This window comes from Pristiophorus japonicus, chromosome 7, assembly GCF_044704955.1.
Source record: "Pristiophorus japonicus isolate sPriJap1 chromosome 7, sPriJap1.hap1, whole genome shotgun sequence".
Lineage (NCBI taxonomy): Eukaryota > Metazoa > Chordata > Chondrichthyes > Pristiophoridae > Pristiophorus > Pristiophorus japonicus.
In genome coordinates this window covers 13,087,308-13,191,296 of record NC_091983.1, presented here as the reverse complement: position 1 = coordinate 13,191,296, position 103,989 = coordinate 13,087,308, and the positions used below count along the sequence as shown (strand labels likewise).

General features: G+C 46.3%; 1 protein-coding gene across 2 annotated transcripts; it reads left to right on the top strand.

Annotated features, from left to right (window-relative positions):
- The first annotated feature begins 4,650 nt into the window (after positions 1–4,650).
- On the top strand, positions 4,651–88,503 carry LOC139266737 (E3 ubiquitin-protein ligase TRIM9). 2 transcript variants are annotated; one of them, XM_070884327.1, is made up of 10 exons: positions 4,651–5,599; positions 39,204–39,299; positions 40,618–40,740; positions 42,236–42,346; positions 45,481–45,634; positions 49,221–49,366; positions 54,349–54,487; positions 60,406–60,709; positions 62,412–62,574; positions 87,533–88,503. In XM_070884327.1, the coding sequence occupies exons 1-10, from the start codon at positions 4,754–4,756 to the stop codon at positions 87,623–87,625; spliced, it is 2,175 nt and encodes a 724-aa protein (XP_070740428.1). In that variant the 5' UTR covers positions 4,651–4,753; the 3' UTR covers positions 87,626–88,503. The 2 variants fall into 2 exon arrangements, with proteins under 2 accessions (XP_070740428.1, XP_070740427.1); XM_070884326.1 differs by having other exon boundaries at positions 49,209–49,366.
- The last annotated feature ends 15,486 nt before the right edge of the window (positions 88,504–103,989 follow it).

Below are 103,989 nucleotides of genomic sequence, written 5' to 3'. Positions count from 1 at the left end.
GCCAGTGCAGCCTTCGGCCGCCTGAGGAAAAGAGTGTTCGAAGACCAGGCCCTCAAATCTATCACCAAGCTCATGGTCTACAGGGTTGTAGTAATACCCGCCCTCCTGTATGGCTCAGAGACATGGACCATGCACAGTAGACACCTCAAGTCGCTGCAGAAATACCACCAACGATGTCTCCGCAAGATCCTACAAATCTCCTGGGAGGACAGACGCACCAACATGAGTGTCCTCGACCAGGCCAACATCCCCAGCATTGAAGCACTGACCACACTCGATCAGCTCCGCTGGGCGGGCCACACTGTCTGCATGCCAGACACGAGACTCCCAAAGCAAACGCTCTACTTGGAACTCCTTCACGGCAAATGAGCCAAAGGTGGGCAGCAGAAATGTTACAAGGGCACCCTCAAAGCCTCCCTGATAAAGTGCAACATCCCCACTGACACCTGGGTCCCTGGCTAAAGACCGCCCTAAATGGAGGAAGTGCATCCGGGAGGGCGCTGAGCACCTCGAGTCTCATCGGCGAGAGCATGCAGAAATCAAGAACAGGCAGCGGAAAGAGCATGCGGCAAATCTGTCCCACCCTCCCTTACCCTCAGTGACTATCTGTCCCATCTGTGACATGGACCGTGTCTCTCGTATTGGACTGTTCAGCCACCTAAGGATTCATTTTAAGAGTGGAAGCAAGTCTTCCTCGATTCCGAGGGACTGCCTATGAGGATGGTGATGATGATGATGATGATGATTTTGCGGTGAATGTCTCATCTCTTGCCTCCCTATCGTGGATACAATGGGCCGAAATGGCCTCCTTCCGTGCTGTAAATTTCTATGTTTCTATGTTTTCCACTATCTACAAGGCACAAGTCATGAGAGTGATGGAATACTCTCCGCTTGCCTGGATGAGTGCAGATTCAACAACACGCAAGAAGCACGATACCATCCAGGACAAAGCAGCCTGCTTGATTGGCACCCCATCCACCACCTTAAACATTCGCCCCCTCCACCAATGGCGCACTGTCTACAAGATGCACTGCAGCAACTCGCCAAGGCTTCTTCAGAAGCACCTCCCAAACCCTTCATCTCTACCACCTAGAAGGACAAGGGCCACAGGCGCATAGGAACACAATCACCTGTAAGTTTCCCTCCAAGTCACACACCATCCTGATTTGGAAGTATATTGCCGTTCCTTCATTGTCACTGAGTCAAAATCCTGGAACTGCCTACATAACAGTACTGTGGGAGCACCTTCACCACAAGGACTGCAGTGGTTTCATAAGGTAGCTCACCACAACCTTCTCAAGGGCAATTAAGGATGGGCAATAAATGCTGGCTTTATCAACGATGCCCACATCCCATGAACGAATATTTAAAAAAGATCCATTAGCACCACCAGGATGTGTGAATGTCCTCGGAAGCACTCCAATCGCAGTATATCATTTTTTTGGTGGCTTTGCATGAAACCAGGCATGCCAGGATGATCAACAGTCAGTGTATCCTGAATGCCCAGATTTATCAAGCTTACCCCTACCATAACTGCAGACTCTTGAACACCTTCCTGGCAATGAAATGAGAAATTGTCTTTGCACAGTCTGTGCATGACTCAAATTGGATTCGGTTATTAGGAAGTTATGCGCAGAGCTGTGTCATCTCCTGTGACAATATCTGCATCCACTGTGCAGCATAGGGATGACTCATGCAGTGACAGTAATAGTTAGCAGTGGCTTGAAACTTGGCTTGAAACTAGTGAAGACAAATGTAGGTCCCTTGCAGTCAGAATCAGGTGAATTTATAATGGGGAACAAAGGAATGGCAGACAAATTGAACAAATACTTCGGTTCTGGCTTCACTAAGGAAGACACAAATAACCTTCCGGAAATACTAGGGGACCGAGGGTCTAGCGAGAAAGAGGAACTGAAGGAAATCTTTATTAGTCAGGAAATTGTGTTCGGGAAATTGATGGGATTGAAGGCCGATAAATCCCCAAGGCCTGATAGTCTGCATCCCAGAGTACTTAAGGAAGCGGCCCTAGAAATAGTGGATGCATTGGTGGTCATTTTCCAACATTCTATAGACTCTGGAACAGTTCCTATGGATTGGAGGGTAGCTAATGTAACCCCACTTTTTAAAAAAGGAGAGTGAAAACAGGGAATTATAGACTGGTTAGCCTGACATCGGTAGTGGGGAAAATGTTGGAATCAATTATTAAAGATGTAATAGCAGCGCATTTGGAAAGCAGTGACAGGATCGGTCCAAGTCAGCATGGATTTATAAAAGGGAAATCATGCTTGACAAATCTTCTAGAATTTTTTGAGGATGTAACTAGCAGAGTGGACAAGGGAGAACCAGTGGATGTGGTGTATTTGGACTTTCAAAAGGCTTTTGACAAGGTTCCACACAAGAGATTAGCGTGCAAATTTAAATCACATGGTATTTGGGGTAATGTATTGACGTGGATAGAGAACTGGTTGGCAGACAGGAAGCTAAGAGTAGGAATAAACGTGTCCTTTTCAGAATGGCAGGTAGTGACTAGTGGAGTACCGCAAGGTTCAGTGCTGGGACACGAGCTATTGACAATATACATTAATGATCTAGTCGAAGGAATTGAATGTAATATCTCCAAGTTTGCAGATGACACCAAGCTGGGTGGCAGTGTGAGCTGTGAGGAGGATGCTAAGAGGCTGCAGGGTGACTTGGACAAGTTAGGTGAGTGGGCAAATACATGGCAGATGCAGTATAATGTGAATAAATGTGAGGTTATCCACTTTGGTGGCAAAAACAGGAAGGCAGAATATTGTCTGAATGGTGACAGATTAGGAAAAGGGGAGGTGCAACGAGACCTGGCTGTCATGGCACATCAGTCATTGAAAGTTGGCATGCAGGTACAGCAGGCGGTGAAGAAGGCAAATGGCATGTTGGCCTTCACAGCGAGAGGATGAGAGTATATGGGCAGGGAGGTCTTACTGCAGTTGTACAGGGCCTTGGTGAGGCCACACCTTGAATATTGTGTTCAGTTTTGGTTGCCTAATCTGAAGAAGGACATTCTTGCTATTGAGGGAGTGCAGCAAAGGTTCACCAGACTGATTCCTGGGATGGTAGGACTGAGATATAAAGAAAGACTGGATCGACTAGGCTTATATTCACTGGAATTTAGAAGGATGAGAGGTGATCTCATAGAAACATCTAACATTCTGACGGGATTGGACAGGTTAGATACAGGAAGAATGTTCCCGATGTTGGGGAAGTCCAGAACCAGGGGTCACAGTCGAAAGATAAGGGGTAAGCCATTTAGGACCGAGATGAGGAGAAACTTCTTCACAGATAATCGTGAACCTGTGGAATTCTCTACCACAGAAAGTTGTGAGGCCAATTCGTTAGATATATTCAAAAGGGAGTTAGATGTGGCCCTTACACCTAAAAGGATCATGGGGTATGGAGAGAAAGCAGGAATGGGGTACTAAAGTTGCATGATCAGCCATGATCATATTGAATGGTGGGTGGTGCAGGCTCGAAGGGCCAAATCGCTTACCCCTGCACCTATTTTCTGTGTTTCTAGCTCCTCGCAGGGAAGCTCAAATGCTGCCCATGTAGTGGCACAGTGATCCTCTCAACCACCTCATGCAGTATTACCTCCACTTCATCACACAGGGCATGCCTATAGACTCATCTGCATCAAGGGTTTCCTTTCACTTCATCATTGTCTGTCAGATTTTAGTTGCCTGAGCAAAGGTTGCTAATGGATTGAGGAGCTCTTTCCTTTCCAAAGGCCCTGTCATGCTATTGTGACACTCCCTTCTAATTATCCCTTCTAATTATCTCTAGGTCTTTAAATTCCACTTACAAACAGCTGTCTGCCCCACCATTAATCTGTTCCATGCCAACATCCAAACCTGAAACTTGGAAGCTATGCATCAATATCGCATAAATTTTGGATGAGATGTTAAATCGAGGCCCCATCTACTTTCTGAGATGGATGTAAAAGTGGCATTATTTTGAAGAAGAGCAGGCAAGTTATCCCCAGTGTCCTGGCCAATATTCAACCCTCAATCAACATCACTAAAAGAGATCATCCGGTCATTATCACATTGCTGTTTGTCGGAGCTTGCTGTGTGCAAATTGGCTGCCGCGTTTCCCACATTACAACAGTGACCACAATTCAAAAGTACTTCGATGGCTGTAAAATGCTGTGGGACATCCGGTGGTCGTGAAAAGCGCTATAGAAAGACAAGCCTGTCTTTCTGTTCTCACCTTGGCCACCAGAGTAACAGACTACATGTCCCTGCGAGCGGTGCGGGGCAATATGCACATGCGCAGTGCGCGGCCCTGAAGGGAGGGGTGGGGAAACGAAGAGGAATGTACACATGCGCAGTGTGCGGCCCTGGGGCAGAGGGAAAGGGAGAGCGAGAGAGAGAGTGTGTGTGTGTGTGCACATGCGCAGTACGCGGCCCTGGGGGAAGAGAGAGCGAGGAGTGCGCACATGCGCATTACGCGGCCCTGGGGGAAGAGAGAGAGCGAGGAGTGCGCACATGCGCAGTACGCGGCCCTGCGGGGGCAACGAGAGAGCGAGGATGCGCACATGCGCATTACGCGGCCCTGGGGGGGAGAGAGACCGCGCGAGGAGTGTGCACATGCGCAGTGTGCGGCGGCGCTGTCCCCTCGCCTGGTGCTGTCGGGCGGCCCGAAGCCGCGCGTTCCCCGCCGCCGCCGCCGCCGCCACTCTCTTCAGCCGTTCTCCGGCCGCCGCCGCCTCCGCCGCATGGCTGACATGGAAGAGGAACTCAAGTGCCCGGTGTGCGGCTCCTTCTACCGAGACCCCATCATCCTGCCGTGCTCGCACAACGTGTGCCTGCCGTGCGCTCGCACCATCCTGGTGCAGACCCCCGAGGCCGAGCCGCCGCCGCCCCGGGAGCGGGAGCGGGAGCGGGCCTCGGCCGCCTCGGACTACGACTACCTGGAGCTGGACAAGATGAGCGTGTACAGCGAGGCGGACAGCGGCTACGGCTCGTACACCAGCTTCGCGCCGGCCACCCCCAGCCAGAAGTCGCCGAACGGCGTGCGGGTCTTCCCGCCGGCCCCGCCGCCGCCGCCGGCCCCACCGCCGCTGGCGCCGCTCCGCCACGCCTGCCTCACCTGCCCGCAGTGCCACCGCAGCGCGCTGCTGGAGGAGCGCGGCCTCCGCGGCTTCGCCCGCAACCGCCTGCTGGAGGCCATCGTCGGCCGCTACCGGCAGGGGGGCGGCGTGGGCGCCGGGCCGGCGGGGGCGGCCGCCAGCTGCCAGCTGTGCGAGCGCAGCCCGCTCGAGGCGGCCGTGCTGTGCGAGCAGTGCGACGTCTTCTACTGCCAGCCGTGCCAACGGCGCTGCCACCCGGCCCGCGGGCCCTTGGCCAAGCACCGGCTGCTGCCGCCCGGCCAGGGCCAGGGCCGCGTCGCCAACAAGCCGCCGCCGCCCCGCAAGACCTCCACCTGCACCGAGCACGAGCTGGAGAACCACAGCATGTACTGCGCCCACTGCAAGGTGCCCGTGTGCTACCAGTGCCTGCAGGAAGGCAAGCACGCCACCCACGAAGTGAAGGCGCTGGGAGCCATGTGGAAGCAACACAAGGTAAGCAGAACGTATTTGCTTCCTGGGTTCTTTGCTTAAGAATTCATAGCAACACATTGCTAGTAAGAATTAGTTGGATTAGAACATAGAAGCATAGAAATTGGCTGCAGGAGCAGACCAATCTGCCCTTCCAACCTGCACCACCATTCAATAAGATCATGACTGATCATTACCTCAGTACCCCTTTCCTGCTTTCTCTCCATACCCCTTGATCCCTTTAGCTGTAAGGGCCATATCTACTCCCTTTTGAATATATCCAATGAACTGGCATCAACAACTTTATGCGGTAGAGAATTCCACAAGTTAACAATTCTCTCAGTGAAGAAGTTTCTCCTCGTCTCGGACCTAAATGGCTTCCCCCTTATCCTTAGACTGTGACCCCTGGTTCTGGACTTCCCCAACATCGGGAACATTCTTCCTACATCTAACCTGTCCAATCCTGTCAAATTTTTGTATGTTTCTATGAGATTTCCTCTCATTCTTCTAAACTCCAGTGAATACAAGCCCAGTCGATCCAGTCTCCTCACATGTCAGTCCTGCCATCCCGGAAATCAGTCTGATGAACCTTCGCTGCACTCCCTCAACAGCAAGCATGTCCTTCCTCAGATTAGAAGACTAAAACTGAACACAATATTCCAGGTGAGGCCTCACCAAGGTCCTGTACAACTGCAGTAAGACCTCCCGGCTCCTATACTCAAATCCCCTAGCCATGAAGGCCAACATGCCATTTGCCTTCTTCACCGCCTGCTGTACCTGCTTGCCAACTTTCAATGACTGATGTACCATGATACTCAGGTCTCGTTGCACCTTCCCTTTTACTAATCTGTCACCATTCAGATAATAATCTGCCTTCCTGTTTTTGCCACCAAAGTGGATAAGCTCACATTTATCCACATTATACTGCATCTGCCATGCATTTGCCCACTCACCTAACCTGTCTAAGTCACCATGCAGCCTCTTAGCATCCTCCTCACAGCTCACACTACCACCCAGCTTATTGTCATCTGCAAATTTGGAGATATTACATTCAATTCCTTCATCTAAATCGTTAATGTATATTGTAAAGAGCTGAGGTCCCAGCACTGAGCCTTGCGGCACCCCACTAGTCACTGCCTGCCATTCTGAAAAGGACCTGTTTATCCCGACTCTCTGCTTCCTATCTGCCAACCAGTTCTCTATCCACGTCAATACATTACCCCCAATACCATGTGCTTTAATTTTGCACACCAGTCGCTTGTGTGGGACCTTGTCAAAAGCCTTTTGAAAGTCCAAATACACCACATCCACTAGTTCTCCCTTGTCCACTCTACTAGTTAGATCCTTAAAAAATTCTAGAAGACTTGTCAAGCATGATTTCCCTAGTATAATGGAGCAATTCATGCAATCAAATCCCTTACTCGGTCCAGTAATTATTCTATCTCCTGGCCAGTATTTACCCCTCAATCAACATCACTAAAACAAATTAACTGGTCATTATCACATTGCTGTTTGTGAGAACTTGCTGTGCGCAAATTGGTTGCGTGTTTACTACATTACAACAGTGGTTACACTTCAAAAGTGCTTCATTGGTTGGATCATCCAGTGGTCGTGAAAGGTGCCATATAAATACAATTCTTTTTATTTTCTCAGTAGAGGTAGGGTTTGAATCAAAAGCTGGCTGGCTTTGGATGCAATATCTAACTTGACAGTTGAGCTTAACTGTGGGGCACACACTATTTGATGCCCAAGAACCACATTTTGCAAGTAAACTGGGATTATCAAAATTGGCATTGCTTTATTTTTAGCATCCTGGGATCATGGCAAATGAATTCAGAAGCATTTCTTTCCCAGACATGAATCAATGCTGACTCATCTCCAGTTGTCAATTAGAAACACTGTACAAGTTCCAGACACTTTGGGTCTGGAGGAATAATCAAACCATCATCCACTTGTGAAATTAATCTGTCAATTGACCAGTTGAGAGCATAGGCTCACTTGGGCTATTGTGCTGAGAGTGTCAAGAAAAAGTTCAGGTTCATTGTTGTATTATGCCTTAGAACAGGAACCAACTCAAGTCTCGCATGATGTGTCAGCTGGTCTGTAGTTCACTTCTCCTGCGCCCATTCATTCTGAATATGTTCCCATCCAAGGGCGTGTTCTAGGCATTTTGTCAGGAGCAGAGTACCGCTGGAGTTGGTTTTCCCTATCTACTTTCTGCTGATCACGCCTCCCCAGAGGTCTGCGTCCTTACTGACTCTGGCGTTGAAGTCGCCGAGGAGGATCAGTTTGTCGTCCGTAGGGTCACAGGACACGGATTGTTCGAGGCTGGAGTAGAATCCCTCTTTGGCCTCATCTGTTGCGTCAAGTGTTGGGGCGTATGCGCTGATAACTGACGCACTGGTTCCAGGATAGGGTGAGTCGGAGAGTCATGAGACGTTCGCTAATCCCGCAGAGGGAATCTCTGAGGCAGCCAACCAGCTCGTTCTTGATGGCGAAACCGACTCCGTGGAGGCAGCGTTCTTTCTCTGGTTTGCCTTTCCACCTTGTTCTTTGAGCTGGCCTTCCCCTGCCTGTTGGGTCTTGCTTAGGGTGGCGATGTCGACATCGAAGCGTCTAAGTTCCCGGGTAACGATGGCGTTGCAGTGTTCCGGTTTGTCGCTGTTGAAATTGTCCATTTGTCCATGAGGGTCCTGACGTTCCAGGTCCCGAACTTCATTTTGAAGGGTGGAAGATGCCTGTGCGTGAGTTAACATGGGGTGGCCGTTGCACACCGCTGGCTGCTGCAAATCGTAGGAGAAATACCACCAACGATGTCTCCGCAAGTTATTGCAAATCCCCTGGGAGGACAGACGCACCAACGTTAGTGTTCTCAATCAGGCCAACATCCTCAGCATCGAAGCACTGACCACACTCAACCAGCTCCATTGGGTGGGCCACATTGTTCGCTTGCCTGACACAAGACTCCCAAAGCAAGCACTCTACTCGGAACTCCTACTCAGCAAGCGAGCCCCAGGTTGGCAGAGAAAACGTTTCAAGGACACTCTCAAAGCCTCCTTGATAAAGTGCAACATTCCCATGGACACCTGGGAGTCCCTGGCCAAAGACCTCTCTAAGTGGAGGAAGAGCATCCGGGAGGGCGCTGAGCACCTCAAGTCTCGTCGCTGAGAACATGCAGAAAACAAGCGCAGGCAGCGGAAAGAGCGTGTGGCAAACCAATCCCACCCACCCTTTCCCTCAATGACTGTCTGTCCCACCTGTGACAGAGACTGTAATTCCCATATTGGACTGTTTAGTCACCTGAGAACTCACCTTTTGAGTGGAAGCAAGTCTTCCTCCTTTTTGAGGGATTGCGTATGATGATGATCCCATCCATACAGTAAAGTTTGAGGAGGGAGGAGGGAATAATAAACTGAGGTGCAATATAATAACACAAGGACATGAGAATTAGAGCAGGAGTAGGCCATTCGGCCCCTCAAGCCTGTTCCGCCATTCGATATGACCATGGCTGATCTTCTACCCCAACTCCACTTTCCTGCACTATTCCCATATCCCTTGATTCCCTTAATATCCAAAAATCTATCAATCTCTATGTATCAAAATCTATCAATGAATATACTCAATGGCTGAGCCTCCACAGCCCTCTGGGGTAGAGAATTCCAAAGATTCACCATCCTCTGAGTGAAGAAGTTTCTCCTCATCTCAGTCCTAAATGGCCGACCCCTTATTCTGAGACCGTGACCCCTGGTTCTAGACTCCTCAGCTAGTGGAAACATCTACCCTGTCAAGCCCCGTAAGAATGTTGTATGTTTCAATGAGATCACCTCTCATTCGTCTAAACTCTAGAGAATATAGACCTAGTCTGCTCAATCTCTCCTCATAGGACAATTCCTCCATCCCAGGAATCAGTCTGGTGAACCTTCGTTGCACTCCCTCAATGGCAAGTATATCCTTCCTTGGGTAAGGAGACCAAAACTGTACACAATACTCCAGGTGCGGTCTCACCAGGGCCCTATATAATTGCAGTAAGACGTCTTTACTCTTATGCTCAAATCCTCTTGTAATAAAGGCAAACATACCATTTGCTTTCTTAATTATTTGCTGCACTTGCATGTTCGTGCACAAGGACACGAGGTCCCTCTGAACACCAACATTTCCCAATCTCTCACCATTTATAAAATAATCTGCTTTTCTATTTTTCCTACCAAGGTGGCCAACTTCATGTTTCTCCACATTATGGGCCCAAGTTTCCACACGCACCTAGAACAGCGCAGTCCCGACCTGGACGCCCATTTTTTGCGCCACAAAGTGCGCCGAAAAAAATCCTCGGTATTCTCCACCTCCCTGCAGGTCCTCTGGCCCTCGGCGCAGCCAGCACGAGCTGTGGGGGGGCGGAGCCAGGTCCCTGCGCTGAAAACCGTGCTGGGACCTCTGCACATGCGCGCTACAGTGGGCACGCAAGTGCAGTAGCTCCAGGCGCCGAACTGTGTGGGAGGGGCCCGAAGCACGCAGCCCCTAGCCCTGGCTGAATGGCCTCACTGGGGCTGCGTGAATAAGGCTCCTCCCACGGCCAGCTCCTGCTCCCCCGCCCCCCCTCGACCAGACCCGACACTCACTCCCCGCCCCCCCCCCCCCCCATGCCTCCGGACCAGACCCGACACCCGCTCCCCGCCCCCCCCCCCCCATGCCTCCGGACCAGACCCGACACCCGCTCCCCGCCTCCGGACCAGACCAGACCCGACACCCGCTCCCCCCCACCCCCCCACTGCCTCCGGACCAGACCCGACACCCGCTCCCCGCGCCCCCCCCCCCCATGCCTCCGGACCAGACCCGACACCCGCTCCCCGCCTCCGGACCAGACCAGACCCGACACCCGCTCCCCCCCCCACTGCCTCCGGACCAGACCCGACACCCGCTCCCCCCCCCCCCCAGCCTCCGGACCAGACCAGACCCGACACCTGCTCCCTCCCCCCCCGCCTCCGGACCAGACCCGACACCCGCTCCCCCCCCCACTGCCTCCGGACCAGACCCGACACCCGCTCCTCCCATCCGCCTCCGGACCAGACCCGACACCCGCCCCCCCCCCCCCCCCCGCCTCCGGACCAGACCCGACACCCGCTCCCCCCCCCCAGCCTCCGGACCAGACCAGACCCGACACCTGCTCCCCCCCCCCCCCCCCCCCCGCCTCCGGACCAGACCCGACACCCGCTCCTCCCCCCCCCGCCTCCGGACCAGACCCGACACCCGCTCCCCCCCCCCCCCCTGCCTCCGGACCAGACCCGACACCTGCTCCCCCCCCCCCCCCCCCCCCCCGCCTCCGGACCAGACCCGACACCCGCGCCCCCCCCCCCCCGACTGACCCGACCCTACCCGCGCTCCTGTTCCTGCTCCCCACCCCCCCGACTGGACCCGACCCTACCCGCGCTCCTGTTCCCGCTCCCCGCCTCCCCGACTGGACCCGACGCGCTCCCGCCCCCCGACCCCCCCCCCCCCCCCCACTGGACCCGACCCGACTCCCGCTCCCGGACTGGATCCGACCTGACCTCCCCCCTCCCTCCCTCCCTCTCTCTCTCCCTCCCTCCCCCCCTCTCTCTCTCTCTCTCCCTCCCCCCCTCCCTCTCTCTCTCTCCCTCCGCCCCCCCCTCCCTCCCTCTCTCCCTCCCTCTCTCCCTCTCTCTCCCCCTCTCTCCCTCTCTCTCCCCCCCGACCCGAACCGAACCTCCCCTCCCCGACCCGACCCAACCCAACGCCACCTACCTGTAAATCTGGTGCTGGTCCCGAAAGGCCTGCCTGAAGCACTTTCACACAGGTAGGAAGATGGTTTATTTAATCATTTCTTTGCTTATATTACATTTGCCATGTTCTTGCCCACTCACTTAGCCTGTCTCTATCCCCTTGAAGTCTCTTTGCATCCTCCTCACAACTTACATCCCCACCTAGCTTTGTATCATCAGCAAACTTGGATATACAGGTAGAGCGTCCGAAATCCGGAAACCTCAGGACCGAGGCCGTTCTGGATTTCGGGAATATCAGGATTTCGGAACGTCTTTCCGACGTCCTGAATCCGGAAAAGTCTGGGCCGAGGTAAGAGGGATGGGTGGTGGGGAGGAAAGGGAAGGGGGATGGAGAGGGTGGCGGCGGAGCCTTGGGGGGAGGAGCCAGGTGGCGGAGCCTGGGGAGCCCGATGGTTCCAGGCTCGGTTGGGGTTCCGGGTCAGGGGTCGGCGGCCAGGAAAAACCTGCATTGAAGACCTGTAAAAAAGGTTCGTTGAAGTTTTTATTTTTAAATTCTTTTTCAGCAATTTAGTAGATAAGGGTTTTGTGAATTTTTATTTTTTGGAATTTTGGGGATTGTTTTTCCCCCTCCGTAGGCCCAACTCGCAGCGGTAATCGTTTATAAAAAAAAAATGTCCGGATTTCAGAGCATTTTCCAGATTCTGGACAACCCCGCCACGGATCGGCCCGGTGTTCGGATTCAGGAACAGTCCGAATTTCGGAACTCCGGATTTTGGATGCTCAACCTGTATTACATTTGGTCCCCTCATCCAAATCATTGACATAAATTGTGAATAGCTGGGACCCAAGCACCGATCCTTACAGCACCCCACTAGTTACAACCTGCCAACCCGAAAATGACCCGTTTATTCCTACTCTTTGTTTTCTGTCCATTAACCAATCCTCAATCCATGCTAGTATATTACCCCCAATCCCATGAGCCTAATTTTGTTCAATAATCTCTTGTGTGGCAGCTTATCGAATGCCTTCTGAAAATTCAAATACACCACATCCACTGGTTCCCCCTTATCCTACTAGTTACACCCTCAAAAAACTCTTAACAGATTCGTCAAACATGATTTCCCTTTCACAAATAAGTGTTGACTCTGCCCAATCCTATTACTATTTTCTAAGTGCCCTGTTACCACATCCTTAATAATAGATTCTCGCATTTTCCCTACTACTGATGTCCGGCTAACTCCCTCCTTTCTTAAATAGCGGAGTTAAATTAGCTATCTTCCAATCTGCGGGAACCGTTCTAGAATCTATGGAAGTTTGGAAAGTGACAACCAATGCATCCACTATCTCTATCACCTCTATAGCCACCTCTTTCAAAACTCTAGGATGACGGCCATCAGGTCCAGGGGATTTATCAACTTTCAGTCCCAATAATTTCTCCAGTACTATTTTTTTATTAATACTAATTTCTTTCAGTTCCTCATTCTCGCTAGATCCTTGGTAAGCCACTATTTCCGGGAGATTTTTCTGTAAAGACGGACACAAAGTATTTGTTTAATTTCTCTGCTATTCCTTATTCCCCATTATAATTTCTCCTGTCTCAGCCTGTAGGGGACCCACATTTACTTTTGCTAATCCTTTCCTTTTTACATACCTATAGAAACTTTTACCGTCTGGTTTTATGTCTCTTGCTCGTTTACACTCATTCTATTTTCCCTTTCTTTATCAATTTCTTGGTCCTCCTTTGCTGAATTCTAAACTCCTTCCAATCCTCAGGCTCACTGTTGTTTTTGACAACATTATAAGCCTCTTCTTTTGATCTAATACTATCTTTAACTTCTCTTGTTAGCCACGGTTGGACCACTTTCCCTGTGGGTTTTTGTGCCTTAAAGGAATGTATGTTTGTTGTAAATTATGTATTAATTATTTAAATGCTAACCATTGCTTGTCTCCCGTCATATCTTTCAATGTAATTTCCCAATCTACCGTAGCCAGTTCTCCCCTCATACCTACATAGCTTGCTTTGTATAGATTTAACACCTTAGTTTCGGGTTTAACTAAATCACTTTCAAACTTAATGTAAAATTTTGTCATATTATGGTCACTTTTCCCTAAGGGCACCTTTACTACAAGGTTATTAATTAACCCTTTCTCATTGCTCAATACTAGATCTAAAATAGCCTATTCCCTAGTTGGTTCCACAACATACTGATCTAGAAAACCATCTTGTATATATTCCATGAATTCTTCCTCCACACTATTACTGCATCTATCAATGTGTAGATTAAAGTCCCCCATGATGACTGTATTACCTTTGTTACATGCAACTCTAATTCCCTGATTTATACTCTGCCCTACATTACCACTACTGTTTGGGGGCCGATAAACAACTCCCACCAATATTTTCTGCCCATTGCTGTATCTTAGCTCCACCCAAACTGATTCTACGTCTTGATTTTCTGAGCTAAGATCCTTTCTCTCTACTGTCTTTATCCCATCCTGTATTATCAGGGCTACCCGTACTCCTTTTCCATTTTGCCTATCTCTTCTAATCATTATGTATCCTGGAATATTTTGTTCCCAACCGTAGGCACTTTGGGCCCAAGTTTCGAGCCGCGCTGAGAACGGCGCAGTCCCGACCTGGACGCCCGTTTTTCGCGCCACAAAATGCGCCTAAAAAAACCCTCCGTATTCTCCACCTCCCTGCAGGTCCTCTGGCCCTCGGCGCAGCACGAGCTATAGGGGGCAGAGCCAGGTCCCTGCGCTGAAAACAGTGCCGGGACCTCTGCACATGCGCGCTACAGTGGGCGCGCAAGTGCAGTAGCTCCAGGTGCCCGAAACTGTGTGGGAGGGGCCCGAAGCACGCAGCCCCTAGCCCTGGCCGAATGGCCTCACTGGGGCTGCGTGCATAAGGCTCCTCCCACGGCCAGCTCCTGCTTCCTACCGACCTGACTCGACTCCCGCCTCCGGACCGGACCCGACACCGACCTGACTCCTGCTCCCCCCCCCCCCCCCTCCCCCGACTGGACCCGACCCGACCCCCGCTGCCCCCGTCTCCGGACCGGACACCGACCCCGACCCGACGCCCGCCCCACGGACTGGATCCGACCTGACCTCCCTCCCCCCGACCTGACCTCCCTCTCCCTCCCTCCCCCCGACCCGAACCGAACCGAACTCCCTCCCACACCGCCCCCCCCCCCGGGACCGGCGCTTCCCCCGACCCGACCCAATGCCACCTACCTGTAAATCTGGTGCTGGAGACGGGCCCTGCCCGAAGTCTCGTGCCCAGCCCATTCAGCCTCCCTCCCCCTCCCCCTTTTCTTTCCCCCCCCCCAATCTCCTCCCCCCACCCCCATCTCCTCCCCCCCCCAATCTCCCCCCCCCCCAATCTCCCCCCCCCCCAATCTCCTCCCCCCCCCCAATCTCCTCCCCCCCCCCAATCTCCTCCCCCCCCCCCCAATCTTCTCCCCCCCCCCCAATCTCCCCCCCCCCCCAATCTCCTCCCCCCCCAATCTCCTCCCCCCCCAATCTCCTCCCCCCCCCCCAATCTCCTCCCCCCCCCAATCTCCTCCCCCCCCCCAATCTCCTCCCCCCCAATCTCCTCCCCCCCCAATCTCCTCCCCCCCCAATCTCCTCCCCCCCCAATCTCCTCCCCCCCCAATCTCCTCCCCCCCCCAATCTCCTCCCCCCCCCAATCTCCTCCCCCCCCAATCTCCTCCCCCCCCCAATCTCCTCCCCCCCCCAATCTCCTCCCCCCCCAATCTCCTCCCCCCCCCAATCTCCTCTCCCCCCCAATCTCCTCTCCCCCCCCAATCTCCTCTCCCCCCCCAATCTCCTCCCCCCCCCTAATCTCCTCCCCCCCCAATCTCCTCCCCCCCCAATCTCCTCCCCCCCAATCTCCTCCCCCCCAATCTCCTCCCCCCCCAATCTCCTCCCCCCCAATCTCCTCCCCCCCAATCTCCTCCCCCCCCAATCTCCTCCCCCCCAATCTCCTCCCCCCCCAATCTCCTCCCCCCCCAATCTCCTCCCCCCCAATCTCCTCCCCCCCCAATCTCCTCCCCCCCAATCTCCTCCCCCCCCAATCTCCTCCCCCCCCAATCTCCTCCCCCCCCAATCTCCTCCCCCCCCCAATCTCCTCCCCCCCCAATCTCCTCCCCCCCCAATCTCCTCCCCCCCCAATCTCCTCCCCCCCCAATCTCCTCCCCCCCCAATCTCCTCCCCCCCCAATCTCCTCCCCCCCCAATCTCCTCCCCCCCCAATCTCCTCCCCCCCCAATCTCCTCCCCCCCCAATCTCCTCCCCCCCCAATCTCCTCCCCCCCCAATCTCCTCCCCCCCCAATCTCCTCCCCCCCCAATCTCCTCCCCCCCCAATCTCCTCCCCCCCCAATCTCCTCCCCCCCCAATCTCCTCCCCCCCCAATCTCCTCCCCCCCCAATCTCCTCCCCCCCCAATCTCCTCCCCCCCCAATCTCCTCCCCCCCCAATCTCCCCCCAATCTCCTCCCCCCCCAATCTCCTCCTCTCCCCCCAATCTCCTCCTCTCCCCCCCAATCTCCTCCCCCCCCAGTCTCCTCCCCCCCCAGTCTCCTCCCCCCCCCCAGTCTCCTCCCCCCCCCCAGTCTCCTCCCCCCCCCAGTCTCCTCCCCCCCCCCCAGTCTCCTCCCCCCCCCCCAGTCTCCTCCCCCCCAGTCTCCTCCCCCCCCAGTCTCCTCCCCCCCCAGTCTCCTCCCCCAGTCTCCGTCCCCCCAGTCTCCTCCCCCCCCAGTCTCCTCCCCCCCAGTCTCCTCCCCCCCCAGTCTCCTCCCCCCCCAGTCTCCTCCCCCCCCAGTCTCCTCCCCCCCCAGTCTCCTCCCCCCCCAGTCTCCTCCCCCCCCAGTCTCCTCCCCTCCCAGTCTCCTCCCCCCCCAGTCTCCTCCCCCCCCAGTCTCCTCCCCCCCAGTCTCCTCCCCCCCCAGTCTCCTCCCCCCCCAGTCTCCTCCCCCCCCAGTCTCCTCCCCCCCCAGTCTCCTCCCCCCCAGTCTCCTCCCCCCCAGTCTCCTCCCCCCAATCTCCTCCCCCCCAATCTCCTCCCCCCCAATCTCCTCCCCCCCCAATCCCCAATCTCCTCCCCCCCCAATCTCCTCCCCCCCCAATCTCCTCCCCCCCCAATCTCCTCCCCCCCCCAATCTCCTCCCCCCCCAATCTCCTCCCCCCCCCAATCTCCTCCCCCCCAATCTCCTCCCCCCCCAATCTCCTCCCCCCCCAATCTCCTCCCCCCCCCAATCTCCTCCCCCCCCAATCTCCTCCCCCCCAATCTCCTCCCCCCCCAATCTCCTCCCCCCCCCAATCTCCTCCCCCCCCCAATCTCCTCCCCCCCCCAATCTCCTCCCCCCCCCAATCTCCTCCCCCCCCCAATCTCCTCCCCCCCCCAATCTCCTCCCCCCCCCAATCTCCTCCCCCCCCCAATCTCCTCCCCCCCCCAATCTCCTCCCCCCCCCAATCTCCTCCCCCCCCCAATCTCCTCCCCCCCCCAATCTCCTCCCCCCCCCAATCTCCTCCCCCCCCAATCTCCTCCCCCCCCAATTCTCCTCCCCCCCCCAATCTCCTCCCCCCCCCAATCTCCTCCCCCCCCAATCTCCTCCCCCCCCCAATCTCCTCCCCCCCCCAATCTCCTCCCCCCCCAATCTCCTCCCCCCCCAATCTCCCCCCCCCCCCAATCTCCTCCCCCCCCCCAATCTCCTCCCCCCCCCAATCTCCTCCCCCCCCCCAATCTCCTCCCCCCCCAATCTCCTCCCCCCCCCAATCTCCTCCCCCCCCCCAATCTCCCCCCCCCCAATCTCCTCCCCCCCCCCCCCCAATCTCCTCCCCCCCAATCTCCTCCCCCCCCAATCTCCTCCCCCCCCAATCTCCTCCCCCCCCAATCTCCTCCCCCCCCCAATCTCCTCCCCCCCCAATCTCCTCCCCCCCCCAATCTCCTCCCCCCCCAATCTCCTCCCCCCCCAATCTCCTCCCCCCCCAATCTCCTCCCCCCCCAATCTCCTCCCCCCCCAATCTCCTCCCCCCCCAATCTCCTCCCCCCCCAATCTCCTCCCCCCCCCAATCTCCTCCCCCCCCAATCTCCTCCCCCCCCCAATCTCCTCCCCCCCCCAATCTCCTCCCCCCCCAATCTCCTCCCCCCCCCAATCTCCTCCCCCCCCCAATCTCCTCCCCCCCCCCAATCTCCTCCCCCCCCCAAATCTCCTCCCCCCCCCTATCTCCTCCCCCCCCCCAATCTCCTCCCCCCCCAATCTCCTTCCCCCCCCAATCTCCTCCCCCCCCCAATCTCCTCCCCCCCCCCAATCTCCTCCCCCCCCCAATCTCCTCCCCCCCCAATCTCCTCCCCCCCCCAATCTCCTCCCCCCCCCCCAATCTCCTCCCCCCCCAATCTCCTCCCCCCCCCAATCTCCTCCCCCCCCCCAATCTCCTCCCCCCCCAATCTCCTCCCCCCCCAATCTCCTCCCCCCCCAATCTCCTCCCCCCCCAATCTCCTCCCCCCCCAATCTCCTCCCCCCCCAATCTCCTCCCCCGCCAATCTCCTCCCCCCCCCAATCTCCTCCCCCCCCACAATCTCCTCCCCCCCAATCTCCTTTCCCCCCAATCTCCTTTCCCCTTCTCCCCCATCCCTCCCCCTTCTCCCCCATCCCTCCCCCTTCTCCCCATCCCTCCCCCTTCTCCCCATCCCTCCCCCTTCTCCCCCATCCCTCCCCCTTCTCCCCCATCCCTCCCCCTTCTCCCCCATCCCTCCCCCTTCTCCCCCATCCCTCCCCCTTCTCCCCCATCCCTCCCCCTTCTCCCCCATCCCTCCCCCTTCTCCCCCATCCCTCCCCCTTCTCCCCCATCCCTCCCCACCCCATCCCCCCATCCCCATCTCCCCCATCCCTCCCCCTTCTCCCCCATCCCTCCCGCCTCTCCCCCCATCCCTCCCCCTCTCCCCCATCCCTCCCCCCTTCTCCCCCATCCCTCCCCCTTCTCCCCCATCCCTCCCCCTTCTCCCCATCCCTCCCCTTCTCCCCCATCCCTCCCCTTCTCCCCCATCCCTCCCCTTCTCCCCCATCCCTCCCCTTCTCCCCCATCCCTCCCCTTCTCCCCCATCCCTCCCCTTCTCCCCCATCCCTCCCCTTCTCCCCCATCCCTCCCCTTCTCCCCCATCCCTCCCCTTCTCCCCCATCCCTCCCCTTCTCCCCCATCCCTCCCCTTCTCCCCCATCCCTCCCCTTCTCCCCCATCCCTCCCCTTCTCCCCCATCCCTCCCCTTCTCCCCCATCCCTCCCCTTCTCCCCCATCCCTCCCCTTCTCCCCCATCCCTCCCCTTCTCCCCCATCCCTCCCCTTCTCCCCCTTCCCTCCCCCTTCTCCCCCATCCCTCCCCCTTCTCCCCCATCTCCTCCCCCTTCTCCCCCATCTCCTCCATCCCTCCCCCTTCTCCCCCATCCCTCCCCCTTCTCCCCCATCCCTCCCCCTTCTCCCCCATCCCTCCCCCTTCTCCCCCATCCCTCCCCCTTCTCCCCCATCCCTCCCCCTTCTCCCCCATCCCTCCCCCTTCTCCCCCATCCCTCCCCCTTCTCCCCCATCCCTCCCCCTTCTCCCCCATCCCTCCCCCTTCTCCCCCATCCCTCCCCCTTCTCCCCCATCCCTCCCCCTTCTCCCCCATCCCTCCCCCTTCTCCCCCATCCCTCCCCCTTCTCCCCCATCCCTCCCCCTTCTCCCCCATCCCTCCCCCTTCTCCCCCATCCCTCCCCCTCTATCCCCCTCCCCTCGCTGTCAGAAACACAGACACTGACAGACAGAGAATGAGAGACACACACAGACAGAGAGATAGAGACACTGACAGAGACACACTCGGGGGGGGGGCATCCCAGCACGCTGTTGGAGGGCTCCCGGTGCTGCAGTCGGTAAGTAGAAAATATTTTATTGATTTAAAAAAAAATGATTTCTTATTAATTTTTTTTGATTGATTTATTGGTTGATTTATTGATGTATTTATTATTGATGATGGCTCTTTATTTGTTAAACTGAAGTGTTTAATGTTTGTAAACTTCCCTTTAAACCCCCCCCTCACCATTCCCTACGCCTGATTTGTAACCTATGCCTGATTTTCTAAAGTGTAGACAAGGTTTTTTCGAGCGTACAAAAATCTTCACTTACTCCATTCTAAGTTAGTTTGGAGTAAGTTTTCACTGACGAAACTTTGAAAACAGGCGTAAGTGGCCGGACACGCCCCCTTTTGAAAAAAAAATTCCGTTCCAAAGTGAAACTGTTCTAACTGACTAGAACTGGAGCAAACTAAATGACGAGTATTCCGATTTCTAAGATACTCCGTTCTACACCAGTTGCTCCTAAAAATCAGGAGCAAATCATGTGGAAACTTGAGGCCATAGCAACTACCTCTCTGTAATGGCTATGAGATCAAACCCATTTATTTCTATTTGTGCTATTAATTCATCTAGTTTATTGCGAATGCAATGCGCGTTCAGATATAGTACCTTTAGCTTTGACTTTTTTCTATTTTTCCCTGATGTCAGTGATGCCCTATTACCCTTGTTATTCTCTCTGTCCCTTCCTGACCCACTCTGCTTATTTTTACCCAAAACTCTGCTCTGCTCTAGAGCCTTGATATTTCTCTTGCTGCTTTAAAATGTACTCTTTCCTGAATCCTTCCCCGCCCCCCCCCCATTGGTTTAAAACACTGTCTACTTACCAATTTATTTGATTCGCCAGGACACTAGTTCCAGCCCGGTTCAAGTGGAGCTCCTCCCAATGGAACAACTCCCTCTTTCCCCAGTACTAGTGTCAGTGCCCCATGAAGTAAAACCCCTCCTCCCTCACCACTCTTTCTGCCACGCATTTAACGCTCTAATCTGCTTATCCCTATGCCAATTGGCGTGTGGCTCAGGTAACAATCCAGAGATTATTACCTTTGAGGTTCTGTTTTTATAAAAGTAGGGAATGCTGTTAACTCTAAAAGACTTCACGGAACATAGATAAGTTAGTTGAAGAGGTGATGACTGTAGTAAAATCCATTGAAGAATGTTGTGCTCCTTGAATCATCACCTCAGAAGCAGAATATGTTTGATGTCGCTCGACGGATGCAAGTGACTTGTGTTCTTTGTTCTTGTAATGTTTAAGAGATTTTTGGCCTGGAAGGGATCCTGGTTTAATTTATATTTTATTGGTATTAAATTAGATTTGGTTTCAGCATATTTTTCTGATTTGATAGTAAAAAGCCTGGAGATGCTGAACTAAAGGTGGTTAGGAGTTTTGACATGTTGTCCCAAGAGTAAATAAGTTGGCTATTCAAACTGTTGCACATGTTAGGTTTGAGACAGTTGTCCAGCACATTCTAAAACGCTTCACACTTTTAGTAATAAAATAGTTTTCATTCTTTGTGACCAGCAGGAGGCTTAGCTGAACAGACAGTGTAGTTGCCATAACATCCACACTAAGGTTGAGAGTTGTATATTCAAGGTGGTGTAAATTTGATTGGCAGTATTTAACACAGGGCTGTCTGGAGTGGGGTTCGAGCCCTTTACGCTATTACACGGAGATGAGAATATTACCAGTGAGCCAGTGGTCACTTGTTCAGACGCAACTACGCGGCTGGATGTCAACCTAGTATTTAGAGACCATATTCTCGTCTCCACTCGCCAGCACTGTCTGGAGTGGGACTTGAACCCTTCACCTTCTGACTCAGGTGGGAATGCTACCACTAATGCACGGAGAGTTGTGGGAGGGTCAGTAATCAGTCTTTCTTCTTTGGGTCTCTAGCATAAAGAAACTTGTACTTTGTACTTGGCATAGTCTTAGTGACACAGAGGATATCTCGCTTTCTAAGGTTAGTGCCAGACTGTTCATTTAATAGAGGTAGAGTGGCATATTTTGTTATTTCCAATGTTGTAAGGAGCAATGAGAAACAGATGCATTTCACTAGAAAACTGCATTCTTTTCATTCATTCAACAAACCAGTTTGTTAGTTTATAATTGGCCTTGCCAAATAAGAGTTTTTCAGTTGCTTCTGCAAAAATAGAAAATGCATGGTGAAATGCACAAGGTCACAGTGTCCACTACACGCAATGGGGGTTTTTTATTATTGCAGTCCTTGGACCACAGAGTCAATTTACTAGATACTGGACAGTAAAGATGCTCTCCAGATAGTAAGGGACACGGGGTCCACTTACAGGAGTGACCAGTGATGCTGAACCTAAAAGAATATGTAGTGCATAACCAAAATTTGGAACAGCCCCTAAAACTGCTTATTCTTAGTTATTTACATCATAATATATCTTTCCTGTACTGTACTGGATTTGTAGTATTTGTTAAGATCGAAGTATACAATTCTCCAGCACAGAGAGGGGGCTTATGCAACTGCTCTGTTTCTCTGAAAGAGCTGTTGATTATTCACAATTTCTTGCCCTTCATACCCTCTTAAAGTTTTAAAGATGGAATACTCACATAGAAACATAGAAACATAGAAAATAGGTGCAGGAGCAGGCCATTCAGCCCTTCTAGCCTGCACCGCCATTCAATGAGTTCATGGCTGAACATGAAACTTCAGTACCCCCTTCCTGCTTTCTCGCCATAACCCTTGATCCCCCGAGTAGTAAGGACTTCATCTAACTCCCTTTTGAATATATTTAGTGAATTGGCCTCAACTACTTTCTGTGGTAGAGAATTCCACAGGTTCACCACTCTCTGGGTGAAGAAGTTTCTCCTCATCTCGGTCCTAAATGGCTTACCCCTTATCCTCAGACTGTGACCCCTGGTTCTGGACTTCCCCAACATTGGGAACATTCTTTCTGCATCTAACCTGTCTAAACCCGTCAGAATTTTAAACGTTTCTATGAGGTCCCCTCTCATTCTTCTGAACTCCAGTGAATACAAGCCCAGTTGATCCAATCTTTCTTGATAGGTCAGTCCCGCCATCCCGGGAATCAGTCTGGTGAACCTTCGCTGCACTCCCTCAATAGCAAGAATGTCCTTCCTCAAGTTAGGAGACCAAAACTGTACACAATACTCCAGGTGTGGCCTCACCAAGGCCCTGTACAACTGTAGCAACAAGTTGAACACCATCTGGGAGCAAACAGTTTGTTCAATTGGCACTCGCTATTGTAGTTAGTATCCACTCTCTCCTCCACTGGTGCATTGTGACCTATTGTTTGAAACAGTCTTCTGTGGTTCCGTTGTGTAGTAAAGAATTCCGTCTTATGTTACAAGCAATCCGGCTGTCTGACAATCGGAATTGTCCGAAAACCAGACATTTTTGAGAGAGTCCCATTTGATAATCAGTAAGATAAAATCCGGAATTATTGTCCAAAATCCAGCAGGCCACACTAGTTATCGACTTCACCACTATGTTTTGAATAGTGTGCGAGCCTTGCCGAATGACCTTCGACCTGACCCGCCACCATTAGTACTTTGTCTGTCTCGGTAGCATACGTACGCTCTTAACTTTCTCCTCCGAAATCTGGAAAAATCCGAAAATCGGCACTGTCTCTTCTTCAGAGTATAACACCATTTACAGCTGGAGTTTCGTTCGCAGTTCAGAGTGTAGGCATGTACTGAAATACCCTGAATTCTGGGGAGGTCCCAGCGGATTGGAAAACCGCAAATGTAACACCCCTATTTAAAAAAGGAGGCAGGCAGAAAGCAGGAAACTATAGCCTGGTTAGCCAAACATCTGTCATTGGGGAAAATGCTTGAGTCCATTATTAAGGAAGCAGTAGCAGGACATTTGGAAAAGCATAATTCAATCAAGCAGAGTCAGCATGGTTTTATGAAAGGGAAATTGTGTTTGACAAATTTGCTGGAATTCTTTGAGGATGTAACAAGCAGGGTGGATAAGGGGGAATCAGTGGATTTTCAGAAGGAATTCGATAAGATGCCACATAAATGGTTACTGCACAAGATAACAGTTCACTGGATTGGGGGTAATATATTAGCATGGATTGAGGATTGGCTAACTAACAGAAAACAGAGAGTCGGGATAAACTGGTCATTTCCGGTTGGCAACAGTAACTAGTGGGGTGCTGCAGGGATTGGTGCTGGGGCCTCAAATATTAACAATCTATATTAATGTCTTGGGACCAAGTTGCCAAGTTTGCTGATGATACAAAGATTGGTGGGAAAGCAAATTGTGAGGAAGACACAAAAAATCTGCAAAGGGATATAGACACGCTAAGTGAGTGGGCAAAAATTTGGCAGATGGAGAATAATGTCGGAAAATGTGAGGTTATCCACTTTGGCAGAAAAAATAGAAAGCAAATTATAATTTAAATGGAGAAAAATTGCAAAGTGTTCAATACAGAGGGACCTGGGGTCCTTGTGCATGAAACACAAAAAGTTAATATGCAGGTACAGCAAGTAATCAGGAAGGCAAATGGAATGCAGGCCATTATTGCAAGGGGGATAGAGTATAAAAGCAGAGAAGTCCTGCACAACTGTACAGAGTATTGGTGAGGACATACCTGGAGTACCACGTGCAGTTTTGGTCTTCATATTTAAGGAAGGATCATCATAGGTGGCCTCTCGTATCGAGGATGACTTCCATGCCAAAAAGTGATGAGTTCACAGGTGTTTCAATGAAGAACCTAATATTCCAGGTCCCGAACTACATGTTGAAGGGTGGAAGATGCCCGTGCGTGGATTTTTTAACGTGTGGTGGCTGTTGCACACCAGCCACCACACCGTCTTGACAGAGCTAGGTCTTGGTCCAGTGGCAAGGATTAACCAAGACGACTGGAGACCAGCTCTGTTGCATTGAGCTAATGCGCACGCATATCGCAGTGTGGGCTGGCCCGTGCTGCCCCCGGGCCCTCGCTTCTTCTAGGCCCCGAACATGTGCCTTTCCTGGGCCCCAATCACGTCACTACACGATTACTCGCCGCTCCTGCGCCCAACCTCGCCACTCCTGCGCACGCTTCAGTCAGTGACCTGGACTTTGGTGACGTCCAACCCAGTCGTCCTCATCACAGATGTCGCTCTGCAGCACTCACTGGAACTTGAAGTGGTATGCTCCTTTGTAGGCCCCGACCTGCTGATGGTCCTTGCAGGTCAGGGCTGCTGTGACCTTGAGGAAGGATATACTTGCTTTGGAGGCTATTCAGAGAAGGCTCACGAGGTTGATTCCGGAGATGAGGGGTTGACTTAAGAGGAAAGGTTGAGTAGGTTGGGACTATAATCATTGGAGTTCAGAAGAATGAGGGGTGATCTTATCGAAACATATAAGGTAATAAGAACATTAGAAGATAATAAATTTGGGCAGGAGCAGGCCCCTCGAGCCTCTTCCGCCATTCAATAAGATCATGGCTGATCTGATCAAGGACTCCGCTCCACTTCCCTGCCCACTCCCATAACCCCTTATCCCTTTATCGTTCAAGAAACTGTCGATTTCTGTCTTAAATTTATTTAATGTTCCAGCTTCCACAGCTCTCTGAGGCAGCGAATTCCACAGATGCACAACCCTCTGAGAGAAGAAATTTCTCCTCATCTCAGTTCTAAATGGGCGGCCCCTTATTCTAAGGTCATGCCCTCTAGTTCTAGTCTCCCCCACCAGTGGAAACATCCTCTCTACATCCAGCTTGTCAAGCCCCCTCATAATCTTACACGTTTCGATAAGATTATCTCTCATTCTTCTGAATTGCAATGAGTAGAGGCCCAATCTACTCAACCTTTCCTCATAAATCAACCCCATCATCCCCGGAATCAACCTAGTGAACCTTCTCTGAACTGCCTCCAAAGCAAGCATATCCTTTCGTAAATATGGAAACCAAAACTGCATGCAGTATTCCAGGTGTGGCCTCACCAATACCCTGTATAGCTGTAGCAAGACTTCCCTGCTTTTATACTCCATCCCCTTTGCATTAAAGGCCAAGATTCCTTTGGCCTTCCTGATCACTTGCTGTACCTGCATACTATCCTTCTGTGTTTCATGCAGAAGTACCCCCAGGTCCCACTGTACTGCAGCACTTTGCAATCTTTATCCATTTAAATAATAACTTGCTCTTTAATTTTTTTCTGCCAAAGTGCATGACCTCACACTTTCCAACATTATACTTCATCTGCCAAATTTTTGCCCACTCACTTAGCCTGTCTATGTCCTTTTCCAGCTTTTTTATGTCCTCCTCATACATTGCTTTTCCTCCCATCTTTGTATTGTCAGCACACTTGGCTCGTTATACTCAGTCCCTTCTTCCTAGTCATTAATATAGATTGTAAATAGTTGGGGTCCCAGCACTGATCCCTGCGGCTCCCCACTAGTTACCGATTGCCAACCCGAGAATGAAACATTTATCCCAACTCTCTGTTTTCTGCTCGTTAGCCAATCCTCTATCCATTCTAATATATTACCTCCAACCCCGTGAACTTTTATCTTGTGCAGTAACCTTTTGTGTGGCGCCTTGTCAAATGCCTTCTGGAAGTCCAAATACACTGCATCCACTGGCTCCCCTTTATCCACCCTGTTCGTTACATCCTCAAAGAATTCCAGCAAAGTTGTCAAACATAGCTTCCCCTTCATAAATCCATGCTGACTCTGCCTGACCAAATTTTGCTTTTCCAAATGTCCTGTTACTGCTTCTTTATAATGGACTCCAACATTTTCCCAACCACAGATGTTAGGCTAGCTGGTCTATAGTTTCTTGCTTTTTGTCTGCCTCCTTTTTTGAATAGGGTCGTTACATTTGTAGTTTTCCAATCTGTTGCGACCTCCCCAGAATCCAGGGAATTTTGGTAAATTACAACCAATGCATCCACAATCCCTGCCGCTACTTTTCTTAAGACCCTAGGATGCAAGCCATCAAGTCCAGGGGATTTATCTGCCTTTAGTCCCATTATCTTAGAGTCCACCTCCTTAGTGATTGTGATTGTGTTAAGTTCCTCCCCCTTATAGCCCCTTGACTATCCACTGTTGGAATATTGTTGGTATCCTCTACTGTAAAAACTGATACAAAATGCTTGTTTAGAGTTTCTGCCATCTCCATGAGGGGGCTCGACAAGTTGGATGCAGAGAGGATATTTCCACTCATAGGGGAAACTGAAACTAGGGGGCATAGTCTCAGAATAAGGGCCTTCCCATTTAAAACTGAGATGAGGAGGAATTTTATTAAGTATCGAATAACTCCACGAGGCTAAGTACGGTGAGCTAGTTCAGGCATGACCTTACTCCAGTTTATTTATTCTCGAAGTGAGGATTCAACATGGCTGCCAACGTTATATCCACAGCTTGCACGTGTCTGCCAGTGACCATTAGGACTCCGATAGTCGCGCCCCCCGGTGGCAGGTAAAACCCAGTTAACATACATAACATCATTCCCCCCCCCAAAGCCCTTGGTACAGGTTGTATTTACAAGTTGAGACGGTCCGGGGCCTTCCGCTCCCTGGTTGATCTTCTCAGTTCGAACCCAAGCTTGGGTGAGTTAGTAGGACCATTGCTGCATTACGGAGCAGTTGGTCTGACAGGACTGTCAGGGATGGTAGGTTCGTCTTCGTGAATGACACAAAGGTCAACTGATGGTTGGATGTGATGTCATCTTCAATTTGTTCTGGGTTATCTGTAAATCACAGTTTGGTTTGGTCGATGTGCCTCTTGCACGTTTGGCCATTTAACAGTTTGACTACAAACACCCTGTTCCCCTCCTTGGCCAAAACCGTGCCAGCAACCCACTTTGGACCATGTCCATAATTCAGGACAAACACACGGTCATGAACAGCAATGTCACATGATATGGCCACGCGATCGTGGTACCATTGCTTCCGTTGCCTTCTGGTTTTGACGTGATCATTGAGATCCAGGTGTACAAGGCAGAGCCTGGTTTTGAGGCCTCTCTTCATTAACAGCTCGGGAGGAGGGACCCCGGTGAGCGAGTGGGGTCTCGTCCGGTAACTGAGCAGAATGCGGGAGAAGTGGGTCTGTAGGGAGCCGTGAGTCATGTGTTTTAGGCTCTGATTAATGGTTTGGACAGCTCACTCCGCTTGACCATTAGACACGGGTTTGAAAGGGGCAGACCTGACATGCTTGATGCCATTACGGGTCATAAACTCGTGGAACTCCAAACTGGTGAAACACGGTCCGTTGTCGCTGACGAGGATGTCGAGCAAGCCATGGGTCGCTTACATGGCCCGGAGGCTTTCAATCCATTTGGAGTAAGTGTACACTACCACTAAAAACATTTTGCCGAGAAAGGGGCCGGCAAAGTCTATGTGGATCCTTGACTACGGTTTGGGTGGCCATGACCACAACTCTTTTAGGGAGTACAAAACAAACATTAGATCGAGTGCCCCCCGATTTAGGGGACACTCCAGGCACTTATAACTGCCCTCTTTTTTATGTGTTTTTTTTTTCCTTTTTGTGATTTTTTTTTTGGGGCATTAAAATCATATAATTTACAAGTGCCCCCCATAAAAGGGGAGGGGGGGACACTAAAACCCGGCAATTAAAACAAATTAAACTTTAAAACATATCAAGTCAAATTAAAATTTGGTTGAAGGCCATGACCACAGACTCAGCGCAGCCTCCACAGGTGCGTTACTCAGTTGCATGCAAGTGTTGCACTGATGCATGCATGACTCCAAGTCTGAGTCAATGCCGGGCCACCAAACGTGAGACCTGGCAATGGCCTTCATCGTGACAATGCCTGGGTGGGTACTGTGTAAATCTCGCACAAAAGTTTCCCTGCCTTTTTTTGGCATAACAACACGCTTACCCTATAACAGACAATCAGACTGAATAGACAATTCATCATTGTGGCGGCTATAAGCCTCCCTGGAAATGGCAGATCAATTTCCATTTAGGACACGCCTTTTTACGCTTGACAGTACAGGATCCTGGCAGCTGCAGGTCCTAATTTGGCGAGCTGTGATGGGTGACCCCTCGCTTGCGAAGGCGTCCATGACCAGCAGCAAATCTGCGGGCTGCAGCATTTCCACCCCGGTTGTGGGCAATGGTAGCCGGATAAGCGCATCAGCACAGTTTTTAGTGCTTGGTCTGTGGCGGATGACATAATCATAAGCAGTAATGTCAGTGCCCATCTTTGGATGCAGGACGAGGCATTGGTGTTTACACCTTTGCTGTTGGAAAACAATGAAATGAGCGGCTTGTAGTCTTTTCAAGCTCAAACCGAAGTCCAAACAGGTATTGGTGCATTTTCCTAACCTCATATACGGATGCTAAAGCCTCTTTCTCTACCATACTTATAGGCTCTTTCAGCCTTAGACAGACTTCTGGATGCATATGCAACTGGTTGGAGTTTGCTTGATACATTGGCTTGCTGGAGCACACAACCGACTCCATATGATGAGGCGTCGCAGGCCAGCACTAACCGCTTACATGGATTATAGTGTACCAGTAATTTATTGGAACATAGCAGGTTCCTGGCCCCCTCAAAGGCTCTGTCTTGAGATTTGCCCCAAACCCAGTCGTTACCCTTTCTCAGCAACATGTGCAAGGGCTCTCGCAATGTGCTCAAACTAGGTAGAAAGTTACCAAAATAGTTGAGAAGACCCAGGAACGAATGCAGCTCCGTCACACTCTGGGGTCTGAATGCATTCTTGATGGCCTCTGTCTTCGAGTCCGTAGGCCTGATGCCGTCTGCTGCAATCTTTCTCCCCAGGAATTCGACTTCTGGTGCCATGAAACCGCACTTGGAGCGTTTTAGCCTGAGTCCCACTCTGTTCAGACGACGTAGAACCTCTTCCAGGTTGTGCAGGTGTTCGGTGGTGCCACGACCAGTGATCAGGATGTCATCTTGGAACACGACGGTTCTCGGGACGGACTTCAGCAAACTCTCCATGTTTCTCTGAAATATGGCTGCCGCCAAGCTAATTCCAAAAGGGCATCTGTGGTATATAAACAGTCCTTTGTGCGTGTTGATGCACGTCAGTTTTATCATCGATTCGACCAGCTCCTGTGTCATGTAAGTGGAGGTCAGGTCCAATTTGGTGAACGACTTCCCTCCCGCTAGCATTGCAAACAGGTCGTCAGCCTTGGGTAACGGGTACTGATCCTGTATCGAGACTCGGTTGATCGTTACCTTGTAGTCGCCACAGATGTGCCATCACTTTTCAACACCAGGACAATTGGACTGGCCCATTCGCTGAACTCGACTGGTGATATGATTCCTTCCCATTGAAGTCTGTCCAGTTCAATCTCGACCTTCACCCTCATCATGTACGGAACGGAACTGCCTGAGTCTTGTGATTGACGGGTCTTGCATCTGGGCCTAGGTGGATCTGCACCATGGCTCCCGTGAAGTTGCCGAACCTGGTTCGAACAACGAGGGAAACTTGCTCAGCACTTGAGCACACGAAGCGTCATCCACTGATGATAAGGCTGTAATATCGTTCCAGTTCCATTTAATTTTCTCAAGCCAACTCCTGCCGAACGGCGTTGGGCCATTGCCTGGAACGATCCACAACGATAAATCATGCATAGCTCCATCGTACTGCCGCGCTGCCAATGACTGGTACGAGCTCTTTGGTGTAGGTAGGCAGCTTCGCGTTGATTGGGCTCAGTTAGGGTCTTTTTGCCTTAGTGTCCCACAGCTTTTCGAAAGCCCTCTGGCTCATTATTGACTGGCTCGCACCCGTGTCCAATTCCATGGATACTGGAACCCCATTTAATTTAACTTTCCAGAATTATCGGAGGACTTTTGGTTAAAGAATGTACCCATACATTTCATCCTGTACCTCGGGTTGAGTTGCCTGTGCTACTTGATCCATGCTAGATCGATCCTCCTCAGCCACGTGGTGTGTCGTAGCACGCTTGTTCGGTTGCCGACACATTCGCTGAAGGTGCCCCATTGTTGCACAGCCTTTGCACACGTATTGCTTGAATCGGCATTGATGGGCCCGATGATAGCCCCCTCAACGCCAACAAGGCGAGATTTGATTCACCCCCCGATGGCGGACTTTGAGCAGTTACAGGTCATACGAATGCGGACGAATAGGCCCTGCCATGTGCAGCTCTGCCTGTCGACGATATATTTTATACACAGTACTTGCCGGTGAGTTTCGATGCTGGGAAGATATCTATTTCTAGTTTTCGTCCGTGGAAATGCATGCCTGGGCGATCGTGATGGCCCTGCTCAGGTCTAGAGATTCAGCAGCCAGCAACTTTCGAAGGATGACCTCGTGGCCAATGCCAAGCACGAAAAGGTTCCGCAGCATTTTCTCCAACGCAGCTCTGAAGTTTCACGGCCCAGCGAGACATCTCAGGCGACAAATTCCGCCACATCCTGGCCCTCGGAGTGATTGTGCATATAGAAACGATACCTCGCCATGATGATGCTTTCCTTCGGTTTAAAGTGGTTCCGAACCAGCGTACACAATTCATCGTCAGTCTTATCTGTTGGTCGAGTCGATGAGAGTAGATTCTTGCTCAGGCCATAAATCTTTGACCCACAAACAGTGAGGAGAATCGCCCTGCACTTAATTGCGTTTTCGGTTCCTTCCAATCCGTTGGCTACAAAGTACTGGTCGAGGCGATCAGTGAAATCCTCCCAGTCTTCCCCTTCCACGAATCTCTCCAAAATTCCAACAGACATAGTTGCGTGAAAGTTCGTATTTTTAACTCGTCGCCAATTGTGAAGTATCGAATAACTCCAAGAGGCTAAGTACGGTGAGCTAGTTCAGGTGTGACCTTACTCCAGTTTATTTATTCTCAGTAAGGATTCAAGATGGCTGCCAACATTATATACACGGCTTGCATGGGTCTGCCAGTGACCATTAGGACTCCGACAGTCGCGCCCTCCAGTGGTAGGTAAAACCCAGTTAACATACATAACACATTTCTTCTCTGAGGGTTGTATATCTGTGGAATTCTCTGCCCCAGAGAGCTGTGCAGGCTGGATCATTGAATATATTTAAGGTGGAGATAGACAGATCTTTGAGCGATAAGGGAATAAGGGGTTATGGGGAGCGGGCAGGGAAGTGGAGCTGAGTCCATGATCAGATCAACCATGATCTTATTAAATGGCAGAGCAGGCTCGAAGGGTCAAATGGCCGCCTACTCTTATTTCTTATGTTTCATGAAAAAAGGTGTCTCACTTTCTTCTTCAACCTTAACACAAAAGCTTTCTTGTACACTATTCTCTTTATCAAGTAGCCTTGCCTTATTTGGTAGTCTCCAGCAGTGTTCCTGTAAGGTGCATGGCGGTGTGACCACGCACTGCTCCAGGCTTGCTGATATTTCAATGTAAAAACCACGCGGTATTTTGAATCCCCCGTGCAGCCCCTTAAAGGGGCCATGCAGGGCCCCAAAAAATGACAGAGAATATAGGTCTCCGGTCAAAAGCACCGTCCTTCAGTCGATGCACACAAGTTTACATTTCTTGTACAACAACATTTGGTAATTTACATTCAACGTACCGTCATTCATCTGGCTTGTTTCTCAACATCCCCTTGCGAAGATTGCAGTGGTATGTGATGGGATGTTTACAGTACGGCAATGCTATAAACATGCCAAGGCTTCACTTCAATCTTGAACGCTGACTGTTGCTAAGTGAAACCTCTCTCTCTTTCTCTCATGATGCCAACCACCTTATTGCCCCCCATATTGAATGAACTAAACATGAACACCTTTCAGAAGCTGAATTAACCAAGTTCCAAATGCCAACATGATCACAGTATGTACTATCTTCTAGATGCTCTGCAGTAGCTCTCTGAGCTTACTTTAACAGCACCCGTGACCTCGACCAGAAGGAGAAGAGCAGCAATGTATCATCATCCCTTGTAAATTATTTTCCAAGTCACACACCATCTTTCAAAAGGTGTGACTCAGTAGACCCACAAACTGCGAGGCTTTTAATCACAAGGATATCATCTCTTTTTCAAGTTGCTGTATTTGCATTGACCGCCTACGTTTCTGTTTCCACGCACAAACTTCAGCTCGGAAGGTAAAGTGGCTGAGATGGTTTGGTGATTTAATACAAAGTAACAGAGCTTTGCACTATTTAGAAGCTAAGCAACTCAGAAATCTGGCTGTTAACAGACCTTTGCTATATTGGGTACCTTAATGTAAAGGATTAATTGTCTCATTCTCAGTTAGCATTTTAAAGTAGGGGATCTGTTATACCGTACTTAATTCTACTTTCTCTCATAATTTATTTATCATTTATATAGTGCCTTATCATATCCTCAGGATACCATAATGCACTTCACAGCTGTTGAATTATTTTTGAAATGCAGTCACTGTTATCTCGATAAATGCAGCAGGCAATTTGCGCAAAGCACACAGGAATATACAGAAGTAACAAACAGATACAGGCCATTCAGCCCAACCAGTCAAAGTTGGCAATTACCCTCCTCACAAGCAAATAATCCTAATCACAGTTTTACACCCTGTTCCTATATCCCTTCAACCCCTTTCCCTTTATCTACCTCTCCCATCTAATCTTTAAAGTTGACATTGTTTCTGCCTCAGCCACTAACCCTGGGAGTGAATTCCACAGCCTCGCAACTCTGTGTGAAGTGGGTTCTCCTGGTTTTAAATCTCTTGCATTTAATCTTGTATCAATGGGCCCTCATTCTAGACCCCACAACTGCCGGAAACAGTTTCCTTCTCTCTAACTTATCGCATTCTGCCATAATTTTTAAAAGGTCTATTATATCGCCCTGTAATTTGAGTTGTTCTAACAGAAAAAAGTTTGAAGTCTTTATTCGTATTTGTATTTCCTTATACCAGGCAGCATCACAGTGCGTCTGCACTGTACCCTCACTAGCCTCAATATCTTGCCTATAGCATTGAGCCCCATACTGCGCACACTATTCTAACTGAGGCCTTAAAGTTTTATATTAGGCCCCCTTTTCTTTTATATTCGATACCTCATGATAAAATCTAGAATGCTGTAAGTTTTTTTTTACAGCCTTAGCAACCTCAGGTGCTTCTTTTAATATTCTGTGAACCTGCACCCTAAGACCCTCTGCTCTTCCATCGCACCGAGTCTGCTTCCATTCAGGGGATTATTTCTGCTGTTATTTTTTTTAACCAAAATGCATCACCTCACACGAACTGACATTGAATTCCATCTGCAACTTTTTAGCCCCATCTTATCAATAGCCTGTTGGCTCAAGTTACCTTTGGTCCGCTAAAGAATTAACTACCTCCTATTTTGGTATTGTCTACAAATTTCACACAGTTCCCTCCAGACCTATATCCAGGGATCCAAAACTGCAAATAAGATGAATGGACATTGAATGTGTTTTTGATGATGTTGGTTCCGGGAGGAATGCTGGCAAGGATACAGGAGAGCAGCCTGTTCTTCTTCGAATAGTGCCATGGGAACTTTTAGTCCAGCTGAACAGATAGATTGTTTAATGACTCATCCCAAAAAATAACACTTCTAACTGTCACTTTTGGGATCACTTGCCACTAGATGGCGTCACTGTGGGAGGCCATTGGGCTGCACGCACGTGTGTGCAGCCCAAGTATAAAAGGCCAGCCATTTTGTATATTGGTCACTTTGGGCCTTAGTAAAGCAGAGCCAAGGTCATACCTCTTGGAGTTAAACAGTACTCAGTCTAACAGTTATTGCACACACAACATTTGGAGATGAGGCAACAAGAACCTTTGCATGCAAAAATGAGCATGATTGGATTGTTGGAGCGATTTGTGTAACGAGAAAATTGGGCAGACTTTGTGAGTCGTTTGAGCCAGTTCTTCGTGGCCAACAAAATGGAGGAGGTCGGCGAATCAGATCAACGCCGGGCGGTGTTCCTCACAGTTTGCGGTCCAAAAATTTACGGTCTGATAAAGAATCTACTTCTGTCTGTGAGTCCAACAGAGAAGACGTATGAAGAATTGTGTACACTGGTACAGGACCACCTTAAGCCAGATGAAGGCATCATCATCTCGAAATACAGATTTTATACGCACGTTCGCTCAGAGGGCCAGAATGCGTCAGAATTTGTTGCCGACCTGAGACGTCTAGGTCTACTCTGGGACTGTGTAAGTTCGGGGCTGTGTTGGCAGACATGCTGCGGGACTTCTTTGTAATTGGCATCAACCCCGAGGTGATCCTGCGTAAACTACTGGCGGTGGAGACGTTGGACTTGAACAGGGCCATCACGATCGCTCAGTCATGCATAACGATGGATAGAAGTCTAAAGCAGATATCAGTGAAAAATCGAAACTCGGCAAGTATTGTAAAAATTATTGATTTGGCGTTCGGCAGAGCGGCACATGGCAGGGCCTACCTGACTGCGTACGCAAAACCTGTGGCTGCCCAAAGTCCGCCAGCGGGAATGCATCCGATTTCTCCGCGTTGGCATTGTGGGAGAAATCACCGGCACCAGCAGTGCCGATTTAAGCAATACAGTTGCAAAGGCTGTCTGAGAGTGGGGCATCTCCAGCGCAAGTATCCGCAAATGAGTAAGCGTGCTGCGACACACCACGTGGAGGATGATGGTCAGACTAGTGCGGATCCGGATACGCAATACGAGATACCAGAGGAGGAAGTTATGGACTGTACTCGTTCCTAACTAAGAGCAAACCGATAATGATCAACATGAAATTTAATGGGGTGCCAGTATCGATGGAACTGGACACGGGGGCGAGTCAATCGATAATGAGCCAGAGGGCATTCGACAAGTTGTGGGATACTAAGGCTGAGAGGCCCAGGCTGAGTCCAGTCAATGCCAAGTTGCGCACGTACACCAAAGAACTCAACGGTGATTGGCAGTGCCACAATTAAAGTGTCGTATGATGGTGCGGTTCACGAGTTACCGCTATGGATTGTCCAGAGGTCGAATTCCTGGGGAGGAAAATTGCTGCTGACAGCATCAGGCCTGCGGACGCGAAAACCAAGGCCATCAAGAATGAACCCAAGCCGCAGAATGTGACGGAGCTGCGTTCGTTCCTAGGTCTACTCAACTACTTCGGTAACTTCCTACCTAAATTGAGCATCTTATTAGAACCACTGCACATGCTGCTAAGAAAAGGCGACAACTGGGTGTAGGGTGCATCTCAAGACAGAACTTTTGAGAAAGCCACTAATCTGCTTTGCTCTAACAAGCTGCTGGTACATTATGACCCATGTAAACGTTTAGTATTGGCGTGTGATGTTTCGTCATATAGAATTGGTTGCGTACTCCAACAAGCTAATGAGTCGGGTAAATTTCAACCAGTCGCGTATGCTTCAAAAAGTTTGTCTAAAGCAGAAAGAGCCTACCGCATGGTAGAGAAAGAAGCACTAGCCTGTGTGTATGGGGTTAAAAAGATGCATCAGGACCTGTTTGGTCTTCGGTTTGAGCTGGAGACAGATCACAAGCCGCTCATTTCACTGTTCTCTGAAAACAAAGGTATCAATATCAGTGCTTCATCCCGCATCCAGAGGTGGGCGCTGACATTATCCGCTTAGGATTATGTCATTCGCCATAGACCTGGCATCGAAAATTGTGCCGATGCCTTGAGCCATCTGCTGTTGCCCACACTGGAGGTGGAAACGCCACAAGCGGCAGACCTATTGTTAGTTATGGATGCTCTTGAGAGTGAAGGAACCCCTGTCACGGCTCAACAAGTTAAGACCTGGACCAGCCAGGACCCGATTTTATCGGTGGTGAAGAGTTGTATCCTCAAAGGTGATTGGTCTGCCATACCCAAGAAAATGTGCGAGGAGACCAAACCTTACATTCGTCGCGAAGACGAACTGTCTATTCAGTTGGATTGTATACTGTGGGGCAATCGTGATGTTATGCCCAAGAAACGGAGAGAGAAAATTCTCATGAGCTACATAGCACACATCCCGGCATTGTAATGATGAAAGCCATTGCCAGGTCTCGTGTATGGTGGCCGGGAATTGACGCTGAGCTGGAATTGTGTGTACCAGTGCAACACTGGCATGCAGATTAGCAAAGCACCAGCGGAATCGCCGCTGAGTCTGTGGTCGTGGACGTCCAAACCATGGTTCAGGATCCACATAGACTTTTCAGGTCCCTTCCTGGGGAAAATGTTTTTTGTTGTGGATGCATATTCGAAGTGGATAGAGTGTATAATCATGTCATCCAGCACATCCACAGCTACCATTGAGAATCTCAGTGTCATGTTCGCGACACATGGTCTGCCTGACATCGTTGTTAGCGACAACGGATCGTGCTTCACCAGTTAGGAGTTTCAAGAGTTCATGAAACTCAATGGTATTAAACATGTAAGGTCAGCACCGTTCAAACCTGCATCCAATGAGCAAGCAGAATGTGCTGTCCAAATCAAAAAGCAGAATATGGAGCGAGTAACTAAAGGGTCACTGCAGACCCGCTTGTCATGCATACTGCTTAGTTACAGGACAAGACTACACACGCTTACTGCTGACTGCTTACAGTCTCGACTGCTGAACTAATGATGGAGAGGCCTTAAGACCAAGCTATCTCTTGTACACCCTTACTTGAATAATCATGTGACAAAGTCAGCAAGAGTATCATGATCGCGCAGCTGTGTCACATGATATTTCTGTAAATGATCCTGTATATGTTCTGAATTATGGTCAGGGTCCCAAGTGGATCGTTGGTACTGTCATGGCCAAGGAGGGCAACAGAGTATTTATTGTCGAGCTCAAAAATGGGCAAATATGCAGGAAACATCTGGATCAGACAAAGCTGCGGCACACCGATGAACCGGAACAGTCGCAGGAAGAGACAATCGACGACCAACCAACTTACCTACCCCCAGTCATCAGAGGACTCAGTGGTCATCAGTGAATTGGGACTTTCAGTCAGACATTTTCAATGAAAATGGACTTTCAATCCCTGACATGGCCATTGCCACTCCCACCAGGTCAGCCACCCAGCCACCAGTCACAACAGACTCTGAACACTCACCCAAGGCTGGAGTTGAACTGAGACGGTCAACCCGGGAGCGTAAAACACCGGACCGTCTCAATTTGTAAAAGACTGTGTCAATATCTCAAAAGATATAAAAATATACCCCTATTGTCATGTATGTACTTTTGGGATCACGAGCCACTAGATGGCGTCACTGTTGTACTGTGGCCCTAGAAATAGTGGTGGTCATTTTCCAACATTCTATAGACTCTGGATCTGTTACTATGGACTGGAGGGTAGCTAATGTAACACCACTTTTTAAAAAAGGAGGGAGAGAGAAAACAGGGAATTATAGACCGGTTAGCCTGACATCGGTAGTGAGGAAAATGTTGGAATCAATTATTAAAGCTGAAATAGCAGCGCATTTGGAAAGCAGTGACAGGATCGGTCCAAGTCAGCATGGATTTATGAAAGGGAAATCATGCTTGACAAATCTTCTAGAACTTTTTGAGGATGTAACTAGTAGAGTGGACAAGGGAGAACCAGTGGATGTAGTGTATTTGGACTTTCAAAAGGCTTTTGACAAGGTCCCACACAAGAGATTAGTGTGCAAAATTAAAGCACATGGTATTGAGGGTAATGTATTGACATGGATAGAGAATTGGTTAACAGATAGGAATCAAAGAATAGGAATAAACAGGTCCTTTTCAGAATGGCAGGCAGTGACTAGTGGGGTACCGCAAGGTTCAGTGCTGGGCCCCCAGCTACTTACAATATACATTAATGATTTAGACAAAGAAATTGAATGTAATATCGCCAAGTTTGCAGATGACACTAAGCTGAGTGGCTGTGAGGAGGATGCTAAGAGGCTGCAGGGTGACTTGGACAGGTTAGGTGAGTGGGCAAATGCATGGCAGATGCGGTATAATGTGGATAAATGTGAGGTTATCCACTTTGGTGGCAAAAACAGGAAGGCAGAATATTATCTGAATGGTGACAGATTAGGAAAAGGGGAGGTGCAACAAGACCTGGGTGTCATGGTACATCAGTCATTGAAAGTTGGCATGCAGGTACAGCAGGCGGTGAAGAAGGCAAATGGTATGTTGGCCTTCATAGCTAGGGATTTTGAGTTTAGGAGCAGAGAGGCCTTACTGCAGTTGTACAGGGCCTTGGTGAGGCCCCACCTGGAATACTGTGTACAGTTTTGGTCTCCTAATCTGAGGAAGGACATTCTTGCTATTGAGGGAGTGCAGCGAAGGTTCACCAAACTGATTCCCGGGATGACAGGACTGACTTATGAGGAAAGACTGGATCAACTAGGCTTATAGTCACTGGATTTTAGACGAATGAGGGGGGATCTCATAGAAACATATAAAATTCTGACGGGATTGAACAAGTTAGATGCAGGAGGAATGTTTCTGATGTTGGGGAAGTCCAGAATCAGGGGACATAGTCTAAGGATAAGGGGTAAGCCATTTAGGACCGAGCTGAGGAGAAACTTCTTCACTCAGAGAAATGTGAATCTGTGGAATTCTCTAACACAGAAAGTTGTTGAGGCCACTTCGTTAGATATATTCAAAAGGGAATTAGATGTGGCTCTTACGGCTAATGGGATCAAGGGGTATGGAGAGAAAGCAGGAATAGGGTACTGAAGTTGCATGATCAGCCATGATCATATTGAATGGTGGTGCAGGCTCGAAGGGCCGAATGGCCTACTCCACCTATTTTCTATGTTTCTATGTAGGCCATTGGGCTGCACGCACGTATAAAAGGTCAGCCATTTTGTATATTAGTCACTTTGGACCTTAATAAAGCAGAGCCAAGGTCATACCTCTTGGAGTTAAACAGTACTCAGTCTAACAGTTATTGCATACAAAACACTAACAACGCAGTACTCCCTTAAGATTCTGTGGTGAAGCGTGAGCCTCTGGTTGTGTTCTTAAATGCAGGTTGTGGGGTGGGGTGGGGGGGTGCCGCCACATAGGATTCTGATTGAGAGGAGAGCTTTACCAGCTGAGTCAACCTGATGCTTAAATCTATAACTTGAAGGTGAGATTAAATAGTGAGCCCTTCTGACTGTGCAAGAGGTAAATGGGAATCTATTGACTTAATGCAAACCTTTATTTTTCTCAACTGTAGGCCCAACTGTCTCAAGCATTAAATGGTGTGTCTGACAAAGCGAAGGAGGCCAAAGAGTTTTTGGTGCAATTGAAAAATATGGTGCAACTAATTCAGGTAAGTTGGTTATAAGATTCGTGGCATTGCACGCATGGTTGCTTTGTGAAACCACAGAGTTTTGTCGAAAGAAAATGGCCAAAACACTTGTGGTGCTTTCATTCAGTGGGTTCTGATTACCCACTTTCCACTGTCTTGAAAACTGTTGCTTCGTTTCAGACAAGATGTGGCTGCAGATTAACAGGTTGGATAACTCGGATGGATAATGAATGAACAGCTCACATTACTGAATTGAAGTTCCTATCTGTTGCCATTAGTTTGTAATTTCGGATCCTGGCAATATTTGTATATGGGTCCACCAATGCAAATTGACCTCGACAAGTACCAGATCTAAGTACACTGGGTGTAGACCGAGAAGCTGGCATTGGACAGTGTTGGTTTGATTCAAGGATCTATAGTGGTCAAAAGGTGCGGTGGAACTACTTTCCTTGATGGGTTGGTAACGGTAGAGCTATAATTGGAGAAAGGAGTACTATGATGAGTCAGCAAAGAGAGTGAGGGAAAAAAAGTTTTAAATGCCTTATTAAAGTAAAACGACACAGATTTATAGACAAAGGCAAAATATAGTAACCATGAGCCAGTGGTGAAATGAATCTGAATAGAAGTACACTTCAGTTTTTATTTAAATATTAAAAACTCTTTTACTGTGTACCTTCATTTATCTTTAGTCTTCAATTTCTTCACCAAATGCTTTCAGTGGTGCTACTTTTACTTTTATTACCATATCAGACACATTATCCTAGAACTGTAGAAATCAAAATCACATTTCCATAAATGTATTTTTGCAGTAAATCTGCCTCATTTTTCCTGTAATAAGTCGACCTAGCCCAAACGCCTTCTCAGCTAAGCGACCTGGCTCACTGCCAATTACCTTTTAGCTGGGCAGCTAGAGGCACAAGGAGCCCTTGTAATGTTCTCCTCTTTGTTGAGCACTTCGGTATTCAATACAGCTCAAATTGGGCTCTAAGCAGAGTGGGGCTTGTGTGGAGAACTTGTACCTGTATCAGTCCCTGATCTGCAGCATTGAATGGTATTCTGGTGTTGGAAATATTTTGCTAGGCCTAGTTTAAATGTATTTTTTTGTCGAAATCATACATAATTCAAACAGTGGAATTAAGAAAAATTCTAAAACTATATTCATAGTAAAATCTTAAGTGAAGAAAGTTTGTAATTTGTTAATGGAGCGATTTGCAAAATAAGATATTTTGAATTGAACTTACCAATAATTTTCCAATACAGTCACCATTAGAAAACAGGCTGTATTTGTTTGACACATGATATTTCTGACCCTCACAGTCGTCTGATTGCTCTTATGCAGGAGAATGGTGTGGAGTTTGAAGCTTGCCTTGTGGCACAATGTGATGCCCTTGTTGATTCATTAAATCGTCAGAAAGCAAAGTTGCTTACCAGGGTTACCAAGGAACGCGAGTTTAAATTAAAGGTGAGTTCTGGATAAAATGGTGATTGTAACATTGACGACTCTTGTTATAAAACCATAGACGCATACAGCAGAGAAGGAGGCCATTCAGCCCATCATGCCTGCACCGGCTCCTTGGAAGAGCTATCCAATTATTCCCACTCCCCCACTCTTATCCCACAGCCCTGCAAAATTTTCCTGTTTAAGTATATATCAAATTCTCCTTTGAAAATTGCTATTGAATCTGCTTTCACCACACTTGTATGCATTGCATTTCAGATCATCATAACTCAGTGTGTAAAAGAAAAAATTCTCCTTATCTCCCCTCTGTTTCTTTTGCCAAATATCTTAAATCTGTGTCCTTTGGTTATTGACTCCCTGCCAGTTTCTCCTTATTTATTCTATTAAAACCCTTCATTATTTTGAAAACCTCTACTAAAGAGAACAATCCCAGCTTCTCTAGTCTTTTCACATAACTGAAGTCCCACATCCCTGGTATAATTCTAGTAAATCTCTTCTGCACCCGCCAATGTTGGGCATTAAGATTTTTAATTTTGTGTGTAGTACTTATAAAATGAAGACTACAAGAAGTGGGTTTTACTTGAAAATGTTCATATTGTATTTTGCAGGTTAAATATTTGCTTGGGGTGAAATAGATAAATATAAGTAGAAACCTTTTTAATCCAAGATGATAGGATGTATAGAACTAAACATGACATTCCAATTATGTACTGAACACAGGACTGAATGGTTGTTAATGAAGAACTAGTAACGATTTAAGAGGTGCCAATCAAAAAGCAATGATCTTGAGACAGGGCAGAAGAGAACTAAGCAACCTGCTCTCAACAGGTGTAGAAAAGCTTCTTCTGGCTAAGTTAAATTAAACCAAATAAATATAAGATAGTCACTAATGAATCAGTGGGGAATTCAGGAGAAACTTCTTTACCCAGAGAATGGTGAGAATGTGGAACTCGCTACCACAAGGAGTAGTTGAGGCTAATAGCATAGATGTATTTAAGGGGATGTTAGATAAACACATGAGGGAGAAAGCAATATAAGGATGTGCTGATGGGGCTAGATGTAGAAAGGTAGGAGGAGGCTCGTGTGGAGCATAAACACCGACATGGACCAGTTGCGTTGAATAGCCTGTTTCTGTGGTGTACATTCGACGTAATATGCAGTCTTCTATGCATCACTATACACTTTCAAATCAACAAGGGGCTATTCATTACAGTCTTCGTTCTCTTGGGGGAGGGGGGGGGGTCTCTTTGACACATTCAGTGTTTCTCCCATAGTCCTGAATGAATATTAAGTGTTTGTAAGTGAGATCTTTATACCAGTAGTGTTATGCAGCTCACATTTCCTTTCCCTCTCCTAGTAAATACTCAGATGTGGATCTGTGTAGACAAGACCCACAGGACAACAAGGAAAAGCACTATGATGTGCAAATTTTATTTTCCCAAACACTCGCATGTGATGCGTTGAACTAGGTTATAAATATTGTACATCTGCTTTCCAGGTCGTTCGGGACCAAATAAGCCACTGCACATTGAAACTTCGCCAGACGACCGGCCTCATGGAGTACTGCCTGGAAGTATTAAAAGACAATGATCCCAGTGGATTCCTACAGGTATGTAGTGTGCAGTATGCACCTTTTATCATTGTACAGTAGACAATCCTCCTTTTTAGCAATAAATATTTGAGTGGAGTGGCCTGTCAGACGTTTGTTAACAAGAACAAATTACTTACAATAACATTTATTTCAAAGTTACATATGGAGAGAGTAGAAAACTATTTTAGTGCAAGACAAATGCATTCAGTATCTATGTAACAGCAATCCCAAAGTAACTTTCTCCATTGGAAAACAGTAAGATATATTATGCTCTATTTCTTACAGGTACACTATTTTCAATAGTTTTGTATTTGTTCACATCTCATAAATTTGTATCTTATTTTAAAGCTCGATTATATTTGTAACATTCTTTAGAAGAAACGTGACATGATGCATTTCAAAAGGAAGGTTTATTGGAACGTAGCTTGTAATACTAATCCTCCGCCTGAATCACAACGGAGAAGCAGCATGGTGTCGCAGTGTATGAATGAGTTTTATAAACAGGGGGCATAGAATGCAAGAGTTAAGAAATAATACATTTGTACAAAGCATTGGTTAGGCCACAGCACTACTGTGCAGTTTTGGGTGCTCCGTTCTCGAAAGAACATTAAAGCCGTACAGATTGTACAGTGTGGATTCACCAGGATTACGCCAGGAATGGGGAAACTAGTTCTGAGGAGAGGTTGATGTTATGTATGTAAACATTGTAACTGTGTAAGACTTGCCACCAGAGGGCGCAACTGTTGGAGACCCAAGGGTCATCTGCACACCTTGTGCAAGGGAGTATAAAAGGTTGTCTGTCATGCTGCTCAGGCACTCTGGCGTTGTATTAGAGACTAAGGTCACATCAGTTTTAGCTCACAGTACTCGGTCTTGTGGAGTTCTTCCATACCTAACAGTTGATAATCTATTTCCCACAAAAGCAGAGGAAATGTTAATATTTTTGAAATTATGTGAAGCATGTTGGTAGAGTGAATAAAGAAAGGCTATACCCTCAAGTTGGGACAGGGGAGGTCGATGATGCAATATAATCAATTTAAAATAGTAATTGAAAGAATGAGAAAAAGGGTTAGGGAAATTTCTTTCTCCAATAGGTTATTGGAAGTTTTGACACTGGGTGTGGTTGAAGCAGAGGCCATTCCATCTTTTAAAATAAAGTTGGATAAATATTTGAAACAGAGGAAGACACAGGGCTGTGGGGAGAGAGCAGAAGCAGTGGGCATCTTGGATTTCTCTAGCAACGAGTAACTTTGGCCGATGGTGTGATATCAAATTAGCCATGTCGATTTTCCTTTGAAATGAAGTCAATGGGAGAGAAAATTGGCCAATTCAATATGGCCCAAAGGCCCCATTTTGTCCAAAATTTAATGGCCTCCTTCTGTGATATAAGCTGCTGTGGTTCCACGTACTGTCTCAGAATGAAAGATTGTAGGTTCATACTTCCTTTTAACCACTTGGTGCATTCTCAGTCTCACATGTGCCACCTGGAGAGATACCAAGTGAAACATTTTAAACGGTTTGTGAACTTCCGATCCTTCCTCATACCATTTTCGTTACAGCAGTTTCTTCTGGTTATCAAATGCAATGCTAATTATTTTGCCGTTATTCTCCTATAAATGTTTAAGGAGAATAAAGCCAATTGTCCTCGGTGTCCTGAAGATGGTTTTTATTTTTCAATATATTTTCATGGTCACCAATCTGGAGTAGTCACTGGATTAAATTGCTTAAAATCTATTACATCTCCAACATTTTCCAGTTCTGATGAAAGTTCACCGACCTGAAACGCTAATTCTGTTTCTCTCTCCACAGATGCTGCCTGACCTGCTGAGTATTTCCAGCATTTTCTGTTTTTATTTCAGATTTCCAGCAGTATTTTGCTTTTGCAGTATTCACTGGTTGTTCTGCAGTTTCAAACTCTTGTTGCTAGTTAGAATGACTAACATGCCTGTACAATGTTTGTACTGTTATTCAATCATTTATTAATAAAGAGGCATCAAGCACTTGTATGGTTATCTGAATCATTTAATAGATGCTAAAAATACAAATGCCTAGTAAATGAATGACCAGGGATTCAAGGGTTATGGGGAGCGGGCAGGAAAGTGGAGTTGTGGTCAAGATCAGATCAGCCATGATCTTATTGAATGGTGGAGCAGGCTCAAGGGGCCAAATGGCCTATTGCTGCTCCTATTTCTTATGTTTTTATGTAATATGGACTAAATTATACAATTTTAAAGGGGGTGCAGGAACAGAGAGTCATGGAGGTGTACATACACAGATCTTTGAAGGTGACAGGACAAGTTGAGAAGACTGTTTAAAATGTTTTTTAAAACATCATCATATCAATGGCTTTATTCATAGAGGAATAGAGTACAAAAGCAAGGAAGATGTCCTAAAGCTTTATAAAACACTGATTAGGCCTCAACTGGAGTATTGTTTTCAATTCTGGGCACCACACTTCACATTGATGTCGCTGCTTTGGAGAGAGTGCAGAAGAAGTTTACTAGAATGCCACCAGGGATGAGGAACTTCAGTTATGTAGGGAGACTGGAGAAGCTGGGGTTGTTCTCCTTAGAGCAAAGAAGGTTAAGAGGAGATTTGATAGACGTGTTCAAAAATATGAAGGGTTTTGATAGAGTAAATAAAGAGAAACAGTTTCCAGTGGCAGAAGGGTCGATAACTAGAGGACACCGATTTAAGGTGATTGGTAAAAGAACCAGAGGTGACATGAGGAAACATTTTTTTACACCCTGATTTGTTGTGATATGGTACGCACTGCCTGAAAGGGTGGTGGTAGCAAGTTCACTAGTAACTTTCAAAAAGGAATTGGATAAATTCTTGAAGGGAAAACATTTACAGGGCTATGGGGAAAGAAGTGGGACTAATTGGATAACTACCAAAGAGCCGGCACAGATATGAATGGCCGAAAGACCTCCTTCTGTGCTGTATAATTGTATAATTCTATGATTCTAAATTGCACTGGAGATTTGAAAAGTTCAGGTATTATTATGCTTAGAAAACCAATTGTTCTTTCGATTATAAACTGAACTGCCCATCCTGTGCCCATTCCAAATTTGAGCATTTATCTGAAACAAATTTGAATCAAAAAATTCACTGTAAAAGTTAATGAAATATATTAAGTGTTATGGTTCTAGATTTCAGATGCTTTAATCAAGCGTGTGCAAGTGTCTCAGGAGCAGTGGGTTAAAGGAGCCTTAGAACCCAAAATAAATCCTGAATTTGACCTGACGCTCGACAATGGCCCGTTACTGCAGTCAATTCACCAGCTGGACTTCATTCAAATGAAAAGTAAGTAACACTAGTGAAGCAATAATGCAATATGGCTTTAAATTAATTTTTGCAAGGATAAGGGGGCCTTTTGGCCTACTTATCCAACGTATGCCAAAAACTTGACATGATGCACTCAGATTCACAAAGTGTTGAACCTGTAAATGTTTTGTTACAAACATGAGGTTTGAGTTATCACATCCTGCCTGATTCAAATACTTTTTCCAAAATACCCTGTATTTCTCTTAAAGATAAAGTTGGAGATTTATGGTCAACATGTGTCTTGCAACAATGTTAACAAGAGAGCACAAATTTTAAGATATTCACAAAAACCAGTGGAAGCCGTGTATCACTGATGTTTTATGTAAAGCTTTTGGTCTGATTTAAAAAAAAAATTGTTCCTGGGATGTGAACACACTTGCAAGGTCAGCATTTATTGCCCATCCCTAATTGCCCTTGAGAAGGTGGTGGTGAGTCATCACCTTGAACCGCTGCATCCGTGTGATGAAGATACTCCCACAGTGTTGTTAGGTAGGGAGTTCCAGGATTTTGAGCCAGCGGCAATGAAGGAATAGTGATGTATTTCCAAGTCAGGATGGTGTGTGACTTGGAGGGGTACTTGCAGGTAATGATGTTCCTATGAACCTGCAGCCCTGTCCTTCTAGGCGGTAGAGGTCGCTGGTTTGGGAGGTGCTGCCGAAGAAGCCTTGGCGAGTTGCTGCAGTGCACCTTGTAGATGGTACACACTGTAGCCACGGTACGTCGGTGGTGAATGTTGAAGGTGGTGCATGTGGTGCCAATCAAGCGGGCTGCTTTGTCCTGAATAGTGTCGAGGTTCTTGAGTGTTCTTGGAGCTGCAAAGACTGTGAGGAGTCACTCGCCAGAGAATACTCAGCCTCTGACCTGCTCTTGTAGCCATAGTATATTTATATCTGTTCCAGTTGAGTTTCATGTTAATGGTGGCACCCAGGATGTTGATGGTGGGGGATTCGGGGATGGTAATGCCATTGAATATCAAGGAGAGGTGGTTGGACTCTCGCTTGTTGGAGATAGTCATTGCCTGGCACTTGTGTGGTGTGAATGTTACTTGTCACTTATCAGCCCAAGCCTAAATATTGTTCAGGCCTTGCTGCATGCAGGCATGGACTGCTTCATTATCTGAGGAGTTGCGAATGGAACTGAACACTGTGCAGTCATCAGCGAACATCCCCACTTCTGGCTTTGATGTAGGGAAGGTCATTGATGAAGTAGCTGAAGATGTTTGTGCCTAGTACACTTCCCTGAAGAACCCCTGCGGCAATATCTAGGGGCTGAGCTGATTAATCTCCAACAATCACAATCATTTTCCTTTGTGATAGTTATGGACTCCAGCCAGTGGAGGGCTTTCCCCCTGATTCCCATTGACTTCAATTTTACTAGGGCTCCTTGATGCCACACTCAGTCAAATGCTGCCTTGATATAGAGGGCAGTCACTCTCGCCTCACCTCTGGAATTCAGCTCTTTTGTCCATATTTGGATCAAGGCTGTAATGAGGTTAGAGCCGAGAGGTCCTGGTGGAATCCACACTGAGTATTGGTGAGTAAGTGTCGCTTGTCGACACCTTCCATCACTTTGGTAATTGAGAGTAAACTGATGGGGTGGTAATTGGCCGGATTGCATTTGTCCTGCTTTTTGTGGACAGGGCATATCTGGGCAGTTTCCACATTGTTGGATAGATGCCAGTGTAGTAGCTGTACTGGAAGAGCTTGGCTAGAGGCGCAGCTAATTCTGGAGCACAAGTCTTCAGCCAACAACCAGGATGTTATCGGAGCCTATGGCCTTTGCTGTATCTTATTTGATGTTGTTATCCAGTACCATGAGCTTTGGCCTAATTAACAATAGGAATACTAATCTTTCTGTGCTGGGGTCTAAATTTTATCCCTTCTTGTGGATGGTGTTTGTTGCTTTCCTGTGGTTGAGAGGCCACTTTTGGGCAGGGGCAAAAGCGCAAGTCAGGTGGCAGCTAGTTCCCGAGGGGTTTCAGAAGTGTCCATGCCATCATCAAGGCAAATTGAATGTTGGAGATTGAGCATTTCAGATAGGTGCACAAATTTCTTGCGCATGACCTAACTTGACTATCCACCTTGGAGGAGAGCTATGTAGTGTCTCTTTATGGTTTATTTGGCTCCATGGTGACATGTCCAGCAATGGCAAATTGAAAATGAATCAACTCTGCGTAGCAGACTCTGTAATACGATACTTGGACTAGGCAGGTCCTCAGTACTCCAGCACACTGCTGATCATTGACTAGCCAGTTTGGCCTATTATTGGGACCTGGAAGAGTAAACCTGTCAATGCGAGTGGGGATTCTTCCCATTTGGTTGCAGGTAATCCTGCAAGCCAATGTGGTAACAGATCATACTTAGACAACCAGGCAGAATTGTACGGTATCTTTGTTGGTAAACTATAGGATTTCAGCTGTTGAAAGTCTTGCAATATCCCTGTACATTTTAGGGATCCTTCAACCTTGACTGTTGCTAATCTGTGCATAATCTCTCTAGACTTGAGTATATGATTTGAGTCCCTATGGGGAGAGAGTGCTCTGCATTTGTGTAAATTACTCAGTAGCGTGTTTTGGAGACTTGTACATGGTGATGGGTTTCCACAAGTCAGACAATTGATTGAGCAAAAAGCATGTGTTTGATCATTTGAGTGTCACTGTAGCTTAGTTGGTGTCGCACTCTTCTGTGTCAGAAGGTTGTTGGTTGAAACCCTCTCCAGGACTTGAGCACAAATTGAAGGTTAACACTTAAGTATAGTAGATTGAAGGTGTGCTGCCTTGTTGGAGGTGCCTCCTTTCAGATGAGGCCGTATCTGTCTGTTTGGCTAGATCCCATAGCACTACTGGAAGAAGAATGGGGAATGCCCTTGAAAACATTCATCCCGCAAGCACCACGATTAAGCAAATTAACTGGTCATGCATTTCACTACTCTTTGTGGAATCTTGCTTGTTACAAGTTGGGTGCCTTCTCTCCTAACATAATGGTGAATGCATTTCGACATTTCTCAAGATGTGACCAGTGCAATTCTCAGGTCCAAAGGACAACGAGCAGAATGCACCAATTGTCCCTCATGTCTTCCACCTATTGTTTAACCTGTTGAAAGTTACTGAACCATTTAATCCTTGCTGAGAAAGACATTTGAATTTCTTGGCTGAATTCCCATTTTTTTCAGCAATACACATATACTGATTTATTGTGATTTTATCACAATGACGATAAACTGTTTAAGCTTTAGTACATTCACTTCTTCGTTTGTTATCACTATGATTAGTTTTTCAATGCTTATAGAAATAAAATAAAAATAGGCAAATTATTGTGTGAGGCCTTGGGTTGTTAAAAAGTCGAGGGTGTGGTTACCACTTTATCCATCTTGTCCATGTCGTTAATAGATGGATAAAGTTGAAGATAGTATAAATTCTTTTGACCACTTAAACCCTCGGTGTCATTTCAAATATCCGTATTCTAAAAATATAGATTTTGTGAAGTTGGGAACTGATTATAGGTTTTTATTAATCCTGTTGTACAAAGGCAGAGTTAGACTGAGATGTGCTTAGTTCCTTCTGCAGTGCCACCTGTGCCAATACTACAACTGGAGAAATGTTGTACTCACAACAACAATGCCACACTTGCATGGAAGGCACCACCACTCAACCAGACTCCGATTGAAGGCTACATCCTCGAGCTGGATGATGGAAATGGTGGACAGTTTCAAGTAAGCCTTTCACTTTCCACTTCGTCATGATATATTTGCAACTGAAAAGAACAAATCTATTTTCTGAATTGTTCACAGTGAACGTTGAATTTGTGCAGTGTCGTCTTTGAAAGTTTGCAAAGTAGTCCCTTTATCATAATGTTTGAAAGAAACTATGAAATTTTTTTTTTTTCTCTCTCCTCTCTTCTCCTGAAGATGTTGACTCCTTGTGAGTATGGAGTATGGTTCCATGGGGCCGAAATGATCTTGGGTAGTTTGCTCCTGAGCATCAGCCATGGCTCAGTGGGTAGCACTCTTGCCTCTGAGTCAGAAGGTTATGGGTCCAAGTTCCAGTTCCAGTCCCAGTCCAGAAACTTGAGCACATAATCGAGACTGACACTGCAGTGCAGTGCTGAGGGAGTGCCGTCTTTCGGATGAGATGTTAAACCGAGGCCCCGTCTGCGCTCTCAGATGGACATAAAAGATCCTATGAAACTATTTTGAAGAAGAGCAGGGGAGTTCTCCCCAGTGTCCTGGCCAATATTTATCTCTCAACAAACCTCACTAAAACAGATTATCTGGTCATTATCACATTACTGTTTGTGGGACCTTGCTGTGCGCAAATTGGCTGATGCATTTCCTACATTACAACAGTGACTACACTTCAAAAAGTACTTAATTGGCTGTAAAGCGCTTTGGGATGTCCTGATGCTGTGAAAGGCGCTATGTAAATGCAAGTCTTTTTTTTTTCTTCATGGTCATCATCCATGTATGAGTCTGGACAGAGAGACAGTCAGCTAGCTATTCCACCACAGAATCATCACCGCTGAGCCTGATCCTGTCCTCACCCACCATCCACGGGGATCGTTGGGTAGCTGTCAGGAGAGGAAAGGCTGGCTGATTTTTCCCTTGCCTGACCTAAGGGCACCAACTCAGCTGAGTTCAGAGCAGGGATTGGTGGTTGAATCTGGAATCTACCTGGTATATCTGTCACAGCTGCTCTCGCTGGAAAGATTTTTCCTGGTTGCTGTTTGTAAATAAATCATAAATGCGTTCTTTAAAATTGCATTTGAGTTCACTACGAACAAATAGCAGACCAAGGAACCTTCCCCTGCTGGACAGGTTCACCAAGCCGTTCGGGATCATTCACTAACTAGATCTATCAACTTGATTCTCTTTTTAAACATCCAATTATAATCTTCTGGAATTATGGGTTTTCATTTGGTGGGCTTTTGCCTTGGGCTGATTCCCAGTTCACATTACTAATTAGTTTATGTCCATGCACCATGAGTTCCCGTTGTCTTAAAACAACAGTATACAGATTTCAGTTCTGTCCCTCAAAGACAAAGCAAATTTGACACCAGTTATTTTTTTTCTCCCTTCTCTCTTCTCCTGAAGATGTTGATTCCTTGTGAGTATGGAGTATGGTTCCATGGGGCCGAAGTGATCTTGGGTAGTTTGCTCCTGAGCATCAGCCATGGCTCAGTGGGTAGCTTTTTTGCTGTCTTTATCCCCCAAATTTAGAAAATCGTCATAGCTCTATGCATACTGCTGTTAATTGGATAGTAATGTTTCAGGTTATGAGCTGAATGTGTTTGAAGATCACACTCGTTTTAACATTTATTATAAGTAATGTATTCAGGGTTGCATGCCCTGTGATATCAGCAAAATAAAATATTCTGTCGTTTCAATTCTAATTGCTTGGTTTGTTTACAAAACTATTTATTGCTGCACACTATCAAACCCACGACAGGCAAATAACGTTGATTGAAAACAGAATAAACCTTCCCCTATAACTCCAACTTATCTACTTTTTATACAGTAACAAATGCTAGGCTGTGTTTCAAGGCTGTGATACATCTCTGTGTTGCAGCCTAATAACACACTAGCCTATGTAGTTACACATGTAATACTAGATTATCTGCACACTGACCATGAATGGATGAAAATTTAGCCCTTCTATGTATTATTTCCAGTAATCAATTACGTAAACTTGCTATGAATGCAACAATTATTAACCATTCAATGTGGATTTCACCACATTAACCATATTGACTGTGCCAGGCAACACTCTGACTGCAAATAAACCCCTAAAATAAAGTAAATCCCACTGAAATCCATAGTAATGTATTGGACTTTCATGCTGATGGGCTGTGGGTGTAATGTAACCTGTAACTAACATTTCGATTTGTCTATCATCAGCTTGAAATGGCTACTCTCTTGGAGAGAAAATTAGTCACGGGGTCCCTAGAGAATACTTTATTTAATGTAACCGAGCACTAGAAAAGCTCACGGGTAAAAATTGGTATTCTCCTGTCTCTCGGGCATAAAATAGGCACAACGTATACCAATTTCTGGGCTTGAGGTCTTGTGCTCGATCTGTGTCGATAACCTTATTGGTCCCTGCTGTTCCTGGGCGGCTGCTAAATCACCATTGGATCAATTTAAATATGTAAAGCAGGGTCCCGCAACTGTTTCGGAACCCTTCTGCAAAATGCATGAAGAACCAGGCTGAGCACACATTGTCCATTCTCGGACTAATTTTTCCTGTTCCACAACGGCCTAACCAACAGTCCATAAAATGAAATGGTAGAGAAAGTTTCTGTTTTACTTTCGTTCCTGTGACGGCGAGAGGTGCAGGAGTGCTCCTCCCAGCTCCCAGCATCACAGCCCTCATCATCAGAGGCAGTCCTTCGGAATCGAGGAAGACTTGTTTCCACTCTTAAAATGAGTCCTTAGGTGGCTAAACAGTCCAATACGAGAGCCACAGTCCCTGTCGCAATTGGGACAGACAGTCGTTGAGGGAAGGGGAGGGTGGGACTGGTTTGCCGCATGCTTTTTCCGCTGCCTGTGCTTGATTTCTGCATGCTTTCGGCGACGAGACTCGAGGTGCTCAACGACCTCCCGGATGCACTTCCTCTACTTAGGGCGGTCTTTGGCCAGGGACTCCCAGGTGTCAGTGGGGATGTTCCACTTTACCAGGGAGGCTTTGAGGGTGTCCTTGTAGCGTTTCCGCTGCCCACCTTGGGTTCGCTTGCCGTGAAGGAGCTCCGAGTAGAGCACTTGCTTTGGGAGTCTCGTGTCTGGCATGCGGACTATGTGGCCTGCTCAATGGAACTGGTCAGGTGTGGTCAGTGCTTCAATGCTGGGGATGTTGGTCTGGTCAAGGACGCTAACATTGGTGCATCTGTCCTCCCAGGGGATTTGTAGGATCTTGTGGCGACATCGTTGGTGGTATTTCCCCAGCGACTTGAGGTGTCTACTGTACATGGTCCATGTCTCTCAGCCATACAGGAGGGCGGGTATTATTACAGCCCTGTAGACCATGAGCTTGTCGATGCCGAGCTGTGCTTGCCCCCACCCCACTCTGCACATTTCCCTCCACCCCAAGACTTAATCAAGGGTCTCTGCTGGCAAGCGGCAGTCCCAGATTCTGTCCCAGTCAACGAGCGAGCTGTCTCTGGAGGCACGTCGGGCGCCGGCAGCTCACCCATCCTTGTTAAAGTGGGGCCCCAAGGCCCAGTTTTGGGTGATCCTCAGGCTTCTGGCTTGTGCCCGAGAATGGGCGCAAACATAAGAACATAAGAAATAGGAGCAGGAATAGGCCATACGGCCCCTCGCACCTGCTCCGCCATTTAATATGATCATGGCTGATCTGATCATGGACTCCGCTCCACTTCCCCGCCTGCTCCCCATAACCCCTTATCACCTTATCGTTTATTTGTCTATTTCTGTCTTAAATTTATTCAATGTCCCAGCTTCCACAGCTCTCTGAGGCAGCGAATTCCTCAGATTTACCCTCTGAGAGAAGAGATTTCTCCATCTCAGTTTTAAATGGGCGGCCACTTATTCTAAGATCATGCCCTCTAGTTCTAGTCTCCCCCATCAGTGGAAACATCCTCTCTGCATCCACCTTGTCAAGCCCCTCATAATCTTATACGTTTTGATAAGATCACCTCTCAGTCTTCTGAATTCCAATGAGTAGAGGCCCAACCTTCTCATAAGTCAACCCCCTCATTCCCGGAATCAACCTTCTCTGAACTGCCTCCAAAGCAAGTATATCCTTTCGTAAATATGGAAACCAAAACTGCATGCAGTATTCCAGGTGTGGCCTCATCATTGGCTGTAGTAAGACTTCCCTGCTTTTATATTCCATCCCCTTTGCAATAAAGGCCAAGAATCCATTGGCCTTCCTGATCACTTGCTGTACCTGCATACTATCCTTTTGTGTTTCATGCACAAGTACCCCCAGGTCCCGCTGTACTGTGGCACTTTGCAATCTCTCTCCATTTAAATAATAACTTGCTCTTTGATTGATTTTTTTCTGCCAAAGTGCACAACCTCACACTTTTCAACATTATACTTTCCAACATTAACGATGTTCCATCCCATATATCTGACTGTCCCATCCTCCCATCTGAAGGAGTAAGAACATGAGAGATCCAGAATAGATTTTTTTTGTTTTTTTAATGTTTAAATTGCTTTGTTTCTGAATGGAATGGGTGAAATTAACTTTTGCACTTCATTTGTAATTGAGCACAACTCTGGAGGGAAAAAAAAATAGAGAATTATTTTTTTTTAAATGGTTGTCTAGAAATTATTGTTTGCAACATTAATGTACAACCACATAATCATAGCATCATAGAAATTTGCAACACAGAAGGAAGCCATTTCGGCTCATCGTGTCTGTGCCGGCCAACCAGGAGCTATCCAGCCTAATCCCACTTTCCAGCTCTTGGTCCGTAGCCCTGTAATTAAAATGGGTTAACGCCTCCATTTAAAACAGCAGTCAAAAATGTCATATGCATACTTTAAGCATTTGGATGCAATTATTGTCGAGTAATTTCTTGGCTTCAGTCAGCAGATGATGCTCTTAATTATTTGGTGGTTGTGATTTGTATTGCTATACCATTTGTGCAACAAGGAAATAAAAGTCAGAAGTACTGTAGTCCTGATCATGCATTCACATTCTGAACTAACTGCTAGTATACTTGGACTTTCAGGAGGTGTATGTTGGCAAAGAAACTGTGTGCACAGTAGATGGACTTCAGTTCAACAGTGCCTACAATGCAAGAGTAAAAGCCTTTAACTCAGCAGGTGTTGGACCTTACAGTAAAACAGTTGTGTTGCAGACATCTGAAGGTGAGGGATGGCCAATACCAACTTAATATTACAACATTAATACCTTTTGTTTTGTGCAATTGTATTTGATGCATCTATCAGAATTGGCATTAGGGTACAACGTCCCAAATCCAACAACCTTGGGACTGAGGCCATGCCGGTTTTCGTATTCTTCCAGATTTCGGAGAAGAAAATCAGACGTCCTGAATACGGCAACCTTGGGGCCGAGGTCGTGACAGTTTTCGTATTTTTTCAGATTTCGGAGAAGAAATCTGACGTCCCGAATCCGGCATCCTCAGGGGCCAAGGCCATGTCTGGTTTTCGGACAATAATTACGGATTCCAGACGACTCCATCTGCAATATGCTTTTCTAAAAAATAAATGTCTGGTTTTCAGACATTTCCGGTTTGGGGAATTCCAGATTCGGGACATTGTATCTGTGTTGTCTTTCAATTGTTTTATCTTCGCCGGAGCTTTCAGCCACTGGTTTTGTGTCTTGAGTCAAATCCTAGAAAAGACCTTGATTCACATCTTGCTCCTCAGTCTTATCATGGTTCTTGCACCTCCCTTAAACTTCTGCTTACTTGAAGTCGCTTGTCAAAGTAAATTAAACAAATATAATATTAATGGCAAGTAAGAAGTTGGAAGCGTACCAAAAACGCACACTGTCAAGTGTATTTGGAATCAGTTTATATTTGTCAAAGAAAAAATAATCTTAAGTAGAATCATAGAATAATACAGCACAGAAAGAGGCCATTTGGCCCATTGTGCCTGTGCCAGCTCTTTGGAAGAGCTATCCAGTTAATCTCACTAACTGTAGGGTTTTATTTTCCCCAGTCTCCCAAAGTATTTGCTATGAGAAGTTACTACCAACCTAAATTCAGTCATTCAGTGTCACTAGCTCACTTAGCTAATGTATTTTAAAATGTACATCGGGTATTCAAAATTGAATCATTACATGGTGGCCAAGGTAGTCACTATGTCCTCTCTCTCCATGTCAGCAAATCAATAAACAACTATAATTTTTATTCTTTTCCTAAAGATCACAATTGTTAATAGTTAAAGCCAGATTCTTAAAGTGCTCAATGTTAGCCCAATTCACTTAAAAAAAAAAAATAGAAATCTATAATTGTGCTATTTTTAACACTTGATCTAACCAGTGTTTAAGAACATAAGAAATAAGAGCGGGAGTAGGCCATTTGGCCCCTCGAGCCTGCTCCGCCATCAATGGCTGATCTGATCATGGACTCGGCTCCACTTCCCTGCCCACACCCATAACCCTGTATCCCCTTTGCGCTCAAAAATCTGTCTATCTCCGCCTTAAATATATTCAATGATTCAGCCTCCACAGCTCTCTGGGGAAGAGAATTACACAGATTTACAACCCTCAGAAGAAATTCCTCCTCATCTCAATTTTAAATGGATGGCCCCTTATTCTGAGACTATGTCCCCTAGTTTTAGTTTCCCTTATGAGTGGAAATATCCTCTCTGCATCCACCTTGTCAAGCCCCCTCATTATTTTATATGTTTCGATAAGATCACCTCTCATTCTTCTGAACTCCAATGAGTATCGGCCCAACCTACTCAACCTATCTTCATAAGTCAACCTCCTCATCTCCGGAATCAACCTCGTGAACCGTCTCTGAACAGCCTCCACTGCAAGTATATCCTTCCTTAAATATGGAGACCAAAACTGTATGCAGTACTCTAGGTGTAGCCTCACCAATACCCTGTACAGTTGTAGCAGGACTTCTCTGCTTTTATACTCTATCCCCCTTGCAATAAAGGCCAACATTCCATTTGCCTTCCTGATCACTTGCTGTACCTACATACTAATTTTTTGTGTTTCATGCACAAGGTCCCTCTATACTGCAGTACTTTGCAATTTTTCTCCATTAAAATTATAATTTGCTTTCTGTTTTTTCTGCCAAAGTGGATAACCTCAAATTTTCCCACATTATACTCCATCTGCCAAATTTTTGCCCGCTAACTTAGCCTGTCTATATCCCTTTGCAGATTTTTTGTGTCCTCCTCATAATTTGCTTTCCCACCCATCTTTGTATCATCGGCAAACTTGGCTACATTGGTCCCTTCATCCAAGTCATTAATATAGATTGTAAATGGTTGTGGCCCTAGCACCGATCCCAGCAGTACCCCACTAGTTACTGTTTGCCAACCGGAAAATAACCCATTTATCCTGACTCTCTGTTTTCTGTTAGTTAGCCAATCCTCTATCCATGCTAATATATTACCCCCAATCCTGTGAACTTTTGTCTTGTGCAGTAACCTCTTATGTGGCACCTTATCGAATGCCTTCTGGAAATCCAAATACACCACATCCAATGGTTCCCCCTTATCCACCCTGCTTGTTACATCTTTAAAGAACTCCAACAAATTTGTCAAACATGATTTCCCTTTCATAAAACCATGCTGATTTTGCTTGATTGAATTATGCTTTTCCAAATGTTCCGCTATTGTTTCCTTAATAATAGACTCCAGCATTTTCACGACGGCAGATGTTAGGCTAACTGGTCTATGATTTCATGCTTTCTGTCTGCCTCCTTTTTTAAACAGGGGCGTTACATTTACGGTTTTTCAATCCGCTGGGACCTCCCCAGAGACCAGGGAATTTTGGTAGATTACAACCAATGCATCCACTATTTCTGCAGCCACTTCTTTTAAGACCCTAGGCTGCAAGCCATCAGGTCCAGGGGACTTGTCCGCCTTTAGTCCCATTATTTTATCGAGTACTACTTCTTTAGTGATAGTGATTGTATTAAGTTCCTCCCTCCCTATAGCCCCTTGATTATCCACTATTGGGATGTTTTTAGTGTCTTCTACCGTGAAGACTGATACAAAATATTTGTTTAATGTCTCTGCCATTTCCCTGTTCCCTATTATTAATTCCCCAGTCTCATCCTCTTAAGGGACCAACATTTACGTTAGCCACTCTTTTCTTTTTTATGTACCTGTTGAAACTCTTACTATCTGTTTTTATATTTCATGCTAGTTTACTTTCATAATCTATCTTCCCTCTTTATTATTTTTTTTAGTCGTTCTTTGCTGGTTCTTTGCTGACTTTTTTAAAATTTCCCAATCCTCTGGCCTCCCACTAGTCTTGGCCACATTGTATGCCCTTGTTTTCAATTTGATACCATCCCTTATTTCCCTTGTTAGCCACGGATGGTTATCCCTTCTCTTACTGTCTTTCCTTCTCATTGAGATATATTTTTGTGATATTTTGGCACCTTTAATGCATAAACTTCACAAGTGTCCATTATTTGCTTCATGTGCACAATCTTTAGGCATGTCAAATCTGATCAATAAATTGAAAAATTCATAAATTGTCAAAAAGTACTGTATTTTAATGAAATAGAGAAAGAGCAGAAAGGATGTAGCAAGTAAGGGGGAAGCTCCTAAAATGGGGTCATTTACAAATGTCTTTAAACAAACAAAAAGCAAATGTATATCACAAAATATATGCAGGTAATTTAAAATGGGATATAAGATTTGGAGCTCTACAGCTGAACGTACTGGGATTAAAACACTGAAATGTAGATTGAAAAGAACCTCCGTGCCAGAGCCCTACTACAGCCTTAGTGGAAGCTGAGATCATTATTGTCTCTCAAGATTATAAAATTCCCATTGGAGGAATAGTTTGTGTTTTAGCTTTTGTTCAAGGACAACTAGAAAAGGCCTACTCATTACACAGCCACCACTAGTAAACTAGCAATTTGTGAACGAGACTACGTGGCCAGCAGTCCCATCCCTACGCTCTTGGTACTTGATCGTAAAAGGTAATTAGAATTATACATCTGTCAAGATTGTATGTAGAAGATAATGAGATTGCAAATGGCTTTCCCAGAACTGAAAGCAGTGCCACAACTGTCTAAGCTGACAAGTAATGCTAGCAGATAGTTTGTTTGTTATGTCGATGGTCTTTGTAACTCTGAGACTCTTCATACAGCCCAATAGCAGACTGAAAGCTGAGTATTAGCACCAGTGTCCCAGTTAACATGAACTGTCTCGGAACCCCAAGGGAGGGGGAGGGGGTCATGTTATTAATCTGTTTCACTATCGAGTATTCCAATTCAGAAGGCGCTCAGAACTGTGCACCAAAGTTTGAGATTATTTTGTGTGGATTGTGGTTAAAGGCAGTGAATTGGTGTCTCTGCTAAGCAAGGTATGACTTTCTAGTCATTCCTAAGGCACAGCACATTTGACCCCTATTCTTGGTTACCATGTTTTTCTACTCATCGAGGTTAAGGGATGTCAAGGCAGGGGTTTGGAATCTTTTTCTATTTTTGCCACCTATTGTCACCTCGATCAAACGCTGCCAGTCAGTGAGAACATAGCCAGATGTTGAATAAAGCTGCTTTTATTCTGACATGACAACATGGCTTAAACTCCACATCAGGGAACTTCCCCTACTGAACCAATGGGACTTTCTTTTCCTAGAATAATGACCTCCCTGAATGAGTTCGCTAATTTGGGCCAAATTGTGGGCAGTTTTGCGTTGTACGTTAGGTTGAGACTGTCCAACTCATTTCACATGCATCCCACCAATCTGGGCTGGAATTCAAAAGTTGGGTCCCAATAGTTCGAACCTATTGTGGAATTCATCTGTTAGGTTTCCAAAAGATTTTGGCTTGTTGGTTTGATAGTTATAATGGAACTATATGTAGGCAATAGGTCAAAATAGGCTGATAGGGGAATAGAAATGACATCACAATTGGCAACTTCAAAGCTTGTATCTAACTACTAACGCAATATTGTTGCACTGCTTGGCAAGATTCAGAGAAAGCTCATCGTCTACTCCTGGCCTCCGTATAGTCTAAAACCATGCAGGTCATAGATATGATGAAGATAGCGTGTTCCATGCCAGATTCCATCTTCTAAGGACAATCAGTAGTTTACAAGACCATGACCAACGCAACAGTACAAGAGTTGCTAATGCTTAAGTCAGATCTCCATGTGTAGACCAAGAACTACGAGGCTTTTGCATATGAATTTGAAAAGTCGCCATGGAATGCCAGCAATGAAGCTTCACATGAAGCTTGCCTGAGGAATTATGTCCCTTGCAGACTTAGTTCATTACTGAAATGTTAAAATTCGGTCCATGGGATGTGGGGGGAGGTGAAGTCAAGGAGAAAGAGAAGGTGCTTATTGAAGATAAAGTAACTTTTATTCTTCAAGTAATTCCTCTATATATTTTCTCCTTCATTGCTGCCTTGATCTTTTATCGTTCAAATTGTTGGAGGCCAATGTAAAAGAGCAAAGGTAGAGTGAAGCTGAGTTTTTATACAGTATAGTTTTAGGTAAGAGATTTGTGCATTTTTTGAGATCACTTACTTCAAGTTTGTTTTATGAGCGTGGCCAATTATCAGCGCAAATTCATTTGAATTTCTTCTAGAGGATTATTTGAATAACAGATTGTTATACCTTTAGTGCAGAGCCTTCCCTTTTACTTCTTTCGGCCTTTCACAATTAAGCTGACCTTACCTCAACCTTTGTTTCTTTGCTCCCCTATATTAATATTTTTAAATTGTTTGTCTCCTATATCAGGACCTCCCTGCAGCACATAATATTCCCAGCCCCAAGAGAGTGGGCAAGTAACCTATTCACCGGCCTCTGCCGGTGTTGGCCTCGTGCCCCTTGAAGTCAGGTTGGCTTCCCACTTCTGCATGCTAACCAGTGACCCCTTCCTGGAAAGTCTAGGTGTCTGCATGGTCAGTTAAGGCTTGGCTATAATGGCTCTCCTTTCTTTCTCTCCCCCTTGCCAATACTCACTAGCTAGGCTCACATATGAAGACTGGCCACTTGGTCAAGGCACAAGTCTTCTGGAGGGGGGAGGGGAGGTAGGGGAGTGGGGAGCTGGAGGATCTGTAAGAATATGTTTCTCATTATTTTGAAATTGCTGTTCTATTATTCCATTTCAGTGGCTTGGTTCACCTTTGACCCCAACTCTGCCCATCCGGATATCCTTTTGTCCAATGATAACCTGACCGTGACATGTAACAGTTATGATGATCGTGTTGTGCTGGGATCTGTCGCACTCTCCAAAGGAGTCCATTACTGGGAACTATCTGTTGATCGCTATGATAACCACCCAGACCCTGCTTTTGGAGTGGCGAGAATTAATTTAGTGAAGGATATGATGTTGGGCAAGGATGATAAGGCCTGGGCCATGTATGTTGACAACAACCGCAGTTGGTTTATGCACAGCAATTCCCACACAAATCGGTAAGTGTTTCATTTTATGGCTTGGCGATAGTTCCAAAACCTTCAATAACCAAATCACCCCTGATAATTACCAGTGTAAAGTGGGCCAAAGAAAATATTCAGTTGCTGCAGTAGTTTAAGTACTAAATCATTATGAAAATGGCAAACAATTTTTGGGGACTTGTTTTTAAATATTTATTCTTGGGATATGTTCATCTATGTTTAACCTGAGGGCATTAACAGTCAACCACGTAGTGGATGGAGCTCTGTCAGCCAGATTGGGTAAGGGTGACTGGATCCATTCCCTGAAGGACACTAATGGACAAGTTGATTTTTTTAACAACAGTTTGATAGTTTTGTGGTAATTTTCATTCCTGGTGACACCCCATAAATGACCAGCTTTATTGAATTCAGTTCTCCCACTTACCGTGGTGGGACTTGAATTCACAACTTCTAGGTTGTTAGTCCAGCACCATAACCACTACACGACCAATAGTCCTTGATCAGAAACCGTTCAGCCTGACTGAAATGCAAAGGATATAGCTGGCCTGCAATACGACATATGTGTAGGTTTTATCCTAGGATTCAGAACAGTAGCAAATGTTTTGAGATAAAGTGAATCCAAATGTCAACATGTAGGCTTCACGGCTGCTGGCAGCCCTTCAGTACCTGGACCAAGTGACAGGAAGCTAAGCGATTCTGTGTACAATCTGTAGTTGGGACCAGCAGCACCACTGATCATTAAGGAGCGAAAGATGACCCAAAGATGACTGGGAGGAAACTCGGCCTTTGGCAGATCTACCCCTCTAGGTCCCATTAATGAGCGAAGCTGACTGATTAGTCATAAACAGCACCTTGGAATACTGCAGAACTCCCTCGTTCAGGTAGTGGATTACCCAATCTGCTACAAAAAGTGTTGACTGTTCCAATCTTCCCTTGCCTGACATGTTATCTTGGAGTCATCTTCATCTCAGAGGTGCCCTGCTGAGCTTCTCCTCCCCCGCACGACCCTCCCCGCGCCCCCCCCCCCCCCCCCACCCCAACCACTCCCCATCTCCAATGGCAGGTAGCCATTGGTTGTTCTCTCGTCAACTGACAAACTTAAGTTCCTGGTAGGGTGGGTATCAGTTATGGGTAACTCCTTGTGAATGGCATGGTGAGTAACACAGCTCACCATGTATGCATGTATCACCACCACCATCTATCTGACCATGGAAGGAACACGTGCCAACCCTATTAAATGGTGGCTCCAGCACTTGGAGACTCAGAGGTTCAACAGCAACAGTTCTTCTCTATGCAACCTGTTTGTGGTAGCCACCGAACCCTGGATATATGACCGTGTGTTCTCATACCTAGCCTGGTTCCAAGTCTGAATTTCCTCATCTGTTGTACACTGAACATACACCATCAGCATGGTTTCTGCTACCGTTTCTGCATTAGCTCAGTCAAGAAATGTCTTAAAAGGACCTTTGTTGATGATCCAGGATTCTTTATCCTAGTAGTATGTGCAAAGCACTTCCATTTGCAGAATGGAGAAACCGTATCATGTGCAGGATTTGTCTTTTTATTTTAATTGGCGCATTTAGAACCTATTTCTTTCAATTGTGTCACACTGTAATCTCGATGCAGTATATTCATGGAAGTGTCAAGAAAGTTGTTTGTTTAATTGAATCAAAAAAGTTGTGTTGGCTTGAATAAACTGAGTTTTTTTAACAAATTCTAGGACAGAAGGTGGGATTTGTAAAGGTACAACAATTGGAGTTCTCCTGGACCTAAACAAACGCATCCTCTCATTTTACATCAACAACGTGCAGCAAGGCCCTGTAGCCTTTGACAATTTGGAAGGCATCTTTGTTCCTGCTGTCAGCATTAATAGGAATGTCCAGGTAAGATTGGGCCATGAATCAAGATGTGCCTTTATTATTCGACCCTTTTCACTCTAGCAAGAATATATATACATTAATGGCGTACTATCTACTTGCGATGGTTGGTTAAAACGCTGGTCAGACACCCCGCACCCTGTTAATTAAAGGCAGTGATCTGACCAGCAACCCCCCCTCCCCTTCTCTAAGTAATCGCCGGGCCCAGGAACATTGTGGGCCGCCCCGACCTGTGCGAGAACACCACCGCAGGTCGGGGCTATAAATAGAGCTGGAACGCCAGCCCCTGGGACATCGTGGGTGGAGGTGCGGCGAATGAGGGTAGGGGGCCCAGAAGAGCCGAGGGCCCAGTGGCAACACGGGCCAGCCCACACTGCAATATGTGTCCGTGCTGCAGAGCTGGTCTCCAGAAGTTCTGGTTAACCCTTGCCATTGGATAAAGGCCTAGCTCTGTCAAGCTCGTGTGGTGGCTGGTGTGCAACGGTCATCACACGTTAAAAAAATCCACGCACAGGCATCTTCCACCCCCTCAATTGGAGTTCAGGACTGGAACATCAGGTCCTTCATCGAAACATCTGTGAACTCTCGTGGAAGCAAGTCATCCTCGTTCGAGGGACCGCCTGGGATGACTATCGACTGAGTCCAACTTGCGACCCATGGCCACATCTGGCACCCAAGTCCAGGTAAGTCTGGGATGTCCAGACTACAGCTCCTGGATGGTGCGCAGTTTGCAAATCCTGGCAATCCAGCCCAGGTTACTCAGTTCCATTTTAGCTTCAATTTCTTACTCGCTGGTCTGTCCCGTTTGGATTCTGGGGCTTTGGAATGGAATGATCTTGGTGTGGTTGCCTCATTGGTGACTGAATCCCAAATCCGATACCAAGATTTGCCAGCACTGACACATTCAAAAGTATGCAAATTAATGCCAACATAGAAAGAAAGACAGACTTCCATTTATATAGCGCCTTTCATGACCTCAGGACATCCCAAAGTGCTTTACAGTCAATCAAGTACTTTTGAAATGTAGTCACTGTTGTAATGTAGGAAACATGGCAGCCATCTGGTTCACTAATGTCCTTTGAGAGGAAATCTTACCTGGTCTGGCCTATATGTGACTCCATACCCACAGCAATGTGGTTAACTCTTAACTGCCCTCTGAAATGGCCTAGCAAGCCACTCAGTTGTAACAAACTGCTACAAGAAACAGTAAGAAGAATAAAACCAGACAGACCATAGAAACATAGAAAATAGGTGCAGGAGTAGGCCATTCGGCCCTTCGAGCCTGCACCACCATTCAATGAGTTCATGGCTGAACATGTAACTTCAGTACCCCATTCCTGCTTTCTCGCCATACCCCTTGATCCCCCTAGTAGTAAGGACTACATCTAACTCCTTTTTGAATATATTTAGTGAATTGGCCTCAACAACTTTCTGTGGTAGACCACCCGGCATTGACTCAGCACTGGCTCGGACATGACAATAGTACACCCAGCCCAGTCGACCCTGCAAAGCCCTCCTCACTAACATCTGGGGACGTGTGGCAAAATTGGGAGAGCTGTCCCACAGACTAGTCAAGCAACAGCCTGACAGAGTCATACTCACAGAATCACACCTTTCAGCCAATGTCCCGGACTCCTCCATCACCATCCTTGGGTATGTCACCAGAGGTGGTGGCACAGTGGTATACAGTCGTGAGGGAGTAGCCATGGGTGTCCTCAACATTGACTCCGGACCCCATGAAGTCTAATAGCTTCAGGTCAAACATGGCCAAGGAAACCACCTGTTGATTACCACCTACCGCCCTCCGCTGAATCAGTACTCCTCCATGTTGAACACCATTTGGAAGAAGCGCTGAGGATAGCAAGGGCACAGAATGTACTCAATGCACCACTACTGACCGAGCTAGCCGCGTCCTGAAGGACATAGCTTCCAGAATGGGCCTGCAGCAGGTGGTGAGAGTACCAACACGAGGGAAAAATCTATTTGACCTCGTCCTCACATATCTACCTGTCGCAGATGCATCTGTCCACGACAGCGTTGGTAGCAGTGACCACTGCACAGTCATTGTAGAGACGAAGTCCTGTTTTCACACTGAGGGCACCCTCCATTGTGTTGTGTGGCACTAGCACCGTGCTAAATGGGATAGATTCAGAACAGATCTATCAGCTCAAAACTGGGCATCTATGAGCCATCAGCAGCATAATTGTATTCCACCACAATCTGTATCCTCATGGCTCAGCATGTCCCTCACTGTATCAAGCCAGGGGACCAACCCTGGTTCAATGAGGAGTACAGAAGAGCATGCCAGGAGCAGCACCAGGTATACCTAAAAATGAGTTACCAACCTGGGGAAGCTAAAAAAACAGAACTACATGCAGCGTGCTATAAACCGAGCTAAGTGATCCCACAATCAATGGATCAGATCAAAGCTCTGCAGACTTGCCACATCAATGGTGGTGGACCATTAAACAACTAACGGGAGGAGGAGGCTCCATGAATATCCCCATCCTCAATGATGGTGGAGCCCAGCACGCAAGTGCAAAAGACAAAGCTGAAGTGTTTCCAACCATCGTCAGCCAGAAGTGCCGAGTGGATGATCCATATCGGCCTCCTCTTGAGGTCCCCACCATCACAGAAGCCAGTGTTTAGCCAATTCGATTCACTCTACGTGATATCAAGAAGCAGCTGAGTGCACTGGATACAGCAAAGGATATGGGCCCCAGCAACATCCCGGCTGTCGTGCTGAAGACTTGTGCTCCAGAACTAGCCGCGCCTCTAGCCAAGCTGTTTCAGTACAGCTACAACACTGGCATCTACCCAACAATAGGGAAAACTGTACAGGTATATCCTGTCCACAAAAAGCTGGACAAATCCAAACCAGCCAATTACCGCACCATTTGTTTACTCTCAATCATCAGCAAAGTGATGGAAGGTGTCGTCGACATTGCTATCAAGCGGCACTTGCTCACCAATAACCTGCTCAACGCTGCTCAGTTTGGGTTCTGCTCAGCTGCAGACCTCATTACAGCCTTGGTTCAAACTTGGACAAAAGAGCTGAATTCCAGAGGTGAGGTGAGAGCCCTTGACATCAAGGCAGCATTTGATCGAGTGTGGAATCAAGGAGCCGTAGTAAAATTGAAGTCAATGACAATAATGGGGAAAACTCTCCACTGGCTGGAGTCATACCCAGTACAAAGGAAGATGGATATGGTTGTTGGAGGTCAATCATCACAGCCCCAGGGCCACACTGCAGGAATTCCTCAGGGCAGTGTCCTAGGCCCAACCATCTTCAGCTGCTTCATCAATGGCCTTCCCTCCATCATAAGGTCAGAAGTGGGGATGTTCGCTGATGACTGCACAGTGTTCAGTAGCATTCGCAACTCCTCAGATAATGAAGCAGTCCATGCCCGCATCCAGCAAGATCTGGACGACATTCAGGCTTGGGCTGATAAGTGGCAAGTAACATTTGCACTACACAAAACCAGAAACTTAACTGGACCAGCCACAGAAATACGGTGGCTACAAGCGCAGGTCAGAGGCTGGGTATTCTGCGGTGAGTGTCTCACCTCCTGAATCTCCAAAGCCTCTCTACCATCTACAAGGCACAAGTTAGGAGTGTGATGGAATACTCTTCATGTGCCTGGATGAGTACAGCTCCAACAATGTTTAAGAAGCTCAACACTATCCAGGACAAAGCAGCCCGCTTGATTGGCAGCCATCCACCACCTTCAACATTCACTCCCTGCACCACCGGCGTGTTGGGCTGCTTTCTTGCTCTTTTTTCGCTTTGTTGCTTTAAACGTCAGATTACACACACACACGCGCACACACACACACTCAATTGTAGTAAAGGCAGGATCAGGCCTTTAGAAGGACATGGGAGCACCATCACCTGCAAGTTCCCCTCCAAGTTACACAGCATCCTGACTTGGAAATATGTCGCTGTTCCTTCATCATCGCTACGTTAAAGTCCTGGAACTACCTCCCTATCGGCATTGTGGGAGTACCTCCGTCAGACGGACTGCAGCGGGTCAAGAAGGTGGCTCACCCCCATCTTCTCAAGGTCAGTTAGGGATGAGCAATAATTGCTGGCCTTGGCAGCGATGCCCACATCTGCGAACAAATTTTTTTTTTTTTAAAAAAAAGCTAATTTGCGCACAGCAAGCTCCCACAAACAGCAATGTGATAATGACCAGATCATCTGTTTTTAGTGATGTTGATTGAGGGATAAATATTGGCCCCAGGACACCGGGGATACTCCGCCGCTCTTCTTCAAAATAGTGCCATGGAATCTTTTACATCCACCTGAGAGAGCAGATGGGGCCTCGGTTTAAAGTCTCATCTGAAAGACGGCACCTCCGACAGTGCAGCATTCCCTCAGCACTGCACTGGAGCGTCAGCTAGATTTTTGTGCTCAAGTCTCTGGATATAGATTCATACTTTATACGTAGACGCAAAGAATCCATGTGTGGCCCACGAGGGCTAAAAGCTTTACAGCCAGTCAGTGTATCCCAATAGGCATGCATCCCAGAAGCTAGTTTTCAAGTTTCCTTGGTGTCCCTGTAGCTGACCTTTTGTTGAAGTGGTTAACTAGTGCAAGAAAGAACTTTGAAACGGAGAGCTGGCCTGGGCGTGGTAGTGCCGGGGCTGCGGTGAATCGTGCGCTGCTCGTGCCTCCACCTCACTGAGCTGACCCAGGCAGATGACGAGAAATCAACTTTGTTTATTTTGTGACACTCCTGGCACCGAACACGTGACATGGTGGGAGCGCCGCATGAATCGTGGGCTGGAATGTCGGGTGCCAGGCACTTACGGAAATGCTGCGGTGCTCCCCTTAAACTGCTGGCATTTTTAATAAAGGAGCACAAAGGCACCAAGCCGGGACATTAATATAGGGTGGCTCTGTCACAAGGATAGGGCCACCCAGAAGGAAGAAAACAATTACATCTGGCGTCCTCCTCAGCACCTCTTGGCTCAAGGTTGGAGTGGTCTTGGACCTGGTCTGGAGACGGCGAAGGTTGAACAGGTGCCCACTGGTTCTGCAGTTTAGTTCCACTCCAGCGGGAAGCTTGTTGACTGTGAGGTAGAGCGTGGCAGCGAGGAAGATTGAGAAGAGGCTTGGGGCGATGGCGCAGCCCTGTTTGACACCGGTCCGAATGTGGAAACGTTACGGGGACACCCTGAAAGCCTCCCTGAAAAAAGTGCAACACCCCCACCGACACCTGGGAGTCCCTGGCCAAAGACCGCCCTAAGTGGAGGAAGTGCATCGGAAGGGTGCCGAGCACCTCGAGTCTCGTCGCCGAGAGGATGCAGAAATCAAGCGCAGGCAGCAGAAAGAGCGTGTGGCAAACCTGTCCCACCCACCCCTTCCCTCAACGATTATCTGTCCCACCTGTGACCGGGACTGTGGTTCTCGTATTGGACTGTTCAGCCACCTAAGGACTCATTTTTAAAGAGTGGATGCAAGTCTTCCTCGATTCCGAGGGACTGCCTAGGATGATGATGATGATCTTGGCTCAAGTGCTGTAGTTGCACTAAGGGCAGGCCTTCTACAGCTCATGGTCTTATGAACCTGTGCATGGTCGGTATGCAGGCTCAGAGCATGCTCGGCACTTCGCATCCGCGTTGCATTGAACGCATTAGGAACATAGAAACATAGAAAATAGGTGCAGGAGTAGGCCATTCGGCCCTTCTAGCCTGCACCGCCATTCAATTAGTTCATGGCTGAACATGCAACTTCAGTACCCCATTCCTATAGAAACATAGAAAATAACGGAGTAGGTCTCGGGTCATCGACAACGTGGGGCCCCAGTGTATTGCAGTGGTTCCCCATCTCTCATCGAACTTGTAGCTCTCCATTGTGGGGTGTGGGACATACAACTGTCCTGAAAATTAGGAATCTCATACAAGGTAGGAGATTGTTACCCAATTTGTGGTTCCTCTTTCCCCATGCTATCTGTTGAGACTTGGTAACGATTGATTGGTTTCAAAGCTAATGCGGCCACTAGAAACTTGTAGTATTGTTATTTGTAGCTATATTTTATTCATTTATACTTGCTTTTGGAGGGGTTGGTGGAAAAGCAAGGCATGGATAGAAGGCAACCGTGCTTAACTATAAGTTGAACCATTTGGCATGTTTTTATGTTCTCAATAAAGATGCACAAGTGATGGGGATTTCACTGACTGTGATAGTGTACAGTAGGAGCGCCCCTATACAACGCCCCAAAATCCTGTTGGGGTTCTCTTGGTCTCCTGACACAATTCTGGTGGGAGGCCAGCAACCCAGCATAACCAAATCTCTGTTTTATTTGGGGCGGGTGTGGAGAGGTGGTTGGCTGATCTCCACTGGAGGTCCAAAGGGACACTGGGAGAAGCCCTGCGGAAGTCCAGGCCCACTCCAACTTGTGTCCTAGTAATGAGTTTTATAAAGTTTGGCCATCAAGCAAAGAGCATTTTAAGTTTTTGATATCGCCACTAAATCTTGGATTTTATCTGGCAATGCTGAAAATAATTGAAATTCTGCTGGTGGAAAGTGGTGCACAGATCGATATGATGCATAGTTATTTCAGTCACCAGATAAAAGGTGGTGTGCTTGGCTAATAGAGAGGGCACTCTTATAGAATCATAGAATTGGGTACCCAATAACCTGATTTGGAAATATATCGCCGTTCCTTAAGCGACGCTGGGTCAAAATCCTGGAACTCCCTCCCTAACGGCACTGTGGGAGCACTTTCACCACACGGACTGCAGCGGTTCAAGAAGGCGGCTCACCACCACCTTCTCAAGGGCAATTATGGATGGGCAATAAATCCCCACATCCCAACAACTAATTTTTTTTTTGAACGGTTGAGAACAGGCTAAAAGTTACAACAAGTTCACTTGATTCTCGTTTAGAAAATCCATATGTGAATACTTAATGGAAACTTGAGTAAACATTTTTTTATTTAAAGCATTCCTACATTTTATAGAAGGAAAATACTGGACTGGGGAGAAATTTTATTTCTTTTATGTCAGGTATCTTATTAGCACGGAGCTCCTCATAACCAGGCCATTCCATTCATGGAGTGTTCCAGACACATAAGAACATAAGAAATAGGAGCTGGAGTAGGTCATATGTCCCTTCTCGCCTTCTCCGGCATTCAACAAGATCATGGCTGATCTTCGACATGAACTCCACCTTCCCGGACTATCCCCATTAGCCTTAATTCCCTTAGTTCCCAAAAATGTATTGACCTCTGCCTTGATTATACTCAACAACTGAGCTTCCACAGCTCTCTCGGGTAGAGAATTACAAAGATTCACAACCCTTTGAGTGAAGAAATTTCTCCTCATATCGGTCCTAAATAGCCGACCTCTTATTCTGAGACTGACCCCGTGTTCTAGATTCCCCAGCCAGGGGAAACATTTTCTCAGCATTAGCCCTGTCTAGCCCCTTAAGAATTTTATATGTTTCAATGAGATCGCCTCTCATTCTTCTTAACTCCAGGGAATATAGGCCTCGTCTACTCCATCTCTCCTCATAGGGCTATCCCCTCATCCCAGGAACCAGTCTAGTGAACCTTCGTTGCACTCCCTCTAAGGCAAGTATGTCTTTCCTTAGGTAAGGAGACCAAAACTGTACACTGTACTCCAGGTGTGGCCTCACCAACACCCTGTAAAATTGTATTAAGACTTCTTTACTCTTCTACTCTAATCCCTTTGTAACAAAAGCTAACATACCAATTGCTTTCCTAATTACTTGCTGTACCTGCCTGTTAACTTTCTGTGATTCATGTACAGGGACACCCAGGTCCCTCTGAATGCAAACATTTCCCAGTTTCTCACCATTCAAAAAATATTCTGCTTTTTTGTTTTTCCTACCAAAGTGGGTAACTTCACACTTCCCCACATAGTATTCCATTTGCCATGTTCTTGCCCACTCAGTCAACCTGTCTGTGGCACCCCGAACTTGGTGGACTTACTGCCCGCTGGTGCCCGCTGCCGCCGAACTTTCTGGGCGGTCTCCCCTCCGAGCGAGTTTGGTGGAGGCCTCCCGCCGGCGGGGAGGGAAGACCACTGGGGACCGTCCACTGGCGTGCAACGCGCGCAAGTATCGTCCCACCCGCCGAGATCCCAGTATGGTCCTGGCGGGAGTCCGCTGCAGCAGGGACCCCACCGCGTGGAGGCAGGCCTAACTTCAATGGTCAGTATGAAGACCTGCAAAAAAAGTTAGTAAACTTAGTTTCTTTATTTTTTTTGCCAGCGATTCAGGTGGATGGAGTCCCCAAAAGGTTTTCCTGTGTTTTTTGGGGGAGATTTTTATTTTGATCTGTTTTGATCCCCCCGGGCCTGACTCAATCCTCGGCAGTACTTTTTCATGAAAGTTCCGCCCAGAGTACCGTCAGGATCTCAGCGGTGCTTTGGGTGTCACTTAGCTTCCACTAAGTAAGTTCGGGGCCTATATCTCTCTGCAACATCTTTGCGTCCTCCTCACAGCTTACTTTCCCACCTAACTTTGTATCATCAGCAAACTTGGATATGTTACACTTAGTCCCTTCATCTAAGTCATTAATATAGATTGTGAATAGCTGAGGACCAAGCACTAGTCATTGCGGTACCCCGCTAGCTGCCAACCCGAAAAAATCCGTTTATTCCTACTCTCTGTTTTCTGTCCATCAATCAATCTACAATCCATGCTCGTATTTTACCCCCAATCCCATGAGTCCTAATTTTGTGTAATGACCTGTTGTGTGGCACCTTATTGAATTATTTTTGAAAATCCAAATATGCTACATTCACTGATTACCCCATATCCATTCTACTAGTTATATCTTTTAAAAATTCTTAACAGATTTGTCAAATACAATTTCCCTTTCAAAAAACCATGTTGACTCCGCCTAATCATATTACAATTTTCTAAGTGCCCTGTTACCACAGTCCTAATAATAGATTCTAGCATTTTGCCTCGTACTGATGTCAGGCTAACTGGCCTGTAGTTCCCCGTTTTTTTCTATTCCTTCTTTCTTAAATAGCGGGGTTATGTTTGCTACCTTCCAATCCTTGTTCTAGAATCTAGGGAATTCTGGAAGATTAATACTAGTGCATCCACTATTTCTGCAGCTACCTCTTCTAAAACCCAAGGATGCATGTCATCAGGTCCAGGGGATTTGTTGCCACTTAGTCCCATTAATTTCTCCAGTACTTTGTCTTTACTTATACTGATTTCTTTAAGTTCCTCATTCTCTCTAGACCCTTGGTTCCCCATTATTTCCAGAATGTATTTTTGTGTCTTCTACTGTGAAGGCAGATACGAAGTATTTGTTTAATGTCTCTGCCATTTTCTTATTGCCCATTATAATTTCTCCTGTCTGCCTCGATTGGGCCAACGTTTACTTTCACAAATCTCTTCCTATTTACATACCTATAGAAACGTTTATAATCTGTTTTTATGTCTCTTGCTAATTTTCTCTCATACTCTTTTTTTATCTCTTTCCTTATCAATTTCTTGGTCTTCCTTTGCTGAATTTTAAAATCCTCCTCATTCTCAGGCTTACTACTTTTTTGGCAACATTATAAAGCCTCTTCCTGTGATCTAATACTACCTTTAACTTCTCTTGTTAGTCACGGTTGGACCACTTTTCCCGTGGGGTTTTTGTGCCTTAAAAGAATGTATATTATTGTAAATGATGTATTAATTCTTTAAATGCTAGCCATTGCTTGTCTACCATCATACTTTTTAATGTAGTTTCCCAATCTACCTTGGCCAACTCGCCCCTCATACCTACATTGTTTGCTTTGTTTAGATTTAAGGCCCTAGTTTCGGATTTAACGAAATCACTTTCAAACTCAATCTAAAATTCTATCATATTGGCCCTGAAATCCCGGTACACTGCTTCCCGCAGGCGCTCGACAGAAAATGGTAAAAAAGATGCGCACCTACCTTATCCTGCTGCGCCCACCGGTCCTGAGGCCTCCTCTCCCTGCGCATCGCAGCGTGTGCACATCGGGACATTCGGATGCTGGAGCTAGAGTCACATGGCACTGGCCAGTCAATCTAGATACAGTATTTTCTCATTCATAATAATGGGAACTCCGTAAGTACGAGTTCTCATTATTATGATTGAGAAACACCCCCGCAAACACCCAAATACAAATTTTTAAAAATAGAAAAAATACATCACATAATTTTTATTTGAATTAAAGTCTGAGAAAAAATATATACTTTTCCGATTTAAAAAAAAAAAAAAGTTTTTAAATTATGGTTTAAAATAAACTTACCTTAGTGGTCAGAGTTTTTAAACATTAAAATTTGTTTTTAAAATTTTATTTTACTATGTTTTTGAATGTTTTAAAACGCTTATGCTGGTAAAAGTAGGCTATGCGCCTGCTTTTACCAGGCGCAAGAGTTTTCAGGACATTTACTGGGCAAGATATGGATAAATACTGCATTCTTGCCCATGTGAATGTCCTGGCTGTGGGGATACGAGCTTGACAGATCGAAAAAGTCTATTTTTGGCGTATGCGCATTGCATGCTAAAAAACGGCTTTTGCGATGCCTTCCTGGGTCCGTACGGACCCGGGGAGGCTGGGGTTTCTGCCCCATTATGATCGCTCTCCCTTAAAGGCTCCTTTACTGCAAGGTTATTAATTATCCCTTTCTCATTGCACAATACTAAATCTAAAATAGCCTGTTCTCTAGTTGGTTCCTCAACATACTGATCCAGAACACTAACTCGTCCTCCACACTATTACTGCAAATTTGGTTTGCCCGGTCTATATGTAGATTAAAGTCCCCCATGATTACTGTATTAGCCTTGTTACATGTGCCTCTAATTTCCGGATTTATACTCTGCCTATAAACAACTCCCGCCAATGTTTTCTGTCCCTTGCTGTTGGCTCCACCCAAACTGATTCTACTTCTTGATTTTCCGAGCCAAGATCCTTTCTCTTTACTGTCTTTATCCCATCCTTTATTATCAGGGCTACCCCTACTCCTTTTCCATTTTGCCTATCTCTTCGAAAAGTTAAGTATCCTGGAATATTTAATTCCCAACCTTGGTCACTTTGCAACCATATGTCCATAATGGCTATTAGATCAAATCTATTAATTTCTATCTGCGCAATTAATAATCTATTTTGTTGCTAATGCTTCATGCATTCAGATATAGTGCCTTCAGCTTTGACTTTTTTCTCATCCTCGGCGATGTCAACCTCCATCTCAATTCATCATGCTCTCTCTCCTCCGAGTTCACTACCCTCCTGTCTTCCCTTAATCTCTCCCTCCATGTAAATTTCTCAACCCATATTCACGGCCACCCCCTTGACCTTGCTATCTCTCGTGGCCTCGCTATTCCAGTTAAAGATAATGCTCCCTCTGACAATTTCCTTGCATTGCTTTCGACCCACTTCACCCTTCCCCAATCCAAACCTACTTCCTTCTGCATCCACCCCTGGAAAAACTCTCTCCAAGCTCTTACAGCTGCACTTATCAACTCCAAATTGTCCAGCCTTTGGCCCTCCTTTCACAATGACATTTCTGCAGCCACCTATCTGCTGAACTGCACCCTCACCACCTCCTTTGATGCCCTAGTCCCTATTAAAACCATTACTCTCTCCCACCCTGGCCGTTCCCCCTGATACAGCCCTCATCTTCGCTCCCTCATGTCCAAGGGGTGCAGACTTGACCGGATGTGGCGGACAACAGGTTTAGCCATTCACCGCCAGATCTAGCTTGAACACATAAAGCATTATCGAGTCGACTCTTGTCTACAAAAACTGCTCACTATTCCAGGATCATTCTGGAATGCAAAGATAACCCCCGACTACTCTTCTCTACTGCCAACTGTCTCCTTAAACCCCTCTCCCCTGTCTCCTCCACACTCATCTCCAACAACAAGTGTGAGGAGCTCATGAACTTCTTTGTCTCAAAGATTGAGACCATCTAATCAGCTGCCTCTGCGAATTCCCTTCCTTTCCCTAGCCCACAGGGCCAAACTTTCTCTGAGGCTCCCACCTGCACTAGCCCTAAACTCACATCTTTCTCTTGTTTCTCTTTGATCTCCCCTCTTGACCTCTCCAAGCTCATCTTGTCCATGAGACCCACTTCCTGCTCCCTTGACCCTATTCCCACTAAACTGCTGACCACCCAACTTCCTTTTCTGGCTCCCATGTTAGCCGACATTGTTAACGGTTAACTCTCCTTGGGTACTGTTCCCCTCTTCAAATCTGCGGTCATCACCCCTCTCATAAAACCAACCCTTAATCCCACTGTGCTTGCTAGCTACCGCCCCATCTCCCACCTCCCTTTCCTGTCCAAAGTCCTTGACTGTGTTGTCGCCTCCCAAATCCGTGGCCATCTTTCCCGGAACTCAAGGTTTGAATCCCTTCTAAATGACATCCTTTGTGACTGTGACAAAAGTAAACTATCCCTCCTTGTCCTCCTGGACCTGTCTGCAGCCTTTGACACGGTTGACCAGTACATCCTGCTCCAACACCTCTCTACTTTCGTCCAGCTGGGTGGGACTTCACTTACCTGGTTCCATTCTTATCTATCTAATCGTAGCCAGAGAATCACCTGCAACGGCTTCTCTTCCCACCCCCGCATCGTTACCTCTGGTGTCCCCCAAAGATCTATCCTTGGCCCCCTCCTATTTCTCATCTATATGCTGCCCCTTGGCGATATCATCCGAAAACACAGCGTCAGTTTCCACATGTACATTGATGACACCCAGCTCTACTGCTCCACCACTTCTCTCGACCCCCCGCACCCCACCCCCACCCCCGCCGCCGCCATGGTCTCTAAATTGTCAGATTGCTTGTTCGACATCCAGTATTGGACGAGCAGAAATTTTCTCCAATTAAATATTGGGAAGACCGAAGCTATTGAGTTTGGTCCCCGCCACAAACTGCGTTCCCTAGCCACTGACTCCATCCCTCTCCCTAGAATCTATTTGAGACTAAACCAGACTGTTCGCAACCTAGGTGTCATATTTGACCCTGAAATGAGCTTCCGGCCACATATCCGCGGCATAACTAAAACCGCCGATTTTCACCTCCGCAGCATCGCCCGCCTCTGCCCAACCTCAGCCCTTCTGCTGCTGAAACCCTCATCCATGCCTTTGTTACCTCTAGACTTGACTACTCCAATGCACACCTGGCTGGCCTCTCACATTCTACACTACATAAACTTGAGGTCAACCAAAACTCGGCAGCCCGTGTCCTAACCCGCACCTAGTCCCGATCACCCATCATCTTCTTCTTCTTAGGCAGTCCCTCGAATCGAGGATGACTTGCTCCCACGCCAAAAAGGGATGAGTTCAATGAGTTCACAGGTGTTTCAATGAAGGACCTAATATTCTAGGATCCTGAACTGCATATTGAAGGGTGGAAGATGCCTGTGCATGGATTTTTTTTAACATGGGGTGGTCATTGCACACCAGCCACCACACGGGCTTGACAGAGCTAGGTCTTGTTCCAGTGGCAAGGATTAACCAAGACGACTGGAGCCCAGCTCTGCTGCACGGACCTAGTGTGCACAGTTATCGGAGTGTGGGCTGGCCCATGCTACCCCTGGGTCCACGCCTCTTCTGGGCCCCGAACTCACGTCTCTCCTAGGCCCCGATCACATTCGCTACCCCTGTGCTCGCTGACCTACATTGGCTCCCGATTAATTCTCATCCTTGTTTACAAATCCCTCCATGGCCTTGCCCCTCCCTAGCTCTGTAATCTATTTCAACCTCACAAATCCCGAGATATCTGCGTTCCTTAAATTCTGCCCTCTTGAGCATCCCTGATTATAACAGCTCAACCATCAGTGGCCGTGATTTCAGCTGCTTGGGCCCTGAGCTCTGGAACTCCCTTCTTAAACCTCTCCGCCTCTCTACCTCTCTTTCCTCTTTTAAGACGGTGCTTAAAACCTACCTCTTTAACCAAGCTTTTGGTCATCTGCCATAATTTCTTCTTGTGTGGCTCTGTCATGTATTCAACTATCATTGTAACCCATGTATAAGCTGACCTAAGTTGTACACCTTGAGAACATTGACCACAGGGGGCGAACTTGTGGGAGACACTCCTAACCTGGACTTTCAGGTATAAAAGGGGAAGCTCCACCCACCGTCTGTCTCTTGAGGTCTTGGTAATAAAGGTAACTGGTCACAGAATGACCTACTCTCAAGTATGGGCCTCGTGTGCATTTATACTGTATAGTAAGGACATATTGGCGACGAGAAACTGGGATTTAAACCACACGAGCATGGCCACTAGCAGCACAGAAGAGAGGTACTGTGTTGGTGATGATTGGGATGACTTTATTGAGAGACTACAGCAAAGTTTTGTCACTAAGGAATGGTTGGGACAGGATTCGGCCGACAAACGCAGGGCTCATCTCCTGACGGTTTGTGGATCCAGAACGTACTCCCTGATGAAGGACCTTCTAGCGCCAGAGAAGCTGGCGGACAAGACGTTCGAAGAGCTGAGTAAGTTGATCGGGGAACACCTTAAACCGGCAAGCAGCATGCACATGGCGAGACACCGGTTTTACATGCACCGGCGGCGAGAAGAGCAAAGCATTCCAAACTTTGTGGCAGATCTTCGGTGACTGGCAAGCCTATGTAAGTTCCCAGATGCATGCAGAGTGGAGATGCTGCAAGACTTTTTTTATTAAGGGCATCGGGCACGCTCGGGTTTCCAGGAATTTAAGAAACTGATTGAGACCAAAGACTTGACCTTGGAAGCGGCGGTTATGATAGCCCAGACAATTATCTCGGGAGGAAGAGACCAGAATGATTTATGGCAACAATCTTGGCTCAAATGCAGCAAACGACCAGGGAGTCAACATTGTTAACGCGGCACACAGTTCTCTAGGCAGACAAGGACAATCCCAGCATGTAGTCGAACCCAAAGGGGAAATTCAACAGAGACAATGGCTAGCTGAACGGCGATTCATGCCATCGCAATGGACAATGCGGCCAGTAATGGTGCACTTAAGGACAGTTACAGAGACAGTCAGAGACGATCGACTGGTAATGGACCTTTTGTTTCCAACAACGGCTCATGTTGGAGGTGTGGAGGCAAACACACAGCCAGAGTTTGCAGGTATCAGCAATATACCTGCAGAATCTGCAATGTCAGCGGTCACTTGGCACATATGTGCAGGAAGCCTGCAGCCAGGTTGATGTACGAGGAGGACGGGGACGATGTAAGCCCTACGAGGCCAAATGGACACTGGGGGAAATCGCTGGAAGCAGAAGTTCAGCGAGTTCAGGTGGCGCACATATACAGTTCATACACCAGGACACCACCGATAATGATGAAAGTGCTCCTCAATAGCATCCCAGTATCAATGGAGCTAGACATAGGGGCCAGCCAGTCCCTGATGAATATCAAACAGTTCGACAAGTTGTGGGCATCCAAGGCGAGGAGGCCAAAATTATCGCCGATTGACGCACAGCTACGGACATATACAAAGGAAATCATTCCGGTGCTAGGCAGCGCCACGGTAGTCATGACCCACAAAGATCTGGAGAACAGGTTGCCACTCTGGGTTGTCCCGGGGGACGGTCCCGCACTGCTGGGGAGGAGTTGGCTGGCTGTCATGAACTGGAAATGGGACGATGTCAATGCAATTTCTTCTGTGGAGCGAATATCATGCTCACAGGTCCTGGACAAATTTGACTCACTATTTCAACCCGGCATTGGCACTTTCATGGGGACCAAGGTAGTGATTCACAAAAACCTGGACGCCAGGCCAGTACACCACAAGGCCAGAGCGGTGCCGTACGTGATGCGGGAAAAGATAGAAGGCGAATTGGACCGCCTGCTGAGGGAAGGCATCATCTCGCCAGTCGAATTCAGTGACTGGGCGAGCCCGATTGTGCCGGTGCTCAAGGCGGATGGGTCGGTCAGGATATGTGGTGATTACAAGGCCATGATCAATCGGGTGTCACTCCAAGACTAGTACCCGCTACCGAGAGCAGAGGACCTCTCTGTGATGCTATCCGGTGGCAAACTTTTTTCAAAATTGGTCTTGACCTCAGCTTACATGACCCAGGAGCTGGCGAGTGAGTCGAAGAAGCTGACCACCATCACGACACACAAAGGGTTGTTTGAGTACAATAGATGTCCGTTTGGGATTCACTTGGCTGCCGCGATCTTTCAACGAAATATGGAAAACCTCCAAGTCCATTCCAAGGACAGTGGTTTTTCAACACGGCATCCTCATCACTGGTTGCGATACTGAAGAACACCTCCGCAACCTGGAGGAGGTGCTACGCAGACTGGACCGGGTAGGTCTGCGACTGAAAAAGGTGAAGTGCGTCTTCCTAGCTCCAGAGGTAGAATTCCTGGGGATGAGAGTAGCAGCAGATCTACTGCGACCAAAACAGAAGCAATCCAGAGAGCACCCAGACCCCGTAACACGACGGAGCTGCGTTCGTTCCTGGGGCTCCTGAACTATTTTGGTAACTTTCTTCTCAAATTGAGCACACTGTTAGAGCCGCTACACGTGCTCCTACGCAAAGGTCACGAATGGGTCTGGGGGGACAGCCAGGAAAGGGCTTTTGATAGAGCACGAAATTTGTTATGCTCCAACAATCTGTTAACGTTATATGACCCATGTAAGAAACTCGTTTTAATGTGCGATGCGTCGTCCGATGGGCTCGGGTGTGTGTGTTGCAGCATGTTAATGCCAAGGGTCAGTTACAGCCGGTAGCTTATGCCTCCAGAAGTTTGTCCCAGGCAGAACAGGGCTACGGGATGGCAGAAAAGGAAGCACTTGCATGTGTATATGCTGTTAAAAAAAAAAAAATGCACCAGTACCTGTTTGGCAGGAAATTTGAGCTGGAGACAGATCACAAACCTCTAACGTCCCTTTTGGCCGACAACAAGGCCATAAATGCAAATGCATCGACTCGCATACAGAGGTGGGCACTCACGTTAACCGCCTATGACTATACAATTCGGCACAGACTGGGCACTGAAAACTGCGCCGATGCACTCAGCAGGCTCCCACTCGCCACCACTGAGGGGGCAATTGAGCATGATGCTGAGATGGTCATGGCTGTTGAAGCTTTCGAAAGCGAAGGCTCACCTGTGACAGCCCGTCAGATTAAAATCTGGACAAATAAAGACCCGCTATTGTCTTTAGTTAAGAAATGTGTCCTGAATGGGGACTGGGCAGCCACGTACGGGGCATGCCCTGAGGAATTTAAACCGTTTCATAGGCGCAAGGATTCAGGCCGATTGCTTTCTGTGGGGAAACCGAGTAGTCATGCCCCAGGTGGGCAGAGAGGTGTTTATCAGAGAACTTCACAATGAGCACCCGGGCATTGTCATGATGAAGGCAATTACCACGTCACATGTTTGGTGGCCAGGGATAGATGCAGACCTGGAACTTTGTGTTCGCAGGTGCAACACGTGTGCTCAGCTGGGCAACGCACCCAGGGAAGCCCCCCCTTAGCCCCTGGTCCTGGCCTGCCAAGCCATGGTCACGCATCCATGTGGACTACGCAGGTCCTTTCATGGGAAAAATGTTTTTGGTTGTAGTAGATGCCTACTCCAAATGGATTGAGTGTCCCATTTTAAATTCAAGCACAACCTCTGCCACGGTAGAAAGTCTACGGGCAGTGTTCGCCGCCCATGGTCTACTGGATGTCTTGGTCAGCGACATTGGCCCGTGCTTCACAAGCACTGAATTCCAGGACTTCATGGCAGGCAATGGAATCAACCATGTCAGAACGGCACCGTTCCAGCCGGCCTCAAACGGCCAGGCGGAACGAGCAGTGCAGATAATCAAACAGGGGATGCTCAGAATCCAAGCGGGTTCCCTACAAAGCCGCTTATCACACCAATAGATCCCGACCACATTCACTCACAGGAGTTCCACCCGCAGTGCTGCTAATGAAAAGGACGCTCAAAACCAGGTTATCCCTTATACACCCTACTATGAAAGAAATTGTTGAGAGCAGGCGTCATTCACAATGTGACTACCATGACAGAAATGTGAGGGCGCGATGTATTGATGTCAATGACCCTGTTTTTGTCCTTAATTACGCTGCAGGGCCCAAGTGGCTTGCAAGCACTGTGATTGCCAAAGAGGGGAATAGGGTTTTGGTAGTTAAACTTACCAATGGATAAATCTGCTGCAAACATGTGGATCAAACTAAAAGGAGGTTCAGCAACCCCATAGAAGAAGCAGAGGAAGAACACGACGTAGAGTTTACTCCACCACAGGTGACCGAACACTGGAACCAAGTGGAGGAGAGCCCAGTCACTGTGGGCAGTCCGGACAGGCCTGAGGCACCGCAAACAGCAGACACTCAGGCCAGCACCCAACAACCGGAGCCCCAACTCAGGCGCTCGACAAGGGAGCATAAACCACCAGAGAGACTTAACCTGTGATCCCAATAAGACTTTGGGGGGGAGGTGATGTCATGTATTCAACTATCGTGTATAAGCTGACCTAAGTTATGCACCTTGAGAACATTGACCACAAGGGGCGAACTTGTGGGAGACACTCCTAACCGGGACTTTCAGGTATAAAAGGGGAAGCTCCACCTACCTTCATCACTTGAGGTCTTGGTAATAAAGATAACTGGTCACAGAGTGACCTTCTCTCAAGTATGGGCCTGGTGTGCATTTATACTATATAGAAAGGACATATCAGGCTCAGTGTCAAATATATCTGTTTTGTCTTATAACACTGGGAGCATCCTGGGACGTTTTACTATGTTAAAGGTGCTATATAAATAAAAGTTGTTGTTGTTGTTGATGTCATGTTAGTCGCCTTAGTCACTGATACCGATTACCTTTGTTACTTTCTCTGTCCTTTCCTGACCCACTTTGCTTATTTTACCCAAAACTCTACTCTGCATAAGAGCCTTGACATTTCTCTTGCTGTTTTTAAATTTATTCTTTCCTGAATCCTTCCCCCCCCCCCCCCCCCCCCCCGCTGCCCCTTCATTAGTTTAAAGCCTTGCCGACTGCCCTAGTTATTTGATTCACCAGGATACTGGTTCCTGCCCTGTTTAAGTGGAGCCAGTCCCAACAAAACAGCTACCTCTTTCCCCAGTACTGGTGCCAATGCCCCATGAAACAAAACCCCTGCCTTACACACCACTCTCAGGCACGCATTTAACCTTCTAATCTGCTTGTCCCTTTACCAATTGGCACGTGGGTCAGGTAACAATCCAGAGACTATTGACTTTCAGATTCTGCTTTTTAATTTGAATCCCAACTCCACAAACTCTCTCAGCAGAACCTCATTCCTACTTCTATGCATGTCGTTGGTTCCTATGCGGACCATGACAACTGGATACTCCCCTTCCCACTCCAAGTTCTTCTCCAGCCGCAAGGAAATGTCTTTAACTCTGGCACCGGGCATGCAACACAGGCTCCCTGTCATGGCTGCAGAGAACAGTACCACTCCCCTTGACTATACTGTTGCCTACCACTGCCACATTCCATTTTACTCCCCCAACTTGAATGGCCTCCTGTACCACTGTGCCATGGTCAGTTTACCCATCCTCCCTGCAGTCCTTGTTCTCATCCACACAGGTAACAAATACCTCGTACCTGTTGGACAAGGTCAAGGACTGAGGCTCTTCCATCACTATATCCTGGGTCCCCATACCTTCCTGTCTCGCAGTCACACCCTCCTGTTCCTGACCATTGACAAAACTCTAAAGTACTACTTAAGCTAAGGGGTATGACGGCCTCCTGGAACAGAGGGTCCCGGTAACTCTCCCCCTCCCTGGTGCATCGCAATGTCAGCTTCTCGTACTCCAGCTCAAGTTTGAGCTGAAGTTGCTTGAGCTACATGCACTTACCACAGATATGGTTGCTCGGAATCTCAATGGTCTCCACCAGCTCCCATATGCTGCAGTTACGAACACCACCTGCACTGCCATCTCTAGCTAAACTTATTTTATTTATAACATTTAGTTTGTTTTTATTCAAATGATTATTTTTTGTTTTAATTAGTTAATTTAGTTTAAGTTATTCATTCACTAAAGTTACAGTAGGTAATACTCTCCCAGTTCTGAATTTAATCCACTACCTAACCGAGAGAGCAAAAGAGCTGTATACTCACCAACCAATCACCTACCTGCTGTCCTGTGACTCCGCTCCTTGATTTTTTTGTTGTTTTTGAATTTGAATGTACCGCCGCTCCTCCTCTCACTGCCACTCGGGTCCGCTCGGCCCGAGGCCCTCTCCTCTGCTGTATCTCATAGTGTTATATATGTAAATACCTTGTTTAACCACCAGAGGGCCCATCCCCTGGAGTCCCAAGGGATCCCACAATCCCTTGGGAACACCTGTACATAAGGAGGCCTCACAGGCTGGAGAGGCACTCTGGAGACCTGTAATAAAGGACTACGGTCACACATTGCTTTGAGCTTAAAGTGTCTGGTCAGATTCTTTATTCAAGACATAACACATAGAATCATAGAAATTTATAGCACGGCTGACAGAGCTATCCAGCCTAATCCCACTTTCCAGCACTTGGTCCGCAGCCCTGTAGATGACGGTACTTCAAGTGCACATCCAAGTACCTTTTAAATGTGGTGAGGGTTTCTGCCTCTACCACTCTTTCAGGCCATGAGTTCCAGACCACCACCCTCTGGGTGAAAACATTTCTCCTCAAATCCCCTCTAAACCTTCTACCAATTACTTTAAATATATGCCCCCTAGTTGTTGACCTCTCTGCTAAGGGAAATAGGTCTATCTGGGCCCCTCATAATTTTTAACACCTCAATAAGGTCTCCCCTCAGCCTCCTCTGTTCCCAAGAAAACAAACACAGCCTAACCAGTCTTTCTTCATAGCTAATATTCTCCAGTCCAGGCAACATCCTCGTAAATCTCCTCTATGCCCTCTCTAGTGCAATCACATCTTTCCTGTAATGTGGTGACCAGAACTGCACGCAGTACTCCAGCTGTGGCCTAACTAGTGTTTTATACAGTTCAAGTATAACTTGCCTGCTCTTGCATTCTATGCCTCGGCTAATAAAGACTAGTATTCCATAGGTCTTCTTAACCACCTTATCTACCTGGCCTGCTGCCTTCAGGGATCTGTGGACATGCACTCCAAGGTTCCTTTGTTCCTCTACACTTGTTCCTCTACACTTCAGTGTCCTACCATTTAATATATATTCCCTTTCCTTGTTAGCCCTCCCCAAATACATTACCTCATACGTCTCTGGATTGAATTTCAGTTGCCACTGTTCTACCCACCTGACCAGTTCATAAGAACATAAGAATTAGGAACAGGAGTAGGCCATCTAGCCCCTCGAGCCTGCTCCGCCGTTCAATAAGATCATGGCTGATCTGGTCGTGGACTCAGCTCCATGTACCCGCCCTCTCCCCGTAACCCTCAATTCCCTTATTGCTTAAAAATCTATCTATCTTTGACTTGAAAACATTCAATGAGCCAGCCTCAAAAGTTCATTGATATCTTCCTGCAGTCTGCAGCTTTCTTCTTCATTATCAACCACACAGCCAATTTTTGTATCATCTGCAAACTTCTTAATCATACCCCCTATATTCAAGTCTAATTTATTGATACATACCACAAAAAGCAAGGGACCGAGTACTGAGCCCTGCGGAAACCCACTGGAAACAGCCTTCTAGTCACAAAAACACCCATATCCATTACCCTTTGTTTTCTGCCTCTGAGCCAATTTTGAATCCAACTTGCCACTCCGCCCTGGATCCCATGGGCTTTAACTTTTGTGACCAGTCTGCCATGTGGGACTTTATCAAAAGCGTTGCTAAAATTCATATCGACTACATCAAATGCACTGCCCTCATCGACCCTCCATGTTACCTCCTCAAAAAATTCAATCAAGTTAGCCAGACACGACCTTCCCTTAACAAATCTGTGTATTTCTAAATGAAGATTTATCCTGTCCCTCAGAATTGTTTCCAGCAATTTTCCCATCACTGAGGTTAGGCTGACTGGCCTGTAATTACTCAGTCTATCCCTTTCTCCCTTCTTAAACAAAGGTACCACACCTGTCCTCCGGCACCACACCTGTAGCCAGAGAGGATTGGAAAATGGTCAGAACCTCTTCTATTTCCTCTTTTGCTTTTCTTAACAAGCTGGGATACATTTCATCTGGGTCTGGGGATTTATCCACTTTCAAAGCTACTAAACCCATTAATACTTTCTCTCTTACTATGTTTATTTCATCTAATATTTCACAATCCTCCTCCGTGATTGCAATGTCTTCATCACCCCTCTCTTTTGTGAAAACAGACGCAAAGTATTCATTAAGAACCATACCCACATCTTCTGCCTCCACACACAGATTACCTTCATGATTTCTAATAGGCCCTACTCTTTCTTTAGTTATCCTCTTGCTCTTAATGTATCTATAAAACATCTTTTATCTGCCAAACATTTTTCATGCTCTCTCTTTGCTTTCCTAATTTCCTTTTTAATTTCACCTTTGCACTTTCTAGTTTCTGTACTATTTAGCCCTCAGTATCTGTCAAAAGCCTCCATTTTTTTAATCCGACCCTGTATGTCCCTTAACATCCAGGGGGCTCTAGAATTGTTAGTCCCACCCTTTTTCTTTAAGGGAACATACTTGCTCTGAACCCTCAGGCTCTCCTCCTTCAATGCCTCCCACTGTTCTGACACTGATTGACCTGCAAGTAGCTTTTTCCAGTCCACTTTGGCTAAATCACATCTCAGCTTTGTAAAATTGGCTTTTCCCCAATTGAGAACTTTTATTTCTGGTCTATCTTTGTCCTTTCCCATAAACTACGCTAACTCTAACTGAATTATGATCACTAGCACCAAAATGCCCTTCCACCTGTCCAGCTTCATTCCCTGAAACTAAGTCCAGAACCGCCCGCTGCCTTGTCGGGCTTGCTACATACTGGCTAAGAAAGTTCTCCTGAATGCATTTTAGGAATTCTGCACCCTCTATACCTTTCACACTAATTTTATTTCAGTTAATATTGGGATAGTTGAAATCCCCTACTATTACTGCCCGATAGTTTTTGCCTCAGAAATTTGCCTATTTATTTGCTCTTCTATCTCACTGACTGTTTGGAGGTCTATAATACACTCCCAGCAGTGTGATCGTCCTTTATTTGTTCTTCAGTTCAACCCAAATGAACTCATTTGATGATCCTTCCAACATAGTATCCCTCATCACAACTGTAATTGTTTCTTTTATCAATACTGTGATTCCCCCCCCCTTCCTTTTTGTACCCCCCTCTCTCTGTTCTGTCTGAAAACCCTTAAACCAGGAATGTTGAACTGCCATACCTGCCTTTCTTTTAGCCATGTCTTAGTAATAGCTATAATATCATACTCCCAAGTGTCTATCTTTGCTCTCAGCTCATCTGCCTTATTCCCGAGACTCTCTGCATTGAAGTATATACCATTTAGCACTGCCAAACTCCCTTGTTGCCTATTTTCTAGCCCTTGTTTCCTCTGTCTTCCAAATTCACTTTCTACTTTTTTGCTTTCCAATACCAGCTTTGCTTCTCTCCTGTCTGAATCTATTCTCGGGTTCCCATCTCCCTGCCATCTAGTTTAAACCCTCCCTAACAGCTCTAGCAAACTCTCCGGCGAGGTTATTAGTCCCGGTTCTGTTGAGGTGCAACCCGTCCGCCTTGTCCAAGTCCCACCTCCCCCAGAAATGATCCCAATGCCTCAGGAATCTAAAGCTCTCCCTCCTGCACCATCTCTCCAGCCATGTATTCATCTGCTCTATCCTCCTATTTCTGTACTCACTAGCACATGGCACAGAGAGTAATTCAGAGATTACTACCTTTGAGCTCCTGCTTTTTAATCCCTCTCCTAGCTCCCTAAAATCTGTCTGCAGGACCTCATCCCTCTTTTGTAGCTCTGGCTGTTCACCCTCTTCCCCCAGAATATCCTGCAGCCGCTCAGTGACATCCTTGACCCTGGCACTAGGGAGGCAATATATGATCCTGGAGTCACTCCTGCGGCCACAGAAACACCTGTCTGCTCCCCTCCGCTCAAATCCTCTTCCGCTCTTCTTCCTCCCCCCCTCTGTGCAGCTGAGCCACCCGTGGTGCCGTAGACTTGGCTCTGGCTGCGCTCCCCAGAATACTGGTTGGAGAGCGAGATGCACTCGGGGGACTCCTGCATTACCTGCCTGGTCCTCCTCTTCTGTCTGGTGGACACTCACTTCCTCTCTGCCTGCACACTCTTAAGCTGCGTGGTGGCCACCTCTAGAAACGTGCTATCCACAAAGTTCTCAGCCTCGCAAATGCACTGCAGTGACTCCAGCCGCCGCTCAAGCTCCAAAACCCGGAGCTCGGGTTGCCACTCTGCCCGAGGCCCTCTCCCCTGTTGTATCTGTGCCGTCGCTCATGTCCGCTCAGCCCGACGACCCCTCTCCCGATGTCATTGTGCTGCCGTTCCTCCTTGTGCTGCCGCCAATGTCCATAGGCCATATCTCCAAGTAGCTCTTTCCAGTCCACTTTGGCTAAATCACATCTCATTGTATTCATCGTTAACAGCAGGTGCATCCCTAACTGTCCAGGGCAGTTTCAGTAAAGGATTCTTAAAATGATGACTGAAACTTTCCTTTTCAAATAAACTGTTTTGCCAATTGAGAGAATCCTTTATTCTCTTTTGGTCTGTCTCTCTGTCTCTCTCCAGAAAATATTTCCATGCAGTTACTACAATGTGATTTATCACCAGATAGCGTCAGTAATTATCATATTCTGGCTTGTATTTAAATATTAAAAAAATTGGAAAACACCTGCACTTTGTTCTCATTGACTCAAGTACTGAATAAGGCAGTCTGGTTTTACAATTCTAGATCTGACAGCATTCTGAAAAAGCCCAATGCTGCTGCATTTAAACTGAAGAACATTGTCATTTGTACATGATCATATTGAATGGTAGTGCAGGCTTGAAGAGCCGAATGGCCTACTACTGCTCCTATTTTCTGTGTTTCTCCCATATTCTATGTTTTCATTTGTGTTTTTCTTCCAATAGGTGACTCTTCATACAGGATTGGAAGTTCCAAATCATATCAAACAAGTAAAATCCTTGTTATCGTACAGCCCCAACAGCAAGTCTAAGTACTGACATTTCAGCCAACCAACAAAATGGCAGTCTATCTGGGTATAAAATGTTTGTTTCAAAACTCCCAATCCCAAATACAGAAAAGAGATCAGAAAACCTTTTTTTTTAAAAAAAGCCTAGTTGCCATTAAATCTCCATTATGCCACACGAGTGAGACATGACATTCGAACATCTTTCAGTAATATAGCTTTCAGAACTGTTTCACTACTTACAATTTTTAGTGACGTGTATACTAATCAGTTGTGTTAGAAAAGATGAAGGAGTCATAGCCAAACCAGAGCTCGTCTTTTATAGTAAACAGACTTGAGTTTAAACTTTATAAGTAGTAATGGAGCAGCAATCTTTAACCGTTTCCTTTTTCAAAAAAAAAATGTACCTCTGATTATGAGACCATAATATTTCATTTCTGTGCAGCATAAAAAGAATTTGGATATATTGGGATAAATTTTTCTTCTCTCAAAAGGACATTGGCTTCCTTTTAGCCAGCAAGAGACATGATTTAAATGGCGAGCTTTCCCCATCCCTCAAATGAACCTCCTGCTTCCATACAACCTTCTTTCGCTGACAATTGATATCAGACAAATTAATCAAGTGTGTTTAGGTGATGCAGAGGCCTGGAACATGGTTAGGAACAGCAAATCTCCTTGTACTTCGGGCAATCCTGCCACTCTGTAAAATTGCAGTGCCCTGGCATGCTGGCGGTTGTCCGTGAAGAAGGTGATTAACTCGCTTGCCGTAGCAGCCAGTACATCTGTGACTTGCTGAATGCATCTGTGCACGGCTGATTGGCAAATGCTAGCGATGTCCACAGTGACGGCCTGGACTCGCCGCCTGGCAAATAAATGCAGGGCCGGTGGTGCTTTCACAGCAGGTGAGTGCCAGCCCGGCTTCCCTCTGCTCCTCCCCCCCCCCCCCCCCCCCCCCACACCCCACTCCCCACTCTCTGCTTCTTCCAATATTAATCAGGTGGGGGAACCATTTGTGGCCTCTTTAGAATGGGGTAGGAGGTAAAGATGTCACAGTAGAAATTTGTCTAGGAGTGAGAGGGGGCAAGCTGTCCAAGTACGATGTCCTTCCTGGGATAGCATTACTTCATCATGTAGAGCGGACCCAAGGACAGTTGGGGAGATGCCTGCCAGATCACAGTCCTTGACACCAAGGTGGAGTACATGGGTGCAGAGGTTGACTGGTGCATGGATGCAGAGGTTAACTGGTGCACGGGCGCAGAGGTTGACTGGTGCACGGGCGCAGAGGTTGACTGGTGCACGGGCGCAGAGGTTGACTGGTGCACGGGCGCAGAGGTTGACTGATGCATTGATGCAGAGGTTGACTGGTGCACGGGCGCAGAGGTTGACTGATGCATTGATGCAGAGGTTGACTGGTGCATGGGCGCAGAGGTTGACTGGTGCATGGATGCAGAGGTTAACTGGTGCACGGGCGCAGAGGTTGACTGGTGCACGGGCGCAGAGGTTGACTGGTGCACGGGCGCAGAGGTTGACTGGTGCATGGGCGCAGAGGTTGACTGGTGCATGGGCGCAGAGGTTGACTGGTGCATGGGCGCAGAGGTTGACTGATGCATTGATGCAGAGGTTGACTGATGCATTGATGCAGAGGTTGACTGATGCATTGATGCAGAGGTTGACTGGTGCATGGGCGCAGAGGTGATGCACCCCTCCCGATTTCCCTTTAATGATTAGGAACTATAAATAATATTGTGTTCTCATTATCTCTTTAATATGAAGCAAATATTTAAAAAAATGTTTGCAGTATCAGGATTATTGTCTCTGAAGATGAGCAATCAGCTCTTGTGCATTGCACACTGAGATAGTGTTTCAATATTTACAAGCACAGAGATGGAGCTGGTTACTAAAGTAACAAGCTAGCTTTATACTAGTTTGTACTGAGGTCCTACGTTCACTAATCTATGTGTCCTTCATTCATTTTACTGATTGCTAAGGTGATACCATCATGTTTGCCTTTGAATTTGCTGATTATAAATATTGTTAGTGGTGATGGACATTGGTGGTGATGCAGCTCAATTGGAGAAACCCCAAACTTGGTGCATGCTCTCCAGGGGCAGAGAGGAAGGGACGTGTGAAAGGGCAAATTGACCTGTGCTGCTCCTGAGAAACTTCTCCTGGCTAACTGCAGAACAGAATTGCCAGACACCAGACAATGAATTCCCTGCCCAATTTTAGACCGAGAGTGGTCTAAAGGACCTTTATAAAATTAGAAATTCATATTGAAACATTTCAGCACCTGAATCAATGCACTTGTTTCTTTTTCAGTTTGATATATTGACATATAAAGTATTTACAGTGTGGGAAGACAGTTTACAGGAAACTATGTGCAAGAAAACTCTCTGTACGGATATGAACTAAATATTGAAAATTAATGTAAATTAATAGAACTGTTTTGTGCTAGTTAATGCAAGTATCTGTTTTGCTAATGTATCATTTTGTATGGTTTCAAAGGTAAAGTGGTGTTGGTGGCAGACACCAGAAGTGTTCAAAACGCTGTGGAAGATTGTTGCTTTGCATGTATAGTTGAACAGAATTTGCCAATGTTTGTGGATGATATTTCCTTGAATATGCACTTTCGTGACGTTATTTAATTTAGTGATGTGCAAAATTTAGTGAAAAATTTTAGATAGCATTGCGTTAAATTTAAAAATGTTAACATTCACCAGGGTAGTCAGACCTTTGTGTAAATAATCAATGGTGACAGCCAGTCACATCGCAGCATTGGCACTACCAACTCTTATTTTCACAATAGGTCTGCATTCTAAAGGTCTGAGAGGTAGAATTTCTCTGGGGTTCTCCCCATCCCCTGCCATAACTTCGGCAGAAGATCAGTGGAAGCTTCTTATGCCAAGGTTGAGGCAAGATATCGGGAGAACCCCGTGGGGTATTCTGCTCCCTGGCCAGCTTACAAGGAGCAACCTACCCCCGCCCCCCCAACAGCTTTGCCTATCCTCCTTTTGCCAGCTGATACAGCTAAAACTTGCAATCTTACCACCTTGGGCAAGTCCAAGTCCTTGGGCATGGCAGCTCGTGGGCTACCCTAACCATGAATTTTTGTACGTGCTCAGTGGGGCCCTTTACTTGAAGATACTTTTTAATTAACCAAGTGTGGGAAGTATCATACCTTTGGGTGACATTCTGGTGAAATTGATCCCTTCAGGGTTAATCTGCAGAATTCTGTTGATATGAGTTGGTTGACTATTTTAAAGCGAGTTTCTTGAAAATGAGCAAAAAAAATGGGAATGTTCACTGCACTTTATTCTTTATGATTTTCTTTTTCTGCCAACAGACTGCACCTTGTAAATCAATTTATGAATAGCTCAGTGCTAAAAGTTTCAAGTGTATATTTCCCCCTTAACGGAGCAATTCTGCTTGTGAGGTTAAAAGAGGTGTTGACTGAGTGTATCAGCTTGCACAGTGAGTTGCCTTCTCATCTGTGGGTTCGTAGGTTGTGAGTTCAAGCCCCGTGCCAAGGGGTTTGAATGCATAATCCAGGCTGATACACCAGTCCAACACTGTTGGAGGTGCCATACTTTGGAGGAAATGAAGAACCCAGAGCTGTCCTGGGCAACAGTCCTCATTCAACCCAATACTGCTAAAAGAACAGAATAACTGGTCAGTCGTTCATTTCATTGCTATTTGTAGGATCTTGCTGTGTGCAAGATGGCTCCTGTTTACCAGCCACTGTAATCCAATGTTTACAAAGAAGTCACGCTTGTTTACCAGAAAATAAATTGGGTTCAGAGTGCGCCGTCCTGTAATCTGCACGACATTTCAGAATAGAAAGTAGAACGCTATGAATTCACAATATACTATATAGCAATGAAGCTGAGTTCAGTGCTACTACAATGCATCATTCATCTCATTGGAGTTCAATATTGGTCCTCTTATATTATGGAACTGCTTCCAAAGATGACCTTAAAGCCACTGCACATGTGGAAATCATACAAGTGCAGAGTCTCAATGGATGGTTGACCGAGCAGCCTGTTGACAAGAAGCTCTATTGTCAATTACCTAAATCAAGGATAGGCATAGAAATGTTGCAGCCTTGGATATGGACTGCAGCAATGGGCAGGCATTTTGTGAATAATCTGGGTCCTGAGATAATTGCGACTATGAAACCAGAATTTTAGGAACTGTTACTGACTAGGCTGAACGAGACTGAAAGTCGACATTCTTTCGGTCCAGTCTGTATCTTGGACAAAGCAGGGGTTATTTTAAGATTCTTTGTTTCAAGCATGGAACCTCACCATGTGCATGTCGAAAATTTCCGCATGTGCCCTAACAATCTTTTGTCCATTTGGGCAAGGCTGTCTGTGAACTCTTAGAATTACCCAAGTGCCTGGTCGAAGGCAGTTACCATTTTGAAGATCTGTCCCTTGAAGAATTGCTCAGTGATCTGAGATCCATGGCAGGACAAAATCCTCCTGGTTTTTGGGAAGTCTCGACTGGAGCCAAAGCAGATATAATGTTTACAGGTGGCTTCGTTTTGGACTGGGAAAAGATTTTGTAGTCCTACAGACATTTAACAGGAGATCAAATATCAACAGAACATTATCCTTGTGTTCTTGGTCTGATGGTAACAGCAACCTTTGTTGTTTCACATGCTCAACTATTCAGTAGACAAGTTAGCAGGGAAGGTAGCATTTTTTTTCTTTCGCGAGAAACAAATATTTCCTCTGGTTCCCCTGATCTCCAGGATATCTTGGAGGATTAGAACAGAAAGAGCAATGATTATTTTGATAAACCCATATTGGCTCCAGAAGTGACAGTTCACAAACATCCTAGAATTGAGTAGTATCGATTTAATCTTACCTTCCTGAAAGACTATAAGAAATAGGCCATACTGCTCCTCGAGCTTACTCCGCATTTAATACGATCGTGGCTAATCCGATCATGGACTCAGGTTCACTTACTTTCCCGCTCCCCATAACCCCTTATCGGTTAAGAAACTGTCTATCTCTGTCAAATTTATTCAATGACCCAGGTTCCATAGCTCTCTGAGGCAGCGAATTCCACAGATTTACAACCCTCTGAGAGAAGAAATTTATCCTCATCTCAGTTTTAAATGGGCGGCCCCTTATTCCAAGATTATGCCCTCTAGTTCTAGTCTCCCCTATCAGTGGAAATATCCCCTCTGCATCCACCTTGTCAAGCCCCCTCATAATCTTCTACCTTTCGATAAGATCACCTCTCATTCTTCTGAATTCCAATGAGTAGAGGCCCAACCTACTCAACCTTTCCTCATGTCAAAAAGGCTGTTGGGTCTTCGCCCACCTATGGTGGATATCTTCTTGGTATTTCATAAGTCTTCCACTGATGGTTCCTGTAACATGAAATGGAGAATATCCATGCAGTGATGTAATTCACAGCAAGTTTATTTCCCCTTCTGTGGTGTATGTTATCTTGGATTACCATTTCACTTATTCATGCTAGATTCATTGTCACTGCTCCTGACAATCTGGAGTACTCCTTTACTGCCCAATATCTATTAAGTGATAGAATGACCCTGGGTAGTAACATATAACTCATCACCTACACTGGATACTGTGATCTTGCGTGTGGCTACAGGAGTTTGGATCTAGCAACCATGGACAAATGTACATGTTGATAGATCCATCCCATTCAGTTGCAGTCAGATCACTGCTTTTTTTCTTAAGTCATTATTTGGTCAGTTTCCAGCAGTGTGTGGACAAATGCATTGAAATGAAGAATAACGTTGTATGGTCTTCATCCTTTGAATTGAGGAGCATTCTCAATCCAGTACTCTGGATTTGCTTATATTATGATGCTGTGTGGGCATTGTATTCCTTTATAGTCCATGAGGGGAGCAGTGATAGCCCCAATTACATGACGTTATAGTGTCTTAGAGACATTGTACGGTGTGGTAGCTGGTGTGCAACAGCCACCACACGTTAAAAAAATCCACACACACGCATCTTCCACCCTTCACGATGTAGTTCGAGTTCTGAAAAATTAGGTCCTTCATTGAAACACCTGTGAACTCATCCTTTTTTGGCGTGGAAGCAAGTCATCCTCATTTCGAGGGACTGCCTATGATGATGATGAGTAACTTCCCCCCCCCCCCCCCCCACCCCCGGTAAAAACATATTTACAGCTCCCAGTGGCATCAGTGGTGTGATTAGGCCGTTCCATTCTTCAAAACTAGGAGAAGTGGAAAGAAAGCCTTTCATTCATCATCATAGGCAGTCCCTCGAAATCAAGGAAGATTTACTTTCACTCTATAAATGAGTTCTGAGGTGATTGAACAGTCCAATACGGGAATTACATTCTCTGTCACAGGTGGGACAGACAGTCGTTGAAGGGTGGGTGGGACTGGTTTGCCGCATGCTCCTTCCTCTGCCTGCACTTGGTTTCTGCATGCTCTCGACGATGAGACTCGAGGTGCTCAATGCCCTCCCGGATGCTCTTCCTCCACTTAGGGTGATCTTTGGCCAGGGACTCCCAGGCGTCGGTGGAGATGTTGCATTTTATCATTTCTATAGCGGTTTTCGTGACCTCCGGACATCCAAAGCGCTTGGCAACCAATGAAGTACTTTTGGAGTGTAGTCACTGTTGTAATGTAGGAAAGGCAGGAGCCAATTTGTGCACAGCAAGCTCCCACAAACAGCAATGAGATGAATGACCAAATCATCTGTTTTAATTGTGGGTTGAAGGATAAATGTTGGTCAGGATAAAGCTGGAAAAAAGAAAGATGGGATCCTAGTTTTTATAAATAGGGATTATAAGAGTACAAAAACAAAAGGAGTAGTGCTAACCCAATACAAATCATTGCTTCGGCCACAGCTGGAATATTATATCCAGTTTTGGTGCCTTTAGGAAGGATGTCAAGGCCATGGGGAAGGGCTTCATTGGGATTATACCAGGGATGAGAGGGATTGAGTAGGAGGACTGATAGAGAATTTGGGGCTTTTTTTCATTGGAACAAAGACGGTTAGAGGAGATCTAAGAGAGGAGTTTTAAATTATAAAAGGTTATGATAAAGTAAATAGGAAAAATTCTGCTGGTCAGTGTGTAGGTAACTAGAAGGTAAAACATTAAAATGATCAGTGAAGGAGCAATGGGAGAGGTTAGGAGAAATATCTTTATGCAGAAGGTTGTTAGAACAAGGAATGCTCTATTAGAAACAGAGGTGGAAGCAGAATCCATAATAGCTTTTGAGAGTAGATAAATATTTTAAAAGGGTAGGGGAATATGACTTAAGTGGAGAGCTCGTTCAGAGAGTCGGTACAGGCGCGATGTGTCGAATGGCCTCCTGTGCTGTAACCCTCTGTGATTCTACGATTCTATGATTTGAAGAATGAAGAAGTCACTGTAAGGTCGATAACCTTTCATTTTACACCTTTTTATACCATGCCTGGGGAATGTATTGAACTTCAGTAGATATTGAGTGTATAAAATCCATAAGAGATAGATTGATGTGAAATGCATCGGGTAAACACCATAGTAATTCTCACCAATTGGTTAGGTTAATCCTTTTCTTTTCAGGTTTTTTTTTCCCCTCATCTCGGTTTTAAAAAGAAGTTTGTAATGTAGTTAAACTGTGATTTTCAAACTGGTTGTAGCAAGGTATTGGTTACATGAGATGTGTTGGGATGGGTTAGCAATCCAAATAGATGGCCGCTCCTCGCGAGAAACCCTTCCCTATTTGCACAAAATAAATCTCTGACAGACTCTGAATGCAGATTAATGCTGAAATCACAAGGTGGTATGCTTTTAAATCTCATTCTTCAAGTGAATTCGTAATCTGCAAACATTAAATGCAATTTCCTGAAAGCAGAGCTGCTGAACTCCTTAATGATGAGTATGTAAACTTGGATCTCATTCTTAAACAGGTAAAATTGTCAATTTTTTAATATCGCAGGTTATTTTGTTACAGTCTGTTTTGAATGTACTATAAATTATTTGTCATCAGTATTAACTGTTCAAAGAAAGGCAAACTGTACAGCAGGATAGACAGCACTAACAGTAGTACTGACAGGTATAGTGGGCGTTGTTTACCAGCTGAACCACTGCTAGCCTTTATAATAGTGATAAGTAGACACTCTTCTGAACGTGTTTACTACATAGTAGTATTTGCTGAAGGGGATTTGTTAAAATCAAATTATAAAGATTGTAATACAAACCGTTTTATATAACACTACAATCTGTAACAATGAAGCAGCAGTAAACAAATAGATCTGGAATCTTCATGCAATTCTTCACTTCTTAAGTGTTTTTTTAAGTTACAGCATTAGCTATTGTGGCTTATTTGCTGTTACCCAGTTCTGGGTATGGCTCAGATATGTCTGGAGGATGTTAATTTTTTCAATCTTATTCCAATGCATCGTCACTGGAGTAAAGGTTCAATAATTGTGTTAACTGTTTGACTTAGAACTTCCATCACTTATGTTATGTTTCCTTTTCCTTTTGATGTAATGTGTACCTTAACCGTTTGATTATAGGCATTTACAGCTTGGTATTTGTTTAAAACGTCAAATTTTAGTAAGGAACAAATGTATTTATTTCGTCTAATATTTTAACTCATCGTAAATATTACAAAAATGTTGCGTCTGATGGATGTGCTTATTAATGTGTGTTTGTTAATATATTTTAAGCAACTTTCTCTGTTTGCTAGCAACCTCATTGCAATAGGCAGGCTTAACAATACTAGGTTTCAGATACAATGAACATTCTGGCAACTTTTTTCTTGTCATGCTGATTGACCTTGAGTATAAGAACCGGTCTCGGCTACAACTGTTAAAGCTATGCCACTCACAATTTCTTTTACATTTAGAAGTGTTGAATTAAGACCTCCTCAATATTGCTCCATTCTGGAAAATTAGTTTGGATGCAAGTTAAGTCCCCACTCAGAATTTCCCCCCAGTGGACCCAGCGATTTATCTGCTAGATGCTGAACTCACACAGGCACCTTGCTGAAATTCTGACCATATGCTACCTGAAAAATGTGTTCCTAATGAAATAACTTGGGTGGAATATGATGAAAAATGATTCTCTTTGATAGATAGTGACCTAGACACACACTATTAAAAAGTGCGTAGCTTGGTGCCTATTAAAAGTACTGGATATTGGCTTGTGTCCTTAACTCGAATATTTGGTGTTTGGCATCAGTAATCATGTACCCTGTACAGTGCGGCTAGTTCCTGCTCTTTACTTTTCAAAATAACACACACGTAATGATTTGATTATACTCATCTCAGCCCAAGGCCTAACTTTGCACTTTTCTCTCATAAATTGGGAGCTGGTTAAGCACAGTACCTGTGTGAGGGCTCATCTACTAACACGGAACCCACGCTTCTCTCAATCAACCAAACCATTTGGATGTGCTATTTTCACTTCTTGCTTTCATTGAGTTGGTCAGTAAGTTAAATACATTCACATTCAACTTACTTTTCACCATTTCTGAAGTACAATGTGTTGGCTATTTTAGTTTCAATTGTTAACTATTTTTTAAAGAAGTATTCCTGAAAAAAATAACTCTGGTTTTGTGCAGCTTTAACTTTCAACTTTGTGTCTTAGAAGCTGGGAGGTTGGAGAATTGCTCTCCTGTGGAGCAAAAGCCCCTTGCACAAAAATGTCTGAGTCCGTTCGGAAGTTCCTGGATTACCTCCTCCCCATGTGTAATGGAAATTTCTAAAACTGTTTGAGAGCACAATACTTGTTTTTTCTTTAAAAAGATGCAATTCTGTATTGTGCGCTTTGTACTTCCCCATCATTGAAGTGGGGATGGTGCGGGTCACACTGAAGATACAAACCGGAGCAGGCTCCAGAGGCTGTATGGTCTACTCCTGCTCCTATTTCTTATGTAAACCGATGAGCTCTCGCCACTTAGGGTTCCATCTATTGTATTAAAACCTCTTTTAAATGTGAATCCAGTCATCAGGAACTTCAGAGGCTGGTCCACTGATTCTTTTTCTTGTGACTAGCGGATATTTCCTCAGAACTCAAAAACTTTTTCAAGTATGCTGGATAGTTTGGTATTTTTTGGTGTTTTATACTTGATATTCTGTTACTCTGTCTACTCAGTGCTCTCAAACCAGGTATTGCATAAACATGGTGAATGTCTGTCCTGTATACTTATAGCTACATGTTCATAAATTGTGATGTGCCAAAAATGGTGTTTGTTGGTGTAGTCGATATAAATGTTAATTGAATAAATCTGGTTGTTACAATTTACATTGGCTCCTGAGTTTCATTATATAATTTAATCTCTAAGATTTTACATTAAACTTGCTGTCAGATTTACAAATAAGGACATTTCTAATGAATAGTGATATTGTCGATGATAAGGAAATGGAAGACATGTTGAATAATTACTTTGCATCAGTATTTACAGTAGAGGAAGATGATAGCATGTCGGAAATCCCAAGAAAACTAATATTGAATCATGGACAGGAACTCAACAAAATTAACCTAAGTAAAATAACTAATGAAGAAAATAATGGCACTAGAGTGACAAATCCCCAGGACCAGATGGTTTCAATCCCAGGGTTTTAAAGGAATAGTTGAGCACAGTGCAGATACCCCAACTATAATCTTACAAACTTCTCTTGATTCAGGTTCCTTTAGATTGTAAAATTATGCATGTCACTCCGCTATTTGAGATTGGTGAGAGAGGAAAACCAAGGAATTAGAAGCCTAACATCTGTTGTCAGAAAATTACTAGAGTCTATAATTAAGGATGGGTGAACAGGACTTGCCGAAGTCCTGTTCACCCATCACCCCTGTGCTCGCTGACCTACATTGGCTCCCAGTTAAGCAGTGCCTCCATTTCAAAATTCTCACTTGGCTTCAAATCTCTCGCCTTCATTGCGAGAGGGATGGAGTACAAAAGCAGGGAGGTCCTGCTGCAACTGTATAGGGTATTGGTAAGGCCGCACCTGGAGTACTGCGTGCAGTTTTGGTCACCTTACTTAAGGAAGGATATACTGGCTTTGGAGGGGGTACAGAGACGATTCACTAGGCTGATTCCGGAGATGAGGGGGTTACCTTATGATGATAGATTGAGTAGACTGGGTCTTTACTCGTTGGAGTTAAGAAGGATGAGGGGTGATCTTATAGAAACATTTAAAATAATGAAAGGGATAGACAAGATAGAGGCGGAGAGGTTGTTTCCACTGGTCGGGGAGACTAGAACTAGGGGGCACAGCCTCAAAATACGGGGGAACCAATTTAAAACCGAGTTGAGAAGGAATTTCTTCTCCGAGGGTTGTGAATCTGTGGAATTCTCTGCCCAAGGAAGCAGTTGAGGCTAGCTCATTGAATGTATTCAAGTCACAGATAGATAGATTTTTAACCAATAAGGGAATTAAGGGTTATGGGGAACGGGCGGGTGAGTGGAGCTGAGTCCACGGCCAGATCAGCCATGATCTTATTGAATGGTGGAACAGGCTCGAGGGGCTAGATGGCCTACTCCTGTTCCTAATTCTTATGTTCTTATGATAGGGTGACTGAACACCTCAAATATTTTAAGCTGAGCAGAGAGAGCCAGCATGGATTTGTAAAAGGTAGGTTATGCCTGATGAACCTGAATGAATTTTTTGAAGAGGCGACTAAAGTAGTGGAGAGGGGAATGTCTCTGGATGTCATTTATATGAACTTCCAGAAAGCATTTGATAAATCCCTCATAAAAGACTGTTAACTATTTAACTCTGAAACGAGCTTCCAACCACAAATCCACAGCATAACTAAGACCGCCTATTTCCACCTCCGTAATATCATCCATCTCTGTCCTCGTTTCAGCTCATCCGCTGATGAAACCTCTAGACTTGTCTATTCCAACGCACTCCTGACTGGCCTCCCACGTTCTACCCTACGTAAACTTGAGGTCATCCAAAGCTTGGCTGCCAGTGTCTGAACTTGCCGAAGTCCTGTTCACCCATCACCCCTGTGCTCGCTGACCTACATTGACTCCCGGTTAAGCAGTGCCTCCATTTCAAAATTCTCACTTGGCTTCAAATCCCTCCATATCTCTGTAATCACCTCCAGCCCTACAACCCTCCAAGATATCGGCACTACTCTAATTCTACTCTCTTGAGCATCCCTGATTATAATCGCTCCACCATTGGTGGCTATGCCTTCAGCTGCCTAGGCCCCAAGCTGTGGAATTCCCTGCCTAAACCTCTCCGCCTCTCTACCTGCCTTTCCTCAAAGATACTCATTAAAATCTATCTTTTTGACCAAATTTCTCCTTGTATGTCTTAGTGTCAATTTTCTTTGTCTTGTAATAGTCCTGTGAAGCACCTTGGGACGTTTTACTACATTAAAAGTGCTATATAACTAATACTTGTTTTAGCAGTGACCAGAATTGTAACTGTGCCTTGTATAGAGTCATTCTAACTTGCTGGGATTTGTGCTAGATTTCTCTGCCTGTACATCCCAAGATTCAGTTAGCTTTCTGTACTGCTGCAGCACACTGGGCTGTTTGATCCAAAACAACCGAGTGTTAAAAACACACAGCTCTTAGGCTGAGAACTGATAGAGGTCTATTGAATAGAATCATAGAAATTTACAGCACGGAAGGCCATTTCAGCCCATTGTGTCCACACTGACCGACAAAGCTAGCCATAGGGTGGGCTTGATGGGTCGGATGGTCTTTCCTCACCCATCTTTTTATACATATGTTCAAAGATAATTATGCAAATTAGAAATAATTTGCAATTATATAGCTCCTTTCATAACCTCAGTCCCAAAGTGCTTTACTGCCAATTAAGTGCTTTTGAAATGTAGTCACCGGTGAGGCTGTGTTTATTTGCAACACAAGTGGGTTAGACCCAATCTTTGGTCATCTTGGAGAAGACACACCACAGAAAGTGGAGCTGCAGTTGGCTTTGTGAAGATCCTTTGTTATTGAGTATCCTGCAATTGTAATTAGAGTTGTCCTTGGCTGGGAAAATTAAAGACTTTATACTCTAATTAGTGGGTTAGTTACTTCTTTGCAGTTTTTTCCCCTCTGGAAGTGATAATTTGTTAATTCAGAATGATGGGATTAAGGTTAACTTTAAGGCAGAAACGTTCATTAAAATCTGAACGTAAAGATTTGCCAGTCACTAACCCAATGGAGTGATTGCTTGCACAGACAAGCTTGAGTCATTCTGCGCAAGCGCACCTGTATTGGGGGCGTAACTCAGCCTGAACACTGTCCTGCCCCATCACTGGAACCGTGCATGAGCACCCGATGTTCTGGCCATGCATGTGCCTAGCTGGAGCCTGCGGCCTGAACCACGTTTCCTCCCGTTGCCAGCTGTTCTTTACCTGGAGAAAGATCGGAAGGGGGAGGACACAAGCTCGGTGAGGAAAAGGGGAAAAAGAAATAGGTTCCTGGCCTCTTTCTCCCCCGCCGATCCCCTATCCCCTCTTCAATCCTCTGTCCCCTCTCCCCCTCCGATCTCTCTTCCCTCTGATCTCTTGATCTGCTTCAGGCAAAAAAAATGGCGGGCAACAGGGTCCAGATAGGCACCCGATGTTGTGGCCACATCAGGTGCTCATGTGTAGCTCCCTGGGCAGGACAGTGTTTTTGGTCCCAGACAGAAGCGCATGCGCAGAACGACTCACTTATTTGTGTAAATAATCATTCTGTAAATATTAGCCAGGACACTGGGGAGAACTTGCCTGCTCTTTGAAATAGTGCTGTGGAATCTGTTATGTTCAACTGAAAGAACAGTTTATCGTCTCATTCAAAAGACGACCCCTCCGACCGTGCACCTTTCCCTCAGTACTGCACTGAAGTGTCAGCGTAGATTATGCAGGGAGACAGAGGGAAATAGAAGGGGGGCAGAAGCAAAAGATAGAAAGGAGAATAGTAAAAGTGGAGGGCAGAGAAACCCAAGGCAAAAAACAAAAAGGGACACATTACAGCAAGATTCAAAAGGGGCAAAGTGTGTTAAAAAGACAAGCCTGAAGGCTCTGTGCTTCAATGCGAGGAGTATTCGGAATAAGGTGGATGAATTAACTGCGCAGATAGCAGTTAGCGGATACGGTGTGATTGGCACCACGGAGACATGGCTCCAGGGTGACCAACGCTGGGAACTCAACATCCAAGGGTATTCAGCATTTCGGAAGGATAGACAGAAAGGAAAAGGAGGCAGGGTGGCGTTGCTGGTTAAAGATTAAATTAATAATAGTAAGGAGGGACATTAGCCTGGATGATGTGGAATCGGTATGGGTGGAGCTGCGGCATTCCAAAGGGCAGAAAACACAAGTGGGAGTTGTGTGCAGACCTCCAAATAGTATTAGTGAGGTTGGGGACAGCATCAAACAAGAAATAAGGGATGTGTGCAATAAAGATACAGCAGTAATCATGGGCGACTTTAATCTACATATAGATTGGGCTAACCTAACCTAACTGGTAGCAATGCGGTGGAGGAGGATTTCCTGGAGTGTATTAGGGATGGTTTGCGAGACCAATATGTCGAGGAACCAACCAGGGAGCTGGCCATCCTAGACTGGGTGATGTGTAATGAGAAGGGACTAATTAGCAATCTTCTTGTGCGAGGCCCTTTGGGGAAAAGTGACCATAATATGGTAGAATTCTTTATTAAGATGGAGAGTGACACAGTTAATTCGGAAACTCGGGTCCTGAACTTAAGGAAAGGTAACTTTGACGGTATGAGGTGTGAATTGGCTAAAATAGACTGGCAGAGGATACTTAAAGGGTTGACGGTGGATAAGCAATGGCAAACATTTAAAGATCACATGGGTGAACTTCAGCAATTGTACATCCCTGTCTGGAGTAAAAATAAAACTGGGAAGGTGGCTCAACCGTGGCTAACAAGGGAAATTAAGAATAGTGTTAAAACCAAGGAAGAAGCATTTAAATTGGCTAGAAAAAGCAACAAACCTGAGGACTGAGAAATTTAGAATTCAACAGAGGAGGACTAAGGGTTTAATTAAGAAGGGGAAAATAGAGTACGAGAGGAAGCTTGCAGGGAACATAAAAACTGACTGCAAAAGCTTCTATAAATATGTGAAGAGAAAAATATTAGTAAAGACAAATGTAGGTCCCTTGCAGTCGGATTCAGGTGAATTTATAATGGGGAACAAAGAATTGGCAGACCAACTGAACCAATACTTCGGTTCTGTCTTCACAAAGGAAGATACAAATAACCTTCCGAATGTACTAGGGGACAGTGGGTCTAGTGAGAATGAGGAACTGAAAGATATCCTTATTAGGCGGGAAATTGTGTTAGGGAAATTGATGGGATTAAAGGCCGATAAATCCCAGGGTCCTGATAGTCTGCATCCCAGAGTACTTAAGGAAGTGGCCCTAGAAATAGTGGATGCATTGGTAATCATTTTCCAACAATCTATCGACCCTGGATCAGTTCCTATAGACTGGAGGGTAGCTAATGTAATGCCACTTTTTAAAAAAGGAGGGAGAGAAAGCGGATAATTATAGACTGGTTAGCCTGACATCAGTAGTGGGGAAAATGTTGGAATCAATCATTAAGGATGAAATCGCAGCCCATTTGGAAAGCAGTGACAGAATCGGACTGAGTCAGCATGGATTTATGAAGGGGAAATCATGCTTGATGAATCTTCTGGAATTTTTTGAGGATGTAACTAGCAGAGTGGACAAGGGAGAACCAGTGGATGTGGTGTATTTGGACTTTCAAAAGGCTTTTGACAAGATCCCATACAAGAGATTGGTGTGCAAAATCAAAGCACATGGTATTGGGGGTAATGTACTGACGTGGATAGAGAACTGGTTAGCAGACAGGAAGCAGAGAGTCGGGATAAACGGGTCCTTTTCAGAATGGCAGGCAGTGACTAGTGAGGTGCTGCAGGGCTCAGTGCTGGGACCCCAGCTCTTTACAATATACATTAACGATTTGGATGAAAGAATTGAGTGTAATATCTCCAAGTTTGCGGATGACACTAAACTGGGTGGCGGTGTGAGCTGTGAGGAGGACGCTAAGAGGCTGCAGGGTGACTTGGACAGATTAGGTGAGTGGGCAAATACATGGAAGATGCAGTATAATGTGGATAAATGAGGTTATCCATTTTGGGGGCAAAAACACAAAGGCATAATATTATCTGAATGGCGGCAGGCTAGAAAAAGGGGATGTGCAACGAGACCTGGGTGTCATGGTTCATCAGTCACTGAAAGTGGGCACGCAATACAGCAGGGGGTAAAGAAGGCAAATGGTGTGTTGGCCTTCATAGCTAGGGGATTTGAATATAGGAGCAGGGAGGTCTTACTGCAGTTGTACAGGGCCTTAGTGAGGTTTCACCTGGAATATTGTGTTCAGTTTTGGTCTCCTAGTCTGAGGAAGGACGTTCTTTCTATTGAGGGAGTGCAGCAAAGGTTCACCAGACTGATTC

What these genes read in the sequence shown, in the direction of transcription:
- LOC139266737 (XM_070884326.1), top strand. Translation starts at nt 4,754, where the DNA reads ATGGCTGACATGGAAGAGGAACTCAAGTGCCCGGTGTGCGGCTCCTTC. An exon ending in ATATGGTGCAACTAATTCAG is followed by an intron (nt 39,300 to 40,617) that starts GTAAGTTGGTTA and finishes GCTCTTATGCAG; the next exon opens with GAGAATGGTGTGGAGTTTGA. An exon ending in AACGCGAGTTTAAATTAAAG is followed by an intron (nt 40,741 to 42,235) that starts GTGAGTTCTGGA and finishes TCTGCTTTCCAG; the next exon opens with GTCGTTCGGGACCAAATAAG.